This window comes from Mobula hypostoma, chromosome 10, assembly GCF_963921235.1.
Source record: "Mobula hypostoma chromosome 10, sMobHyp1.1, whole genome shotgun sequence".
NCBI lineage: Eukaryota > Metazoa > Chordata > Chondrichthyes > Myliobatiformes > Myliobatidae > Mobula > Mobula hypostoma.
In genome coordinates, this window is record NC_086106.1 from 37,681,958 (window position 1) to 37,826,136 (window position 144,179).

At 43.4% G+C, this 144,179-nt stretch overlaps 1 protein-coding gene across 2 annotated transcripts; it reads right to left on the minus strand.

Moving 5' to 3' along the window:
- Window positions 1–11,872: 11,872 nt before the first annotated feature.
- On the minus strand, window positions 11,873–108,266 carry klc3 (kinesin light chain 3). Of its 2 annotated transcripts, XM_063060346.1 has the most exons (16): window positions 108,106–108,266; window positions 105,509–105,746; window positions 98,242–98,469; window positions 95,287–95,359; window positions 92,077–92,302; window positions 87,220–87,307; window positions 85,644–85,745; window positions 69,741–69,914; window positions 66,503–66,602; window positions 60,943–60,995; window positions 37,135–37,202; window positions 31,440–31,533; window positions 29,638–29,772; window positions 23,111–23,241; window positions 18,814–18,880; window positions 11,873–15,546 (listed from the first exon to the last, which is right to left on the minus strand). In XM_063060346.1, exons 1-16 carry the CDS (start codon window positions 108,162–108,164, stop codon window positions 15,457–15,459), a joined length of 1,926 nt encoding a protein of 641 aa, XP_062916416.1. In that variant the 5' UTR covers window positions 108,165–108,266; the 3' UTR covers window positions 11,873–15,456. The 2 variants fall into 2 exon arrangements, with proteins under 2 accessions (XP_062916416.1, XP_062916417.1); XM_063060347.1 differs by lacking the exons at window positions 29,638–29,772; window positions 31,440–31,533; window positions 37,135–37,202.
- Between the last annotated feature and the right edge of the window lie 35,913 nt (window positions 108,267–144,179).

Consider the following 144,179-nt stretch of genomic DNA (forward strand, 5'->3'; position numbering starts at 1 on the left):
TCTGGTCACCCCACTGTAGGAAGGGCATTGAGATTTTGGAGAGGCTGCAGAAGAGGTTGACCAGGTTGCTGCCTGGTTTCGAGGGCATGTGCCATCATGAGAGGCTGGGTAAACTGGGCTGTTTTCTTTGGAGCGCAGGTGGCTGAGGAGAGATCTGATAGAGGTTTATAAGATTATGAGTGGCATAGACAGAGTAGACAGGGAGTATCTGTTTCCCGGGGTAGAAATGTCTAATATCAGAGGGCAGGCATTGAAGGTGAGAGGGGGTAGGTTCAAAGGGGATGTGAGGGGTAAGTTTTTTACTCAGAGAGTGGTGGATGGCCGGAATGCGCTGCCTGGTCTGGTGGTACAGACAAATACATTAAAGACTTTTGGATAGGAACTTCGATGTAAGTAAGATGGAGGAATATGGACATGGTGTAGATTGGAAAGTGTTTGGGTGTTTTAGATTTTCTTTCTAGTCGTTTCAGCACAAGATTCTGGGCCGAATGGCCTGCTCCTGTGCTGTACTGTTCTATGTTCTATGACTGCTCGTCGCCTGGACCCGTGACTTGGCGACTTGGCATCTTGGCCAGGCCCAGGAGCAAACTCAGCAGCAGATCCTCCGAGCCACCTGCCCCCTCCGGTACAGTATACAGTATCAGGAGCGCGGGGCCGAGGTGCAGCCAGAACCTATTTGAGTCCATGAATGCATGGTGCACTGACCCCTCCCGGCCACAAAACGAACAGGTGGACGGGTTGTCGGCGAACCGGCTCAAAAACCTGATGTACGGGATTTCCTGTACATAGTCCTGTCCCATTTCAGCCCGGGTCTCTGTTGAAAATCCCTTACTCACTCTTCCTTCAGTTAGTCCTGACGAAGGGTCTCAGCCTGAAACGTTGACTGTACCTCTTCCTAGAGATGCTGCCTGGCCTGCTGCGTTCACCAGCAACTTTGATGTGTGTTGCTTGAATTTCCAGCATCTGCAGAATTCCTGTTGTCTCTGTTGTCAGTGCGCCTCTCACACGCCCTCTGCTGGCAATGGGGTGTCCCTGCAGCATGGCTGCTTCAAAAGAAATTCGTAATCTCTGATTTATCTGCCTCTACCAACCAGCACCCCGGCAGCGTGTTGCATACACCTACCCCGCTCTGTGTAAAAAAAAACTTAACTCTGACATCCCCCAATATGTGCTCCAAACACCTTAAAGTCGTGCCCCTTCGTCTGATCCGTAAGAAAACGTCAAGACACCTCCACCCGCCCCAAGCCCCGCTCTGCTTTCTTGGCTGACGAAGTGTGAGAAGTGCGTTTCCCACCGAAAACTGAAAGGCCTACATAGAGTGCGGGAGTCAAGGACCAAAAGGCACAGCCTCAGAAGAGAAGGACGTCCCATGAGAACAGAAAAGAGGAGGAATTTCTTTCGCTAGAGAGTGGTAAATCTGTGGAATTCATTGCCACGGATGGCTGAGGAGGCCATTTAGTATATTTAAAGTAGTTTTTGATCAGAGGTCACAGGGAGAAGGCAGGAAAATGGGGTTGAGAAGGAAAATTATATCAGCCATGGTGGAATGGTGGACCACACTTGATGGGCTGAATGGCCGAATTATGCTCCTATGTCTTATGGTCGAAAGCTACCTTTGTGTGACATGGCATTGGGGAGGGAGAGGGAATATTGCTCTCCTGGAGATGAGAGACACGTTTATTGTTGAATCATTAGCAGATCATTCACCTGTTTTGTCTGTCCCTTAATTGCCCCTCACTCCTGGTCTGAGCAGTGATGAGGCATTGATTGCCGCAGCAACCACTGGTGTCCCTCCTCCTTCCCTTTCTCCCATGGTCCACTCTCCACTCTTATCAGAATTTTTTCTTATTCATCTCTTTATCTTTCTCACCCTCCAGCTTGTACTCCTTCCCTCCTCGCACCCTCTTTTTCTGACTTCCTCTCCCTTCCTTGCCAGCCCTGATAAAGAGTTGACTGTGTATTCATTTCCATAGATGTTTCCTGACCGCCAGAATTTTGAGAGTAACTGGGTGCTTGATGGCTAGCATGGGTGCAGAGGGCTGAAGGGCCTTATCCTGTTCTGTATCATTCAATGAAATGGGCGGTCATTGGCCACTTTATTAGGCACACCTGTACACCTGCTTGTTAATGCAAACATCTAATCAGTCAATCATGTGGCAGCAACTCAATGCATAAAAGCATGCAGGCATGGTCAAGAGCTTCAGTGTTGTTCAGACCAAATATCAGAATGGGGATGAAATGTGATCAGAGAGACTTTGACCATGGAATGATTGTTGGTGCCAGATGGGGTGATGTGAGCATCTCAGAAACTGCTGATCTTGGGATCGTCATACAACAGAATTTACAGAGAATGGTGTGAACAACAAAAAAGGATCAATCCAGTGAGCAGCAGTTCTGTGGGCAAAAATACCTTGTTAATGAGAGAGGAGAATGGCCAGACTGGTTCAAGTTAGTGGAAAGGTGACAGTAACTCAAATAACCAGGTGTTACAACAGTGGTGTGCAGAACAGTTGAATGCACAACGTGTTGAACCTTGAAGTGGATGTGCTAATGCAACAGAAGACCATGAACACACACTCAGGGCCACTTTGTTTAGTACAGGAGGGACCAAATAAAGTGGCCAGTGAGCGCATCTATCAAATCACACTGGTGTTTACCCTTCCATCCAAGTTCCTCCGATCCCTCCTGTTACTGAGAACAATTCCTCTTTATTTTATTTCAACCATTCATCGGAACCAAGTTCTCCAATGAACAAGTGGCAGGTGCAGAGGGAGATAAACTTCACTCCCCCTCTGAAAGAGGGAGCAGTTCATTTCTGATGGTGTCGCTGACTGGGCTGAAAGATGTCTATCACACTTAACTCGGATAAATGTAGGAATTTTCAAATAAATTATTTGGGTGTTGAAAACCTGAATTCAACACCCAGAGTAGATACGGAAAGGATGTTTCCCATGGCGGGAGAGTCTTGGACAAGAGGACTCAGCCTCAGGATAGAGGGGCGCCCTTTCAAAAGAGAGATGTAAGGAAATTTCTTTAGCCAAAGGGTGGTGAATTTGTGGAATTTGTTGCCACATGCAGCTGTGGAGGCCAGGTCGCTGGGCGTATTTAAGGCAGAGATTGATAGGTTCTTGATTGGATATCACATCAAAAGGTACTGGGAGAAGGCCGGGAACTGGGGTTAAGGAGGAGATTTTAAAAAAAGGATCAGCCATGATTGAATGGTGGAGCGGACTCGATGGGCCAGATGGCCTAATTCTGCTCCTGTGTCTTATGGTCTAATTCACAAGAGATTCTGCAGTTACTGAAATCTTGAGCACGGCACACAAATTTCTGGAGGAACTGAGCAAGAAAGGCAGCATCTATGGAGGGAAATGAACAGTCAACAGAGTACCATTGCCTCTCATGTGGTCTCTCAGGATGATACAAATGAGGTGTTTGAGGGGATTCCATGCTGGAATGATGGAGAGATGGAGAATGATGGACGTGGAAGAGTTTTGAGGAAGTCACAGGACTTTGAGAAGATTCTACCCATGGTGTGTACGGATTACTGTGGTTAATAACATTTGAATATTACTTGTCTGCAACACAAGAGATTCTGCAGATACTGGAAATATTGAACAACACACATACAAAGTGCTGAAGGAACTCAAAAGGTCAGGCAGCATCTGGGGAGAGGAATGAACAGTCAATGTTTCGGGCTGAGACCCTTCATGAGGACTGGAAAGGATGGTGAACCCTGATTTCTGGCTTCTGTTCTGTTCCTTTCCAGTCCTGAAGGGTCTCGGCCTGAAATGCCAACTGCTCATTTCTCTCCATAGATTCTGCCTGACCTCCTGAGTTCCTCCAGCATCTTGTGTGTGTTACTCATTACAGAATTCTCCGATTGACGTCTTTCCTCTTGGTAGGTGACCAAGCACTCCATACCAGGCCTCACCAATGTCTTACACCACTTCAGTATAACATTCCAACTCTTGTACTCAGCACTCTGATTTATAAAAGGTCAATGTGCCAAAAGCTTTCTTTATGACCCTATTTACCTGTGCCACCACTTTCAATGAATTATGGACCTGCATTCCCATATCCCTTTGTTCGACTGCACCCCTCAGTGCCCGACCGTTTACTGTGTAAGACCTACGCTGGCTTGTCCTCCCAAGGTTCAACACCTCACATTTGTCTGCATTAGGTTCCATCTGACACTTTTCAGCCCATTTCCCTAATGGTTGAGCTCACACCTGAAGAGCATGTGGCTCCCTCCACCCACAGACAGCCACTGCCTTAAGGATGGGAGAGGTAATTTTTAAGGAAGGGAACTAATCACAGGAAACAGGGGAAAACAGTCCCTCTACACTTGAAATTGCCGCTGAGATTTTAGTGGAGACAAGAGACTCTGCAGAAGCCGGGAATCTGGAGCAACGCACACACAACGCTGAAACAGCGACCGTCCACTCTCTCCATACATGCTGCCTGGCCTGCTGTCTTGCTGCATCATTCTGTGTGTTACTGAGGTCTGAATGTCCCTTTGCTAAAGATAGTGAAAAGCACTGTGTTATGTGCCAAGACTTTCCATTTGCAAACGTGTTTGTGCGTTGCATCAAGAGTGCATAAGTGAGCTGGCCTGTAGAGGGAGCAGTACAGTGCAATAAATGGAAAAATTACCATCAGTTACAGTGAGAACCACGTCAAAAATAAATAGTACAAGAAGACCAAAACAGTGAGGTGGTGTTCATGGGCCATTCAGAAATCTGATGCCAGAGGGGAAGAAGCTGTTCCTAACGTGTTGAGGGTGGGTCTTCGGGCTTATGTATCTCCTCTCTGATGGAAGTAATGAGAAGGGTGCATGACCTAGACTGCGAATCCTTTGTGACGGATTCTGTCTTCTTGACACATAGCCTTTGGAAGACATGCTCGATGGTGAGGGGGCTTCAGCCCATGATGGAGCTGAGTTTACAACCCCCTACAGCAGGGTTTCCCAAACTGAGTTCCATGGACGTCTTGCCTAATGGTATTGACAAGAACTTTGAGAACCCCTGCTCTGCAGGTTTTTCTAATCCTGTGCATTGGCACTTCCATACCAGGCAGTGGTAGCAACCAGTTAGAATGCTGTCCACAGAAACTTGTTAGAGCCTTTGGAAATAGACAAAATCTCCTCAAGCTCCTGATGAAATATAGCCGCTGTCATGCTGACATAATTGCATCAAAATGTTGGGCCCAGGATAGATCTTCAGCGATGTTGCACTGGAGAGTGTTACCTTGATCTTTTATAAGGAAAAGTTGAGCAATTGGGATGTATTCTCCAGTTCGGAGTGTGGAAAAATGAGGTCATGTTGCCAAGCAGAGAATGTCCTAAGGGCTGGATAGGGTGGGCACTGGATGTTTTTCCTGTTGGGGAAATTTCAACATAAGGAGTTGTCCACCTCATGGGGAGACAAGGTGGGATTTCCTCTCCTGAGGATGGAGAACCTTTGAAATACTCTATCCAAGAAAACCAAGTCTAGTACAAGTTCAGGGCCAAGAACAGGAGACTGCAGGTGCTGGAATCTAGAGAGGCCCACAAAATACCAGAGGAACTCAGTGGGTTGAGCAGCCTGTTTGGCAGGGTGGGGGGAGGAATCTGCAGGAACGTTGACATTTCATCAGACGCTCTCGATTCACTGAGTTTCTCCAAGCAGATCATGGGGATCAGGCAGGAAAACAGTGCCGAGACCAACATGATCTTATTGAAAGTGCAGCGGACTCAGGGGAAGGATTCAACATTTCTGCCCCTACCTTTACATCTATAAAACCATGACAAACCTGACAGGAGTTGACAGTTGCTTGGCCCTATTCCCTTTGGTGGAAGATGGATGTTGGTGGGGACGAAATAGTCAGGCTAGGCTTGGGCTATTTGGCTGGTGGGGCAGCGGGTTTGGGCAATGGCGAAGAACATGCTTCTGCAAGGATGAAATGCTGAGGCTTCATAAGGCATTGGTCTGACCGCAGTCGGAGTCTTATGAACAGATTTGGGCCCTTTAGGACGTGGTGCCATTGGAGAGGGTGCAGAGGAGGTTCACAAGAACAGTACAGAACCCCCTGTCGTGGGTGCCCTGCCATCCCGGAAGATCAGACCACGACTGAGTGCAGAGTAACTGTTGACCTTGGATCCAGGTGACTTCACCCCAGTCGGTGTCCTTTATCCTTGTTTGGGCTAGACAGGATGGCGAGACAAATCCCGAATCATAACATTCCACAAAGCACAGGTGCTACGAATCTGACAAAAGGAGGAAATGTCAGAAACACTCAGTATGTCGGGCAGCAGAGATGGAGAGGGAAACGATTCGGGTCAGATTTGTTTAATGCATTGGCTCTGTTGGATTCACGGGTAACATATCTGGAGAGAGGTTAGTGTGGACAAGGAGAAGCCTCCAACGCCGGGACTTAATAATGCTGAGAACTGACAGCGTGGACTTCACTGGAGTGAGGGGTGAACACGGCACCAGTTCCAGCCACAGTCAATCGGCCGCATCACAGAACCAGATGTTTGAGTGTATTCTTCAATTTTTTCAAATAAAATCAATATTGCACTTTTGTAATTAAAAAAACATGTTCTTCATGGTATTGTGAATATTTTATTTAGAGATATAGCACGGTACTAGGCCCTTGCAGCCCAATTACACTCATGTGACCTACAAACCTGCACGCCTTTGGAATGTGGGAGGAAACTGAAGCACCTGGAGGAAACACACACAGTCATGGGGAGAATGTCCACATTCCTCACAGAGGCAGGAATCATTGGTGCTGTAATAATGTGAAACAAACCGCTATGTTATCCTGCCACCCTTTGCTGCTGAAGTCCTCGTTCATTATGTCCAGTTAGTTGCCTTAATTCTGTATCACTCACTGAACAAACAACACCTTGGAAATCAGAAATCTCCCTCAAACCCCACGACCACACTCATTGACTCCCACAGCCTCCTGAACTAACAACACCTTGGGAATCAGAAATCTTCCTCAAATCCCACAACTACGCTCACTGGCTCCCACAGCTTCCTGAACAAATAACGTCTTGGAAATCAGAGATCTCCCTCAAACCCAACTACACTCATTGGCTCCCACAGCCTCCTGAAGAAGCGCCTTGGAAATAAAAAAAAAGTTAAACACTAAAATCAGAGAAAACTGGTAAATTGCCTCATTATTGTCACCTGTATGGAGGTACTACGAGAAACGTGTCTTGCATACTGTTTGTATAGATTTTTCATTGCAATTTCACCGCTTCCATTGGGAAGAAGATACAGGAGCTTTAAGTCCCACATCACCAGGTTCAGGGACAGTTATTACCCTCAACCATCAGGCTCTTAAACTAACTTTATTCAGCTCAACACTGAACTGATTTCACAAGTTATGAACTCATTTTCAAGGATTCCTCAACTTATGTAGTTTATCTTCTAAAAATTATTTTTGTATTTGCAGTTTGTCTTCTTTTGCACATTGGTTGTTTGTTAATCTTTGTGTGTAGTTCTTCATTAATTCTCTCGTATTTCTTCGTTCTGCTGTGTATGCCTACAAGAAAATGAATCTCAGTAGATGGTGACATATATGTACTTTGATAATAAATTTACATTTAACTTTGAGGTAGAACAAGGTAAAACAATAACAATACAGAATAAAGTGTAAACTCTACAGAGAAAATGCATTGCAGGTAAATGATAAAGTGCGAGATCATAATGAGGTAGACTCTGAGGTCAAGAGTCCATCTTATCATACTGGGGACCTTTTAATAAGTCGGATACCAGTGGGACAGAAACTGTCCTTGCGCTGGGTGCTACGTGTTTTCAGGCCTTTGTACCTTAAGCCTGATGGAGGAGAGGGAGAATGTCCAGGTGGGTGGGATGTTTGATTATGCTGCTTCCTCTACCAGTGCTGGCAACACCCAGCAGGTCAGGCAGTATTAATGAAGAGAGAATACAAGTTAACAAAAGTGGTTATAGTAAATGTTAATTTAGCTTGGAGCATCAGCTCTGTTTCTGTCTCTGCAGATGCTGCTCTGCCTGTCAGGTGTTTCCAGCAGTGGAGTTGGGAGTAGAAGGGAGGGGGAGGGAGGAGAGAGGTGAGGGGGAGGAAAGGGGAGAAGGGGAGGGAAGGGGAGAAGGGGAGGGAAGGGGAGAGGGGAATGGAAAAGGGAGTGGGGTTGAGGGGGAGGAGAGGAGGGGAGGGAGAGAGAGGGAAGGGGAGAGGGGGGAGAAAGGGGAGAGAGGGAAGGGGGAGGGGGAAAGGGATGGGGTAGAGAGGGTGGGGAAGAGGGAGGGAGAAGGGCAAAGGGAAGGGGTGAAAGGGAAAGTGAGAAAGAATGTGGAAGGAGAAAAGAGAAAGAGGAGAGGCAGGGAAAGAGCGAGGAAGAGGGAGGAGGAGAGGGTGGGGAATGAGAAAGAAAATGCAAAGAGAGGGGAAAGGGGGCAGATGAGAAGAGGGGATGGGAAGGAGAGCTATGGGAAGGTGATGGAAGGTATGTCAGGAGAGACAGAGGACACCGGGAACAATACTGACATGCAATCATCAACCTTCTATCGTGTTTTTGAGCCTCATTTTAACACAGATATTTTTTTCATCTTTTGTCTCCGCTGTTGAAACAATACCCCAAGGGGAGCAATATAGAGGGATGACGTCAAGATCTGACAACGACAAGCAAATTAAGTTAGCAGCTGTAGGTGACATCCTCGTCAGAGTGAGACTCTGACCGCAATTCCTATTACCTTTTGCGATATGAACAGTTCCCCTCATCTACCCGAAGACGTCCCTCTGTTGTCAGAACAAAGATGTTTATACCTCCATCCTGGTTACCTGAGGCACAGGCAGCAGAAGCTAATCTGCCCTCAGTTGGGAATGATTGTACACAGTAAAAGCCCGACTGTGTGCAGTTCAGAGTCGAGTTTGTATCCTCTCCTACAATTCCCTATTTTCTTTTAATAACATATTGCACCTTTCAAAACGATCCATTGAATCCCCTCTCATTGACTTTCAGATTACAAGACTTCCCTGGGTTCAAGACCAGATGGCAATAGAACATAGAACAGTAGAGTACTGGAAAGGCCCTTCGGCCTACAATGTCACGCCGAACCAATTGAATTGGTAATCAAATGACAATTAATTTCTTTGGCCTACCCAATGCCCATATCCTTCCATTTTCCTCACATTCATGTGGCTATCGAAATATCTCTTAGTGGTGTCTAATATTTTTGTCTCTAGCATCAACTCACGCACTCACCATATACTCTGTGTATAAGAACGTACCCCTCACATCTCCTTTGAAATGACTGTCTCCCCATCCTAAAAGCATACCCTCTGGTACTATATATTTCAGCTCTGGGAAAAAAATACAGTCTGTCTCATCTGTCTATGCCTCTCATAACCATATAAACTTCCCTCAGATCTCCCCTCAGCCTCATCTGCAACATAACTTCCTGACTTCTGAACTCAGCCCCATGACTAATAAAGACAAGCATTCCATTTGTCTTCTTAACCACCCTATCAACCTGCACAGTCACTGTCAGGGAGCTATGAACTTGGTCGTCTAGATCCCTCTCCTCATCAACACTGTTAAGGATCTTGCCCTTAACAGTGTACGTACTGTCTCCTTGCATTTGACTACCAAAGTGCAACACTTCACATTTGGCCGGGTTAAACTCCATCTCCCATTTCTCTGCCCAGATCTGTAACTGATCTATATCCTGTATTCTTTGTCAGTCATCTATGGGATCCACAACACCACCAATCTTTGTATCATCTGCAAACTTACTAACCCATCCATCTACATTTTCATCCAGGTCATTTGTATACATCAGAAACAGCAGAGTCCCAGTACAGATCCCTGCAGAACACCACTTAACCATAGACCTCAATCTAGAATAAGTCCCTTCCACCAGTACCCTCTGTCTTCAATGGGCAAGCCAGTTCTGAATCCAAATGGCCAATCACCACTGATCCCATGCATCTTCATCTTCTGGATGAGTCTCCCATGGGGGACTTTATGTAGACAATATCAACAGCTCTATCTTCATTAATCATCCTCGTCACCTTGTCAAAAAACTGAATCAAATTAGCAAGACCCGGACTTGTCCCAGACAAAGCCATGCTGGCTCATCCCAATTAGGCCATAGTTTTCCAAATGCTCATAAACCCTATCCTTGGGAATTCTCTTCAGTAGCTTCCCTATCACTGATGTGAGACTCATCGGTCTATAGTTTCCAAGATTATTCCCAGTTCCCTTTTTGAATAACGGAACAAAATTAACTACTTGCCAGTTCTCCAGGACCTCGCTTAAGATACTGGTCAAGGCACCAGCAACCTCTTCTCTTGTGGCATATCCATTAGGTCCCGGGGACTTCCACCTTAATGCTCTTTAAGAGACCCAACACTACCTCATCCTTTATCTCAAGATGCCCGCATATCAATACGCTCAGCAGTGATCTCCCTATCTCCAGGGGACCTGAAGTTGGATGTACTGCCTGCAGATGTAGTCATCAAGGAGACCATTAGGAACCCTGCAATCCCACTTCCTACAGGAGCAACATCTCGTTGCCTTAACTACCATTTTGCATACACTTGTTTTGCCTTTGACTCTAACTTCTGTTCCCACCTAAAACTGACCACTTTAACAATGGCCCACTCACATAATGGCTGCTCCACTTAAACCTAGCTTCTTTTTGTTGGCCTTTGCGATTAATAACCAAAGCAATCTCCCACTCTGCAGACAAGTCCAAAGAGGTCCCACTGCTGCCTCACCTGCCCACATATCCAGATCTGATCTTGATCTTGGCTTCTGTCTGTGTGGAGTTCTCGTGTTAGATGGAGTCACAGAGCACAAAAACAGGCCCTCTGGCCCAGTCAGTGAGTTCTATACTCTCTCTGCCTCCATACATTGCCCCTCTGAAAGGGTAAATTGCACAATTCAAGGGTAACCGACAATGAAGCTGTTCTTGCATGTTCACCTACATGCTGCAAACAGAAGTGTACCTACCTTCCTAATCTCTTCTCACTGGCACCGAGAAGCCAGGATGGACCTACAAGAAGTTGGGTTCGAGACTTAACATAGAACATTACAGCACAGCACAGGCCTTTCTGCCAAAAATGTTGTGCCAACTTTTTAACCTACTTCACAATCTTAACTACTCTATAACCATATATGCTGTGTGGCCCAGAGGAACGAGTTTCATTGAGCTGCATACATGTCTATACTTGAATGATAATAAACTTGAATTTGAATCAATCTAACCCTTCCCTCCCACATAGCCATCTATTTTTCTTTCATCTATGTGTCTAAGAGTCTTTAAAATATCCCTATATTTGGCTCTACCACCACCCCTCAACTGTGTTCCACACTGACCATCTCTGTATAAAAAAACAATTTCTGACATCCCCCCCCCCATACTTTCCTCCACTCATCTTAAGAAGGTATCTTTTCCTATTAGCTACTGTCACCCTGAGAAAAAGGTGCCAGCGGCCCACGCTACCTCATGATCTTATAAGTCACCTCTCATCCTCCTTCACTCCAAAGAGAAAAACATTAGTTCGCTCAAGCCATCCTAAATCAGACTGTCTAATTCACGCACCATCTTGGTAAATCTCCTCTGCACCCTTGCAAAGCTCCCACATTCACAGAAGGTACATTAAACATAGTGAACGAACAATCCAATCAACGTCAGTGAGTCTGCTGGCTGTAAGCAGTGTGTCAAGAGTTCTAATCTACTTTGAACAGGTATCAAGGCTCTGTGGAAAAAATAGTTGCAGGTTAAAGCCTCACAGGCAACACGTTGCTAAGGAAGGATTATTTAGTCTGATCTGGCCGGTTTCATCTACTGTGTGATACAGATCATAGGCACCAACCAAAGACCCTCCTGTCAGAACAAGCTTCCACTTTCACCTCACAGAAATCCGAAGAAAATATCTCAATTATACCATTTTATTTAAAATGCAAACAATAAATAACAGTAAAATCACACAGTTTTCAGTAGAATTTGGTAGTGTTCAGAACACAACAACAATTAATCAGAAACCTGCTAATGGCAGAGTCTGCTGGGTGGGAGTTTTCCAGATGCTGTTCCACAAGTGTAGAAACTGTTAAGTTTGGCATGAATTTGCATTGAGAACATGGAATTTTCTCTCCAATCCAGCAGACCCTTGCAAACTTTATTGTACAAACTTCCCTTTCTGACCTGAGATGTGTGCTTCCTTTTGCCATCGCCACCTCCCAGTGTTTTCCTCAAAGTGCCACAATTCCTTGCGCCCGATGTGGGTAACATCCCAATCTTCTGGAGGAACTTTGCAGGAGAAAATGATGACAATTCCTTCCCTGCCCTAAAGATGCTGTTCGACCTGCTGAATTCCTCCAGCAGATCGTGTGTTCCAGATTCCAGCATCTGCAATCTCATGGGTAACATCCCGTTGCCAGTAGGTCCTGGCTTTGGCTTTCTGCTCTGTTCTGACAGAACATCAGCTGGGCAGATGCTTGACTGACTTTACCATGGACTAAACCTTTTTTGGTCAAAAGTTCAGTGGTCTCTCCTGCCTGACCAATGTCAGAGGTACCTCCTCATCTGACCTGTGTCAGAGGTAAACCTAGCCCCCTCCTCACTGTACCTTTGATGGTAGGTCTTCCTCATGACACCCCTCACATGCAATGAGAGAACCCTATTCATGACCTATGACAGGGACACCTCACTTGACCTACATGGTCACTGCAGCAATGCCACATTCCTGCAGCCTAGGCCTGAGTGATCTCTGGAAGACAGGGGAAAATGCTTTCAGTGATGCCCTGCCTGTGTGGGGAAGCTCCCTGCCCTGTCCCCCGGAAACACTAAACAAAGCCACTGACAGCAAAATGCTGTCGATGTCAGAAACCTGAAATATTTACAGAATGTCATTTGGATTTTCCACTTGAGGGCCGTGTATTCAAAAGGGGGTTCAATAGATAAAGGAACCAAGGAATTTGGGGTTGGTGCAGAAAGGGGCACTGAGGTAAAGAAATAGCTATGATGACACTGAGGAGTGGAGCAAACAAAATGGGTGAAATGTCTCACCCTGGTTCTATTCCTGATTCAATATTTTCCATATTCCTGGTCTCCACCCTGTCACAAACTTTCTCTTTTGGTTTCTCCACCACCTTCCCATCTCCATGGAATCTGAAAACTGCTCTGTTTCCAACTTTTCCCAGTTCTGTTACCACCACTTCCCACACCACACGTGCTGCTTGACCTGCTAAGTATTACCAGCAGTTCCTGCTTCCATTTCCTCCATCACATCACCTCTATAGAAGAAAACATAAGACTAATTGTTACATTTAAGTGGTATCACCATACCAATTGAGATCACAAACATACACAAGGCAGACACAGACTATTGACCTAGAAACCCAGGTGGTGTATTGCCAGGATTATGTCCACCCCACTGAGAAAGTTGTGTCTTTAAAAGACTGGGGTTACGTCAAAGGGGTTAGGATAGAATGCATTTGGTAAGGGGAGCAGCTGGAAATGAACAGAAGTGCTGAATGGAAATGCAACAGGGAGGTAAAAGTGTCTGGAGGTCAGACCGAATGGACAAAGTACCCTCCTGTACTACTATCTACACAGTCACAGGACAATACAATACCGTGACAGGAGGAAGTCATATGGCTGCTGCGTCTGTGAATGGAAATTATTTGATGGGTCAATGCTGCAAAGGGAAGACCTGTTCACTTCATTTGGCATAGTCATACAGAGAGAGAAGTGGGGGTGTGGGGAGGTGAGGAGATTTGGGATGGGAGATGGAGTGGGGAGTCTGGGGAAGGGGAGGAGGGAGAGGGTGAGGGTGATGAATGGGGACGAGGTGGGGAGTGTGGGAATGAGAGCACAATTGGTGGAAGACAGACAGAGAGAAGGGAGGCAGATGGAAGGATGGTGTGATAAGGAAACAGGTTGAAAGAGGGGGTGAAAGTTAAAGCAATATGGTGAAAATCGAGAGAGAAATGATTAGGCAGAAAGAATGATGGAGAGAAACTGAGGGAGTTCACATTAGAGGGTCTAATGAAGAGAGAGACACATGGTCAGAGTGGAGTGAGATGACCAACACCAGAGTTTTGTGAGATGAACAGAGTGGGGGTACGCCTGTAGAAATGTAATTTTCTAGATTGCACAGAGGTTGCAAGGGTTCTCAGGTCAATCACTTGGAGAGGGACATTATGTTACTGAGTAATGTCTGACCAGGACAGCACAGCAAGATGAGGCACTGTCTGAAGGCCGATAAATAGCTCTAACTAGATCTGATTGTCCTCAAGACAGAGGCAATGTGGATGGTCGCCATGAACTGGGAACAGGACAGTGTTTCAACGAGGGACAGTACTCTGTATTAACAGGTACTGCACAGATTACTCTGTAGAAAGACCATACAGGGGGATAAATTCCTCAAGCACAATCCCGGCATGATCATCTTGCCCTCTCTCCCTTGAAGTCCCTGTAATTTGAACTTCCTCTGGTTCTCTCACTATCACTCTGTCTATCTCATTTCACTCTCTCATTTAGCCCTATCCGTGACTTCCCTCCTGCACGGCCTTGCTCTAGATTCAATGGAGACACTGGGATCTCCCCACCACAGAAGGGATTTGGAGAAAAATATGTAGCGGGATTGATGTTGAGTCCAGCTGGAATGGAGGGCTGGAGGAGGATACTGCGGAGTGTAAATATTGAATGACTCCACCTTGTGCTGCGAAATACCAATAAAAGGCTCACATTGATTGCCGACTAGGTTCAGGTTAACTGTACAGAGAAGGGAAGGTGGGCGATGGGATGGAATACATCTTAAACAATGATGGTCATTTGATCACCTATCCAAGCTCTCTCCTGCTATTTCATACTCAAAGTTGTGGACATAACGGTCCACAGTGAGAGAGGAAGGAAAAGGATGTTGACTTGGTGTACACCAGAGACAGTAACAGGTGGTCAGTTTGACTGTTGTAAGTACCATGGAGACACACAGAAGAGCTATACCACAAACTTTCTGGGATTGCCTTAAAGAATGAATTGGGATTGGCTGCACCTTATACCTGGAATCTCAGACCCTGCAGGAAATGGGAGTGTGAGAGTTTGTGTGTGTGTGTGAGCGTGTGTGTGTATGAGAGTGTGAGAGTGTATGTGTGAGTGTGAGTATATGTGTGAGTGTGTGTGTGTATATGTGTGTGAGTGTGAGAGTCTGTGTGTGTGAGTATATGTGTGAGTGTGTGTGTATATGTGTGTGAGTGTGAGAGTCTGTGTGTGTGAGTATACGTGTGTGAGTGTGTGTGTGTATGTATGTGCGTGAGAGAGAGTGTGAGTCTGTGTGTGTGTGTGTGTGTGTGGTGTGTGTGTGTGTGAGTGTGTGTGAGTGTGTGTGTCTGTTTGTGTGTGCGTGCGTGTTGATTGATGACTGTAGGCTCCCCAATAACTGCAATGCATCGAGGTGCCATGTCCATGTCCTTCAGCTGGATTCTGTCAGAGAGCCACGGCGAGTCAGGTTGCTGTGGCTGTTGCTCAGAGTCCGCGACTCGGTCAGGCCACTGGTGGGGCGCTGGGAAAGGAGGAGAAAGGAGAGACAATCAGTGTCCCTGAAATTCCTCAGAGGATAACCTTCGATAGTTGGGTGGGGGTGGGACACCACAGAAGAAAAACACAAAATGCTGGAGCAGGTCAACAAGTCAGGAAGCATCTATTGAGTGAAATGAACAACTGACGTTTCTGATGGTCTTGGCCTGAAACTTATTAGATGCTTATTTCCCTCCTTAGATGCTGCCTGATCTACTGAGTTCCTCAGCATTTTGTGTGGGTTGCTACAGGTTTCCAGCAACTGCAGAATCTCTTGTAATACTACAGAAGATTCCTCCTTGTGTCCTACACCAAGGCAAGAACACCGACCAATCATCAATATCCGATAGAAATTCCCAGTTAGTGTTAATTTTTTTATTTTAATTTAGTCTCATTAATGATAGATACTTATGACTCTATGAGTCTGAAGACAGTGAAGCATTGAATTCTAAACCTGCTAAGAAGCAGAAACTACTGAAAGTGCGTCAATACAATGTTACATACCTGGAGTATAATTTTACTCCATTCTCGTCAGATCAGCAACACCCCATGTATCTTATTTGTAATACTGTACTGTCTAATGAAGCCACGAAACCATCAAGATTGCAGGAACACTTCCGTAAAAGACACCCTGAAAAGGCTACTTATGGTATTACTCAGTTCTAGAAGGTGAAAACAGCGTTGCACACTCATCATTTGCCAAGAAAGCCAAAAATGACCTTGATAGTGGCCTCATTGCTTCTTATAACATTTCCAAAATAATAGCAAAGTGTGGAAAATCTTACATAATTGGTGATGGATTAATAATGCCTGTTGTATCAGAAGTGCTCGCCGTTGTTCTCAAAATTGATACCAGTATTTTAAAATCAATTTCTCTGAGTAATACCTCTGTAGCTCGTCGTATTGACAAGATGAGTGAAGACATTGAGTATCAACTATGCACAGAGCTACAAAAAAACTGAATTTGGGATACAACTGTCCAAGAAAATGAGGCATTGCTAATGGCATATATACAGTTTATCAAAAACGTAGAAGTTCATGAAAAGATTCTTTTTTGTAAAAAATATCGACGGAGAATCAATCTACAATGAGCTCAAAACCTATATTGAGGATAAATGTATTGCCATTAGGAACATGATTTCCTGTGCAACAGATGGAGCACCATATATGACAGGTTGCCATGCTGGTTTAGAGGCATTTATGAAAAAAGGGACTCCGAGTCCATTTATCCACTATCAACAAAATTAAAGCTCATCATTAAATAGCAGAATATTTTGCTAGTTATGCCAAGATAACGAAGAATTTGAATACTTGCTTCTTCAGATTGAAGAGCGTTGGCTGTCAAAAGGCTGCTGCTTAAAATGTTTCTTCGATCTTTTTGACACTGTGGTTGAATTTTTACTCAATGTCGACAAGAGCTTGGGAAATGAGATTGAACTTGGAGATGTGGTATACCTAGTTGATCTGTATGACAAAATGAACATTCTAAATATGAAACATCAGGGTGACAATTTCAATTGAATCCAGGCAAAAGCTGCAGTGTCCACTTTTATTGGAAAATTGGGAAAACATTGGAAGAAGAGTATTCTCATGGTTTCCCTGCATGGAAAGTAAGGCACCCTCTTTCACAGACAGTGATTTGCAAGAGTACTGCTTACGCCTGCAGTTACTGAAGAAGGATTTTCAGAATCGATTCAAGGATTTGAACGATCTGGAAATTCCAGACTGCCTAATTAACCAATTTCTTTGCAAGGTGGAAGAACAGGAAGAGAGCTTGCAAGAAGAAATTATTTAAATTCAGACAGATGAAGCAAAAATGCTTTTAAAAAATGTCGGCTTTTCTAGTATGTGGCTACACTGTCATACAACATTTCCCGGTCTTTGGAAAAGAGCCAAACTACTCTTCATTGCATTTCCAACCTCCTACCTTGTTGAAAGAGGCTTCAGTGCAGTGAACCACATACTCATAAAAAACAGAAACCACTTGGATATTGTTACACGTGGGGACTTAAGGCTTTTGCTATCACAACTTGAACCAGATATTATACCTTTTGTTAAAAACCATCAAGCTCAAGGATCAAATTGATATTGAAGCTGCTGTATAGCTCCTGCCAGGTACTTGGTCCAGGTTAATTGGAGGAGTTATTGCTAATACTCTGTAACATCAAACACCCGATGTTATGACAAAAGGGAGAAAAGCAACACAAGAGACAGCAGATACTGTGACCTGCAGCAACACACAAAGCACTAGAGGAACTCAGTGGGCCAGGCAGCATCTGTAGAGGGAATGGACAGTCAATGCTTCGGGTCGAGACCCTAGAACTGAAATATCGAACGTCCACTTGCCTCCACAGATGCCTGACCTGCTGAGTTGCTCCAGTACTTTGTGTGCTGCACCTGATTTAAGGGAATCTGGTGGTGGCAATCAGCCTGGTAGATCCTGTTTAATTTAAACAGTGGAGCAATACTTCCTTGGCCTGACCCTCTGTCCCACGTCTCCCCACCCCTCACTGATACTCTCTCTCCTCACTGGCTGATGACTGACCATGTACACATCCCAAACCCTTCACTCCCTTTAACTTCAGCCAATACACACTGGGTTCAAGAGGGTGAAGGCTTTAGGACGGCTACATGGCAGTGAGGAGATACTTTTGAGCATACTGTTTGAGACACATTGCACACAGCCTCCCGAGTCTCAGCGTCAGGCCCCTCAAGGCCGATTTCCACTGCCCTGGTGTGCAATGCCAGCTTATATGCCTTTTCCAGGCACCAGGACTTTTGTGACGCAAGATCTAGCAGGTGAGGCAGCAGATGATGGAATCTGGAACAAAAAAAAAATCCTACAAGAAATCAGAAGATCAGTCAGCATCTGTGGAGGGAAAGGGCATAACATTATTCCTGGTGAGACCTGCATCAGGATGAAGAAGGAAGAGGAAATCTGACAGATTGAGGCTGGTAGGTGATAGGTGAAAGTAGATTGGGAATGAGCCTCTGTCCTATCTACGCACTTTTCTAATCTCATTCCATCTGCCCACCACCCCATCTCCACCTGCTTCCACCCATCATCATGGTGTCTCTATCCCATCCCTATTCCAGCATCCCGACGTACACCATCCACCTTTCCTTTCCCCCCTCGATCCTGATGCAGGGTCCCAATGCGAAACATGGACTTGTGTCTTCTGCTGCCACAGAAGCTGCTTGAGCTTCTGAATTTTTCCAGTGTTCTGTTTTCTGACAAAGAGGAACAGACTACCTGAAAAGTGTCTCCAGAAATCCTGCTGCCCACATTCAGGACATTCAGAGAGTTTGCTCGCTTCATCCTGCAAGAGAAAGAGCAACAGGATTTTCAGATTTTATTACGCTCCGTTGCACATTCAATGCTGGACATCCCATGATAGGAGGCTTTGGAGAAGGTGCAATATAGAAAGGTTAGAGCCATAGAGTCAGAAAAGTACAGCACAGAAACAGTCCCATCAGCCCATCCCAGGGCATTTAAACTGCTTACTCCCACTGATCTGCACTAAGACCACTGCCCTCCATATCCATCCAACCCATCCATGTAACTATCCAGACTTCCCTTAAACACTGAAGTCAGGCTCGCATGCACCACTTGCATTGGTAGCTCGTTCCACACTCTCATGACTCTCTGAGTGAAGAAGTCTCCCCTCATGTTCCCCTTAAACTTCTCACCTTTCACCCTTAACCAATGACATCTAGTTGTAGTCCCACTCAATCTCAGTGGGAAAGCCTGTTTGCACTTACCCGATCTATATCCCTCAAAATATTGTATACCTCTATCAAATCTCCTCTCATTCTTCTACATTCCAAGAAATAAAGTCCTAACCTATTCAATCTTCCATATAAGTCAGGTTCTCCAGACCTGAGAATATCCTTGTAAATTTTATCTGCACTCTTTCAACCTTGTTTATATCTTTCCTGTAGGTAGGTGACCAAATCTACACACAATACTCCAAATTAGCCCTCACCAACGTCTTCTACAACTTCAACAAAACATCCCATCTCCTGTTTTGATTTATGAAGGACAATGTGCCAAAAGCTTTCTTTATGATTCTAACAACCTGTGATGCCACTTTCAATGAATTATGGACCTGTATTCCCAGATCCCTTTGCTCCTCTGCGCTCCTCACTGCCCCACTATTCACTGTGTAAGACCTACACTGGTTGGTCCTACTGAAATGCAAAACCTCACACTTGTCTGCATTGAATTCCATCTGCCCATTTTTCCAGCTGGTCCAGATCTCTGCAAGTCATGATAGTCTTCCTCACTCTCCACTACAACTCCAATTTTGGCATCATCTGCAAACTTGTTGATCCAGTTGATCACATTATCATCCAGATCATTGACATAGATGGCAAATGACAATGGCCCAGCACCGATTGCTGCGGAACTCCACTAGTCACAGGCCTCTAGTCAGAAAAGAAACCACCTACTACCACTCTCTGGCTTCTCCCACAAAGCCAATGTCTCATCCAATTTACTATCTTATCTTGAATGCCTAGTGACTGGATCACTGATGTGAGACCTCGTGAAATGCCTTGCTAAAGTCCATGTGGACAACACCCACTAACTTCATCAACTTACCTGGTAACTTCCTCAAAAAACTCTGTAAGATTGGTTAGACTCGACCTACCATGCACAAAGCGGAAACCATGCTGACTATCCTTAATACCTGAGAATACCTTCCAATAACTTTCTCACTACTGATATCAGGCTCACTGGCCTATACTTTCCTGGTTTATTTTTAGCACCTTTCTTAAACAGCGGAACAACACTTGCTATCGTCCAATCCTCCTGCATGTCACCTGCCACTAAGGACGACTTTAATATCTCTGTGGAGGCACATTGTAGGGAGGGTGCAGAGGCTGTGCAGAGGGTACATTACAGGGAGGATGCAGAGGCTTTGGAGAGGGCACATTATAGGAAGGATCTTGAGGCTTTGGAGAGAGTGCATTATAGGATGGTTGTGGAAGCTTTGGAGAGGGCACATTATAGGAGGATGTGGAGGCTTTGGAGAGAGCACATTACGGGAAGGTTGTGGAGGCTCTGGAGTGGGTACAGGAAAGGTTTACCAGGATGCTGCCTGGATTAGAAGGCATGTGAGAGGTTGGACAAACTAGGTTTGTTTCACAAGAGGCTGAGGACAGACTTGATAGAGGTTTATAAAATTATGAAAGGCTTAGATGGAGAAGAGCTGCCTTGTTGAGATGTCTATACTGGTAACCATTCATTTAAAGTAAGAGGTATGAAGGTCAAAGGAGATGTGTGGGGCAAATTTTCTCTTGTATGGAGTGGTGGGTGCCAGAGGTGGTGGAGAAGGCAGATACGATAAAGGTGTTTATGAGCCTCTTAGACAGGCACATGGATATGCAGAGAATGGAGGGTTATGGGCCATGTGCAGGCAGAAGGGATTAGTGTAGTGACACATCATTAGTTCAGCACAACATCCCGGGCCAGAGAACCCTGTGTTGCACTGTTCTGTGTTCAGCCTCTGGAGCGAGTTGCCAAAGTGGTCCCACAATATTTATTTGAGATCTTCCAGCATCACAGGGGCAGCAGTTCTGGATGACACTACTCTGTAACTGTTTAAATCATCCCCACCTCCTTGATGGGTATGGCTCCCAGGGGCTGTGGGGCAAATAGCGTTAAGATCAGTCAACACACACATAACGCTGGAGGAACTCAGCAGGCTAGGCAGCATCTATTGAAAAAAATACAGTCGATGTCTTGGGCCAAGACCCTTCTTCCAGCATTTCCAGCATCTGCAGATTTACTCTTGCTTAAGATCAATTGACTTCAGTACAGTTGAGAGGCCGAATGGTCTCCTCCTGTTTCCATTAATGTAATATACAGTTTGCCGGTCTACTTTCGGGACAACGATTCACTAGGACAGAATGGTGTCAGGAAGGCACATGGTATTGTCAAGGGCTAACAAATAATCTGCTGAGAGAACTGAGCAGATTGAGCAGCATCTGTGGGGGGAAGAAATTGTCAGCATGTCAGGCCATTATTTTCTCATTTCTGCATTCTGGGAGAAGATACAGGAGTCTGAAAGCCTGAAGGTTGATTCAAGAATAGCTACAGTGGTGCTAGAAAGCTTGTGAACCCTGTGGGATCTTCTCTACTGCTGCATAAATATGATCTAAAATGTGATCAGATCTTCACACAAGTTCTAAAACTACATAAGGACAACCCAATTAAATAAATAACACTGACAACATCAGGTCAGTGGGAGTAGGCAGTTTAGATGGTCTGGCGCAGAGTAGAAGGGCTGTATCTGTGCTGCACTTTTCTATGACTCTATGACAGTAAACAATCTTGAAAGAGTGCTTGTTGTACGCTAGTTGATTATCAACAGTACGCACTGTGAAGTAGTGATTCTGGGATGTTCTGAAAGGGTCACGATTGCTATCATTGGTTGGTGGAGAGAATAACCAGGTTTAAATCTACGTGAGGGATCAGGTTTTACTTTCAGCTTTTGGATAACTAGCGAAGAAGGGGAGTTGTGGCTCAGGTCACATCAAGATTGGGCAGTGTGGCTGAGGGGTCAGATGACCCACTCCTGCTTCCATTTTCTTGTGTTCTTACGTGACGAGATTATGATAAACTCTGACAGAGATTAGAAAAACAAATGGTCAGATGGAGCGACAACAATTTGAATTTATAATGGAGATATGACATGTCTGCCCACAGCCTCCTCCACTGCCAGGTCAAGACTAAACAGAATCTAATATTCCACTTCAAGCACTCTCCAACCTGGTGATATGAATATCAAATTCTCATACTTCTGGTAACTGCCCCACTCCATCCTTTTTCCCCTTTATCTCTCTTCCTGACCCCCATCACCCTCTCTCTCCCTCTCTATTTGCTCATCACTGCACACTCTTCCCACTGGTTTCCTTCCCCACCTCCCTTCCTTTATTGTTGGCTCCACCTTCCTCTCTTATCAGATTCCATCATCTTCAGACCTCTGTCACTTTCAACTCTCATTTCAACTTCTGAGCCATTGCCATTCTCCTCACCTCCAACTGACTATCACCTCTCCCTCACTTGGACCCACCCATCACCCGTCAGATCTTGTTTCACCCCTCGATCTTTCCAGTCCAGATGTAGGGTTTCTACCCTGAAGAATCGAGACTGTCCATATCCCTCCACCGATGCTGCCTGACCTGCTGAGCTCATCCAGCACCTTGTATGTTCTACTTCAATTTAAATGGTGCCTTAAGGTAACAAATGTCCCAAAATCCCTCACAAGGGCACCACTAAACTAAAATATTGTGTGGATGTGCAAAGATCTAGGGCCCACCAGACGTGAACTTAAGGGGGTTGTCACCCAGAAAGCTGAAGGAATGATTAGCAATTGTGGGACATAAAAGACTTTAGCCAGCAGTGATGGAGCAGAGACACAAGAGGTCATTCGGCTTGGAAGTGAATGGGAAAGAAGGGGGGCTTTAGCATGAGGAGTTCAGAGTCTATGGGTTGCAGGTGAGAGAGACCCTCCCAAGTCACCCGGCACCGGTGCGCTCTGTACCCGAGCATTTTTGGCCGTGCATCCTGTGCCGTGACACCTTTTAGCTTTCGGACAAGTTTCTCACTGCTTCTCCGGATGGAGTCGCGTAGTTTGGTGAAGGAGCCACTGCGTTTCAAACTGCCAAGGGTGTCCTGCAATAGAGGAGAAAATTGTACAACTTTAAAAGAGCTGGGATTTGCAATGTGTTAAGCAACACAACCTCAAGCAAAAACAGATTAACTGAAACAAAATATTTTGTTACTGAAAGCATACAAATCCTTCAAGGAAAGGCTGCACCTAGGCTGTAAACAAGTTAATAGCTTCTGTCATTGAATCATATTCCCAAGGTGTTACAAACTTATTTGGTTAATAAATTAGAAGTCAAAACAGTTGAAACCTGATGCATATGACTGAGGGTTAACGAGCTGCTTGCTACATGGTTTCTCAAAGAAATATCCAGCAATTTATTCATTATATCCTCAGTCAGAGGGAAGTGGCTACACTGGCCCACTGTAGTTTTTAGGTATGCTTTATCCTCGCTCAGTCACTGGCAGTAGGACTCACATCAGTATCCAAACAGAAGAGGCACAAAATTTGATATTCAACCTTTCCCCACCATACCACATCACAACAAGAGACTATTAGTCACGAGCAGAGAATGAAAAGAGAAACATGCTACATAGTCTTCATTTGAGGGGCTGGTGTTAGTATCAGGATGGTTTCTGCAACGAAGAGACTGAAAAAAAAGAGAAGAGATGGGTTAATGCAGCCGGAGAAAGACTGGAACATTAGATTAACAGTGTCCACTTTGTGGTCAGTCTAGCAGTTCAAGCAGAGCTCATGTTAAATGTCGAGTCTTTGTTAATATTCTACCACTCTGACTTACAAGAGTACAGTAAGTGAGACAAAGTTGGGCAATAGTTGCCCCCATCAGTTAACTGAAGTCTCCCATGGATATTTGACTGTATTCAGCCTCTGACCTTCCTGCAGCTACTGGACCACAGCATAGCTCCTCTAACCCATTACATCAGACATTTCATATAGAATAGTTAGGTGCACAGTGACAGTCCCTCTTCCTTTTCCTACCAAACAGTCTCAGGACACATACAACATCTGATTAGAGTAAAACTGTTTTGCATTTCAGTCCTCTATATCAATATGGTGTGTTAATCAATGTGATTGATCAATTAGTCCTGAATTAGGAATGTGGAACATACGTGGAACATTATGGCACAGCACAGGCCTTTTGTCCCATGATGTTGTACCAACCTGTTCCAATCGATCTATCTCTTCCCTCTGACATAGCATCCATTTTCTTTACATCCGTGTTCCTACCTAAGAGTCTCTTAAATGTATCCACCTCTGCCACCATTCCACACACCCGTCACTCTCTGTGTAAAAAATCTACCTCTGACATCCCACTATTCTTTCCTCCAGTCACCTTAAACATATACCACCTCATATTAGCCATTTCCACCCTGGGCAAAAAGTCAATGGCTGTCCACTCTATCTATACCTCTTATCACCTTGTACACATCTAACAAGAGCCATTAAGGAACTTGATGATCTTCCAGTGGAAGGAGATGTCTAAAAGCTAATGCTCTCGACAGACACATTCTGGAATGCAGGAAGGAGGACAGGTTGAGGGTTGCACTGAAGCTTGATGCAGAACCCCTGTGGGGAGGGAGCAGAGACTGGGATGTCCCACCATTGGATACTGAAGCTGGGCCCTATAGCATAGCCTCTCTAACACCTGAATGGTTTAACGTTTAAGAGTGAAACAGTAGTAATGTCAACATGTGGTGTTAGGCCCATTGTTGTCACCTATATACAGTTTTATATCATGGAGTCATGCCCACAGAAACTGGTGAGTTACCCATTCAGGGGTGAAGAATATTGAATTCTAATGGAGACTGTCTGTGGAGCAGCCTCATATTGTATCTCACACCTGCCTGCAAGCTACTAATCTGTAACTGCAGACCATTTGTTTATCAGCAATGCCCAAAGTGAACATTGCCTTCAAGAATTTTAAACTTTCTGGAGGCATAGGGAATTTTCACCTATGGGGAACTACAACAATTACCTGCTTCTTTCCCTTGCAAACCCATTGCAGCATGTAACTCTCATTTTTAAAAGAAAGCTAAACAACATGTTAAGTTTAGACCATAAGATATAGGAGCAGAATTAGGCCATTCGGCCCATCATTTTATCATGGCTGATTTATTATTCCCTCCCCATTCTCCTGACTTCTCCCCGCAACCTTTCACACACTGACTTATCAAGAATCTATCAACATCCGAATATCAAATATACTCAATGACTTGGCGTCTACAGCTATTTGGCTGAAGAAATTCCTCTTCAATTCTGTTCCAAAGAGACAACCTTCTATTCTGAGCCTGTGCCCTCTGATCTGAGACTCCTCCACTACAGGAAATAACCTCTCCACTTCTACCTATATTCCATAGGTTTCAATGTGATCTCCCTTTATTCTTCCAAACTCCAAAGCCATCAAATGCTCCTCATACATTAACCCTTTCTTTCCTGGGATCATTCTTGTGACCCTCCTCTGGATCGTCTCCAAAGCCATCACAAAACTGCTCACTATTTTCCAAGTGCAGTCTGACCAAAGCTTCAATATTATATCCTTGCTTTATATTCTATTCCTCTCACTGAATGTATTCATAAACACCAAGGTGCTTTTTCTGATTATTCACTTCTCTCTCAGTCCTGATCTTCCCTCTAGTCAGTAACTTGCCTTCTAACTTTCTTCTTATTTGGCTTTCCTGCCAGATAAATGGTTGCATAGTTGTTAAATTGCTGGACTAGCAGTCAGAGTCCAGAATAATAATAAAGAGATAGGAATTTAAATCCCATCTTGGCTGTTAAAGGTATTTAAATTAAGGGATTAAATAAACCAAAAGTTTAGTGTGAGTATATGGTTAGTACAAAAGTACAAAAATCAGGTGAGGATTAAGCATCAACTTAACTTGTCACACGTACCTCGAAACATACAGTGAAGTGTGTTGTTTGCAGCAAATCAATGAAAATTAGGCTGGTAGTCACAAGAGTCACTATGCTTCCAATACCAACATAGCATGTCCACAACTAACTAATCCTAATGGTATGTCTTTGAAACGTGGCAGGAAACTGGAGCACCCAGGGAAAACTCACACCGTCACGAGGAGAACATACAAACTCCTTACAGAACCGTGGCGGGAATCAAACCTAGATCAGTGATTGCTGGCTTGTAAAGCGATTGTGCTAACCACTAGGCTATGTTTCTGCCCAATCAGAAAAACACACTAGGTTCACTACTATCATTTCCCAGGGAAGGAGACCCACAAATTTTATCCAATGGGTCCTCTGTGACTCCAGATGCAAAGTGATTGACTCTTTAGTGCTTTTGCAGTTCTGGAGACAATATGAATGGGCAGTAAATGCTGGCATGGATAAAGGAGGAGTAAAGTAGAAGTTGGTAAATGTGCACTGTAGTGAGATCAGTGGGAACAGGGATAGGAATAAGGACTGGTGTGGAGCAGCATGCACAAGTAACAACTTATGTTCCCTATTTCCACTCTCCACTCTTTCACATGCAGGAAAATTTCCATTGCTGCTTCCAATGTTTCATCTGTGCTGCCCACACTCATAGCATGCAAAACTTTGGGCACCCCTGGTCAAAATTTCTGTTACTGTGAATAGTTAAGTGAGTAGATGATGAACTGATCTCCAAAAGTCATAAAGTTAAAGATGAAACATTCTTTTCAACATCTTAAGTAAGATTAGTGTATTATTTTTGTTTTGTACATTTTTAGAGTGAAAAAAAAGCAAAGGAGCACCTTGCAAAAGTTTAGGCACCCCAAGAGATTTGAGCTCTCAGATAACTTTTACCAAGGTCTCAGACCTTAATTAGCTTGTTAGAGCTATGGCTTGTTCACAGTCATTGTTAGGAACGGCCAGGTGATGCAAATTTCAAAGCTTTATAAATACCCTGACTACTCAAACCTTGTCCCAACAAACAGCAGCCATGGGCTCCTCTAAGCAGCTGCCTAGCACTCTGAAAATTAAAATAAATGATGCCCACAAAGCAGAAGGCTATAAGAAGATAGCAAAGCGTTTTCAGGCAGCCATTTCCTCAGTTCGTAATGTGATTAAGAAATGGCAGTTAACAGGAACGGTGGAGGTCAAGTTGAAGTCTGGAAGACCAAGAAAACTTTCTGAGAGAACTGCTTATAGGATTGCTAGAAAGGTAAATCAAAACCCCTGTTTGACTGCAAAATACCTTCAGGAAGATTTAGCAGACTCTGGAGTGGTGGTGCACTGTCCTACTGTGCAGTGACACCTGCACAAACATGACCTTCATGGAAGAGTCATTAGAAGAAAAACTTTCCTGCGTCCTCACCACAAAATTCAGTGTCAGAAGTTTGCAAAGGAAGATCTAAACAAGCCTGATGCATTTTAGAAACAAGTCCTGTGGACTGATGAAGTTGAAATAGAACTTTTAGGTCGCAATGAGCAAAGATATATTTGGAGAAAAAAGGGTGCAGAATTTCATGAAGAGAACACCTCTCCAATTGTTAAGCACGGGGTGGATCGATCATGCTTTGGGCTTGTGTTGCAGCCAGTGACACGGGGAACATTTCACTGGTAGAGGGAAGAATGATTTCAATTAAATACCAGCAAATTCTGGAAGCAAACATCACAGTGTCTGTAAAAAAAGCCGAAGATGAAAAGAGGACGGCTTCTACAACAGGATAATGATCCTAAGCACACCTCAAAATCCACAACGGACTACCTCAAGAGGCGCAAGCTGAAGGTTTTGCCATGGCCCTCACAGCCCCCCGACCTAAACATCATCGAAAATCTGTGGATAGACCTTAAAAGAGCAGTGCATGGAAGACAGCCCAAGAATCTCATAGAACTAGAAGCCTTTTGCAAGGAAGAATGGGTGAAAATCCCCCAAACAAGAATTGAAAGACTCTTAGCTGGCTACAGAAAGTGTTTACAAGCTGTGATACTTGCCAAAGGGGGTGTTACTAAGTACTGACCATGCAGGGTGCCCAAACTTTTGCTTCAGGCCCTTTTCCTTTTTTCTTATTTTGAAACTGTAAAAGATGGAAATAAAAAAGTAATCTTGCTTAAAATATTAAAGAAATGTGTCATCTTTAACTTTATGCCTTTTGGAAATCAGGTCATCTTTTACTCGTTTAGCTATTCACAGTAACAGAAATTTTGACCAGGGGTGCCCAAACTTTTGCATGCCACTGTATGTACTTCTGAACTCAAATCACATTCTGCTCTCCAGTCTCCACTTTTCCCCCATGGCTGAGGCTTCTGCAAAGAGCTTGGTTTTGTGGACAGTATATATTTCCTATCAAAAAGTCTTTAAAGTTAACGTTTTGTCCCAAATCAAACTTACTCCCACATGTGGAACATCTAACATACCATCTATGGGGACAGATAAACCTGCAGGTCTTTCAGGTTCCTCCCTGGACAGAAATTTCATCAAGGCTTCTTTGATGATTTTGATTTACCCTGTAACTTCATCTAGATTAGCTTTATTTGTCACATACACATTGGACCCCACAGTGAAATGTACCATTTGTGTCAAGTCAAATTAGCGAGGATATAGCTGGGTAGCCATGCAAGAATTGCCACCACAACATGCCAAAAACTCATTAAACCGAACCTACATGTCTTTGGAATGTGGGAGGAAACCAGAGCACATGGAGGAAACCCACATGGTCACAATGTACAAACTCCTCATAGACAGAGGCAAGAATTGAACCCTGATCTTACAGCTGGCACTGTAATAGCGTAAAGCGAACTGCTACACCACTGTGCCATCAGTATTCTTTTTGCTTCCCTTATCTTCTCAAAGATAGCATTATTGTATCCTGCACAACTGAATTGCTCACTTGTTCTGCATCCATCATGCAGAACTAAAAATATTCATTGACATTTGGATGGGTGAATGGTTACATGGATAGGGAAAGGCTTAGAATATAGGACTAACTTGGCAGATTGGTCAGCATGAACAAGTGGGCCAGACATGTGGACAGGTGCGTGGATAAGGAAAGGTTTAGAATATGGGACTAACTTGGCACTTTGGTCAGCATGGACAAGCTGGGCCAAACAACCTTTTCCAGTGCTGTTTGACTCTATAACAATCTGTCATATTTCCACTGTTCCCTACCTACACTTCAACTCCTCTCCACAACCCATAAGACCATCCCATAAGGCGAAGGAGCAGAATTAGGCTACTCGGCCCATCATTCAATATAGCTGATTTATTCTCCCTCTCAACCCCATGCACCTGTTTCTGCCTGTAACCTTTGATGACCTTAGTAGTCAATAACCTCTCAACCTCCACTTTAAATAAACCCAATGACTTGGCCTCCAGAGATTCACCACCCTCTGGCTAAAGAAATTCTTCCTCATCTCTGTTCTAATGGGATGAGTTTATGAGTTTACGGCCATAAGCATTGGGTCACCAGGTCTGTTTATTCATTGCACTATCCAGCATTTTGGTGAACTGATGGTGTACTTACCCGGCTCCACTCAACTCCCATACTCACTTCCTCATAACCATCTGGACCATTCGCAAAGATAACTGCACCAGCATCCAGGTAGATGCAAGTATAGGGTTGTTTACAGGGGGCTGTGTCGAGGAAGGTGTCAGCTACCTACAGAGAAATGAACACAGAGTAAGTTAACAACAGCCGAGCCCCAGAACAAGTGTTACAGTGGCTGTTCAGGGTGGCACAGTGGTGTAGATGGTGGAGCTACTGCATCACAGCTTCAGTGATCTTTGGTGCTGTCCGTGTGGAGTTTGCAGGTTTTCTTTACTTGTTCTCTGCTATCCTTCCACATCCCAGTGACATGTGGGTTTTAGGATAGATTAAAGATTAGCTTTATTTGTCATATGTACATTGAAATATACAGTGAAATGGTTTGGTTTGTCCTGTTTTCGGTGATATCACTCCGGAGAAACATTGTATCATTTCTTAATGCATGTATGCATTTCTAAATGACAATAAAAAAGGACTGAGCATTCTCATGATCTAAAATGCTCTTTTCCCCGTATTAAGGAGAGAGAGAGAGAGCCTGTGGTATGTTGAATTACCGGGTGAACGAGTAGTCTTTAGGGTACTGCAAGTCTGTGTCTTTGCTGCACATTTGAGAGCTTGGTGGGGGGAGCCAATGCTTTTTTTGCTGGTGGGAGAGGGGGGTCGTTGCTTTGCTGCTGCTTGTGCATGGGAGGGGAGAGATGTGGGGGGGCTTTGAGGTTCTAACATTTAACTACCATTCATTCTTTGGGGCACCCCTCTGCTTTCGTGGATGTTTGTGAAGAAAAAGAATTTCAGGATGTATATTGTATACATTTCTCAGACATTAAATGCACCTATTGAAACCTATTAAAATCAAATCAGTGAGGATTGTGCTGGTCAGCTTGTATGAGTTGCCACGCTTCCAGCACCAACATAGCATGTCCACAACTCACTGACCTTAACTGTACGTCGTTTAGAATGTGGTGGTCACAGGGAGGATGGATAAATTCCACACTGATAGCATCCAAGGTCACAAGTGAATTGGGGTCACTGGAGCTCCAAGATATCAGCTCCACCAGTAGTACCACTGTGCTAAATAGACTGAGACTATAGTCCCTAGAGTTCAAAAAACTGAGGGGATGTCACAATGAAACATACAAAACTCAAGGGTTTGAGAGATGGGATACAGGAAGGAGGTTTTTCCAAGTAGAGGATGTTAAGAGCTGGAGCAGAGCCTCAGAATAAAAGGTAGGACTGAAATGAGATGTTTCATTCAGATGGTGATGAACATAGTAAAACACTTTCATCTACGTACTTTTTATTATGCTGTTTACATTGTAAATTCCTGTTGATATTTATGTATTTATGCACATTTCATTGCATATCCATACTTTAACCTCTAATTTTATTTTTTATATAATTCTTTATAATTATTGAACATTGTTTTTTTGTTGCATTTCACATCTTGACCAACACACCATGGCAAATTCCTGACACATGTAAATACACAGGGTGAATAAAGTCGATCCTTGATGACATTTGGAGGGCTATGGAGGTTCGGTCATTGTTCATTCAAATCAAAGATCAATACATGAAGTGGATCGAGGGATATGAGGATATTAATAAACAGTAGCGTGTGGGTGGAAGATTAGCCGTATTCTAAATAAAGAGTAGAGAAGATCCCAACTGCTTACCCTTGCTGCTATTTCTTATGCTTTTATTTGGAGGTGTGGTATTACAGAACAGAATTTTTGAACCAAAGAGTCAAATGAAGGCTAAGGTGTGATATAGTGACAGTTTACCTTTGGTAAGTGATATGCTGTCTTTTTGATGGTGGCAGTCTCTTCCTGTCTCAGCTGTAGAGTTCTATTGGTGTCTGCAAGTCCCGCTCTATCACTGAAAAGGGCAGATTCTGTCAATGTTTTAGATCTTGCTTCTAGTTAAGAAAACAAAAGTCATTATTAGTATGCATTTTTAATCTATATTAGCTAACCACACATCCAAGGACCGTGGAAGCCAACTGGTCCAATATACATCCGGCTCACCTCGGATTGAAGTATCTCATTTGCTCTTACCCAACCAACCTTTGAGTTTTTACTCGAATTCTTTCCAAAAGCTGACACGGCATCTGCTTCCAGGCAGCATCTCCCAGATCACAACAATCTGCTTGTCCCCTGCTCGCCCTTGTGGTCAAATTCCTTCAATATGTGTCCCTGGTGTCAGACTCTCCAATTTCTCACCACCTACTGTATATTTACAGCCCTTATAGGCAAACTTATCCTTAAAAGCCAAGAACACCATTCTACAAACCTGCCCCACTGTCCAACAGCGGATGTCCCGCACCAATAAATTCTCAGTTATTTTAGTAATTTTGTCACTTCTGAATAGATTGCCACCAGCTGCAATTGTGGCCAGTTGCAGCAGAACAAAGAAATGTGTAAAGAGTTCAGTGCTTCCCTGCAGTGAGATTCCATAGAACAGGGCTGGTTACATCTGGGGTGGCTGTTACAGCACAAAAACAGGCCCTTCAGCCCATCTAGTCCATGCTGAACTATTATTCTGCTTAGTCTCATCTACCTGCCCCTGGACCATAGGCCTCCATATCCCTCTCTTCCACGTTTCTACCCAAATTCTTCTCAACTGTTAAAATTGAACCCGCATCCACTACTGGTGCTGGCAACTCGTTCCACATTCTCATCACCCTCTGAATGACAAAGTTCCCCTTATGTTCCCTTAAGACATTTCACCTTTCACCCTTAACACATGACCTCACATTCTAATCTCACCCAACCTCAGTGGAGAAACAAAGCCTGATTACATTTACCCCTCATCATTTTGTATACCTTTATCAAATCACCTCTCATTCTCCTATGCTCTAGGGAACAAAGTCCTAACCTATTCAATATTTCCCTATAACTCAGGTCCTCAAATTCCAGCTATATCCTTGTAAATTTTCTCTGCTCCCTTTCCATCTTACTGATATTGTTCATGTCAGAATCAAAAGGGAATTGTCTGCAGCATTGCACATGGACCTGCATGGGCCTGTGAGTTGCAGTTGTTCAGTTGGCCTGTCCCATTTAAAGGACACAGCTCTGAGGAGTCAAATAACAAGCAGATCCTAGAAGTGAGGTAAGGATTCACTGCTGAGGGATGTACTAGTTGACTGCAAGCTGTTTGCAAATCACCTGCTCGGGGAAAAATCAGATGATCCAGATCAAAATTAAAAGCAGAACATGGCAGACATATGGAGTGCATTATATGTGTGCTAGATATCATCTAAGGACAGGATACTTGCAGATGCACAATATAGAAACATAGAAAATAGGTGCAGGAGTAGGCCATTCAGCCCTTCGAGCCTGCATCGCCATTCAGTATGATCATGGCTGATCATCCAACTCAGAACCCTGTACCAGCCTTCCTTCCCTCCATACCCCCTGATCCCTTTAGCCACAGGACCATATCTAACTCCCTCTTAAATATAGCCAATGAACTGGCCTCAACTGTTTCCTGTGGCAGAGAATTCCACAGATTCACCACTCTCTGTGTGAAGAAGTTTTTCCTAATCTTGGTCCTAAAAGGCTTCCCCTTTATCCTCAAACTGTGACCCCTCGTTCTGGACTTCCCCAACATCGGGAACAATCTTCCTGCATCTAGCCAGCCCAATCCCTTTAGGATTTTATACGTTTCAATAAGATCCCCCCTCAATCTTCTAAATTCCAGAGAGTATAACCCTAGTCGATTCAGTCTTTCATCATATGAAAGTCCTGCCATCCCAGGAATCAATGAACAAACAGTAAGTGAGTGTAATACAGAAAAAAAGTAGTCTTGAATTCCCTTTTCAGCTTGTCCGTTTTCTCTCCTACTAATTCTACAAACGTAACAGGCAGTGCCTCAAGAAGGGGCTCTCACCATCTGGGACATGCAGGTCCACAATTCATGCAAAGTGGTTTCACAGGTAGACAAGGTGATAAAGAAAGCTTCTGGCACATTAGCTTTCGTAAATCAGTGTACTGAGTACAGGAGACGGGTGGGATGTTATGTTGAAGTTGTATAAGACGTTGGTGAGGCCTAATTTGGAGTATCATGTACAGTTTTGGTCACCTACCTACAGGAAAGATGTAAACAAAGTTGAAAGAGTGCTGAGAAAATTTACAAGGATGTTGCCGGGCCTGGAGGACCTGAGTTATAAGGAAAGATTGAATAGGTTAGGACTGTATTCCTTAGAACGCAGAAGATTGAGAGGAGATTTGATAGCAGTATACAAAATTATGAAGGGTATAGATAGTGGGAAAAACCTGTTTGCATTTACACCGAGGTTGGTTGGGACTACACCCAGAGGTCATGGGTTAAGAGTCAAAGGTGAAAAGTATAAGGGGAAATTTCTTCACTCAGAGGGTCATGAGAGTGTGGAATGAGCTGCCAGCACAGGTGATGCATGCTAGTTGAAATTCCACGTTTAAGAGTAGTTTAGATAGGTACATAGGTGGTAGGAGTATGGAGGGCTGAGGTCCCGGTGAAAGTCAATTGGAGTAGGTATTTTAAGTGGTTCTGACGTGGACTAGACATGCTGAAGTGCCTGTTTATGTGCTGTACTTCTCTATGCCACTGGGAAGGAGGTACAGAAGCCTCAAGATCCACATTCAATAATTGAGAACAGCTTCTTCCCCTCTGCCATCAGATTTCTGAAAGATCCATGAACATCAGCTCTTTATTACTTTCTTTTGGCACTATTTATTTTTGTGATTTATAGTAATTGTATCTCATAGCACTGTAGTGCTACCATGCAACAAATTTCACATCACCAGTCAGTGATAATAAATCTGATTCTGATCAGGATTAGAGTCAGGATGATTACCACTCTTAAATCTTGTGAAGTGTGTTGTTTTGTGGCAGTATACTGAAAGTCATAACAATACCAGAAATCACAAAATGAAGAAATAGTGCAGAATTCATTATTTGATAATAGGGGAGGGGGGGGGGGGAACAGGAACACCTAGATCCATACTGGGAGAGAGTAAGATTGAACAGGTTGTGACTGATGGAGGTCAAAGTCTAAGAGGACATCACCTCCAAACTGCTTCAGGCAGTGTCTGAGGTCCAAACACCTTCAGCTGCTTCATCAATGAGTCCCCTTCCACCTGCACAATGCTCAATCCCTCTTGTGAACTCACAGCAACTGAAGCACGTGGAAACACCTGGACAACATTCAGATATGAGCAACGCACACAAAATGCTGAGGAAACTCAGCAGGTCAGGCAGCATCTATGGTGGAGAGTAAACATTCAATGTTTTAGATCGAGACCCTTCATTACTACTGGAAAGGAGGAGGGGCACATGCTAGAAGGTGAGGGAATGGGAGGAGTACAAGCTGGCAGGTGATAGATGAGACCAGGTGAGGGGGAAGGTGGGTCGGGGGGCAGGGGATGAAGAGAGAAACTGGAAGGTGATAGCTGAAGAAGGAATCTGATAGGAAAAAAGAGTGGACTATGGGAGAAAGGGAAGGAGGAGGGGAACCACAGGGAGGTAATGGCCAGCTGAGATGAAGGGGTGAAAGGTGTAGACTCATAGATGCTGGCTGGTTCCTTAAGATTACTATAGCCAGGGGATTATAGTGGAGATAAGCTCCCGTTACCAATTAAATGCTCTCAATGGCATGCGTCTCAAATAGCTTCTGACAACCAAGTCCAGCTCCTGGCCTTCATGTGTGGTTTAGCTACTAAGCCTAGTGGAACTGTTTCTACTGACAGAAGAGGCAAAGGTTACCAGTCACTCTGGGCAGATGGGACTTGAAAGCCATGGTTAGTAGCTTATCCAGGAGAGGGTAAACTCTGATCTCAAACCTCCGCTGCTTTGTGGTTATACCCTCTCATGGGGAAGGCTTCAGGAATATACCATGAGGAAAAATCCAGAGCTGCAGTCCCCAAGGCAGTCCTACACTGAGCTCAACGCTGACTGGCAGCTCCTGCCATGCCACTGGTCCCAAACTGTATAGGTTTCATCTGTTCCTTTAGATTCATCAGCTGCATGGAGAAGGGAGCCTGTTACATGGGCAACAGCTTGCTTTACATGTAAAACTGCCTTGGCTTGCATATCATGCAGACAGCTGAGATGGAACATCATTGGCCAACCCCGACCAACAAAGAGGCCACAAGATGCTGCCCGACTTGCTCCAGCTTCTTGTGTGTGCTGCTCAAGATTCTGAGCATCTGCAGAATCTCTTGTATTTAATATTTAGATAAGGGTTGATGAGTCATGCCACTGGCAAAGGAACAGTATTGTGAGGTCTGGAAGCCCTTCACAATATGTGGATCCTGGATCAGCCTCTATAGTTAGAACCACTGACAGACAACCCTTTAGGAGAACATCAAACTTGACTTGAGTGATTGCATTGCTGAAAATCATGCCTCATATGTCAAGTAATAACCACCTCCAGCAAGAGAGATGGATCAACTTATTCAGTGCCACTAGCAATCCCGAAAACCCGACCATTATCCTGGGATCACCATTGATCAGAAAGTTAACTGGACCAGCTATGTGTGGGTCAGATGATACTGAGTCATTCACCTTCTGACACTCTATTTCTACAGGGCACGGAAACACGATGGACTATTCTCATTTTGCCAGGGTGAGCTTAGCTCCAACGACTGAAGCTTGACACCACTCAGGACAAAACAGTAAGCTTGAGTGACGCCCCTCCACCAGATTCAAGTTCATTAATTTATCAGACATACATCGAAACACACAGTGAAAGGTGTCATTGGTGTTAACCCAAGGATATGCTGGGGGCAGTCTGCAAGTGTTGCCACATACTCTGATACCAACAATGCTTGGTGGCAGCAGTTTGTACATTCTCCTTGTGACTGCGCGGCTTCCTCTGTGTGCCTAGTTTCCTCCCACATTCCAAAAGACGTACGGCTTAGGGTTAGCGAGTTGTGGCTATGCTATGTTGGTATGATTTGACTTGACACAAACAACATACTTTACTGCATGTTTTGAAGTATGTGTGACAAATAAAGCTAACCTAATCTTTTTTAACCAGACAAAATAACAACATCCACCCCTCACCCACCCATCCACTCACAGACACAGACATACCTCCGACTCCAGGATAGGCCACCTCTGGGCCCCCAACTCCTGTCCTTGGACCTGGACTCTCATAGACTCACACCACCTAATCATTCAGTCCATTTAACACTAGCACATCATGACTGCAATGTGCACTGTCCACAGATTGCATTGCTGTTACGTGCCTAGGTTATTCCAACATGAAAATCCATGCTAGGACAAGTGTAGCAGATGCAAGGGAATATCACCCTCTGCAGCTTATACAGATCACGGACTGTCTCAACTTGGAAATATACACCAAGTCTTTTATTGTTGCTATGGCTAAGTCACTGAATACATAGCACTGCAGGAATACCATGGACACTAGTGGTTCAAGGTGCGTTTGTTTTAAAACAAGACTAGTTGATAACAGAAGTGAAAGATAAACAGTACCTGGAGGTGGTGAAGCAGATGGAAGGCTCAATGTGGTCCCAGAGGTTGGCTGCAGGGGGCACTTTGCCCTAAATGCAACAAGAAAAGGAAGGTCCTCTTCAAAGGGTCTCAGAAGCTCATTCACCCTTGGGAACGAGGGGGGAAGAATGAGAGAAAGTGGGGGTGAAGGAAGGGTGCAGAGAGCGTCTGGGAGAGAGTGAGAGAGAGAAAGAGAGCCAGAGGGTGAGGGAAGGAAGGGGATGGAGGGATGGTGAGGGTGAGAAGGGTGGAGAATGGGAGAGAGTGAGAAGAGAGGGAGAGAAGGGGAAGAAATGGGGAGACGGCAGAAGGGGGAGGGGAGTCAGTGGAAGAGACAGGGAGAGGGAGGACGGGGAGGAGGTAGGAGTTGTGGGGGGAGGGGAGGGGGTAGGTGGGAGAGGGACGGGGTTAGTTGGCAGGGGAGGGGGTAAGGGGCAGGGTGTTAAGGTGAGCTAGGTAGGAGGAGAGGAGAGGGGAGAGGTAGAGGGAGAGGGAGGAGAGGGGAGAGAGGGGGGAAGAGGGGGAGAGGGGGGAGGGGGGGAGAGGGGAGAGGGGAGAGAGGGGGGAGAGGGGGAGAGGGGAGAGAGGGGGAGAGGGGGGAGAGGGGGGAGAGGGGGGAGAGGTGGATGGAGAGGTGGAGGGAGAGGGAGGGGGGAAGAGCGGAAGAGATGGGAAGAGGGAGGATGGGGTGGAGTTCGGAGTTGTAGGGGGAAGGGAGGGGGTAGGTGGGAGTGGGAAGGGGGTAGGGGATGGGGATTAGGTGGAAGGGGAGGGGGTAAGGAGGAGGGTGTTAGGGTGAGCTAGGTAGGAGGAGAGGGGAGGGGAAGAGGGAGAAGGAGAAGGGGAGAGGGTGAGGGGAGAGAGAGCTGAGAAGGATGAGAGGGGCAAGAGAGAGAGGTGGGGGGAGAGAGGGGAGAGGGGGAGGGGGGAGAGGGGGAGGGGTGGAGAGGGGGGAGGGGTGGAGAGGGGGGAGAGGGGGAGGGGTGAGAGGGGGGAGAGGAGGTAGATAGGGGGAGGGGTGAGAGGGGGGAGAGGAGGTAGATGGGGGGAGATGAAGGGGGGAGGCGGAGAGGGGAGCTGGAGATGGGGGGGAGACGGAGGGGGACAGAGGGGGAGGGATCGAGGGGTGAGGGGAAAGGGAAGGAGGAAGGAGTGAGGAAGGGGGAGGGGAAGCAAGGGTAAATGGGAAGTAGAGGAAAGGGGCTGGTGTGGGAGTGAGGGAGGGATATTGTGAAATAAAGGTGAGAGTGGGAGGAAGGCAATGTGTAGGTACGTGTAAGGCAGATGTAATAGACAAAGATGTGTGAGATAAATAGAAAACATGAGAGAGCTCGGAGAGTGAGAGAGGATCCTGGAAGGTGAAAGATTGAGGGAATAAAAGCAAACTGACTGCAGTTTGGAGGTTGTTAGCAGAAATCACAAGCAAGTACAATAAAGAGAAATGGAGATCTGAGGCACAAATAGGAAACTCAGTGTTGAATCACTGATGTCTCAGGTACTCACCAAGTACCCATGTCAAACTATCTGAAGGTGCACTTCTCCCTCCCTGAACTCTACCAAAGCCTTTGCAATTGAAAGTTTCTGCCACGCAGCCTCCCCTCCAACATGGACCAGGAAGAGAAGAAACAAAGCCTACATTGTCACATTGCCAGCACCAGTGAGGAGTCATGTGCTTCCATATATCTGGTTGCCTGCTTCAAAGCTGTACACTACAAATCTGACTTTCATACCTGGTTAGTCAATATGTGACACCAGACCCTACGGCAAGATGCTTAACTGAAGTGGCCTCTGAAGTGTTTGATATAAAGTACAAAGTTTGTATTTCCTCCGGTTGGGTTATAGGGAGCCTACACCATGAGTATAACCAGTGATCAAAACTAGACAGTTCCAGGGTGATATCAGCAGACAGTTGTTCACACAGCAGAAACGTTGAACTGACGTTAGAGGTGGAGGGTCATGAGGGAATTTAAGTGTCGCAAGGTTACCAAGGCAGATGGTAAATGAAGTTAGCAGCTAGTATAGCTGCTGTTTTGCAATGCCAGAGACCGGGTTCAATCACAACCTCGGAGACTGTCTGGGTGAAGTTGGCACTTCTTCCTCCACGACTGTGTGGGTTTCCTCCAGGTGCTCAAGGGTGCAGGCTTCCTCCTGCATCCCAAAGAGGTCTGTGAGGGTTGGTTAACTGACCACTGTAAATTGCCTCGGTAGGTGGGTGAAGGGTAGAATCTGGGGGGGGGGGGTAGAGGAGTTGATGGGAATATGGGAAGAAAAAACAACAATGATTCATGGGGAATAGTGGCTGGATGGCTGATGGTTAATGTGCACTTAGTGGACTGACAAGCCTGTATTCATGTGGAATTATAAATGGATGGTTGAGGGTTGGGCTGATGGTCCTGTATTCATGTGGAATTGTAAATGGATGGTTGATGGTTGGGCTGATGGTCCTGTATTCATGTGGAATTATTAATGAATGGCTGATGTTAGGGCTAACGGTCCAGTATTCATGTGGAATTATAAATGAATGGCTGATGGTTGGGCTGATGGTCCGGTATTCATGTGGAATTATAAATGGATGGTTGATAGTTAGTGGACTGAAGGGCCTGTAAATGCATGGTTGATGGTTAGGGGAATGGGGGAAGAGGAATTATGAATGGATGGTTGATGGTTGGGCTGATGGTCCGGTATTCATGTGGAGTTGTGAATGGATGGCTGATGGTTGCTGTGGACTCAGGTGGCCATCGGACTCTTAAATCTGATGCAACTGAATGGCAAAAAAAGGCAGAATGGCTTCCTCCTGTTGTTACGTGAACTGTCACATCTTTTAACAGATAGGGCTACATGCTTTTGAAATAGCTCATCTGAAAACAAAACTGCATGGCAACGCAGTGCACAATTGACAAAAATGACATTTTAACCAGAGCTGGATTATTGGCCAACTGTAAGTAAGATGCCAAAATGTAAGGAATTGTTTGGACTGACCACTTGGCACCTCTCTTGCTTCATCATAAGCAATGAACAAAATGTGAAAAGGTTGATCAGAGGTGGGGATTGGTGGCAATTGGGTCATGTGACAATGCAGAGGATCTTGGATCTGGGAAAAATGGCAACCTTACCTTACAAATTAGATGAAAACTAAGATCTAAATTTAGAGCCACAAACAATCTGCTGGAGGAACTCAGAAAGCTGTGTGGCATTTTGGGGAGGAAAGGTATTGTCAATGTTTTAAGTGAAAACCTTACATCAAGATCTGAAATGTCAGCAGTTCTTTTCCTTCCCCCAAATGCCACGCAGCCTGCTGTGTTTCTCCAGCTGAATGTTGCTTCAGATTCCAGCTCTACAGCCTCTTGTCTCCACATCTGAGCAACATTTCCTCTGACCACGTAATTAAAGATGTGCATTGAAGAATTTAAAATCAGACGAGGCTTACTCACACTGTGACTTCATCCAAGTGCAATCAAAGGAAAATCCAACCCCGTACATTCTTCCTAATATCTAAATGTTTGGGGGCTTCCTCTTCCCTGCACTGAGATCCCAACTTCTTGCATTGTCTTGGACCCTGAAGCTGATATTTCTTGGCTTTGTGGTTTTGCTTTTCTCTTCCAATTTGCAGGTTTTTAAAGCCCAGTTTACTGCAGCTTCATCATCTTTCCTATTTCCTTTGGCAGTGATTGAACCTTCTCTCACTGGTGTTGGTAATGGTAAAGGGAAATCAGGTTGTTTCTTGCTCAGTGAAAGGCTTTAAACTATCGTTATTCCCAACATAGCAGAATACCTCAACCAGGAGCAACAAATATTCTTCTAGAGAAAGCAAGCAGGTCAAGCAACATCTGCGAAGGGAAACAAAATGAAAATTCCAGATGCTGTTTGACTCACTAAGTTCCTTCAAACTAGATTGTTGCTCCTGATGTTAGCATCTGCAGTGTCCAGAACACCTGATCTGTTCCAATCAATTCTTCAAATGCGGGTAAGAATGGTTGAAATTTTCATTGCTAGGGACAACTTGTTGGGACTGTGCAATTTAATGTCTTCCAATTCAATGTGTACTTTTTTTTCAAAATTAAAACTCAGATGAACCAGCCCCAAAGAGGATAGATGAAACAGTGCAGGCATAGCAAGGTGAAGCAGTGATTAGGCGAGAAGAGGAAAGTGAATTGCACACAGTGAGGAAGCAGCAGCTCAATAAACACCTCTGTGGAATGCACTGAAGAAATAAAATATGGTTAAGGTTATTAACAATCACCAGGGTTATGATTATTATGGAAATCCAAACACCTCTATGGAATTCAGTTGCTGTCAGTAACACTGGTCATATTAGGGAATATTACCATAATAAAAATATTATAAAGGTCAAACCAATCTTAATCACTCCAAATCAAAACAAAAGTGTAGATACTGGAAATCTGAAATAAAAACAGAATGCTGAAAATACTCAGATCAACAGTTAACCCTTGAGGGTCAGGAACTTTAGTCTGATGAAACATCTTAATGTTCTCTCATTCCCTTTTAGAGATGCTGCCTCATCTGCTGAGTTACTCCTGTAGTTTCTCTTTTTGTTATCACGCAAGTGACAGTCCAAAGCTGAACCAATTAGTAGGTAAATTGGTCATTGTAAAGTGTCTCGTAATTAGGCTAGGGTTTATTTGGTGGTTTGCTGGGCAGTGTAGCTTGAAGGGTCAGAAGGGCCTGTTCCAGATGGTATCTCTAAATAAATATAATGTTGTTCAGTTAGGTGGCATTTCTTTTATACCTTATTAACTATTTCCATGAAACTTTGGCGAATTTGGCAGCTACTTAATTGGGTCAAAATGTACTGGTCCCGATGTGACCCAGTTAACCAGAATCCACTGTATTACTTATTATTAATATTTTGTCATTTTATTTTGTATTTGCAGTTTTCCTAATTTTGCACATTAGTGGCTTGCCAGTCTTTGTGTGCAGTTTTTCATTCGCATTTCTTTGCTCTACTGTGAATGTCTGCAAGAAAATGAATCTCGCGATAGTGCATGGTGCCATAAACATATGTACATACTTTGATAATAAATTTACAAACGTTTGTACTTGGAACTTTTGAAGGCGTGGAACCGCAAACACAATTCATCCTAGAAAAAGGAGACTGGAGCCCTTAGCCACCAGCTGTTGTTTGTCAATTGATTTTGATAATGATGCTTGTGTTTGTGTAGCTCATCTTATCTGTGTTTGGAGGTGACTGTAGAGGCCAATTCTTGAATGGCAGAAACATTCACAGTGGGGACAAGGGAATTGTTCACATTCTATACACAGCTGTTGCTGCTGCTTTCTTCTTCTGCCAGGTAGTCTTCAGCTTCCTGTGATGCCTATCTTCTAAGTTGTTGAGCAAGTTTAACCAAGGTGCAGCAACCAGTTCAGTCTTATGCCCTATGTTCCAGATGCCAGGGTGCAAGCCCACTATAATCAACGCTGGCTTTCACACCGTCTTTACGCCTCTTTTGAGGCTGAGGTCTACCATGGTTTCTGCTTCCCTGTCTTTGCCCTATTCAACACTTCCAGGTTTGTGCCAGTAGATACCCATAATGGATCTCAGGCTGCAAAAGTAGAAGTGCTCCAGCAATTTGAGTTGCCTTTAGTATACAGTCCGCATTTCACAACTATACAGGAGACTAGTAAGGATAACAGCCTTGTACAAGTTGATATTGTCCTGGCTTAGCACAGGTGATCATAGGCGGTCGAGGCTCTGACTAGCCTTGCAAATCCTGGAGCTGATTTCTTTATCCAAGGAACCATCACTGGAGATGACACTGCCAAGATATTTGAATTCTTTTAGTACCCTCAGTGTTGTGTCTTCGATGGGGATGGAAAGCGGCACAGCAGCAGATCCTGAAGCAGGTTGAAATAAGGCCTCTGTTTTGTTCAGATTGATGATGAAGCCGAACAGACATGAGCCTTCCACGAACCTGTCAATAACCAGTTGCAGATCAGACTCCCTGTGGCCCATTAGGGCACAGTCATCTGCATTGAATGCTTTGAGGATGATTCTATTAACTGTCTTAAAATTTGGATTTTAGGCAATGCAGATCAACCAATAACCCATCAAGTCTGAACTGAAGTACACTCGTGTTCTGTGTCCTTGACTGTGTAGTTGAGTAAATGTGTGAAAAGGAGGTGGAATAGCATGGGGCCAGCACACACCCTTGTTTCAAGCCATTTGGGATATTGAATAGTTCTGAGGCCTCCCCATTTGAGAGGACAAGGCCTGTCACATCATTGTGAAAGAAGAAAGATTGATGAACTTGCATGAGTATCCTAACTTTAACAAGATTACCCAAAGCGCTTCTCTGTTAACCGTGTCAAAGGCCTCAGTTAAATCTATGAAGACAGTGATCCAGATTCTGCTCGATATATTTTTCCTGAACTTGACAGCAAACAACATATCAATGGTGCTTCTTCCAGGGTGGAACCCGCACTGTGCCTCAGGCAGGTTCTTCTCTGATATGGTCATGATTAGGTGGTTGAGAGTGACACGGGCTAAGATCTTCCCAGCGAATGACAGCAGCAAGATGCTGTGGTAGTTATCAGTCAGCTCTGCTGCCTTTGTTCTTGAAAAGAGGTACGATCAAAGCATCTCTGAGTTCACTGGGCATGTCTTCATCTTCCCAGAAGAGTGCAACTGAACCCATTGAGTTGAAGATACTGGCAGGGGTTCTATCCTTCCTAGAGGCTTTTCCAGAACTTAAGTGAGCAATGGTTTGACCTCAACCTTTGGAGGAGAATGGTTGAGGCTGTCAGCAGTGAGTTTCTGGGAGACCTAATGGAGTGCAGCCTGGACGACAATAGGAGGCCTGTTGAACAAGTTGCTTAAGTGTTCTCTCCACCTGTCATTAATACTCTTTTTCTCTCTGAGCAGGACTGACAGAAGGGGTGTGACATGAGGCTTGTGTGGTCCATAGATGGCTTTGATGGCACCAATGAATATCTTAAAGTCTTTGGTGTCAGCATAGCACTGGATTTCCTCCGGTTTCTCTCACCCACCATTCAGTTTGCATTCGGCATAGTGCAGTCTGTGTTTACCTCTAAAGGTGTTTGAAGTGATCGCGTTTCAGGATTGAAGAAACGTTCTGCCATGAAATGCCTTTTGCTTTTCTTCCAGCGTCCTGGTGATATTTTTGTTATTTTTGTTAAACCAATCCCGATGAGCTCCCTTTTTGGTACGAGGGCTGACTTAGCTGATTTCATCTTGTATTGATTTCACATCTGAGCTACGCTTCCATCTGGGGTCTATAGGATGGTAGTGTGTCATTGGGACAGTTTGCAAATTGCTCTCAATGTTTATGGTGCTGTAACTTGTCGGTATCAAGAGGTTGTCGGGTTACTTTTGATTTCTTTCGGTGCAGATGGGATGATGTGTAGTGAGAGTATTGATCTAAGCAGCCGATGATCCATCTAGCACTCTGCTCCGCACATGGCTCTAGTGATCTTGAAATCATTCACCATGCACAAGTTCCTTGGTGTGCAACTCATCACTACTCAAACTTACTAAGTCCTGTGGCGATGGGGGGGGGGGAGAATGGGGACAAAGCAACAGGTGGGGGTAACCAATGGCCTGCACGTAGGTGACGTGTGGATTCAGGTCATTCAACTCCAACCCTGGGATAGCAGAGGGGTTTAGCACCACCCAGGTGACTAAGTTTCCTATTCAAGACGAGCACTGCTCACCCTTGGGCAAGGAAGATGACTAGAAAAGGTATCCCAAACGTTACTTGTTCCAAAATAGTCGCAGTTGGCAGTTTTACCACTACAGACACAAGATGAGGAACACATAAATGACCAACTAGTTCTATGGTGGAAGATTTTAGGAGCTGAATGATAGCTGTTGTCTGGAGATCAAGCTGGAACTTGGTTTAGATCAGATTTTCAGCATCTGCAGAATTTCTTGTGTTTTTGGGATGAAGTACTCTGTTTGGGACTCTCCAAAAGGAGCCTCAAATCTAATTAAAGCAGGCTAGTTCCTATATCATAAAAACACCTTTATGTCAGGCAGCATTTGGCAGCAATCAAAGAAATTACAAATTGGTTGGCATTGAAGTATCTCACAGTGTTCAAATGAGTACCAAAAAAACAAATTGTCACAGTAACTCCCTTCACAAAATTCACAACGAAACAGTGTGAATATTCACTACACAAATCTGATGTCTTGCCAGACAATTTGTCTCCTGACAGCACAGTAATTAAACTGAAGTCGATGGAGGTGAAGGAAACAATCACTATTTTAAATATAACAGAATCATTTTTGTGTGAAATGCTTGAAACTTTGGCCTGTGAAGAAATAATTAAAGGCTCGTTAGCAACAGAATAACAAAGCTGCATAATAATGTCGAATAAGCAGCAAAAACTGCATTGGAAAGAGTCAGTAAGTTATCCAACATGTGAATTCAGCAAAATACTGCAAGCTCTGCTCAGTGGGAATTAAACTAAGGTGGTTCATTAACTTCAACTCTCTAATGCAGGGTCGTTTTTGATGTTTGTTGACTACTGAGCCTTGCCAGCGTGTGACTGAGTTGAGGAATAAAGTGATGACAAGTTTCTGAGACTTTACAGCAACGAGACATTTGGTGTCTCGCTGCTGTAAAGTCTCAAAGTCCTTAATCTTCCATGAGTCTCCATATAGCCTTCTTGTCAGCCAAGCAGCCTCTCCTTTCTTCAGAATAAGGTTTAATATCCCTAGTATTTGTTGTGAAATTTGTTGCTTTGTGGCAGCACCACAAACCAATACATAAAAAAGCTATAAATTATAAGATATATTAGATATAAAATTAATTTAAATAAATAGTGCAAAAAGAGAGGGAAAAAAGTGAGATAATGTACATAGGTCCATTATAAGACCATAAGACAGAGAAACAGAATTAGGCCATTTGGCCCATTGAGTCTGCTCCGCCATTTCATCATGTCTGATCCATTATTCCTCTCAGCCCCAATCTCCTGGCTCCTCCATCACCCCCCCCCCCCCCACTGTATGCTTTTATGCCCTGGCCAATAAAGAATCTATCAACATCTGCCTTAAATATACATAAAAAATTGGCCTCCACAGCTGCCTACAGCAACAAATTCCACAGATTCACAGATTCATCACTCTCTGGCTAAAGAAATTCCTCATCTCCATTCCAAAAGGATGTCCCCCGCTATTCTAAGGCTGTGTCCTCTGGTCTTAGATTCTCCCACCATAGGAAACATCCTCTCCACATCCACTCTATCAAGGCCTTTCACCATGCGATAGGTTTCAATGAGGTCACACCTCATTCTTCTGAATTCTAGTGAATACAGTCCCAGAACTATCACTCTTCATATGACAAGCTGTTCAGCCCTGGAATCATTTCGTGAACCTCCTTTCAAACGTGTCCAGTTTCAGCATATCCTTTCCAAGACAAGGGGCCCAAAACTGCTCACAATACTCCCAGTGATGCCTCACAGTGCTTTATAAAGCCTCAACATTACATCCTTGCTTTTATTTTGTAGCCCTCTTGAAATGAATGCTGACATCACACTTGCCTTCCTCATCACAGACTCAACCTACAAATTGACTTTTAGGAATCTTGCACAAGGGCTCAAGTCCCTTTGTGCAGAATTTTGTATTTTCTCTCCATTTGGAAAATAGTCTACCCTTTCATTTCTTCTACCAAAGTACATGACTATACTCTTCTTGACACTGTATTCCAACTGCCCATTCTCCTACGTCCTTCTGTAGCCTCTCTACTTCCTCAAAACTACTTGACCCTTTACTTACCTTTGTATCATCTGCAAACTTTGCAACAAAGCAATCAATTCTATCATACAAATCATTAACATACAACAGTTAGCACTATCACTTTGGATCCCAACCCCTGCCAAATTAGTTTAAGCCCACTGGAAAAACTCTAGTCAACCTGACCCCAAGGATATTGGTCCCTCTAGTTCAGGTGTAACCTGTCCCTTTTGTACGGGTGGTACTTTCCCCAAAAGAGATCCCAATGATCCAGAAAGCTGAACTCCTGCCCCCTGCACTGGTTCCTCAGCCATGCATTCACCTGCCAAATCATCCCATTCTCACCCTCACTGACACATGGCCCTGGCATCGATCTAGAGATTACTTCCTCAGAGGTCCTGTTTCTCAGCTTTCCACCTAGCTCCGTAAATCCTCTCTTCAGCCACCTTGTCTACTAATGTCAGTGGTGCCAATTTGTACCAAGACTTCTGGCTGCTCACCCTCACCCTTGAGAATGCCATGGACCTGATCCCAACCATCTCTGACCCTGTAACCAGGGAGGCAACATATCTCTATTGTACCCACAGAACCTCACCTCTGTTCCTCTGACTATCAATACTGCAGTTCTCTTCTCCTCTCTGCTCTTCTGAGTCACGGCACCAGATTCAGTGCCTGAGACACGGTCACTGTGGCTCCCCCAGTAGGTCATCCCCCTCAATAGTATCTAAAATTGCATACTTAATAATAAATATGGGGAATGGTCACAGGTGTAACCTGCACTGGCTGTGCATTTCCCCTGCTTCTTCTGATAGTCATCTAGTTACCTGGCTCCTCCAACCTGGGAGTGACTACCTCCCTGTAGCTCCTGTGTATCATCTCCTCGTTCTCCCACGAGTCTAAGGTCATCGAGCTGCAGCTCCAGTTCCTTAGTACATTCTCTCAAGAGCTGCAGCTTGGTGCATCTGGTGCAGATGTGTTTATCTGGGAGATTGGAGGTCTTCCAGACTTCCCACATCCCACACAGAGTACAAAACACTGCCTCGGAGCCTTTCTCACTAAACTACTTTGCCCTACCAGATGAGGAACGAACAGAGAGCGAGAGTACCTTAAAAGACAATTTACCTTACTATGTACTTATCCAAATATCTTTTCAATTACATTATTTATCTGATTACCACTACTTCCTCTGGAAGCTCATTCTATATCCTCTCCATCCTCAACTTGCCCCTCAGGCCCCTTTCAGATTTTCTCCTCTCACTTTAAACCTTGTATCACAGCCTGGTACGGAGATTCCAATGCACAGGATTGCAAAAAGCTGTAAAGGGTTTTAGACTCAGCCAGCTTCATCACAGGCACAACATCATCACTACCAACATCTTCAAGAGGTGTGGTGCCTCAAGAAGGCAGCATCCATCACCCTCTGGGATATGCTTTCTGCTTGTTAGTACACCAGCCCGAAGACTCATACACAGTTATTCAGGGGACAGCTTCTTCTCCTCCACCACCACATTTCTAAATGATTCACCAACACAGCCTTGTTTGCACTATGTATCTTTGTAATTTATTGTAATTTTATGTCTTGGCAGTGAGCTGCTGCTGCAAAACAACGAACCACATCATCTAGGTCAGTGATAAAGATTCTGATTCTCTGCCTTCTCGTTTTTGTTTTCCTTCCCTGGCAAAAAGACTTCATGTTCACTGTATCTAAGTTCCTCATGACTTTAAACACAGGTCTCCCATTGTCCTCTCCCATCAGACCACATTCTTGGCTATTGAATAATCTTTTGCTGTAAGGTATGTAAGTCTCTTTAAGTAGCTAAGCACACAAAACCTCTATAAGATCAATCTTTAAGTATCTCTTGGGCCTTACAGGGCACTGTATTTGGTTTATATTTTTTGTGGCTCTTTAGCTTTTCACCTACTTCTGTAAGATCATAAAATCTGTGGCTTTTAATGTATTCCTGTTTCTCTTGGCTTTACTCACTATCTATCTCTCTGAATCAGCTCCGTGGCCCTCCTATGCTCCCCCTCCAGGTCTTAAAGTTAGCCTAAAGTGACTTGAAACAAATTTAGTTTTCCAGGTTAATAAACAGTGACAAAACCAAACTAAAAGTGTGGAACAGTTGATTAAATTACAAATGAACCCCATCCATTTCTGCATTCTTAGCCTGGAACTCAGCCAATTCCCTATCCTGTGCTGTGTCTGAAAAATATTAATATTGGCAAATTAAAAACAAGAGTCTATGAATGATTGCTACCCCAGATTTTTCAAGTCACACTTAAAGAGTTCTGTTGACTTGACGACCAGAAATAAAGCAAGGGGCCATGAAGAGAAGGACAAACATGCAGTCTCAGGGGCTGCAGAGTCACTTCCACTGAAATGAATTCTTCACATTCCTAATTCTCCACAAGTATGTTAAAACAGTCTTGGTTATTCAAAACGTTCTCCCTCTGTGTCCAAGTAAATGACTTAGAAAAATCAAAAAGTCAATGAAAGATGCTGGAAATGTCAGGCAGAAGGAAGGTGGTCTTTTGGCCAATTCAGCCTTTTATAGTTCCTGACATAGTGAGTGGGCAATAACAGTACTCTTCAAGAAGAATGTGTGTGTACCACTGGTTATCTTTTCTCTTGCACTTTATAAAGTTGGTATGACAGGATTTTTATTTTGTGCTTTGCTTTGGCGAGGAAATTAGGAAGACTTAAGGATGGCTGGCAGACATTGTCTGTATGGAGGTTAATGAGAATGATCCCAGAATTGAAAGGGTTAATACAGGAGAGGTGTTTGATGCCTCTAGGCTTGTACTCCATAAGACCATAAGTCATAGGGGCAGAATTAGGCAATTCAGTCTATCGAGTCTGTTCCGACATTCCATCATGCATGATTTATTATCCCTCTCTACCCCATTCTAACTTCTTCTTGTAACTTTTGACACCCGGACTAATGAAGAACCTATCAATTTCGGCTTTAAATATACCCAATGACAGACTCCACAGCTATATGTGGCAATGAATTCCACAGATTCACCACCTTCTGATAAAGAAATTCCTCTTCATCTCTGTTCTAAATGGATGTCCCTCTATTCTGAGGTTGTGCCCTCTGGTTCTAGACCCACCAACTACAGGAAACATCCTTTCCACATCCACTCTAACTAGACTTTTCAATATTCAATAGGTTTAAATGAAATTCCTCCTCATTCTTCTAAACTCCCATGAGTACAGGACCAGAGCCATCAAATCTTCCTCATATATTAACCCTTTTCTTTCCTGGAATAATTCTCATGAAACTCCTCTGGACCGTCTCCACCACTAGCACATTTTTTCTTACACAAGGGCCCAAAACTGCTCATACTCCAAGTGTGGTCTGACCAATGCCCTATACAGCCTCAGCATTACAACCTTGCTCTTACAGTTCTTTTAAAATGAATACTAACAATGCATTTGCCTTCCTCACCACTGATTCAACCTGCAAGTTAATCTTTAGGGAACCCTGCACGAGGGCTCCAAAGTCCCTTTGCACCTCTGATTTTTAAAAAAAAAATTCTCTCTGTTTAGAAAATAGTCCACACTTTTATTTTTTCTACTAAAGTGCATGACTATAGACTTCCCTGCAGGATATTCCATCCACCACTTCTTTGTCCGTGCTCCCAATCTGTTCAAATCCTTCTGCATCCTTCCTGCTTTCTCAATACTACCTGCCCCTCCAACTATCTTCATATAGTCCACAAACCTGACCACAAAGCCATCAATTCTGTCATCCAAATCACTGACTTAAAACATATAAAGAAGCGTTTTCAACACAGACCCCTGCGGAACTCCGCTGGTCATTGGCAGCCAACCAGAAAAGGCCCCTTTTATTTCCACTCTTTGCTTCCTGCCAGTCAGCCAATATTTTATTCATGTTAATACCTTTCCTGTAATATCATGGGATCTTATCTTGTTAAGCAGAGTCAAGAGTGGCACCTTGTCAAAAGCCTTCTGAAAATCCAAGTAAACAACATCCGCCGATTCTCCTTTGTCTATCCGGCTTTTTATTTCCTCAAAGAATTCCAACAGATTTGTCAGGCAAGAATTCACCTTAAGAAAACCATGCTGACTTTGGCCTATTTTATCATGTACCTCCAAGTACCAGAAACCACATCCTTAACAATCAATTCCAACATCATCCCAACCACTGAGGTCAGACTAACTAGTCTGTAATTTTTTTTCTTCTGTCTTCCTTCCTTCTTAAAGAATAGGTGACATTTGCAACTTTCCAGTCCTCTGGAACCATTCCAGCATCTAGTAATTCTTGAAAGATTGGTTTGAATGCCTCCAGAATCTCTTCAGCAACCTCTTTCAGAACCCTGGACTTAGCTATCTCAGCCCTTTCTGTTTCCCAAGAACGTTTCATTAGTTATAGCTACAACAATCACTTCAGCCCCAACATTTTCAAATTTCTGACATACTGCTCGTGTCTCTTAAGTGAAGACTGACACAAAATACTGAAGTTCATCTGCCATTTCTTTGTCCCCCATTACTACCTCTCCAGCGTCATTTTCCAGTGGTACAACAATCCCTCTCGCCTCCCTTTTACTCTTTCTATGTCTGAAAAAACTTTTGGCATTCTCTTTATATTATTGACTAACTTACCTTCATATTTCATCTTTTCTCTTCTCATGGCTTTTTAGCTGCCTTCTGTTGATTTTTTAAAAGCTTCCAAATCCTCTAAACTTCCACTAATTTTGGCATTATTATATGCCCCCTCTTTTGCTTTTGTGCTAGCTTTGACTTCCCTTATCAGTCATGGTTGCAACATCCTCCCTTTAGAATACTTCCTCATCTTTGAGATGTTTCTATCCTGTGCCTTCTGAATTGCCACCAGAAATTCCAGTCATTGCTGTTCTGCTGTCAACCCCGCTAGTGACCCCTTCCAATCAATTTTAGACAGTGCCTCTGTCATCCCTCTGTAACTCCATTTACTCCACTGTAATGCTGATACATCTGACTTCATCTTCTGCCTCTCAAACTGCAGAGTGAATTCTATCATATTATCATTACTCCCTCCTAAGGATTCCTTTGCCTTAAGCTTCTGAATCAAATCTGGTTTATGACACAACACCCAAACCAGAATTGCCTTCCCCTAGTGGGCTCAAACCACAAGCTGCTTTAGAAAGGTATCTCATAGGCATTCTACAAATTCTTTCTCATGGGATCCAGCACCAAACTTATTTTCCCAAACTACCTGCATACAGCAATCCCCCTTGACAACTGTAACATTGCCCTTTTTATATGCCTTTCTATCTGCTATTATAATTTATATGCCATATCCTGGCTACTCTTCGTTGGTCTGTATGTAACTCCTGTCAGGTTCCTTTTACCCTTGCAGTTTCTTAACTCTACCTACAAGGATTCTGCAACTATGTCACCTCTTTCTGAGGATGTGATTTAATTTTTAACCAACAGTGCCACCCCCACTACCCACCTGCCTGTTCTTTTGATACAATCTCTTTGTCCTTTTGTATATCCTTGGATTTTAAGCTCCCAGCTATGATCTTTCAGCCACAGCTCAGTGATGCCCACGCTACACCTGCCACTCGCCAACCGTGCTACACGATCATCTACCTTATTCTGTATACAGTGTGCATTCAAATATAACATGTTCAGTCCTGTGTCCATGACACTTCTTGGTTTTTATCCCGAGGTACAATTCAGTTCATCCCACTGACTGCCAGTTTGTCCTTCCTCACAGTCTCACTACGCACTGTATCTCCTTGTATATCAACTGCCCCATCTTCAGCCCTATCACTCAGTTTGAATCCCCCTCCCCCCGCCAAATTAGTTTAAACCCTCCCTAACTGGTTCCCCTTGGGTTCAGGTGTAACCTGAACTTTTTGTATGGGTCACACCTTTCCCAATGTCTAGAAATCTGAAATATTACCCCCTGCACCAATTCATCTGTCAAATCATCCTATTCTTACCCTCACTGCTGCGTGGCACAGGCAGAAATCCAGAGATTACTACCCTGGAGGTCCTGCTTTACAGCTTTCTACCAAACTCCCTATGCTCTCTCTTCAGGACTTCCTCCCTCCTCCTACTGAAGTTGTCAATACCAATATGTACCATAGAAACCATAGAAAAACTACAGCACTGAATCAGGCCTTTTGGCTCTTCTTGGATGTGCCGAACCATTTTCTGCCTAGTCCCACTGACCTGCACATGGACCATATCCCTCCATATACCTCCCATCCATGTATCTGTCCAATTTATTCTGAAATATTAAAAAAGAACCCGCATTTACCACCTCATCTGGCAGCTCATTCCATACTCCCACCACTCTCTGTGTGAAGAAGCCCCCCCGCCCATGTTCCCTTTAAACATTTCCCCCCTCACCCTTAACCTATGTCCTCTGGTTTTTTTCTCCTCTTGCCTCAGTGGAAAAAGCCTGCTTGCATTCACTCTATCTATACCCATCATAATTTTATATACCTCTATCAAATCTCCCCTCATTCTTCTACGCTCCAGGGAATAAAGTCCTAATCTATTCAACCTTTCTCTGTAACTGAGTTTCTCAAGTCCTGGCAACATCCTTGTAAACCTTCTCTGCACTCTTTCAACCTTATTAATATCCTTCCCGTAATTTGGTGACCAAAACTGAACACAATACTTGAGATTCGGCCTCACCAATGCCTTATACAACCTTATCATAACATTCCAACTCTTATACTCAATACTTTGATTAATAAAGACCAAAGTACCAAAAGCTCTCTTTACTACCCTATCTACCTGTGACGCCACTTTTAGGGACTGTTGTATCTGTATTCCCAGATCCCTCTGTTCTACTGCACTCCTCTGTGCCTTACCATTTACCCTGTATGTTCTACCTTGGTTTGTCCTTCCAAAGTGCAATACCTCACACTTGTCTGTTTTAAACTCCATCTGCCATTTTTCAGCCCATTTTTCCAGCTGGCCCAAGTCCCTCTGCAAGCTTTGAAAACCTTCCTCACTGTCCACTACACCTCCTTTTTGTATCATCAGCAAATTTGCTGATCCAATTTACCACATTATCATCCAGATCATTGATATAGATGACAAATAACTATGGACCCAGCACTGATCCCTGTGGCACACCACTAGTCACAGGCCTCCACTCTGAGAAGCAATTCTGTACTACCACTCTTTGGCTTCTTCCATTGAGCCAATGTCTAATCCAATTTCCACCTCTCCATGTAAACCTAGCGACTGAATTTTCCTAACTAACCTCCCATGCGGAACCTTACTGAAGTCCATGTAGACAACATCCACTGCCTTCCTTTCATCCACTTTCCTGATAACCTCCTCAAAAAACTCCAATAGATTGGTCAAACATGACCTACCACGCACAAAGCCATGTTGACGCTCCCTAATAAGTCCCTGTCTATCCAAATGCTTGTAGATTCTGTCTCTTAGTACTCCCTCCAATAACTTACCCACTACCGACGTCAAACTTACTGGCCTATAATTACCTGGATTATTTTTCGATCCTTTTTTAAACAACGGAACAACATGAGCCATTCTCCAATCCTCTGGCATTTCATCCATAGATACCGACATTTTAAATATATCTGCCAGGGCCCCTGCAATTTCAACACTAGTCTCATTCAAGGTCCGAGGGAATACCCTGTCAGGTCCTGGGGATTTATCCACTTTAATTTGCCTCAAGATAGCAAGCACCTCCTCTTTTTCAATCTGTACAGTTTCCATGATCTCACTACTTGTTTCCCTTAATTCCATAGACTTCATGCCAGTTTCCCTAGTAAATACAGATGCAAAAAACCCATTTAAGATCTCTCCCATTTCTTTTGGTTCCGCACATAGCCGACCACTCTGATCTTCAAGAGGACCAATTTTATCCCTTACAATCCTTTTACTCTTAATATACCTGTAAAAGCTCTTCGGATTATCCTTCACTTTGACTGCCAAGGCAACCTCATGTCTTCTTTTAGCCCTCCTGATTTCCTTCTTATGTATTTTCTTGCACTTTTTATACTCCTCAAGCACCTTATTTACTCCCTGTTTCCTATACATGTCATACAACTCTCTCTTCTTCTTTATCAGAGTTGCAATATCCCTTGAGAACCAAGTTCCTTATTCCTTGATGCTGCCTGGCCTGCTGCGTTCACCAGCAACTTTGATATGTGTTCCTTATTCCTCTTCACTTTGCCTTTAATCCTGACAGGAACATACAAACTCTGCACTCTGAAAATTTCTCCTTTGAAGGCTTCCCACTTTCCGATCACATCCTTGCCAGAGAACAACCTGTCCCAATCCACGCTTTTCAGATCCTTTCTCATTTCTTCAAATGTGGCCTTCTTCCAGTTCAGAACCTCAACCCTAGGGCCAGAACTATCCTTGTCCATGATCAAGTTGAAACTAATGGTGTTATGATCACTGGAACCAAAGTGCTCCCCTACACAGACTTCTGTCACTTGTCCTAACTCATTTCCAAACAGGAGATCCAATATTGCATCTCCTCTAGTTGGTACCTCTATATATTGATTTAGAAAACTTTCCTGAACACATTTTACAAAATCTAAACCATCTAGGAACCTAACAGTATGGGAGTCCCAATCAATATGTGGGAAATTAAAATCCCCTACCACCACAACTTTATGTTTCCTGCAGTTGCCTGCTATCTCTCTGCATATTTGCTCCTCCAATTCTCGCTGACTATTGGGTGGTCTATAATACAACCCCACTAATGTGGCCATACCTTTCCTGTTTCTCAGCTCCACCCATAAGGACTCAGTAGACAAGCCCTCTAATCTGTCCTGCCTGAACCCTGCTGTAACATTTTCCCTGACAAACAATGCTACCCGCACCCCCCCCCCACCTTTCATTCCTCTGCCTCTATCACATCTGAAACATCGGAACCCTGGAATATTAAGCTGACAGTCCTGCCCCTCCTGTAGCCAAGTTTCACTAATTGCTATAACGTCATAATTCCATGTGTCAATCCACGCCCTCAACTCGTCTGCCTTCCAAACCCCTAACATTGATATATATACACCTCAGAAGATTTTTAGGTCAGCAACAGTCAGCAGGCTGGATGGAGAGCGAGGTGTCTCCCAGTGGAGGTAGGTTGTAGGGGATTCGTAGCCCGTTCTTTAGTTAGAGCCTTCAGCATTTTGGGCATCGAGGGAGAGAGGAAGAGGAGAGCCATCCGCAGTACCACCGATGCGGCAGAGAGGGCCTCAAGATGGCAGTGGCTCAAAAGAAGGGAGCCATGGAGTCATAAGTAGCTAGCCATCTGGACGCAAGCTGGGGTCTGATCAGCCCCGGCTGGGTCGCCTGGAGGAGGTTGTATGATGTTGAAAGACCCGAAACACCCGATGATTCCAGGAACATCACTGAAGATGTGTCCAGAAGCAACAATAGATGTATGTACACAGCTTACCACCACTCACAAGCTTTCTATTTGCGGCTTTGCTTGAAATTTTAACATCATTTATTTTCACCCCAGCCACACTGTCAGCTCTGGCACCCTGGTTCCCATCCCCCTGCAATAGCACTAACAAACCTCCCTGAAAGGATATTGGTCCCCTTGTAGTTCAAGTGTAACCCGTCTCTCTTGTACAGGTCCCACCTGCCCCAGAAGAGGTCCCAATGATCCTGAAATCTGAAACCCTGACCCCTACACCAGTTCCTCAGCCACTTGTTCATCCTCCAGAGCATCCTATTCCTACCCTCACTGGCATGCAGCACAGGTAGCAATCCTGAGATTACCACCCTCGAGGTCCTTCTTTTCAACTTCCTACCAAGCTCTCTATACTCACTCTCCAGGACCTCCTCACTCTTCCTTGCTATGTCATTGGTACCGATGCGCACCACGACACCTGGCTGATCACCCTCCCACTTCAGAATGTCATACAATCGATCAGAGACATCCTTGACCCTGGCACCTGGGAGGCAACAAACCATCCTGGGTTCTCTGTCACGACCACAGAACCTCCTACCTGTACCTCTAACTATCGAGTCCCCTACCACTACCGCTCTCCTCTTTTTCCACCCTCCCTTCTGCACTGCAGAGCCAGACTCAGTGCCAGAGATCTGGCTGCTGCAGCTTGTCCCAGGTAAGTCATCCCTCCCAACAGTATCCAATGCGGTATACTTGTTGTTGAGGGGAATGGCCACAGGGGAACCCTGCTCTGCCTGTCCTTTCCTCTTCCCTCACCTGAAAGTGACCCAATTTCCTGTGCTCTGCTCCTTTGGCGTAACTACCTCCCTGTAGCTACTATCTATAATCTCCTCATTCTCCCAAATGATCCGGAGGTCATGTAGCTCCTGCCCCAGTTCCCTAATGCGGTTTGTTAGGAGCTGCAGCTGGATGCATTTCTTGCAGGTGTCGTTGTCAGGGACACCGGAGGGCTCCCCGACTTCCCACATCCTGCAAGAGGAGCATTCCAACATCCTGCCTGGCATTCTCTCTACTCTAAACAAACTGGACAAAAAAAAACTTACCGGAACCTACCCTGGCCTCTGCCTGTTCTCTCCGAAGCCTGTTCAGCCAAAGCTGTCCCACTCTGCTCCCTCTCACTCCGCTGCCTGCTGTATATAGTGGTCTGTTTTTAAACCTTGGCGCACTACATCATGCGCCTGCACAGTGCAGACCCTTCTCCCCGAGCAGTGTTTAAAAAAAAAAGACTTTTTGCACCCGATTTCTTCACTCCCTACCACAACTTCTGGTTTCTCATCCTCCCCCTCTAGAATGCTGTGGACCTGATATGAGACATCCTTTGCACCCGTGAAGTAACGTAGCGTCCAGGTATTGCTTTTGTGTCCACCGAATCTCCTGTCTGCTCCTCTAACTAACAGGTTGCACTTGAATCCCAGGAGGACTAATATCTTGGCAGGGAGGTTTGCTAAGGCTATTGGGGAGAGTTTAAACTAGAATTGCAGGAGGGTGGGAATCAAACTGAAGAGACGGAGGAAAGGGCTGTTGGCTCACAAACAGAGAAAACTTGGAGACAGTGCGAGATGGAGGATAGGCAGGTGATAGAGAAGGGGTGCGCTCAGACCAATGGTTTGAGATGTGTCTATTTTAATGCAAGAAGCATCATGAACAAAGCCGATGAGCTTAGAGCGTGGATCAGTACTTGGAACTATGATGTTGTGGACATTATAGAAACCTGGATGGGTCAGGGGCAGGAATGGTTACTTAGGCTTTAGATGTTTCAGAAAGGACAGGGAGGGAGGCTAAAGAGGTGGGGGTGTGGCACTACTGATCAGAGATAGTGTCACGGCTACAGAAAAGGAGGAAGTCATGGAGGGGTTGTCTACAGAGTCTCTGTGGATAGAAGTTAGAAACAGGAAAGAGCTCAATAACTCTACTGGGTGTTTTTTTATTGACCACCCAATAGTAACATTAGGGACATCAAGGAGCAGATAGGGAGACATACGCTGGAAAGGTTCAATAATAACAGGGTTGTCATGATGGGAGATTTTAATTTCCCAAATATTGACTAGCATCTCCCTAGTGTGAAGGGTTTAGATGGGGTAGAGTTTGTTCAGTGTGTTCAGCAAAGTTTCTTGACACAATATGTAGATAAGCCTATAACAGGAGAAGCTGTACTTGATCTGGTATTGGGAAATGAACCTGGTCAGGTGTCAGGTCTCAGTGTGAGAGCATTTTGGAGATAGTGATCACAATTCTATCTCCTTTACCATAGCATTGGAGAGGGATAGGAACAGACAAGTTAGGACGGTGTTTGATTGGAGTAAGGGGAAATATGAAGCTATCAAACAGGAACTTGGAAGCATAAATTGGGAAGAGATGTTGGAGGAAGCAGATACGGTGGTGGAGGTAGATACGATAGGGTCTTTTAAGAGACTCCTGGATAGGTACATGAAGCTTAAAAAAATAGAGGGCTATGGGTAATCCTTTGTAATTTCTAAAGTAAGTACATGTTCAGCACAGCATTGTGGGCCAAAGGACCTGTATTGTGCTGTAGGTTTTCTATGTCTCTATGATTTCCTAACACTACTGCATTCCTCTTCTCCCCCTCCCCATTTTCCCTTCTGAGGCACAAAGTTAGTGCCTGGGACCTAGGCTTCCCCCTAGTAAGTTGTCTCTCCTCCCACACCCGCAGAACAATATCCAAAGTGGTATACTTATTATTGAGGGGAATGGCCACAAGGGTACTGTGGTCTGAAGTTTAGAAGAATGAGAGGGGATCTCACTGAAAACCGTCAAATATTGCAGGGTCTAGGTAGATTGGATGTGGCTTCCAATAGTGGGAGAGTCTGGGACTAAAGGGCACAGCCTTTTAGAACAGTGATGAACAGCAATTTTATTTATCCAAAGAGTGATGAATCTGTGGAATTCATTGCCACACATGGCTGCAGAGGCCAATTCACGGGGTATTTTTAAAGTGGAGTTTGGTAGGTGTTTGGAGAAGGCAGGAGAATGGGATCGGGAGGGACAATAAAGCAGCCATGATTGAATGGCAGAGCAGATGTAATGGGCTGAATGGTCTAGTTCTGCTCATATACCTTATGGCCTTATGGAGTTTAGCAAGGCATTTGAAAAGGTCTGACATGGTACACTGGCACAAATGTTTAAGGCACATGGGATCCAAAGTAAGCTGGCTGAATGGATCCAAAGTTGGTTTGGTGATAGGAAGCTTAGGGACTCGGTGGAGGGCTGCCGATCAATGATATATGGCATGGATCAGTACTGGACCCCTGCTGGTTGTGATATATATGAATGAATTGACTGCAAATTTCAGACTGTAAGTTTGTGAATAACATGGAAAATGGCAATGCTGTACAGTGAGGAAGGTTGTACAAGGTTACAAAAGGATAGAGATCAGATGGAAAGTTGGGCAGAGTGTTGGTAGATGCAATTTAATCCTGACAAATGTGAAGTAATGCATTTTAGGAAGTGAACATGGATAGGGTATATATAGTAAATGGCAGTGTGCAGAGGAATGTTAATGAACAGAGAGACTGAGAATTTCAAGTTCATTGTTCCCTACAATGGCAACTTAGGTAGATAGGGTGGTGAAGAAGGCACATGGCATGCTTGCCTTCTTAGCTCAGGGTACAGCTTATAAGAATTGGCATATTATGTTGCAACTTTTAAAAAACAATGTTCAGACAGCACTTGGACTAGAGCAGGCAATTCTGGTCATCGGACCAATCAGATGAAGTTTATGGTGGAGTCAGTGCAGAGGAGATTCATCAGGATGTTGTCTGCTCTGGAGGACTTTAGTTCCAGAGAGATTGGGTAGTCTGGGCTTATTTTCCCTTCAGTGAAGGAGTCTGAGGGGTGACCAGATACAAAATTATAAGAGGCAAATATAAAGAGTCAGAATCATTTTCCCATCGAGGAGTATCAAAAACAATAGGTGTAGGCTTGTGCTGGAGTAGGAATTTTAAAGGGGACCCCTTTTTTTAAGGTTGATATCTGGAATTTGCTGCCAGAGAAGGTGGTGGGACATGACAGAATCACTACATTTGAGAGATGTTTGGAGGACACTTGAATAGGAAGGCAAAGGAGATTAGTGTAGATGAGCATGGAGGTGGTGAACTGAAGGGTCCATTTCTGTGCTGTAGGGCTTGATACCTCTAAATTAGTGCTGCACTGATCCACACAATAGGGTATATGTGGCCTATCCAAAGGTGGCACCAAGAGGTAATATCTAAAACGCAAAGTGAACCATGAACACTGTTGAAACTGATCACAGGCAAAAAGAAACTCTAGACACACATACACACTCTCAATAAAACAGCAACAGTGGTACATTTTTTGGCTCTTCAAGATTGTCCACCATTCAACATGAAAACGGGGCATCCTGCAGATACACAGGACATCTGATATAAAATGGGATCATATTTCAGACAGGAAACATAAAGTATTTGCACACAAAACCCATTCCTGTATCTGCTAATACCAGAATCTTGTTTTTATTTAACTTTTGTTGCCTTAGTTCCCTACTTCAGTTATGGTTTTAATCGCTATCAGCTGGTCTCCTGTGGCACTGCTCACACCTATCGCAAGGGGTGGGGGGGATAGGAAGAGTTTGGACGATGAATACTTTGAATGATGAGCGACTATTACCTTGTTTGTGTCATCCATATCCTCAGAGTTTACCCACACCCGTCTATGGTCACCTGTGCAGGAGGCAGGAAAAGAACGTTAACCTTTGCAGGTACAATGCTGACATTTAAAAGATATTTGGATAAGTACACTGATGTGGGCTGACGTGATGAGGTAGGGTCCACGGTTCGCACAGGTGAGTTAGGCTGAAGGACCTTATTCCATCCTGTATTACTCTATAATTCTAATCCTGGTTTCATCTGGAGGAAGGTTCACATAAAACGCCGTAAAGAATCAGATTAGTTTACTGTCATACACACCAGCGTTTCAATTAAATTCTTTGCTCATGTGAAGTTCACAGAGTAAACAGGAAACAAGGTAACAATAAATACAGAGACCAGCGTAAAAGCAATGAAATGATGCAAAATATAGTAGTGCAAAAATAAGACCATAAGACTTAGGAGCAGAAATAGGCCATTCAACCCATTGAGTCTACTCTTCCGTGGCTGATTTATTATCCCTCTCAACCCCATTCTCTTGCCTTCTCCTTGTAATTTCTGATGCCCTTACTAATCAAGAACTTCCACTTCAAATACACCCAATGACTTGGCCTCCACAGGTTCAGCACTCTCCAAACAAAATTTGATACAAATTACTTTAAATAAATTAAATTACTCCTCATCTCTGTTCTAAATGCGTCCTTGTATTCTGAGCCCATTTCCTCCGGCCCTAGCCTCTCCCAATATTGGCAACATTCTCTTCACGTCCACTCTAGGTCTTTCAATATTTGGTAGGTAAAACCAGTCTCATCTTTTGGGGGTACATCAAAGAAACAAATTGGGGTTGAAATACAATGGGTATCATTCTTTATGGCGAAATGTTCATGCAGAAACACCCAAGGTCTCTCCAGTTAGCAGTTCAAACTTTCATTTTTAGATAACCTTGGTACCTCACTTAAGAACGGTGAACCTTGTGTTGTAATCAACTACGCTGCAATTCCTGATGAAAAGTCAGGCAGAAGGGTTAGAAAACATTAAGTAGAAGAGAGAGTTGCTGTCTTTGTAATGGAGAAGGGTAGATATAATTAGGATGCGAAGAATTATGAGTCAAGAGACACTAACAGATACCCTCAGTATTAAAGATGGTGCCAGTAACTGGCGACTTTGTGTGTGCTCTCCCGAGCAAACTGCCCTCTCCACTATCCTATACCCGAGAAACCCTTCTAAACCTCCAATCTAGCAAGATCAAGATCAACAACACCCTGGCAAAGCTACTGACCCAGCTGGAGACCACCACACCAGAATCGCTTCTTAAACTCCAGACCGCACCTGGACCCAACCAGCGAGGCCCACCACGTTCCCGGAGACCCGCGGTCTGCTACCGTGCCGGAGCGCTTGGAGATGCGGCCCATTCTGACCAGCACCTCTCCGGAGCAGACGACCACACAGAAGTGACGGCAGAGACCTCAAGGTGCCCCAGACGCTTCCCTGGAGCGACCAAAGCCCCGTTGGTGGCCATCCACAGCTGCCGGGAGTGAGGCCTCCGCCGCCAACCTCGGAAATCAAGCCCGAGGCTCGGCTGGAGCAGAGGCCTCCGCAACCGTGACTCCGCTTAAGGACTTGTTTCAGCCAGGAGCCCGGCCATCCGGGATTAAGTGTCGGCTTCGGGGCCCAACCCAATCGACAGCCCGGGCCCCCGGCAGCTGGAAGTGGCAGGGAAGCCTCCCATGTTACTCGGCCCGACCCGGAGCGTCCGACGATGTGACCAGCTGATCGATCCCCACAGGATGCATCCATCAACCTCAAAGAGCTGACAACAACACACTGCATCAATGGAAACCTGGAAAGATGCACTATTTACCGAGGAAGCGTGGGAAAAGAGCTGGGCTGCTGGTCAGATTGAAGCTGAGGGGCTTCAGGGTCTCTGTGCCCACCATCCTACTAGCTAATGTGCAAGCCATAGAGAACAAGGTGGATGATCTTAAAGGGAGACTCACCTACTGCAGGGAGATGCAGAACTGCCGTGTATTCTGTTTCACCGAGACCTGGCTCTCTCCTGCCACCCCCGACTGTGCATTCTGACCGGAGGGATTTTCGAACCTTCGGATGGACCGCAAGGCATCTTCGGGCAAGACAAGGGGAGGTGGTGTCTGCCTACTGATCAACACTGGGTGATGCTCGGACACAGAGGCACTGACAAGCTCCTGCAGCCTCCTGGAACACCTGTCGGTGAAGTGTTGTCCCTACTATCTGCCACGGGAGTTCACCTCGGTCATACTGACAGCGGAATTCCAGGCGGACGTGGAATGTGCTCTGAACATACTGTATGTCAACATCAGTGAACTTGAGACCAGGTATCCGGAGGCTTTGCTCATTACAGCCGGGGATTTTAACCAGGCCAACCTCAGAAAGGCGCTGCCAAAGTTATACCAACATGTCTTCTGCCCCACTAGAGGCCCGAATATACTTGACCACTGCTACACAGCAGTCAAGGATGCCTACCATTCCGTCCCACGACCTCACTTCAGAAAATCGGACCATCAGGCTGTACTCCTCCTCCCGGCTTACAAACAGAAACTGAAGCGGGAGGTCATGGTGTCAAAAGCAGTGTCGCGTTGGACGGAGGAAACGGATGAGGTCCTCCGTGACTGCTTTTCAAGGACTTGGCAGCTAACCTTGATGAGTATGCCTCAGCTGTCACGGACTTTATTTGGAAATGCACAGAGGACTGTGTGTTTCGCAAGACGATCGGGTATTCCCTAACTGGAAACCTTGGATGAATTATGAGGTCAAGTCCCTTTTAAAGGCTCGAGCTGCCGCTTTTAGGTCCGGGGATACCAGTCACTACATGGATTCCAGGCGTGAACTCCGGAAAGCCATTAAGGGCACCAAGAGTCAATATCAAGCCAAGCTGGAAGCCCAGGCTAACCAGAGGGATGCCAGTAGACTATGGCAGGGTCTAAATGAGATCACTGGGCGCAAAGAAAAGGCTGGGAATATCAATAACTGTGGCGCTTCCCTTCCTGACGAACTTAACGTATTCTACGCAAGATTCGAACAGAAGAGGAGCGTCCCGCTCCCTCCGGATGAACCGGACCTGGTGGCATCGAGATTCATCGTCACCGTGGAGGACGTCAGAAGGGCCTTCCTGAAGATAAATCCAAGGAAGGCGACGGGCCCAGATGGCGTCCCGGGACAGGTTCTCAGGCCTGTAGAAGCGAGCTAGCTGGCGTGTTTGCTGACATCTTCAACTGCTCTTTGCTTCAGTCTAAGATCCCCTCGTATTTTAAGAAGGCAACGATAATCCCAGTGCCGTAGAAGAGCAAAGTAGCATGCCTGAATGACTATCGACCTGTGGCTCTGACATCAATTGCTATGAAGTGCTTCGAGAGATTGGTCATGGCACACAGCAACCACAGCCTACCGGTCAACCTCAACGCTTTGCAATTCGCCTACCGGAGCAACAGGTCAACGGCAGGTGCCATCTCTCTGGCCCTACATTCCTCTTTAGAACACCTGGAGAACAAAGACGTATACGTAAGGCTCCTTTTCATTGACTACAGCTCTGCCTTTAATGCCATCATTCCAAATAAACTGATTCCTAAGCTCCGGAACCAGGGCCTTAGCACTCAGATCTGCAGCTGGATCTTCAACTTCCTCACAGACAGGACCCAGGCTGTAAAAATAGGGGACAAGCTCTCCTCTACAATCACTCTGAGCACCGGTGCTCCACAAGGCTGTGTACTCAGCCCCCTGCTGTACTCACTGTACACCCATGATTGTGTAGCCAAGTTTCCATCAAACTCAATATATAAGTTTGCTGATGACACAGTAATTGTAGGCCATATCTCAGGTAATGATGAGTTTGAGTACAAAGAGGAAATTAAGTACCTGGTGGCATGGTGTGAAGACAATAACCTATCCCTCAATGTCAGCAAGACGAAGGAATTAGTTGTTGACTTCAGGAGTAGTGGACTACACGACCCAATTTACATCGGTGGTGCGCAAGTGGAACAGGTCAAAAGCTTTAAGTTCCTTGGGGTCGATATCACAAATGAACTGACTTGGTCCAACCAAGCAGAGTTCACTGCCAAGAAGGCCCACCAGCGCCTTTACTTCCTGAGAAAACTAAAGAAGTTTGGCCTGTCACCTAAAACCCTCACTAATTTTTATAGATGCACCATAGATAAACTTTCTTCGGGTGCATCACAACCTGGTATGGAAGTTGTCCTTTCCAAGACCGAAAGAAGCTGCAGAAGATCATGAACACGGTGCAGCACATCACACAAACCAGTCTTCCATCCTTGGACTCAAATTACACTGTACGCTGTCAGAGCAGTGCTACCAGGATAATCAAGGACACGACCCACCCAGCCAACAGACTCTCCCTCCGGGAGACGGCTCAGGAGTTTGAAGACTCGTATGGCCAGATCTGGGAACAGCTTCTTTTCAACTGTGATAAGACTGCTGAATGGATCCTGACCCAGATCTGGTACCCTCCAAATATCCGGACCTGCCTCTCAGTTTTTTTTGCACTACCTTACTTTCGATTTTTCTATTTTCTATTTAAGATTTATAATTTAAATTTTTAATATTTACTATTTTTTACTATTTTTAATATTTAATATTTGTAATCCATGGAGCAGGAAGCGCAGAATCAAATATCGCTGTGATGATTGTACACTCTAGTATCAATTGTTTGGCGAGAATAAAGTATAAAGTACAGTAGTAGCAGGGTAACAGTAAATATGGGACAGATTAAAGATAATATGGAAATACTAGTGGGTGGCAAAGTAGCATAGCAGTTAGTGTAATGCTATTACAGCATCAGCTATCAGTGAACAGGATTCAGTCCCTGCCACTAACTTTAATAAGTTTGTACGTTCTTCCCATGAACACGTGGGTTTCCTCTGGGTGATCTGGTTTCCTCTCACAATCTAAAGACATATGGGTTCGGGTTAGTAAATTACAGGCATGCTATGTTGGCACCAGAACCATGGCGATACTTATGGATTGCCCAGCACATATTCAGACCATGCTGGGCATTGACACATATGACACATTTTAAAATATGATTTGCTGGATATGTGACACATAAGTAAAGCTCATCTTCATAAATTTTGAAAACAAATGGTTGTTGGGTACCTGGAACTTATTGTCTGAAAGAGGAAAGAATGAAATTCTTGCTTGGTTTTGTTTGGGATTGACGATGTACTACTGGAAACACAGAATGATGCAGTGGTTGTGGCTTAGGAAGAGAATGTTTACTTCACTGAATCGACGCTGGCTCCTCGTACAGAAATCCTATCTGTCTGATTCCTCATGATTCTATTTATAAAAACTTGCCCTCTGGGGGTTCAGAAAGCTAGGCAGAGTGAAAGGAAGGTAGATTATCAACTATATGCAAACAGCACACTAGGTTTCCATTGACTGAGACATTGTGCTCCCTATTGTCTATTAATCTTTACATTAGCCAGGATATGTGGTGTGCATCATTAATATCTGAACGCTATTAATGGCCGCAACAATAAATAACCACTTCACTACCACAGGGGCGAGTCAGATTGAATGATGTAACTCACCATCGACAGACCCAAACTCCCGTTCATGAGCCCGGGTCAGGATCTCCTTGTACAGGGCCTCGGCTTGTCTGTATTTGCCTTGTTTCAAGTAACAGGAAGCCTGGAATAAAGGAAATAAAGCTGTATATAGTCAGTCATCCCAAACATCAATTGACGTACCAATTACTACCTAATGTGTTATTGATAGATTCCAAAATAATTCCAACGTGCTATATCCCTTTCTTACCCTCTGCCACCAGATTTCTGAACAGTCCATGAAGAGGTTGGGACTTTATTCCTTGGAGTGTAGGAGAATGAGAAGTGACTTTAAAGAGGTGTATAAGATCATAACGGACATAAATAGGGTTATTTGCGAACAGGTTTTCACCATGTAAGGGTAATCAAAAACTGGAGGGCATGAGTTTTAGGCAACTCCTTCTCACAGATGGTATTGCATATATGGAACGAGCTGCCAGAGGAAGTGGTTGAGGCAGGTGCAATAACAACGTTTAAAAGATACTTGGATAATTACATGGATTGGAAAGTTTGCCACGTGGGCCAAATATGAGCAACTAGGGTGATCTTGGTGGGCATCACAGCTGGCATGGACAAGATGGGCTGATGGGCCTATTTTCATGGTATATTACTCCCTTGTGATTCCTTTTTACACTATTTATCCATTTCTGGGAAGTTGGCATGACTGTTTCAGATACAGCTTCTGAGCTGTTGTTCTGTTAATTTCAGAAGCATAAGAAGCCCAGAGGGCAGCCCATCCCGGGGTTGGAGGCCCAGAGCGGCCCGAGGTTAATGGTCTCTCCCCAGCACATCCTTAGGTTGTGTTGGTTGTTTACACAATCAACATATTTCACTGTATGGCTCAATGTACATGGAATAAATAATTCAGTGTCTGATTTCCTCTTGCTCAATGTCAGCAAGACAAAAGAGCAAATTATTGACTTCAGGAGGAAGAAATTGGAGATCCATGTAGAGTACTTGAATGTGAGTCAATAAGATTGCCCAGCACAAATTCAGACTGCGTTGGGCATTGGCACATATGACACATTTTAAAATATGTTTTGATGGATATGTGACACAGTAAGTAAAGCTCATCTTCATAAATCTTGAAAACAAATGGTCATTGGGTACCTGGAACTTATTGTCTGAAAGAGGAAAGAATGGAATTCTTGCTTGGTTTTGTTTGGGATTGACGATGTACTACTGGAAACACAATGATGCAGTGGTTGTGGCTTAGGAAGAGAATGTTTGCTTCACTGAATCTACGCTGGCTCCTCGTACAGAAATCCTATCTGTCTGATTCCTCATGATTCTATTTATAAAAACTTGCCCTCTGGGGATTCAGAAAGCTAGGCAGAGTGTACTTTGATAGTAAATTTACTTTGAACTTCAAACTTTGAGCAGGAGAGGTGCGATAGTTTAGCCACTGTTTGCTGTTAAGGTGCAAAGTGTGGACTTCAGGAGAGGGCAGGGATCAGGAAGAACTGAAATGTTCATGTTTAGAATCTGAATCAGATTTACTATCACTGGTATACAGTATGTCGTGAAATTTTGCAACGGCAGTACACTGCAATACATAATATTAAAAAACCAGCAAATTACAATAAGAAATATATTTTAAAAATTAAATTAAATAAGTCGTGCAAAAAGAGAGCAAAAGAAAACAATACTGAAGTAGTGCACATGGAGTCATTGCCCATTTAGAAATCTGATGGGTGGAGGGGAAGAAGCTATTCCTAATCTGTTGAGTATTTGTCTTCAGGTTCCTGTACCTTCTCCTTGATAGTGGTAATGAAAAGAGGGCAAGTCCTGGGTGATGGGGGTTCTTTATGATGGATGCTGCCTTTTTGAGGCACCGCCTTTTGAAGATGCAATGTTAGCATTCATTTCAAGAGGTCTAGAATATAACCTCAGTGCGGGCACGTGGCCAAATGGTTAAGGCATTGGACTACCGACCTGAAGGTCGTGAGTTCGAGCCCCAGCCGAGGGAACGTGTTGTGTCCTTGAGCAAGGCACTTAAGCACACATTGCTCTGTGACGACACTGGTGCCAAGTTGTATGGGTCCAAATGCCCTTCCCTTGGACAACATTGGTGTCGTGGAGAGCGGAGACTTGCAGCATGGGCAACTGCTGGTCTTCCATACAACCTTGCCCAGGCCTGCGCCCTGGAGAGTGAAGACTTTCCAGGTGCAGATCCATGGTCTCGCAAGACTAACGGATGCCTTTACAGAATATAACAGCAGGGATGGGATGCTGAGAGGCTTTATAAGGCACTGGTGAGGCCTTACCTTGAGCATTGTGAACAGTTTTGGCCTCCTTAGCTAAGAAAAGATGTGCTGGCATTGGAGAGGGTTCAGAGAAGTGATGATTCTGGGAATGACAGGGTTATACAATGAATGTTTGATGGCTCTAGGCCTGTACTTGCTGGAGTTTAGAAGGGTGAGGGGGGATCTCATTGAACCCTTTTAAATGTTGAAAGGCCTAGACAGAGTAGATGTGGAAAGGATGTTTCCCATGGTGGGGGATTCTAGAACAAGAGGGCAGAGCCTCAGGATAGAGGGGAGTCCATTTAAAACAGAGATGCGGAGAAATTTCTTTAGCCAGAGTGTGGCGAACTTGTGGAATTATTACCACAGGCATCTGTGGAGACCAGATCATTGGCTGTATTTAAGATGGAGATTGAAAGGTTCTTGATTGGTCACAGCATCAAAGATTACGGGGAAGCCAAGAAGTGGGGCCGAGGAGGGATGGAAAAAAGGATCAGCCACAATTGAACGGCAGAGCAGACTCGATGGGCCATATGGCCTAATTCTGCTCCTATATGTTATGGTCTTGTCTTCAATGCTGGGGGGGGGGCTGGTGCCCATGATGGAGTTTCAAAGTTTGAAATAAATTTATTATCAAAGTATATACATTATATGTCACTGTACACTAGCCTGAGATTCATTTTCTTACAGATAGTCACAGTAGAACAAAGAAATACAATAGAATCAATGAAAAACAACACGCAAAGTCTGATAAACAAGCAATGTGCAAAAGAAGACAACAGTGCAAATACAGAAAAAATATTAAATACAAATAATAGTGAGAACGAGTTGTAGAGTACTTGAATGTGAGTCCATAGGGTATGCGTGGCCTTCTGCCCCACTGACTGTCATCTGGAAAGGACTACACAGGGGAAATGGGCATGTATACCTGCAGTATGCACCCACTGTGATACTGTATAGTGAGTTGATTTTCTCACCAAATTGTTCTTTGTCTTGGCCACATTGGGGTCTTCTGGTCCCAGTTTGGTCTGGTAGATCTCCAAAGCTCTTTGGTAGTAGTACTCCACCTCCTCATACTTGCCCTGATTCTGGCACAGTAGTGCCAGGTTATTCAGTTGCTTCGCCACGTCGGGGTGGTCCTTGCCCAGCACCTGCAGGTTCACAACACTAAATTCAGCAAAGCTCATTAGATACAAGAAAATCCTGCACTTACACAGTACTTCAAATCCCTCAGAAAATGTTTCACAGACAATTAATTGGCTTGCAGTGCAGTGTTGCTGTTATGGGGGCAGACAGCTAACACGTGGAAAGGTTTCAGTGAGATTAATGATCTGCTAGTATACTGTCTGGAGTTATAGAGAATGCTAGGCAGGACACTAGGAGAACACACTGCTCTTACAATCTCATCTCACCTTTTGACCGATCACATCTGTGCTGACTCAAACAACTGTCCACTTGGTTTACAACAAATAATCTGCTGAAAGAACTCAGCAGGTCAAGCAGTATCTGTGGGAGAATAGGAACTGTTGATGTTGTGATTCGAATCCATGCATCAGGATAGAGTCCCTTGCATATCCGATTACTTTAACTCTCTACACTTTCCCTTATGCGACAACAATTTCTGTTTGGAAGTTCTTACTGAATCCAGTTCCTCAATTGTCCATCATCCTGTGCCCTTTGTCACATCCACCTATCAGCTCACAGCCTCTGTTGCTGTCTCCACCAGCCTATTCCCTCCTCCTCACCTAGATCCACCTATCACCTGCCAGCTCTAGCTCCACCCTTCCGTATCATCCCTTTATGCTGGCTGCCTCCCCGCTACTCTTTCAGCACAGATGAAGATCTCAACCTGAAATGTCAACTGTCCATTTGCCTCCACAGATGCTGCCTGACCCGCTGAGTTTCTCCAACTTTGTTATTTTGCTCCAGTTATTTATTTATTTAGAGATACAGGATGGAAAAAAGGCCTCACTGATACAATGAACTGACACTGCCCTATTATAGCTATGTGAACAATTAACCTACTAACCTGTATGCCTTTGGATTGTGGGATGACATCGGGGCATTCTGCCTCTGCCACACCTTGCTACCGTTACCAGAAAGAAGTGCAAGGATAACTCAAGACATGGTTCTACAATACTCAGTGACCATCTGGAGCTCTGCTGGTAATTAGGAGTCCCGCACAAAGCATGGGAAAATCGTTTACCTTTCATCTATTAAACCTTATCTCCACTCACTTAAGCCTAAGTTGGTTAAATCTGTATGTCATCTGAAATTACTTAAAAGTCTGAGGGAGAGAAAGATTTAAAGGGTATGAAAATGTTTTGACTCAAGGCAGTTTTCACAAATGTCTAATCATTAGAAATTGGAGACTGTACATGGGTAGGATAACATTTTATTTTTAAAAACAGGAGATCTCCAGTGTAATTTAAAATAATTTACTGTACGTGGAGACAGCTGTAAGTAGCCTGGAGTGTTGGGATCATTAGGCAGAGGCAATAAATCGAAGCAGAAACAGCTGAATTAAGAACAACAAACAATCTGCTGGAGGAACTCAGCGGGTAGAGCAACATCTGCAGGAGGAAAGGAGTCAAAGAGCTGGTGAACAGTTGGGGAGCAGTGAGAGAGGGTCTCACAGAACTCCCGGAGGGAGAAAGAATATTTCTTCAAAGTTGTCATACATTGCAGTTATAGATTCATGTATTCAAAGAGCACTATAGCACGTCTAGTCCATGCTGAGCTAATCCCATCAATCTGCACCAGGACCATAGCCCTCCGTACCCCCATCATCATGGATTTATCCAAACTTCTCTTGAAGTTGAACCTGCATCTCTACTTCTGTTGGCAGCTTGTTCCAAATTTGCACCACCCTCTGAGTGAAGAAGTTCCCCCTCACATTCCCTTTAAACATTTCACCTTTCACCCTTAACCCATGACCTCTAGTTTTAGTCTCACCCAACATAAGTGGAAAAAGCCTGCTTGCATTTACTCTATACCCCACATAATTTTGATAGATAGGGGTATACCTCTATCAAATCTTCCCTCGTTTTCCTACGTCCCTGGGAGGAGAATGAGGAGTTGAGCAATACAGTGGAGACACAAGAAACTGCTGATGCTGGAATCTGAAGCAAAACAACTGCTAGACAAACTTAATGGGTTGAGCAGCAACTATGGGAGCAACCAATTCTCTCCCCCAACAGACTTTACATGACCCACTGAACTCCTTCAGCAGATTGTGTGTTACTCCAAGTTCCAACACCAGCAGTCCCTAATGTCTTCACTGAAGTAAGGAAACATTTTACATGCCAAGTGTGACAGAGCTTTACAATTCTCTTCCACAGTAGCCAATAATAGTATTAAATCTGATCAGTTCTGCTCCTCAAAGGTATCGGGGAAAATGAATTAAAGGCAGTTGTAGGGAGTCAGGTCCCCTCCCTCATCAGGCACAATCACTTTGAATGGCAGAAGGACCTCCAAGGTAGTAATTTCCAGATTGCCATGGACTAGTGCAGGTAGGAATGGGGTGATAGCACAGATGACTGAGTGGCTGAGGAGATGGTGCAGGGGACGGGGTTTCAAGTTCTTGGATCATTGGAACCTTTTCTGGGGAAGGGGTGGTCTATACAAGAGGGATGGGTTGCACCTGAACCGGAGGGGAATCAATATCCTGGCCAGGAGGCTTGCTAATGCTACTTGGGAGGGTTTAAGCTAGTTTGGCAGGGGAATGGGAACTGGAGCACCAAGTCAGTAAGTGAAGGATTGGACAGGAAGGTAGATGTTAGGGAAAGTATTAAAAGGCAAAATCAAAATAAAAGGCATGATGGGTCAGATAGTTTGAAGTGTGTGTATTTTAATGCTAGGAGTATTATGGGTAAGGCTGATGAACTTAGAGCATGGATCAGTACATGTAACTATGATGTTGTGGCCAATTCAGAAACCTGGTTTGGAGAGGGGCAGGAATGGGTGATTAATGTAGCAGGCTTTCAACGTTTTAGAGAAGATAGAGAAGGAGGTAAAAGGGTGAGTGGGGAGTTGCACTACGAATCAGAGTCAATATCATAGCTGCACTCAGGGGAGACATAATGGAGGGGTCAGACACTGTTTGGGTAGAACTGAGGAATAGAAAGGGTGGAGTTACTCTGATGGGATTGTACTACAGAACCCCAATAGCCAATGGGAGATTGAGGAACAGATATTAAAATAGATTAAGGAAATGTGTAAAAATAATAGGGTTGATATGGGGGATTTCAATTTCCCTAATATAAACTGGGGCCTTTTTAGTGCAAGGGATTTAGGTGGGGCAGAATTTATTCAGTGTCTGCAGGAGGATCTCTTAAACCAATATATAAATGATCTAATAAGAGGAAGAGCTGTACTGGACCTGGTGTTGGACAATGAGCCCGACCAGGTGACTGAACTTCAGTGGGTGAATGGTTAGGGAACAGTGTCCACACTCCTTAATTTTCAGGATAGCTATAGATAAGGATATGCATGGTCCTTGCGGGAGAGTTTTAAATCGGATTCAGGCAAATTACAAGGGCATTAGGCAGGAACTAAGAAGAGTTATTTTGGAACACGTTTTTTTCTGGCAAGTTCACATCAGACATGTGGAGGGTGTTTAAAGATCAATTGCACAGAGTACAGGAAAGGTATGTTCCTGTTAGAAAGAAGGACAGGGAACGAAAGATTAGAGAACCTTGGATATCCACAGAGGTGATGAATTTAGTCAAGAAGAAAAAAAAAGTATGTAAAGAAGTTAGGACTAAACGAAGCGCATAAGAAGACAGAAAAGAACTGAAGAAGGGAATTAGATCAGCCAGAAGGGGCCATGAAAGTACTTGGCAAGTACGATTGCAGTAAATCCCAAGGCACTCTATATATACATCAAGAACAAGAGGATAACTAGGGAGAGGGGAGGACCACTCAGTGGGATTTATCCCAGGTCATTGAGGGAGGAAAGAGATAAGATTGCTGGGGCCTTGACCTGTATTTTCATGTCATCTATTGGCTAAGGTGAGGTCCTTTAGGACTGGCGAGAGACTAATGTTGTACCAATATTTAAGAAGAGAACAAGTGAGAGTCCCGGAAACTATAGACCAGAGTCAGGTCAGGTGTGGGGAAATTGCTGGAGAAAATTCTTAGGGATAGGATCAATGTTCCCTCTAATTTTTAGTAGTCAGTGTGTGCAAAAATCTTATGTTGTGCAAATTTTTTTCCTGTGACAAAAGTATGTGCGCACTGAATGCACACATGGCAGAGTTTATGTAGGTTTACAAAATATTTGACATAAAACTGCACAGAATAACAACAAAATAACATACATATTTAAGTCACTCAGTTATTTTTTCTCTCTTCTGTCTTTCGCATTTACCCATTCTTTGTAAACTCTATCTAGACTAATAGAACTTCCATCCAATCGATAGCTTTTGATTCTCATTAACATATCCAAATGACATTCACCTAAATGGTTTCTCAACTTCTTTTTTGAGTTGATTCATTAGGCTAAAACCTCGCTCACAGTCCGCACTAGGTGCAAGAAAGGTTCTCCCAATGTCCATCAATTGTGCAAGGTTGCAAAACTATTCATTTTGAATTACAAATACCACCATTTGAGCAAAGTTTGAAATCAGTTTGGATTTAATTTTTTCTTGCATGGAAAATTTGAATTCATTAAACTGTCTAACTATTACAGTATTTTCAGCTAGAAAATCATGATATTTCAGACATAAGGCATTAACTTGTTCATTGCCAAATGTGAAGTCACAATCTGCAATTGCGGAGAAATCAAAAGCTGACCATTCTTGTACCTCATCTTCAGGAAACCTTTCTTCTAAATGAACACAAAGACTACTTATAAAAGTCAACAGCAAACTTGTATCTACTGTAATATTTTCTTCACGTTGTTGGCTTAGCAAAACTTTAACTTTGTCACTCCACGAAACATTGTCTCCCAGATACTGCTTTCTTATCTTGTTAATTTTGCCTCACACAAAATGAAGTGAATCAGTCGGTGTCAGGCCACTCTTTTGCAGAATCTTGTTAGTTCATCAAAGACATCACTTAAAACCTGTAAAGCTACTTTGTATGTGATGTTCGTCAATTTCTTGTGACAGTATTTTGTGTGGGCACGTGGCCAAGTGGTTAAGGCATTGGACTAGCTACCTGAAGGTCGTGAGTTCGAGCCCCAGCCGAGGGAACGTGTTGTGTCCTTGAGCAAGGCACTTAATCACAGATTGCTCTGCGACGACACTGGTGCCAAGCTGTATGGGTCCTAATGCCCTTCCCTTGGACAACATTGGTGTCATGGAGAGGGGAGACTTGCAGCATGGGCAACTGCTGTTCTTCCATACAACCCTGCCCAGGCCTGTGCCCTGGAGAGTGAAGACTTTCCAGGTGCAGATCCATGGTCTCGCAAGACTAACGGATACCTTTATTATTTATTTAGCCACAGGGTCATTTGACTGATCTTTTTCAATAAAAACTTAGTAAGCTATCTACAGGATTTGAAACAGTTCTTTGTAAACTTTATGATATGAACACTGTCTGCCAAAGATGGCTGCCACCATGATGCAGCTGTACAAACTGGAACGGGAAAGGTGAGGTGACGTAAATCAGCGACGCGCATTGTGGTATTTGAAAAACCGACTAACTAGTTAACAGAAACATTTAGCTAAAAGATTATTTTCGATAAGTATAATTATTAATTACATTATTTTAGGTAACTAACCTTTTGTGCGCACATTAATTTCTTTTGCGCGCTGGTTGAAATACGTGTGTGCAGGCACACGCACACAACTTAGAGGGAACATAGGATAGGATATATGAGCATTTGGAAACTCATGGCCTAATTAGGGGGAGCCAGTATGGCTTTGTGCGGGCAGGTCTTGTCTTACCAACTTGATTGAGTTTTTTGACAAGGTGACAAGAGATTGATGAGGGTAAGGTAGTGGATGTTGCCAACACGGATTTTATTAAGGCGTTTGACAGTGCCCTCATGGGAGGCTAATCCAGAAGATTAGAATGCACGGGATCCATGGAAAATTGATTGTTTGGATTCAGAACTGCTTGCACAGAGAAGACAGAGGGTAATGGTTGAAGCGACTTATCCGAGCTGGAGGTCAGTAATTAGTGGAGTTCTACAGCAATCTACGCTGGGACCTCTGCTTTTGTGATGTATATAGATGACCTAAATGAAAATGTGGATAAGTGGGTTAGTAAGTTTGCAGATGATACCAAGATTGGTGGAATTCTGGATCGTGTAGAAAACTGGCAAAGAATACAGCACAGTATAGATCAAATGCAGGTATAAGCATAGAAATGGAAGATGGAGTTTAACCCAGATAAACGTGAGGTATTACACCTTGATAGGGCAAATCATAGGAGACAGTACACTGTTAAGGGCAAGACCCTGTTGCTGAGCAGAAATATCTTGGGGTCCAAGTTTGTAGCTCCAGGAAAGTGGCTACACAGGTCAATAGGGTGGTTAAGAAGACTTATGGAATACTTGCTTTTATAAGTCAACGTATTGAGTTCAAAAGTCAAGATGCTATATTGCAACTCTGGTTCGGCCACACCTGGAGTATTGCATACAGTTCTGTTTGCCCTACTATGTTGAGGTTTTGGAGAGGGTGCAGAAGAGATTTACCAGGATGATGCCTGGTTTAGAGGGCATGTGCTATGATGAGAGGCTGGACAAATTTGGGTTGTTTTCTCTGGAGTGGCAGAGGTTGAGGGGTGATCTGATAGAGGCATAGATAAAGTAGACAGGGAGTTTTTTTCCCCCTCCGGGGTAGAATTATCTAATACTGGAGGCATGAGCATTGTAGGTGAGGGGGTATATTCAAAAGGGACGTGAGGGTTAAGTTTCTTTACTCAGAGAGTGATGGATGCCTAGAATGCACTATCTGTTATGGTGATAGGGGCAAGTACATTAGAGGTTTTTAAGAGATGTTTATAGACGCACATGAAAGTGAGGAAGATGAAGGGATATGGACATTGAGTAGATAAGGAGGGATTAGTATTTGGGTTTTAAAAAAATTACTTTTTAGCTGGTTTGGCACAACATTATAGGTCGAAGGATCTGTTCCTGTGTTGTACTGTTCTATGTTCAACATGCCAGAGAGGTTCTTGTTGTGTCTCCAACAGCCAGGATATCTTCTCTAGAACAATAAAGAGAATCTGCAGATGCTGGAAATCTTGAGCAACATATACAAAATGCTGGAAGAACTCAGCAGGTCAGCCAGCATCTATGGAGAGGAATAAACAGTCAACACTTTGTGCTGAGATGCCACCTGACCTGCTGGGTTCCTCCAACATTTTATGTGTGTTGCAACAATTTATGCCGGATGTAATACAGATACAAATTTGTGTATAAGATACATTCTCTACTACTCTGTGGCTCTTATTTACAAATCTCATCAATCAATGATGCACCCAGCAAATACGGATCAAGAATATCAAAAGGACAAAATATTGCAAATCTGAAAATGTTGGAAATGCCCCAGGCCACACAGACAAAACTAACATTTCAAAATAATTAGCTATTTTTCAGAACAGATGCAAGTGCAGAGCGAGAAAAAAGTGGAGTGGAGGTGGGGGCAAGGCATAAAATAAAAACAAAGGTAATGTGTGAGAAAAGATGGAAAGCAGAAGAGAGTAAATGATGAGTGGGTGGTGACGAGATTTAAACGATGAATTGAGTAGACACTTCCAATTTTACCCAGTTAGGTTTCTAATTAAGTACAAGCAGAAAATAATGGAACTACTCTGCAGGTCAGGCAGCATCGATGAAGGTCAATCACCTTCCATCAGGATTTTCTGGTATGTTATTTATTTTATTCAGAGATACAGCACAGAACAGGCTCTTGCAGTCCAATGAGCTGTGCTGCCCAGAAACCCACCTATTTAACTCTTGCTTAATCATGGGAAAATTTACGATGACCAAATAACCTGCTGGCTGGTATTTCTTTGGACTCTGGAGCACTTGGAGGAAACCCAGGCATTCATGGGGTAAACAGACAACTCTTTACAAGCGGCACTGAAATTGAACTCTGAAACGCACCAACCTGTAATAGCATCATGCTATCTACAAGCCTGGCACCCTATTACTTCAGATTAACTTGCAACTTAATGTCGGAACTATAACCTGCAGGTCTTAAACAAGCTGTCTGTTAATTAGGTTTGAAGGATGAGATGTTAACCACTTTTTCATGCTATGGGGGAAGATAATTAGCAGAAGAGCCCCAGAGGGTCCTCATGTAGAACTATAAATGAAGTGTTATTATTGCACTGGCAGCAAAAGGCTGCAGGGGCTGAGACTGCAGAAATTCAATACTCTCTGTAACATATTTTTATGCATAACTACACGTTTTACTTCATAAAGCACCCATTTAGTGCCTCAGACCTCGAGCTACAACGGAAATGCAAGACAGAAAGCATCAGCAATTTAACCCTTTCACATTCTTTGTCATTCAGCTATTTTATACCTGAATTCCTTTCTAACACTCCTGTTCCACAAAGCTATATGTCTTTACAAAAAGCATTATCCTTTGCCTTTTCAGAATGTAATTATCCCAGATGGAGTTACAAATTTCCATATCCCTCTGTGTGGAGACATTGTGCTCTGATTTCACTCCTGCACAAATGAGCTCAAAATCTAAATGTTCCCTTGTTCTGCAGTCCTCTTTCACATGAAAGAGTGTCTTTTAATGTCAATCTTCATGTTTTGAATTGGTTCTGCCCTGCCCTCAAACATAAACATAATAGAAGTCAAGACATGTCTAGGCAAAACGTCATCACAATTTATCCCTTAAAACTTGCTATTAATGGGATGGGGTGGTAGTGTAGTGGTTAGTGCAATCGCTTTACAGTGACTGTGACAACCGATTGGGGTTTGATTTCTGTTGCTGCCTGTAAGAAGTTTGTATGTTCTCCCCATGACGTGAGGCGAGGTGGTAGTGTAGTGGTTAACTCCAGTGTCCTTAGAAAGGCCGACGGAAAAACCAGGAAACCTAACAACAAGGAAGAACCTGTCGCTACTGCCTGTCTTCCTAATATTTTCATGGTTTCTGGAGGGATCAAGAAATACCAAGTTAATACCATCCACAAACCCGTAAGGAATCTCAAATATCAGCTTATGCAGTCAAAGGTGACCTGGGACTCAGGATGGCTGACGCTTACAGGATTCCCTGTGAATGCAGAGCAGCGTATATCAGTCAGATTGGACGCACAGTGGAAACCCGTATCAAAGAGCACAGGGGGTGTATCTGTTTGGGTCACCCAGAGAAATCGGTGATAGTAGGACACTGCATTCGCAATTGCCATAGCATTAACTTTGACGGCACAAAACTACTGTGCTGCACCAATGGTTTTTGGAACCACCTGGTAAAGGAAGTCATTGAAATAAAACTAGAGGAAAAGAATTTTACAAAGACAAAGGTCTCACTCTAAGTAAGAACAGGAATTCCATGGTAAACAAGGTGGGAGAGTGGAAACCTGATTGGATGAGGACTATCCAATCAGAAGGGATGGACCAAGGGGGTATAAATGCTACTGGACTAGACATGCCCAGGTATCATTCCTGATGAAGATAGCAGTGTTTGTCATCGAAACATTGGTCATAATTGATACCTATACCTGGTGGAAGCCTGAGAAGAGTTTATTTGTCATAAAAAAGAATTGCCAACATTATAACTGTCTTTCTCTTTGTTTTTAAGGTCTCTCTCTGTTTTCACCAAATCTTTTTTTTTAAAGAACAGTCTCATTTGTGAAATGTTTTCAACATTAGAACTCTTTCTGAAAAATACTAAATCTAATGGAGGTCAGAGGAGACTAGCTAAACACTCCAGCAAATTGAGAGGATTATTCTGCCTTTTTAGTAACTTGCCCTAAGCTACTAGGCTATGGAGGAAATCTCTGTGATGGGACAGATAAACAACCCAATCTGGTTATAGATTCCTGGAAGTGTGGGGTGAATGGAGGTTCTTGAACAAGTGTGTCCACCTTGAGTGAATGGACCTCATCATAACGATCAGTCTACTTTATTTCTTCCTCTACCTTTCATGGACTTTGAAGGTGCACAAGCACACGTCTGTTGCACCTGATTTCACCTTGTGATGTTCTGGTCACAAACGATTGTAGTGCATGCTGCCGGACTATTGTTCCCTTGGTGAAATGGTCTGAAACCCAAACAGCTTCACCACTCCTAAGCAGCGACAAAGATTTTGCTCTGCGTCTGAGATCATGCATGCTCTTTATTTTCTCACGCTGTGTTGTCTCAAAATTTCTCATTTGTTTAAGAAGGGAAGGAAGAACAGGCAGGCTTGTTCTCAGTCTTTGGCCCATTGATAGCTCGACTGTAGTCATTTGCAAGAGGTGTGGTGTTGTGCTTTGTAGGGATCTTTTGCCTTCAGTAGGAGACTTTTAACAGTTTGCACTGCTCTTTCTACTTCTCCATTTGCCTGTGGGTACCGTGGACCGCTTGTCTGGTGTTTGAACTCACAGTCCCTAGCAAAGATTTTGAATTCTGAGCAGCTGACTTGCAGACCATTGTCCGATATAAGAGTCTCTGGTAATCCAAGGTGTGCAAATACAGGTTTCAGGTGCTGTATAACTGCTGCTGAGGATGCAGAAGACAGCTTGGGGCTCAACATTTTGTGAGTAGTAATCCACAGTAATCCCACCATGAAGCACAACTTTCCCACCCACCACTTTCTGCTTTCTCCAGGGATTGCTCCCTATGCAATCCCTTTGTCCATTTATTCCCTCCCCACTGACCTCCCTCCTGGCATTTATGCTTACAAGCGTAACAAGTGCTACACCTGCCCCAAACACCTCCACCCTCACTATCATTCAGGGCCCGAAACAGTCCTTCCAGTTGAGGCAACACTTCACCTGTGAGTCTATTGGGGTCACCTACCGTGTTCGGTGCTTCCAGTGTGGCCTCCTGTATATTAGGGAGACTGCCTTACTGAGTGCCTATGCTCCATCCGCCAGAAAAAGTGATCTCCCAGTGGCCACCCATTTTAATTCCATTTCCCATTCCCATTCTGACATGTCAACCTATGGCCTTCTCAACCATCATGATGAGGCCACACTCAGGTTGGAGGAGCAACAACTTAAATTCCATCTGGGTAGCCTCCAACCTGATGGCATGAACATCAATTTCTTGAACTTCCAGTAAATCCCCTGCCCCACCCCTTTACCATTCCTATTTCCTACTCTCACCTTAACTCCTTATCTGCCTATTACTTCCCTCTGGTGCTCCTCCCCCTTTTCTTTCTTCCATGGCCTTCTGTCCTCTCCTATCAGATTCCCCCTTCTCTAGCCCTGTATCTCTTTCACTAATCAACTTCCCAGCTCTTTACTTCACCTCTCCCCTTTCCGGTTTCACCTATCATCTTGTGGTTCTTCCCCCCACTCCCCCACTTTCTTACTCTGACTTATCTTTTTTACCAGTCTTGATGAAGGATCTCAGCCTGAGACGTCAGCTGTACTCTTTTCCATAGATGCTGCCTGGCTTGCTGAGTTCCTCCAGCAGTTTGTGTGTTATGCTTGGATTTCCAGCATCTGCAGATTTTCTCGTTTGTGAGAAAATATTTATTTCTTTTCAGCTCAAAATGTCTGTGCCTGCAATTTGCCATGGAAGGTCTGGGAATTCTGTGGGACAGGGATGACTTTTGTGCAGTTTACCGCATGCTTCATATAGGTTTACATAATCTCTCAGCTGTGTGCTCAGACCAGGCCACCATTCAGATTGCCTTGCTCTTAGGCGACATTTTTTGATGCCTTGATGGATTTGACTCATGAGTTTGGCGTGCATAGAAGCAGGAATAATGAGTCTGGAGCCCTTTAGCAGCAAACCATCAAGAATGGTGAGTGTGTTTCTTTCAAGCCAGTAAGGTCTGATTAATGAGCTCCTTTTGGAGCAACTGCCCATCCATGCTCACAATGTTGCATGATCATGCTGCAGACTTGATCCTTTTTCAACTCAGTATGAATTTTGTCCACTTTACTCTGTGATGCGGGAAAGCTTTGATATATCTGAGCTAAGTAGATTCTGGTGTCTTCCATGGGGGTGGACTCAGCTTCCATCCACTCAGTTTTGCGTGGCATCCTCTTCAGAAGGTCTGATGTTCTGAAGGATTTTCCAGGGACATGTTCAATGTCATAACAGTATTGCATAAGCCTCATTCCGAATCTTTGCGGATGTGAAGGTAAGTCACCCACGTTTTTCAAGCTAAGGACGCTGTCAGTTGGCTTGTGGTCTGTTTCAAGTAGGAATTTAGTGCCTATCAAGTAGCAGCTAAAGCATTCACAAGTGTACACAACAGCCAGTATCTCCTTTCTGATTTGGGCATTATGCTATTCAATGCTCTTGATGCATATGCCGCCGGTTTTACATAAGCACTCCCCCTAAGCTAAAGGAAGAGGTGTCTGCAGAGACCTTGGGTGTTTTGTTCAGATCAAAGAAAATCAATCATCAAAGTTGCTGGTGAATGCAGCAGGCCAGGCAGCATCTCTAGGAGGAGGTACAGTCGACGTTTCAGGCCGAGATCCTTCGTCAGGACTAACTGAAGGAACAGCTAGTAAGAGATTAGTCCTGACGAACGGTCTCGGCCTGAAACGTCGACTGTACCTCCCCTTAGAGATGCTGCCTGGCCTGCTGCGTTCACCAGCAACTTTGATGTGTGTTGCTTGAATTTCCAGCATCTGCAGAATTCCTTGTGTTTGCGTCAAAGAATATCAATGTTGGCAGAGAGATAAGCTCTGCTTTAAGTAATGAGAATGACCTCTGTAGTGCGTCCCAGGTTCAAACATTTCTCTGAGGGAGGAGGTCGTGTCATGGATTTGTTTTCTCCTCTAAATCTGGAATGAACTTTCCCATCTGGTTTATCATGTCAAGCAAATTGTGGATCTCTGATATATTCACAGGCTGTTTTGTTGTCCAAACTCCTGCCAGCTTACCTGAATTTGGTTGCACTCCCTCTGAGGATAGTTGGTGGCCTAAGAACTTCACCTCCAAATTCGCAAATTCACATTTCTTTTTGTTCAGGGTGATTCCAGCCTGTTTCAGTTTCTCCAAGGCAGCTTCCACTCTTCCGTCATGTTCTTCACTTGAGCCTCTGAAGATGAGTGTATTGTCCATGTGGAGGACTACTCCTTCTAGTCCGGACAAAGTTTCATTCATCCTTATCTGAGAGAGTCCAGGGGCTGATGAGATGCCAAAAGGTGGTCTCTTGAAGGCATAGCGTCCATATGGTATGATAAAGGCTGCGAGCTTCTTTAACTTGGGAGCTAAACAATCTGTCAGAACCCTGATTCTGCATCTAGTTTGGTGAAGAACCCAGCATACCCAATGTGTGCTCAACAGAGGGCAGAATAAACTTCTCCTGCCTCACTGAATTAATCAATTTTGTTAGCTCAACAGAGATGCTCACTGTGCCATCTGGCTTGGGAACAGGAACAATGCCCACACACCAGTCAGTAGGTCCATTCACTCTAGTTATGATGTCCAGCGCCTACATTCTCTCAAATTCAGCTTTGACTTTGATCATCAGTGGGACTGGTATACACCTCGATGTGGTCAGAAAATAAAGTGTTACTCCAGGCCTCAATTACATAAGGTACTCTTCTTTCAGACCCCAGGCCCGTGAACAACTCCAGGTATTTCTCCTACCGCTGAGCAATGTTTAGCAAATCCAACCTTGAAAAGAGATTCAGCTTCTTGATGGCATGTCGTCCCAGTAGAGGTGAGAACTTTTAACTGTTTCTCATTTTTACATATAGATGTTGCGAACATTCCTTTCGCACTGAGCTTATGTCTCCCGGGCCCCATCACCACTTTCTTTGTTGGGTTTAGTGTAATGCCAGTTTTCTGAACAGATGTTTGGGGATGGCTGTGACATCTGCCCCATCTGCCAGTGTCCATTTTGAACGTCACTACCTCATTTTGCAACTGAGCTGTAGAACACCAGCCTTGTCTATTTGAATCTGGAGCACCAAGGAAAGTTCTCTCTTTGGCTGAATCATGGCTTTCTTTGACTTCCTGATGAACTATTTTTGAGTGATACTGGCTTTTATAATGGCCAACTCTATTGCATTGGCAGCATTTCACTTCTTTTGCTGGACAGAGCTCTTTGATGCTGAATGGAGACTTGCCGCATCTCCTGTAGTTGGGCGTTTTGTTTGTTTTGTTTGAACTGAGCTCTACTGTTCCCTCTTTCTATTGTCTTTCTGACTGCACCCTTCTTTCTGTAGAGCTTCTAACTTTACCTCAACATTGTTTTCATGCCCTAGTTCTGCCTGTTGCTGACAAACATTCTCACTCTGCCTGACCAGAGTAATAGTTTACTCGGGTGTGAAACTTGCCTGCAACTGAAGTTTCTTTGACAATTTGGTGTCTAGTAGTCCAGCAACAATTCTGTCCCTAATGAGCTCATCTCTCAGGTTTTCATATGCACAGGGCATACAATGCTGTGATGAAATCATTTATACCTTGATCTGGTTCCTGTTTTCCGGAGTTGAACTTTGCTCTCTCATATATCACATTTCATTTTCCTGTGAAATATTCTTTGAATAGTCCTGCACTATTTTGTGCTCCTTTTTCCTGAGCATCTGTCAGTCCTGATCCACCCATGATGTCATCAGCTTTGTCACCCATGCAGTATATCAGTGTGCTTACTTGATGCTCTTCTGAAGCCCGAGTGAGATTGCTTGAACCCCTCAATCTCATAAAGTGTCTGAGCTATTTTTCAAAGTCCCTCGGTTTAGAGAAATCAAATGTCTCAGGCTCGGGGGGGGGGTCAGTTTATTAGGTAAGTAGATGTAGGTATTTGCTTGTTTATTATTTTATTTATTTGTACTATAGAAGTCTTATTTTCTCTCTCTCCTTGAGAGTTTGACTGACTCCTCTGCTGTGTCTGTGTTTCTGAGCATTTTCCCAGGCTAGTGGCCATGGATTATTACATTGTATCCACTCAAATGTGTTGCCTAGCAACCCTAGCCAGGTCTCCGCTCAATCTCAGTTAGCAACTAGCTTCGGTAGTCCAAGTCGCTAAGTCCCTGGACACCTCTCACAAATATATACGAATAAAAAAAGCCTTACTGTAAATTCTTTCTTGTTGGGGGGGTCTCCTTTGATCTGTAGCCTGAATTCATTGATGAGCAACTACTTTTGACACCATGTTGTGTTCATTATGGAGGGACAGTGCAGAGAACACACCAGCACGCCAGCATGCAGGCTACTCAGCTGAACTTTACGGATAACACTGCTTGTATAATATGTGAATTCCTCCTCCCACGTGGGAGTGGCTAACTGAGCGACACAGAAATAACATGAACTACCACAACACTTGTGAAATAAACCGCCCTTAAAGAGAGATCTACAGTAATAAAGTCAAAGTCAAAGCAATTTAAGACCATAAGATATAGTTGCAGAAGTAGGCCATTCGGCCCATCGGGTTTGCTCCGCCATTTAATCATGGGCTGATCTTCTAGTCATCCCCACTCCCCTGCTTTCACCCCGTACCCTTTGATGCCCTGGCTAATAAAGAACCTATCTATCTCTGCCTTAAATACACCCAATGACTTGGACTCCACAGCCACTCGTGGCAACAAATTCCACAGTTTTACCACCCTCTGACTAAAGTAATTTCTCCGCATCTCAGTTCTAAAAGGACGTCCTTCAATCCTGAAGTCGTGCCCTCTTGTCCTAGGATCTCCTACCATGGGAATTTATTATCAAAGTACGTATATCTCACCAAATACTACCTTGAGATTCACTTTCTTGCAGCATTTACAATAGAACAAAGAAATACAATAGAATCAATGAAAAACTAACACAAAGCCTGACAAACTAGTAAGGATTCTCATTTTCTTACCTTTTCCCGGATTTCCAGAGCTCTCTTACACAGTGGTTCTGCCTCTTTATATTTTCCTCTTTTGCCAAAGAGAACGGCAAGATTATTCAGAGTGGCAGCCACCTGCACGGAACGAGTGAAAGGACAGGTGAGTTTAGAGAGTCTTTTTGTCTTCCCACACAACTCTATTTAGTCTGCTATACCCTTTCACCATACTGCACAAATATCATGGCCTTGTTGACTGCCACAATGAGGCAACTCTCAGGTTGGAGGAGCAATACCTTATAGTCTGAGTAGCCTCCAACCTGAACATCTATTTCTCTGACTACTGGTAATTTCTCCGCCTCTCGCCTCTCTTTTTCCATTCCTCTTCTGGTTCCTCTCTTACCCCTTCTCTTCTCCTCACCCTGCCCATCACCTCCCACTGTTGCCCCTTCCATGGTCCACTCCTCTCTGCTGTCAGATTCCTTCTTTTTCAGCCCTTTACCTTTTCCAGCCATCACCTCCCAGCTTCTCACTTCATTTTCCCCCCTCTCTGGTCTTACCCCTCGCCTCCTCCACCTTCTTATTCAGGCTTCTTCCCCCTTCCCTTCCAGTCCTGATGAAGGGTCTTGGGCTGGGACATTGACTGTTGATTCCCATCCATACATGCTGCCTGCGTTGCTGAATTCCTCCAGCTTTCAAGTCCCATTAATGACCTTTCCTGACAATTCTACAACTAGGCACTGCCATGGACTTGTTTGCACTGGTCTGCTGAGCATGATGGATTTTAATTGCTCCATCTTTAGTAGCCATCTCTTTGAATGCCTTGAACATAAAGCTGGGACTCTGGCACGGTAATGTAGCGGCTGGTGTAATGCTATAACTATGCCAGATGGAAGATCAAAGTGAAATTCTCACTGCTGTCTGCAAGGAGCTTGTACGTAACCGCGTGGGTTTTCTCCAGGTGCTCCAGTTTCCTCCCAGACTCCAAAGACGTACAGTTAGAGTTAGTGAGTTGTGGGCATGTTATGTTGACTTTTCCGAGGTGCCTGGCACAATCCTTGCTGATTTGTTTTGACGCAAACAACACATTTCACTTCATGTTTCAAAGTACACGTGGCAAATAATGCTATTCAAGTCAGATGTAATAATGGTTAACACAGGAGGGGATGTTTTGAGCTGAGAACTTTCATCAGGACTGGAAAGGAAGGGGGAAAGAATCCAAAATAAGAAGGTGGAGAGGGGAGTTTAAGCTGGCAAGCGACAGATGAAGCTAGCACATCTTGGACTACGTTGGTTGTTGATGCAAATAGCACATTTCACTATATGTTTCAATGTACATGTGACAAATAAAGCTAACCCAATCTTTGGAAAAAAAAAGGATGTGTCTCCCTAAACATCACCATCTCTCCATATACTTTACATTGTGCTTTTAACAAGCTCCCTTCACTATGGCTTGGTGCCGTTAATGAGGGAGAAGTCCTTTGTGATATTTTGCCACGTTAGAAGTTCTGGTTTTGACTAACATCTGCCCCATCTGTCCCAGGTACTTTCCTTCCAAGCAGCCATAATAACCCAGCCTAACTACGGTTATACATAAAGAAATTAAACTAACTGCTGGATGATCTTGGCCGAGGGTTTTCTCCCGGATTGTCAGGGCATCATTTAAAAGATTGGCCGCTTCTTTGTATTTGTTCTGATCCCTGTAAAAATCAGACAAATAATTGTTAACAGAAGACACAAGAGAATACAGACACCATTATCTGGAGCAAGAAACAACCTGCTGGAGGAGCTCAAAGGATTAGACAGCATCTGCTGGGGGAAAAGGAGAAGTTGACACTGTGGTTCAAACCCTGCATGAGGAATGCTTCCAAGTGGCACGTTGAAGCAACTGGATGCTGCAACAACTGACAGCCGCAAAAATACTTAGGAGAGGCTGCGGCAGGATTAGAGAGGCTGTGCTAGAGATTCACAGCAAAGTATTGTTCACCAGCTAAAACACCCTGTTGGAATCTGGAAGGGAGATGATGATTCCTTCCAACATTATTTGCATTAACAACACCAAACAGTGAAGAATGATAGAAATATAATGGGTTGATTGTTGTAAGTGCAACATATGGCTTTCTTAATAATCCACTGAGTATTAAAAGAGCTCTATAATACCAGCTGACATGGAGATCTGGACCCTCGCCATAGTGTTGTTTTATTCCCTTTTTGACAGAACAGCTGTCACCCTCCTAAGCCTCGCACAAGTGCGTTCGATCGCACTAATGTTGGGAGTGTGGATGATGTGACAATTGAGGCTCACCCTGCTTTTACCCGACATGTGTTGTTGTAGCAGTGCTCACTGGACAGTGGTTAGAGTGGAAACCTTGACCAATGGAAATCCTTCCCCCGCTCTCCGTAACTCTGCCAACCATACAACTCTCTTTCTGAAATCTCAATACTCTTTTCCTTTTGACCACCTGTACAATGTGCATTTCTGCCATTGGCAGCAGGTTATGTTCCTAACTGCCTAAGCTCTAAGCTCTAGAACTCTCACTCCCAAAATATCTCTAACATTTTCTACAACACTTTCCAAAGCCAATTTCAATGGCCGAGCTCACTGCTACTTGCACTAATATGGCTTAATACCAAATTTTGCTTTGTGATCCTTCGGTGAAGTCCCTTAGGATATTTCCTATGTTGCAAAGATGCAAGACGTGCTGAAGCTGTATAGCTCAGGGATGAAAATCTCATTTGCTTTCAGACAGTTGCAGGAGCATGGTTGTATTTGTAATTTAGAAATTCTAGCAGCCAACTTGTGCAGAACAAGATCCTACAGTCATCCGGGAACAAAACAGACTGCAGATGCTAGAACTTGGACCAACAAATAATATAAAATTTTGACAATTCCTTCCACAACCCTCCACCCTCCACAAAGGCTGCTCAATCCAGAGGGTGATAAATGCCTGTGGAGGCGAAGTCACTGGGTATATTTAAAGTAGAGGTTGATAGGTTTGTGATGTGTAAAAGCGTCAAAGGTTACAGGGAAAAGGCAGGAGAATGGGATTGAAAGGAAAGATCAGCCACGATCGAATGGCAGAGGGTTAAATGGCCTAATTCTGCTCCAATGTTTTATGGTCTAATGACCCACTAAGTTTCTCAGTAGACTGTTTACTGCACCATTTTGCAATGACTCTATAATTACTGTTCATTCACTTCTTGTCACTCCATTCACAGCACAACTGCTCTCTATAACAGCTGCAGGAAAGTTAACAGCTTGGAGAATGTGAAAATCCAACTCCAGTTTCATTATTGACATTTACTTATTCAGTCACCCAGACAGTCGGAAAGGGAACATTTGTAAATATGGGGCACAGGTGTGTATTGGGCAGAAAGATAAATTCATATTGGTGTAGATTAAACCATGAAAGTACAGCACTGTTATCACTGCATGTTCTCACAAGGTAGATTTACAACAGATTTAGGAAGTTCATTATATAAAGAACAAATTATTTTCTCAAGTAGCGAGACATTCCCAGAAGCCCTCTACAAATGGAAATGTTTTTAAAATTAATTGATCTTAATACAGATGGAAAGCGACAAGACCCCAGAGATCTAGCTGATTCATTAACCTCTAGCTGAGTTAAACTATGACCTGTAGTCTCAGCAATTTTAAAGCGATCAGCTGAGGTTAACATACATCAACTAGGCATACATTTCATAGAACAGTACAGGTGTTTTGGCCCACAATGTTGTGCCCATCTTATCGGGAAGCTTAACATAAAGGAACCCTTAGGAGGAAGTGATCATAATATGATTGAAGTTTGAAAGGGAGAAGCATAAGTCACATGTATCAGTATTCCTTTGCAATGGAATAAATGGAATTACAGGGGCATGAGAGTGGAGTTGCCTAAGGTATTGGAGGGGGATACTGGTGGGGATGACGGCAGAACAGAGGTGGCTGAAGTTTCTGGGAATAGATCACAAGGTGCAGGATAGATATATCCCACAGAAGTTGTTCTCAAATGAGAGGGTAGGCATCTGTGGCTGACAAGGGAAGTTAAGGACTGCATAAAAGCCAAGGAAAGGACATATAATGTAGTAAAAGTGAGTAGGAAGTGGATGATTGGGATGCTTTTAAAATCCAAACAAAAGGCAACTAAAAAAAGCTGTAAGATGGGAAAAGATGAAATATGAGGGAAAACTAGTCAATAATATAAAGCAGAATACTAAAAGTTATTCAGTTATATAAAGAGTAAAAGGGAGGTGAGAGTTGATATTGGACCACTGGAAAATAATGCTTGAGAGGTAGTAATGGGGGACAAAGAAATGGCAGATGAACCTAATGGGTACTTTGCATCTGTCTTCACTTTGGAAGACACTAGCAGTGTGCCAGAGGTTTGTAAGTGTCAGGGAGCAGGAGTGAGTGCCATTGCTATTACAAAGGAAAAAATGGTAGGTAAACTCAAAGGTCTTAAGGTGGATAAGTCACCTGGACCACATCCCAGATTCCTGAGAGAGGTTGTTGAAGAGATAATGGATGCATTGTCATGATCTTCAAGAATCACTTGGTTCTGCATGGTCCCGGAGGACTGGAAGATTGCAAATGTCACTCCACTCTTTAAGAAGAGAGGAAGGCAAAAGAAAGGAAATTATAGGCCAATTAATCTAACTTCAGTGGGTGGGAAAGTGCTGGATTCTATCATTAAGGATGAGGTTTCAAGATACTTGGAGACTAATGATAAAATCAGTCAGAGACAGCATGGTTTCTGTAAAGGGAAATCTTACCTGACAAATCTGTTAAGAGTACTTCGAGAAAGTGATAAGTAGGATGGACAAAGGAGAGGCAGTGGATATCATTTACTTTAATTTTCAGAAGGCATTTGATAAGGTACCACTCATTATGCTGCTTCACAACATAAAATCCTGTGGCGTTACAGGAAAGATACTGGTATGAATAGAGGAACGACTGACAGGCAGGAGGCAGCAAGTGGGGAAAAAAGGGGGCCTTTTCTGGTTGGTTGCCAGTGACGAGTAGTATTACTCCGGCGTCAGTATTTTTTATGTTGTTAGTCACTGATTTAGATAATGGAATTGATGGCTTTGTGGATGATACAAAGATAGGTGGAGGGGTAGGTAGTGATGAGGAAGCAATGTGATTGCAGCAGGACTTAGACTAATTGGAAGAATGGGCAAAAAAGTGGCAGATGGAATACGGTGTTGGGAAATATATGATAATGCGTTTTGGTAAAAGGAATAATAGTACACACTATTATCTAAGTGGGGAAAAAATTCAAACATCAGAGGGGCAAAGGGACTTGGGAGTCCTTGTGCACGACTCCCAGAAGATTAATTTACAGGTTGAGTCTGTGGTAAAGAAGGCAAATGCAATGTTGGCATTTATTTCAAGGGGAGTAGAATATAAAAGCAAGGAGATAATGCTGAGGCTTTATAAGACACTAGTCAGCGCACACCTGGAGTATTGTCAACAGTTTTGGGCCCAATATCTCAGAAAGGATGTGTTGTCATTGAAAAGAGTCAGAGGAGGTTCACGAGGATGAATTTGGGAAGGAAGTGGTTAACATATCAGAAGCATTTGGCAGTTTTGGGCCTGGAATTTAGAAGAATGTTGGGGGCGGGGGGGAATCTCATTGAAGCCTACCGAATGTTGAAAGGACTAGGTAAGGTGGATGTGGAGAAAGTGTTTCCTAAAGTGGGGTTATCCAGAACTAGAGGACACAGCCTCAAAATTGAGGGGTGACCTTATAGAACAGAGGTAAGGAGGAATTCTTTTAGCCAGAGGGGACTGAATCTGTGGAATGCTCTGCCATAGACTGCAGCAGAGGCCAAGTCTGTAGGTATATTTAAAGCGAAAGTTAATGGCTTCCTGATCTGTCAGGGCATCAAAGGATATGGTGAGAAGGCAGGTGTATGGGGTTGAGTGGGGTCCAGGATCAGCCATGATGGAATGGTGGAGCAGACTCGATGGGCTGAATGGCCTAATTCTGCTCCTATGTCTTATAGACCTTTGGATCTAATCCAAGAACTATCTAACCCTTTCCTCCCACATAGCTGTTCATTTTTCTTTCACTATATGCCTATCTAAAAGGCTCTTAAATGCCCCTAATGTATCTGCCTCTGCTCTTACCCCAGTAATGTATTCACACATCCACCACTCTCCGTGCAAATAAAACTTACCTCTGACATTCTCCTATACTTTTCTTCAATCACCTTAAAGTCATGCCTGTCCTATAAGCAATTGGTCTAAGCTTGATATAATTCCAAGATTCTTAATTGTGCCAATATTAAGTACAACACACATAAAATGCTGGAGGAGCTCAACAGGTCAGGCTGCTTCTATGGAAAGGAATAAGGAGTTGATGTTTTGGACAGAGACCCATATCCAGCATCTACAGAATCTCTTGTGTTTACAATATTTGTTGTTAAAACTGATGGCAGAGTCATTTATTAAAAGAATGCATCTTACCTGTATACTAGGGCCAGGATATTTAACATAGTGGCCACGTCGGGGTGGTTATGGCCTGATGTTTTCTCCAGGTCTTCTAGGGCTTGCTTACAAAGTGGGACAGCCACTTCATAACGGCCCTGTGAAGCATACTGTATGACCAGATTGTGGAGCGTTCGCAGCCTTGCTGGGATCTCGTATCCACCTTGCTGCGCTGCTGCAGCCGCACTGCTGCGTGACTGGTGCACTGCAAGACCCAGAACATGATCACAAGTCAATGACTTCCACAACTACCTGCAGCTTTCTCTGCAGCTCAGTATACCTCCCATATTCCAGCCCTACCCATCTTCATTCCCCCTCTTTTACTTTAGTCATAGAGGTCCTATTTATGCATCACAAACAAAATGCTGCATGAACTCAGCAAGTCAAGCAGCATCTATGGAGAGGAATAAACACAAGACATTTTGAGCTGAGACCCGTCGTCAGGACTAGAAATGAAGGGGGATAAATCCAGAATATGAGGTGTTACCCAGATAGAATATGAGGAGTTCCTCCTTCAACTTTAAGCAAGCTGTACAAGGATATCGCAGTACCACTTTTTGTTTTGAATTATCTGGGGATATAGGCTCTTCAGGATCACCCACCCCCGAGCCTATTCATTTTGGACTATCTGGGGATGTAGACATGCCAGGGTCACATACAACCCTAGATATGTGGATGGTTACGAAAAATAGGCAGCACTGTAAATAGTGCAAAAGGTAAAGAAAAATTACAGGAACATCTTGATCAGCAAGATATACAGACTGAGGATTGACAAGTGGCTTTCAACCCAGATAAATGTGAGGCAGGGCAATTTTGGGATATTAAATGAGAGTAGGACTTTTACAGTGAATGTTAGGACCAAGGAGTATAAATGTATAATTCACTGGAAGTGGTGTCACAAATAGATAAGATGATGACGAAGGCTTTTGGCATGCTGGTCTTCATCAGTCAGGGCACAGCATAGGAGTTTGAAAGTTATGGTGCAGTTATATAAGATGTTGATGAGGCTACTCTTGGAGCATTGTGTATAGTTTTGATCGCCCTGTTATAAGGAAAGATGTTATTAAACTAGAAAGAGTACAGAAAGATTTACCAGGATGTTACCTGCACTTGGGGAGCCTGAGTTACAAGGAGAGGTTGCATGGACTAGGATTTTATTTCCTGTAATGTAGAAGATTGAGTGACCTGATGGAGATCATGAAGGGCATAGAGAAGGTAGAGAAGAGTACATAGTCTTTTTCTCAAGGAGGGGGTACTAAAAACCAGACAGCATTGGTTTAAGATTAGAGGTGAGAGATTTAAAAGGGACATCAGAAGCAGCTTCTTCATTCAAAGGGTGGGGTGTATTTGGAATGAGCAGTCAGAAACAGTAGTTGAGGCAGACACATGAGCAACATTTAAAAGCCATCTGGGTAAGTACATGGAAAGGAGAGGTTTCGAAAGATAAGGTAAACATGATTAAATGGGTGAGCTCACAAGGCAACACAGCTGTCATAGACGAACGGGTTGAAGGCCCTGGTTCAATTACATGACTATGTCTCTAAGCCAACCGCATATTTTACAGGACAAAGTAACAGGAGTAACTTTCAATTTTGACCTAATTATCTTTTATTTCTGTGTGTTCTCTCGATATTGTTAATAAGATCTTGGGACTTACCTGAGAATTTTTTTTTATGCCTAAAAATAGGAATGCCTCAAACCTGAAGAATTTTACCTGAATTGGTTGTTTGATCAATTTCAGATCCTGGCAATATCAAAGTCAGCAAGTAATTCCCCCATTCCAACTTTCACCTCCAGCAAACTGTACATAACTTTGAGGGAGGAGAAGCCGAATTAATAAAGGAAAAGTTTTTCAAATCAGATATGGAGCTGATTGTTAACTCTCTGCCTGGCTAATGACTGGTAGTGATGAATCCCTGGCAGACGAAAGATTTCACAAAACCATACCCAGATCGACAAGATCCTTTACGGAAGGGATTCTGTTGTACTTATCTGGTCTGGCCTGCATGTGACTACTGACCAGCAGCTTTCATCCTCACTCTGAATTAGCCTGGCAGGGAATTTAGTTGCTTGAAAAACAGCACACACAGGATGAGCACCTTTAACACAGCTACAGCTCACCACTAACTTCCTATCGCGATACATCATAGCTTGGTATGGCAGGCAACCTGCTCTGAATATGCCGTCAACAAAATGGCACGTTATGTCCTTCACAAAACCAGCCTCCCCTCCATCGACAGGCTGAAAAGACAGTGTGTCAGTCAGGATGAGAACTGATCTCACTCGTTCTCTGTGATGGTCATCTCCAAGGCACTGAGGCGATGAAGACTGCCCCGGCTGCTGTGCCCTGTGCCTGCTAATAGATGAACTGATAATCGAGGCATTGGGCCTACTCTGGGCTGCTCCGGGGTTCGGATCTGAGGACTCATTTTTGGTTCAGAATGCTGTTGTTCGCTTCAATTGTTTGCATGATTTTTATTTATTTTCCGCTCTTGCGCATCAAGTATGGGTCTTTTATTTTTATTTGTATTCTTTTTTTCTTTAATTGGGTTCTTTTGGGTTTCTTGCTTTGTGGCTACCTGTAAGCAAGCCATCTCAAGGTTGTATAATGTATACATTCTTTGATAATAAATGAATCTTGAATCAACTCATTCTACACTTCCTCCAGCCTTGGAAAGCATCTACAAAGACCCTTCCCATCTCAGTCATTCTCTCTTCTCCCCTCTTCCATTGGGTAGAAGTTACAAAAGCCTGAAAATATACACAACCAGGCTCAACTACAGCTGTTAGAAGACTATTGAACACACCCCTTGCATGATAAAGATTAACGTTTGATCTCAATCTGCCTCATCATGGCCCTGTATAATTTCTCTGCATTGTTACTGCTTTTCCCTTGCATTTCCTTGATATAATAATGTAATGAAATAATTGGTATGGATGGCATGCAAAACATTGGTCACATGGGTTTAATTGGGTACAGGCTGATTGCACTGAAGGGGCCTGTCAACATGCTATATCTCTGAAATAAAATTAAAAAAACTGTTTTCCATAGTGTTACAGTACATGTGACAATAATAAACCATTACTTCTCCAGACAATGAGGAATGGGCAATAAATTATGCTCAAATCCTGTGAATGAGTTCAATAAAACATTAGCGTTGTTTGACTCAACATTTACACAATACATACACTGACTCTGGTCATCCTCATTTGGAAAAAGATCATCCAGTGATCCTCTTGACAACGCACTGTCTTTGTCTTCCTGAAAAATTAACAAATTAGGAAGAAATGTCATGAAAAAATCATATATACAATACTGTTGATGGATCTTGATACTTTTGTGATCCAAACTCTAGAATGAGGTATAAAACTTATTGCTTACGATCGTTTTATTAAGCGTTATAAAAGCGGAAGACTATCAAGAGAGGGATAAAGGAAAAAGCAGCTGTGGTTGACTCATACTCAGACTAGAGATCAAAAATTCCAGTGGCAACAATTAACCTATAAAATAGCCAGAATTTAGTGTAGTGACACCTGCTACAGAAAACTACAGAGTTTCTAGAAAAATATAGAAACAGCTGCACTGTAATTGCTGGAAATTTCACTGAATGATCACAAGCAAGCATAGGAAAGTTACACTACAAGAAAATAACAATTCTACACCCTAATTCAACACAGTTCAGAAACTACTTGACTGACTGGCATGTGAGAATTTCAGTGGCCATGAAAGTGAAATAGATAAGGGATTGCAGATTGCTGTGGGAGAACTTTTTAGGATGGAGACAAGAAAACTGGGAATGCCTGACCACAGGGTGAGCTGGAGCTATAACTTTAGAACCCGGCTACTCAACCAAAGGGTAAATGGAACCATTTAAGCATCAGGCTCAGGTCAGAATGTTTTTGAAAAGAGGTAGCAACTCCCTCTTCAGAAACAAATTTAACAGTTGGCATTGTTTGACTTCATTGCTGTGTTGTACATATGCCACATCCCAGGCTGTTTTTTTGTGCACGGTGGGCCCAGAGCAACAGGGAGAGAGACTGGTGACCTTAGCTAGGAAGACAAGTGATGCACAAACCAAAACCTACTGAGCGCTGTCAAATGAAACTAAAGCAGCAGCTTTTCTACTTGAGGTTGACTGGACCAGATTACTGATTTAAAGATTAGCTTGATTTGCCACATGTACATAGAAACATACAGTGAAATGCTTCATTTCTGTCAACAGCCCGCAGATGTGCTGGGGACAGCCGACAAGTGCCTCTACACTTCAGATGGCAACAAAGTCTGTCCATAACTAACCCCAACCTAGACACCTTCTGGAATGTGGCGGGAAACCAAAGCACCCAGAGGAAATCCACAGAGTCACGGGGTGAATGTACAAACTCCTCACAGACAACAGCTGGAATTGAACTCCAATCTTTTGATTGCGGGCACTGTGAAACTTTATGCAAACTGTTATGCTATGCAATGTAAAGTCCAAATCTGTGATTTGGGCATTACGATGTATCCTTAGACTTGGATCTGATTCAATATGGCCACAGCTTGGTAAGGCTTTGGATGTTATCTGTACATGGACCTCTGTGACTGGTCCAGCAGTCGAAATCAACTCATTCAGAAAAACATGTCAACAGAAAGAGCACAGGAAACAGAATTTATGACAGACACTTTAGCAAAACCCTTTCCAATTAAAGCAAAGTGACTTATGAGCAGAGCACTGTTGAATACATATTACAGCTTTTAAATTAATTTCAACCATTTCTAGCTGTGTGTCCTGGATTGGTAGACAAAAATGAGCAAATCAATTTCAGCCTGCATTGAGAATATATGCAATTGTCACAAAATTGCCCATTACTGGAAGTAGGCTGTTCAACCTATTTTCTGTAAACTGGCCCTTTGAGTGAGCTATTTAACAAATCCCCTTGTACCCGAAGTACTATATATTTTTCTCAGTGGCGTAATGGTTAGCATAATGCTATTACAGTGCTTACAAACCCAGGTTTAATTCCCAGCACTGTCTGTAAGGAGTTTATACATTCTCCCATGATTACATGGGTTTTCTCTGGCTGCTTCGATTTCTGCTCACATCCCAAAGTTTAATTGGTCACATGGGTATAACTGGGTAGTGTGGGCTCATTGAGCTAGAGGGGACTCCCCTTCCTTTTGATTATACTTAACTAAATTGTTTTGCAATCAACAATGGTTTCAGTTCTAAATGTTCCTGCATTACGTTCATGATATCAGCAAACCTCATTCGGCTGATTTGGTTGGAGCAGTCAAACTTCTATGCAAACTGTGTGTTTTTTCACCTCTTGCACTCAGCAACATTAGCACTTCCTTTTCATTGGCTATTTTATTTGCTTCAAAATATTGCACAATTTGTTCAGAATCCAGTTATCTGTTGTGCAATTGAACGTATCTATCTTTCCAATGTAGCCATCATTTCTGCTTTTTTTGTATTTATTATTATCACCTGATATTCACTGTTTATGAACCCAAGATTTTTGTCTATATTCTGCCTTTTTTTTAAACTTGACCGTCTCTCTCCCTTCTGAAAAACACATACTGTGCTTTTTTTCCCCTTAATGTCTCTACTACTCTCCCCTTCCAAAGAAGGAAAATGTGCTGCACTTCAACAGGAAGGTAGTCATCTCAGGTTCATTATAAAACTTCCTGAATTCCACTGTTACATTTTGTAATTCCAAAAACTAACTGTAAGAAAAACACAGAGCTGGGGATACCCAGGTACTTAGTTTCTTTTCTTTAGTGGGGCTCTCACATATGACATGGTGGCATAATGACCTATGCCATCAACATTCATTTAGATATAATCCGTAATAAATTATGTAAACAAATAACGCTTAATCAAACAATATATTTACAATATTACTTAAATGTTACTAAAATATTAAATATACAATGGAACTGCTTTACAGTGCGAGCGACCCGGTTTAATTCCTGTCGCTCTCTCCCTATTCTCCCTATGACAACACGAGTTTCCTCTGGATGCTCCAGTTTCCTCCCACATTCTACAGACTGCCAGATTTATAGTTTAATTGGTTACATGGCAGCACAGGCTCGTTGGACCAGAAGGGCCTGTTGCCATGCTATATCTTTAAATAAATAACAATAAATGAGTGCTGACATACCGCTGCTTCCTCGTCATCATATTTCTTCATTTGGTTCATGAACTCCAGGTGCTTCTTTTCCTCCTCCAGTTGCGCCACTGTCTGCTCGCTTTTCTGCAGCTTCTGCTGGGTGCCGGCTAACTCATCCCGCAGCCACTGGTTCTCCTGGCACAGACGGCGAACCTGTGCCCTCAGCTTCTGCTTCTCGGCCTCCACCATACTGAGGTGGTTAGACAGAGCTGTCACCACCTGAAATACACAAAGTACACAGAAAAAGTTGGAATACTCAGCAGATTGGGCAGCATCGGCAGAGGCAGAAATGTTAGAGTTGCTGTTTTTATTTCAGATAAGTAGCATGTGCAACATTTTGTGCTTTAACTCTAAAATAAAAGCTATCTGAAGGCCTCCAAATCTCTCCAGGAATTGACTTGGTTGTAGTTCTGGCCATATCCTTATAAGTTTGCTCAACCTTGACTTTTTTTGCTTGTGCAGGAGTATATCTGACCTTCCTCTTTGTTATGCTGAACTGAAGACCTGGATGCACTTTGCATCTGGCCCTTCAGGTGTGAACAAGCAATACCTTAAAACAGCGCAACACTCTCTATTTAAATGAGGTATCTGGCCTTGATTAAATAAAGTACAGGCAAGTGCTTTGTTTTTCTTTATTTAGCTTTATCACTATGTTTTTAATTAATTCCTATCAAGAGATAAATTAGCAGAAGTATAATTTGATAAGGTGGTACAGCAGTAGAGTCATTGCCTCCAAATGCCAGAGATCAGGATTCAATCCTAACCTTTGGTGCTGTCTGTGTGCAGTTAATATGGTTTCTCTGTGACGGCAATGGTTTCCTCCGGGTGCTCCAGATTCCTCCCATATATCAAGGATGAGTAAGTAATCAAGTTAATTGGCCAGTAGGGCCAAATCACCACTAAGTGTCAAAGAGTGGTAGTGTATTGATAAAGCAACACAAACTTTGATTAGTCATGTTTTCCAGATGCCTAGCTCATATCTCCCCAATCAGACCCTTTACTCCCAGTTGAAGGAAGGTCAGCGAGCCCCTGGTAGGCAAAGAAAACACTTCAAAGGTAACATCAGCCTGAAGAAATTCAACATTACATCCAAAAACTGGGAAGACATTGCACTCAATAGATTAGATGAAGGCTATCTGTTAAAACAGGGAGCTGCACTACATGAGAGCAATCTCCCCATGCTGTACAGAACAAGCGGCAGCTGCGACAGAAGAAAATGAACAACCAAATCACTAACTACAGCTACCACTTAATTGTGTCCACGTTGCACCAGGATATGTGGATCCTGGATTGGTCTCTCCAACCACATGAGGACCCACTGTTACATACCTCATGGATATCTTGTGACTGTCTTATGACCATGATGTAATGGTCTTTTGGAGGTCACCTGATGTAATTTTCCCACCGATGTGAGGTCACGTGATGACATGTTCACCACGGGTATAAAAGGAGACCCCTGGGGTGACGCAGTTAGTTTTCCAGTTAGAACGTTAGCCAGATACTCCGCTCCGCTGTGTATTTGCCTTATGACGCAGTTTTGATTTAAACGGAGTTTTACTTTCTATTGTAAGGTACAAAAGTGTTGGGCAGGCAGTTTAACCAATAGTTACCAGATTTGTTGATGTACCTTTTCAGTAATATTCGAGAGTGAAGACGGGAACCTTAAGGAGTTGTCTGACGGTTGAAAGGATCGGCCATTATTGAATTCGTTCAAGTAAGAGTGATCTGCATGAGATAGCCTCTGATAAAAGCAGCAGAAAGGTTGTGCAGTATCTAATATCCAGAGGGAAAGGTCATTGCTTTTAAACTGTTTTATTTCCGTTGTTGTGAATCTTGCGAACGAGGCAGGATCTGGCTGGGATCGACCGTGACGTCGTGTCTTCATGGAATTCTTTACTTCAGGAAAGTCTCTCCTAATTGACTGTACAAATCTCTTGGACTTTTGAATTTGCCATTCTAAGAACTGTGTTTGAATTTACCACTTTAAGAACTGTTTTCACATTTATCGCTTTAAGAACTAGTACTGAGTGGCAGTTTGTTAAATGGCCGCATAGCAGTTTACTTACAGTTAAGATCTGTTTGCTTGTTTATTTTTAATATTGAGCAGAGTTCAATAAATGTTTGATTGTTTTTATAAAACCTGACTCAATTCGATTGATACTCATTGTTGCCGATCACATGACACCACTAATAGACAACACCTTAGGAGAACATCATACTCAATTTGAGTGATCGCACTACTACTAGAATATTGATGAGATTGTGGGGGAATAAATATTGGGAATAATGAAGGATTAGTGTAAACAATGGTCTTGATGGGATGAAGGGCCTGTTTCTGTGCTGTATGACTATATGACTTCATTGAATCTGTGGCAACGAAGAGCTGTTCTGAATGAAGCAATTGCTCCAAGCAACAAATTAGACAAGCTTTCACCTTCCCCTGGCAGTGGAACTAGAGATGTTAAACTGACGTAAAATCTAGGAAATTTTCAGACAATGTCTCCTTCTATAATTTTAAAAAATTATTTAAATCTATTTACATTTTTGAGTATCTTGAGATCCTCCTCCAGTCATGGTTTGTTCCACTGTGTAGAGAAGCTATGGCAAACATGTCTCCAGGCTGATCTAACCCAGCCTTGATACAAGTCCAGGCAGTGGGATAGTTTAAACATGATCTAGTTCATTCATCTCTTATCCAAACCTTTTATGAAAAGTAAACATTTTAAGGGTTAAAATTTCTTAAGATACAGATTAATGGCTTTTATTCCATGAGTCAGGATCAGCAAAATTCTATGTCATAAATTGACCTTCCATAGTTTTATTTAGCTATAGAGAGCAGTTCTGTCAACATAATTCAGTTAAAGTCTACGGACCTAATAACTAGCATAGCAATGAGAAGGCACGTTCTGAACAGATGCCTTAAAATCTCAGTATCTTAAAAACTCTTTACACACAGGGGTAAGGTATCATTTTCTTCTGCCTTCCTGCAAACTCTATGCTGTAAACTTACATTAAGTGAACAAATGGCAAGATGTAAGTGGCAATAAACTTCACACTCTCTTGGAGTCCATGTGTCATGAAAATAACAGCATGGTGTGTCTGATATACGAGGGGAGAAATTTGTAGACAACGTCTTTATTCGTCAGAGTTTAATAAAATGAGAGGTGATCTCATTTAATCTTTCTAGATAGAGTGGAGGCAAGGAGGACATTTCTCTCAGCTGATGAGTCTAGAACCAGAGGTCACAGTCTCAGAATAAAGGACAGCCATTTAGCTCAAAGTTCAAAGTAAATTTATTATTGAAATACATATATGTTACCATGTACTGTACCTACAACCCTGAGGTTCATTTTCTTGTGGGCATACCCAATACAGCCAGTAACTATAATAGAATCAATCAAAGACTTCACCAACAGGGTGAACAACCAGTGTGCAAAAAACAACAAACTGTGGATATACAAAAGAAAGGGGAAAAAAGGGAAATAATAATAATAATAATTAATAAATATCAAGAACATAAGATGAAGAGTTCTTAAAAGTGACCCCATTGTTTGAGGAAAGAGTTCAATGATGGGGGAAGTGAAGTTGAGTGAAGTTATCCCTTTTGGTTCAAGAGCCTGATGACTGAGGGGTAATAACTGTTCCTGAACCTGGTGGTGTGAGTTCTGAGGCTCCTGTACCTTCTTCCTGATGGCAGCAGAGAGAAGGGACCATGACCTGGGTGGTAGGGGTCCCTGATGAGGATGCTGCTTTCTTGTGACAGCACTCTGTATAAATGTATACCTTTTGTAGGATTTTCCATTCAAGGGCACAGGTGTTTCCAAATCAGGCGGTAGTGCAGCTGGTCAACATATTGTCCACCACACATCTAGTCATAGTTATACATGTCATGCCAAAATTTCAGAAACTCTTAAGGAATAGAGACAATGCTGAGGTTTCTTTATAATTGAATCTACATGCTGGGCCCGGGACAGGTCCTCTGAAATGAGGCTGAGGTTGTGTTGTGCCCTGGCTGCTGCAGGCTTAGTGTCTGCGAGCTTCATTATGGACTGAGACTGAGACTTATGGGCCCACTCCAGCTGCTCCCAGCTTTGGGTTTATGGACTCAATTTCGTCCTTAATGCTGAGGCTTGCTTTATTGTTTGCATGATTTGACTCGATTTGATTTTTTTCCTCTTTGTGCATCAGGTGTTGGTCTTTTTTTTAAATTGGGTTCTTTTGGGTTCCTTGTTTTGTGGTTACCTGTTAAGCAGAAGAATCTCAAGGTTGTATAATTTATACAGACTTTGATAATAAAATGTACTTTGAACTACTGCTGAACATGGCACGGTACATGGCACGACAGAACATGTACTGTAATAGTACTGTAATGCTATTACAACGTTAGTGATTGGGGTTCAGTTTCTGCTACTGAACATGGCATGGTACATGGCACGACAGAACATGACTGGGTGGCATAGTACTGTAATGCTATTATAACGTCAGTGATTGGGGTTCAGTTTCTGCTGCTGCCTGCAGGGAGTTTGTACATTTTCCTGTGACTATATGAGTTTCCTCCGGGTGCTCTGGTTGTATTCCACAACTTACAAACCCAAACTCGTAAGTCTTTGGAATGTGGGAAGGACCCAGAAGAAACCCACCCTATCACAGGGAGAACGTACAAGTTCTTACAGTGGCAGTAATTAAATACAGGTTTATGGTGCTGTAAAGCATTATGCTGACTGCCACACTATTGTGCCGCCCTGGATATAATTATGTACAACATGATCTGTTTGGATGACACAGTTTGGTGAAAACCTTTTGTTTTGGGTATCTCAGGAAGTCTGTTAATAATAAACTAAAACAGTATCAGATTTTGAGGCTACAGATAAATCAGTGGTTATGGGGAGCAGGCAGGAAAGTGAAGCTGAGTCCAAGGTAAGAGTAGCCATTAACTCACTGAATGGTGGAGCATGTTGAAAGGGGTGTATGGGCTGGTTTTGCATCTATACCTTATTACCTTGTCAGAGATAAAAATGCAAACAACAGGAATTCTGCAGATACTGGAAATTCAAGCAACACACATCAAAGTTGCTGGTGAACGCAGCAGGCCAGGCAGCATCCCTAGGAAGAGGTACAGTCGACGTTTCAGGCCGAGACCCTTCGTCAGGACTAACTGAAGGAAGAGTTAGTAAGAGATTTGAAAGTGGGAGGGGGAGGGGGAGATTCAAGATGATAGGAGAAGACAGGACGTGGAGGGATGGAGCCAAGAGCTGGACAGGTGATTGGCAAAGGGGATATGAGAGGATCATGGGACAGGAGGTCCAGGGAGAAAGACAAGGGAGGGGGGCACCCAGAGGATGGGTAAGGGGTATAGTCAGAGGGACAGAGGGAGAAAAAAGAGAGTGAGAGAAAGAATGTGTGTATAAAAATAAATAACGGATGGGGTACGAGGGGGAGGTGGGGCATTAGCGGAAGTTAGAGAAGTCGATGTTCATGCCATCAGGTTGGAGGCTACCCAGATGGAATATAAGGTGTTGTTCCTCCAACCTGAGTGTGGCTTCATCTTTACAGTAAGCGGAACAAGTGCTACACATGCCCTTACACTTCCTCCCTCAACACCATTCAGGGCCCCAAACAATCCTTCCAGGTGAGGCGACACTTCACCTGTGAGTCGGCTGGGGTGATATACTGCGTCCGGTGCTCCCGATGTGGCCTTCTATATATTGGCGAGACCCGACACAGACTGGGAGACCGCTTTGCTGAACACCTATGCTCTGTCCGCCAGAGAAAGCAGGATCTCCCAGTGGACACACATTTTAATTCCACATCCCATTCCCATTCTGACATGTCTATCTATGGCCTCCTCTACTGTAAAGATGAAGCCACACTCAGGTTGGAGGAACAATACCTTATATTCCGTCTGGGTAGCCTCCAACCTGATGGCATGAACATCGACTTCTCTAACTTCCGCTAATGCCCCACCTCCCCCTCGTACCCCATCCGTTATTTATTTTTATACACACATTCTTTCTCTCACTCTCCTTTTTCTCCCTCTGTCCCTCTGACTATACCCCTTGCCCATCCTATGGGTCCCCCCCCCCGTCTTTCTCCCCGGACCTCCTGTCCCATGATCCTCTCATATCCCCTTTGCCAATCACCTGTCCAGCTCTTGGCTCCAACCCTCCACCTCCTGTCTTCTCCTATCATCTTGAATCTCCCCCTCCCACTTTCAAATCTCTTACTAACTCTTCCTTCAGTTAGTCCTGATGAAGGGTCTCGGCCTGAAACGTCGACTGTACCTCTTCCTAGAGATGCTGCCTGGCCTGCTGCATTCACCAGCAACTTTCATGTGTGTTGCTTGTCAGAGATAAGTTCCTTTTTATAGAGAGAGTGGTAAATGTATGGAATATGCTCTCAGGGCATTGGTCAGACCACACTGAGAATATTGTGAGTAGTTTTGGGCCCATTACCTAAAAAAAGATGAGCTGCAACTGGACAGGATTCAGAGGAAGTTCATGAAAATGATGCCAGGAATGGCATGGTTAACATATGAGGGGAGTTTGATAGCTCTAGCCTTGTACTTGCTGGAGTTTAGTAAAATAAGGTGCAAGGGATATCTTTGAATATCAAAAGGCCTAGATGGAGTAGGTGTGGAGGGGATATTTCCTATAATGGGAAGTCTAAAACCAGAAGGCACAGCCTCAGAATAGATGAACATCCCTTTGGAACAGAGATGAGGAGGAATTTCTTCGCCAGAAGGTTGAGAATCTGTGGAATTCATTGCCACATATGGTTGTGGAGGCCAAGTCATTGGGTATATGTGAAACAGAGGCTGATAGGTTTTTTTTATTATTAAGGGCTTCAAAGGCTATGAGTAGAAGGCATGAGAATGGGGTTGAAAAGATAGTAAGTAAATCACTCATGATGGAATGGTGGAGCAGACTCGATGGGCCTAACGGCCTAATTCTGTTCCTATTGTCCTATGGACATTTAAGAGATTCTTAGAAAGGCACATGGGTGAAAGATAAATGGAAGGCTACATGTAGGAGGAAAGGGTTAGATTGATCTTATTGTAGGTTAAAAGGTCAGCACAACATTGTTGGCTGAAGGGTCCATACTGCACTATGTTCTATGTTCTAAAACAGGGGAACTTGTTCTGAAGAAGGAACAGTGAAAGTTCAGAGACATTCCCTCATTTTTCCCGCAGCAAGGACCACCTTACAGGCACACATTTGAAAATCCATTCCCTAGGAAAATGATCAACACTTTATCCTACCTGAGCTTCACTCAGTCCTAGCTCAATCATCTCCAGTGACCTCTGGATCAGGCAGGTCTTCTCTTGTACCAGGTGCACTTCTTCATCTTCTTTCAATCCATTCAGAGTCTCTTGCAAGTTCTGCAGGATGCTGTTATTCTCGTTTTTCAGTGCCTCCAACCCCTGAATGACTTGCTTGGTGCCAGTGATGATCTCATCTGCACTCAGCTGCACTGCTGTGGACATGTCGCACGAGCTCCTGTGCACACAATGCAAACAGACCATCAGTGACAGTAAACATACATTTACACAGGAACAGAATTCCCAGCAACGGAATCCAAAATGCTTGCCCCAGAAACCTAGATCTCTGGATTTCTTAGTGACACAGACCTGAAGACCCCAGATTACTTATCTCTAGTATGTGCTCAATATATTGATTTGAGGCAGGTGTTGAAATTAAAAATGGCCCATGCATTGGACTCAGTCATCTCCATGACAGGTACATTCTCCCCATTATCAAGGACATCTACAAGAGGTGATGACTCAGGAAAGTGGGACCCTCATCATTTGGGTTATGCCCTATTTTTGATGTTGCCATTAGGCAGGAGGTACAGGAGCCTGATGACCTGCACTGCAATGTTCAACAGCAGCTTCTTTCCCAATGCCCAATCCCAAACCGACCCAAAGAACCTGACAGCAGCTTGGCCTATACCTTTATTCCTCTCAAGTTGTTGTCTGCTTATTGCACTGTCTATTTAGCATAAGTCTAAGTTATGTGTAATTTATACAACTTAAGTTTATAGTAACATGTAATATTCACATTTTGCTCTCTTTCTGCACTCTTATTTTTTATACTTCTTATTGGAACTCACAGTAATTTATACATACTGTACCATAAAACTACAACTTTCACAACCTGTCAGTGATCATGTACTGTAGTACAAAAAGCTAATTTTTGCAGCATTTATACCCACGTTGACAACAAATAAACTTGAATGCTACCACAGAAATCTGGGAAGGGGCAAAATCAGAGAAACCTCCCATAGTCAAGTACTTCCCCAAAAAATGTTTAAACATGGGCAAGATCTTAGTATGCCTGTTGTATATAATTCAAGGAACTCCTTCAATAATGGCACAAAGGGGGTCATGCAGGAATCTGAATTTATGCCAATTGGAAACATTATTCTGTACATCATCCAGAAAAGTCTTGGAATATTTCAGGTACAATGAGTTGATATGCAGAGTAATGCATACAAAATGCCAGACTGACAAAGGCCTGAAACTTCATTCCTCTCCATAAACACTGCCTGACCTGCTGAATTCCAAGCAATTCATGTGTGTTACTCTGGATTTCCAGCATCTGCAGAATCTCTTGTGTTTATGAGTTAACATGCAGTACAGTTGTGGGCAAGTAAAGTGGTCTTACAAGAATCAAAATTTAACCTGTTTTTCGGGATATATACAGAATTTTGTGCTCTTTCTTGCAGATGATTAAGATACCAAATGAGAACGAACAATAAACACCAGGGTCCTGATGAAGGTTCCCTGAAATGTCATCTCTTTACTCCTGTCCGTTGACGCTGCCCGACCTCCAGCATTTATGGAGAGGAGTACACAATTCCTCCAAAATGCTGAGTTCCTCTAACATTTTGAGTGTTAATAAACATTTTGTCTGTCAGAGAAATGTTTCAAACTGATTTATTTCACCCTTAGTTTTCCCACAGTTGTGTTCAATAAGGATCACTGTGACTTAACAAGAGAGGCACCTCTAGTTTCTCAAACTAACATCTGCAAACGAAATACAAAATGAAATACACTTAGTGGCCACTTTATTAGGTACACCTGCTTGTTAATGCAAATATCATGTGGCAGCAACTCAATGCATGAAAGCATGTGGTCACGGTCAAGAAGTTCAGTTGTTATTTGGATCAAACATTAGAATGGGGAGGAAGTACGATCTAAGTGACTTTGACCGTGAGATGATTGTTGGTGCCAGACTGGGCGGTTTGAGTATCTCAAAAACTGCTAATCTCCTTGGATTTTCACATATAGCAGTCTCTAGAGTTTACAGAGAATGGTGAGAGAAACAAAAAAAACACCCAGTGAGCAGCATTTCTTTAAATGTAAAAGCCTTGTTAATGAGAGAGGTCAGAGGAGAATGGCCAGACCAGTTCAAACTGACAGAAAGGCAACTTTTCAATAACCACGTGTTACAACAGCGATATGCAAAAGAGCATCTGTGAACGTGCAACACATCAAACCTTGAGTGGTTGGGCTACTGCAGCAGAAGATTACTAACATACACATAATGTCAACCTAATAAAGTGGCCAATGAGTGTATGAAAAAAAATAAAATTAAAAATTCCACCATCTGATACATTTAGGGAAAATTGGAAAGTATTTGTTTTTTGGTGCCTATTTTACAACAGAATTATTCATGTGGAAGACAGGAACCATCTGTCATGCTCGAAGCTGAACAGAAGGAATTCCTAGCGGAGACTGAAGAGGGAGGGCCTCAAGGCAGGAAAGAAAGAATAAGATATGGGGGAGGGGAGCAGGATTACTTTGACTGATCTATGTAGCATCATGACAAACACGTCAATTTTGCATTCACTTACAATGTTGCTGCAGGCGTTGACTGAAAAAGTTCATCTGATATAGGAGGTAGGTAAAACATTCAAGGTAAAACCACAGAATGTGTAGAAACAGCGTAAATTCTCCATCCTGTTTTATTAGCTTTCATTTTTTCGCCTCACGCTGTAGACAAACAATGCTTCTCCTCGTGCATTTGCAGCTCCTTCAAATGTGCTGTAATTACTGATGGATTACACTGTCACACGGTGACGTGGATTACAGGATTCTGTAAAGGTTGTTCTTGCATTTATACTCCAGGATACTATATGCCATAGATACTGACCTGAACCCTTCCTTACTCCTCAATAACCAGCAAAACTCATCTGCAGTAAAACTCTGATGCAAGCATAATTTTGGATTGCCAAAACTTGGTCCCAACATAACATTTCACCAGTCAGCAAGGATTTTAAATGCAAGATTTATGGAAATACTCACTTTACTGACAAGTCCAGCCAGAAAGAACAGTGACGTTCAGCTAACCTCCCACAGGTATAGTGAAGCACGACTGTGATGTTCAGCTGGCAAACTGCCCTATGGTTCTAAATGACAAATTAAGGTTATTAAAGCGAGTCATAAACTGAAGATGTAAAGCTAGTGAATTCCAGACTGTCAGACAATAATTAGCACTCTTCCTCTTAAGAAAATTACTGTATTGGGATCCACTGTAATGAATTGTGCCACTTGGATGAGGGTGAATATGCAGCAACAAATAAACTGCTGGAGGAACTCACAAGTCAGGCAGAGTCTGTGGAGGGAAATGAACAGTAGCTTTTCCAGGTCAAGACTGAAAGAGTAGAGGCGAGATAGCCAGCATAAAAAGGCAAGGAGGAGGTGTGGGACAGGAGCTGACAAGAGATAGGTGGCTTCAGGTAAGGAGTTATAGGCACTTGGAGGAGGAGACTGTGGGAAAAGAGAAAAGAGACAGAAGCTGGGAGGAGATAGGTGGAGGCAAAACGAGGCTGCAGATGGTCGCATCAGATAGGACGGGTTAAGTGGAGCATGGGACCAAAGATTAAAGATGAAAGTTTAGCTTTATTTGTCACAAGTACATCAAGACATACAGTGAAATACATCATTTGCATCAATGACCAACTCAATTTGAGGATGTGCTGGGGTCAGCTTGCAAGTGTCGCCATGCTTCTGGCACCAACAGCGCATGCCAACAATTTATTAACCCTAACCAATATATTTTTGGAAAATGGGAGAAAACTGGACCACCAAAGGAAACGCACATCGTCAATGGAGAACATTCAAACTCCTTACAGAAGTGGCAGGAATTGAATTGAACCCAGGTTCCTGCTGCTGTAAAACATTATACTAACCATTACATACCATGCTGACCTAATAAACTAAATAAAGGAGGTGAGGTAGGCAGATGGGAACAGTAGAAGGTGGGTGAGGTGGGACCCAAGGATGACTCAAAATGGCATACACAAGTGTGATACCTGGAAAATAAACAGAATTACCTTCAGATTTTAAAATTGAGAAAGAGGGTTACACTGTTATTTTTATTGGTCTTCCACCTCCTCCTCACCCTACCTCCGTTCGGCAGCAGTATGCAGATAAAGGACAATCAGAATCAGGTTTAATATCACTGACATATGCTGTGAAATCTGTTGTTTTACGGCAGCAGTAAAGTGCAATACATAAAAAAACTATTAAGAAACATTAAGAAAAATTAAATTAAATAAGTAATGCAAAAAATGAGCAAATACAGTGAGGCAGTGTTCATGGGTTCACTGTCAGTTCAGACATCTGATGGAACAGGGGAAGAAGCTGTTCCTGAAATGTTGAGTGTATAATATTCAGGCTTCTGTACCTCCTTCCCGATGGTAGTAATGAGAAGAGAGTATTGTCATGGGTGATGTGCATCCTTAATGATTGGTGTCGCCTTTTTGAGGCATCGCCTTTTGAAGATGTTTGTGATTCTGGGGAGGCTACTGCCAACGATGGACCTGGCTGAGTTTGTAGCCCTCTGCAGCTTTTTCCAATCCTGTGCAATAGCCCCTCCATACGGTCAGAATGCTCTCCATTGTACATCTGTAGAAATTTGCGAGTGACATACCAAAATCTTCTCTAATCATTATGATTATGATTATGAGGACACGCAGTCCCCTTTTATTGTCATTTAGTAATGCATGCATTAAGAAATGATAAAAATGTTTTTCCAGAATGATATCACGAAAACACATGACAAACCGACTTAAAAACTAACAAAAACCACATAATTATAACATATAGTTACAACAGTGCAAAGCAATACCGTAATTTGATAAGAACAGACCATGGCACAGTAATAGCCTCAGAGTCACTCGAAAGTCCCATCATCTCACGCAGACAGTAAACCTCCAGCGTCGCCAACTTGCCGATGCAGCATTGTGGAAGCATCCGACTACAGTCCAACTTCGAGTCCGTCCGAAAACTCCGAGCCTCCAACCAGCTCCCCGACACCCCGACACCAATGCACCCAGCACCATCTCTGCCGAGCATTTCAACCCCAGCCCCAGCAACAGGCGATATGCAAAGCCAAGGATTTGGGGCCTTCGTCTCCAGAGATTCTCGATCATACAGTAGCAGCGGCAGCAAAGCAGGCATTTCAGAAGTTTCACCAGATGTTCCTCTGCGCTTTCTCATGCCCGTCCCCATCAAATCCGGGTTGATGCACGGCCCCCTAGTTACACATATCGATATTCAATTGGAACGGCCACGCGCGCTGCGTCGCGCCGCCATCTTCTCCTCCCTCCATTAGCAGCATTAGGTCAGGTGAACATCTTGATGAACTATCAAAGCTTTAGTATGAGTGGCTCACTCTGCCTCTCTGGAAGGATTCCTGCTTCTGCTGGGAGCATATTTTGGGGAAGTTTCTATTTTGAGGATCGCAGTACTTATCGACACCCACCAAATCCAAGGCTTGAATCAAATAGATGAATCTGTAGTCACTGAGCTTGAGACCACTCCAGAACTCAGTTGTTGCAAGTTGAGTGGTCAGCTCAGATTTAGTACCAGGCAACCATTTAAACAGTGGGTGTCACATTTAAGGCCATAACACCATAAGACATAGGAGCCGTGTTAGCCCAATTGGCCCATCAAGTCTGTCCGCCATTCCATTTTAGCTGACTTATCATCCTTCTGAACCCCATTGTCCTGCCTTCTCCTCGTAACCTTTGACACCCTTACTAATTAAGATCCCATCAACCACCTCTTTAAATATACTCAATGTCTTGGCCTTCACAGCCGTATGTGGCAATGAATTCCACACATTTACTGCCCTATGGCTAAAGAAATTCCTCCTCATCTCTGTTCTAAATGGATGTCCTTCTGAGATTGCCCTCTGGTCGTAGACTCTCCCACTACAGGAACATCCTTTTCACATCCACTCTATCTAGGTATTTTAATATTCGATAGGTTCCTCCTCATTCTTCTAAATTCCAGTGAATTACAGACTCAGAGCCATCAAACACTCCTCATACACCCTTTCACTCCCAGGATCATTCTTGTGAACCTCCTCTGGAACCTCTCCATGCCAGCAGATCCTTTCTTAGATAAGGAGCCCAAAACTGTTCACAATACTCCAAGTACAGTCTGACTAATGCCTCAGCAACTTAAGGTGGCAACTTTGTGTGAGAGGCGTATACTGTTGATTCAAGATATCACAAATAAGAAGTTATGATTTAATAATGAGATCTGGTTGAGAATGTCATGGCTAATGCATTGGAATTTACCTGTGACTTACAACAGTTCAAATGCAGCCTTGTCTGTTGTAGTTTTAAAACCACGCCTAAATGGAACTGAAAAATGGAAATAAAATTCCCACTGGTACAAGGCACTCTTGAGAAATTAGTGGCAGAGCTTTAAATAAACAATTGCTGTGTTATACCTGAAAGTTTAATGCCAGTATGAGGTACCTGATGCAGAATAAAGAATCCTCATCACTTCGTTTACCTGCAAAGCATCGAAACTGAACAGATGGGCTAAAGGGGTCTGTTTCCCATGCTGTACTGTGTTAGGATTAAAACTCTGACCAACATATTTTTGAAGACAAAGCTGACTCAAAGGCTATGAAGATGAGGGAGGGAAATCAGAGGAGATATGGGCTGCTCAGCTAACATACTGGGTTAATGGCCTTGAGTATTTTTTAACCCTAATTCAGAGCTTGGGTGCAGGCAAAGCAGATTAGATCTTACTGAATTATCACCTTCCAATGGCTGGGCATTATCACTGATCACTATCCAGCAGACATTGTGAAAATAAGTTTGAGCTTGGCTGCCATTAGAACATAGAATATTACATACCACAGTTCAGGCCACTTGCCCCACATTTTTATGCCAACATTTTAACCTCCTCCAAGATCAATCAAATCCTTCCCTCCTGCATACACGTGCCTGTCTAAGAGTTTCTTAAATGCCACTAATGTATTGGCCTCTACCACCACCCTGGCAGGGTGTTTCACACAGTACCCACTCTTTTCGTAAAGAGCATACAGGTGTCCCCCACTTTTCGAACGTTCACTTTACGAAACCTCACTGTTACGAAAGACCTACATTAGTACCCTATTTTCGCTTTCAGAAGGTGTTTTCACTGTTACGAAAAAAAATTCAGCGCGCGATAAAAGGCAGCGCGCCCCGAGCAGCCGCTCTCCTCCGGATTCTCGCCGGCATTGCTTAAACAAGCAGCTATTTGCAAGATGAGTTCTATGGTATCGTTAAAGCCTGAAAGAGCTCGTAAGGGTGTTACACTTACGGTAAAACTAGACATAATTAAGTGTTTTGATCGTGGTGAACGAAGTAAGGACAATATGAGTTTGGCTTGTGGAAGTTGACGAAGATGATGTTGAAGAGGTTTTGGCATCCCATCACCAAGAACTGACAGATGAAGAGCTGATGCAATTGGAAGAAAAAAGGATAACAATCGAAACCGAATGAGTAATGATAAAGTACGACTTTAATTTTGAAAGGGTATGTCGGTTTGGGGGATATTTGCAGGATGGTTTGAGTCCTTACAAGGAACTGCGTTATAGAAAAATACGCGAGTCTCAGCAGTCAAGCAAGCCTTCCACATCAGCCACAGCAGACGATGAACCTCGACCTTTGACATCGAGGCGGGCAGTCATAGGAGAAGATGAGCTGCCTGCTCTAATGGAAACAGGCGACGAGATGACACCCCAGTGTTCCATCACCCCAACCCCCAGGCCACGGACAGATACCAATTCGCGGAGAATGCAAAGGTAGCCTGGAGGCACACGGCACACTTTAAGAAAAAAGCCGAAATAAACATGCTAATTAACTAGGTGCCACCGACATGTAATTGTCGGCCCAGATCAGAGACGATGCAATGGGAAATCGACACTGATCTGGGCTGACAATTACGGGCGGCACCTAATTAATCAGCAAACAACAGGAATTCTGCAGATGCTGGAAATTCAAGCAACACACATCAAAGTTGCTGGTGAACGCAGCAGGCCAGGCAGCATCTCTAGGAAGAGGTGCAGTCGACGTTTCAGGCTGAGACCCTTCATCAGGACTAACTGAAGGAAGAGCAAATCCCTTACTCATTCTTCCTTCAGTTAGTCCTGACGAAGGGTCTCGGCCTGAAACGTCAACTGCACATCTTCCTAGAGACGCTGCCTGGCCTGCTGCGTTCACCAGCAACTTTGATGTGTGTTAATTAATTAGCATGTTTGTTTCGGCTTTTTTCTTAAAGATGTGCTGTGTACCTTCTGGCTACCGCTGGACCCCTGCGTTCTTCGCGGCAATGTATCACTCAGCGGCCTGGAGGGTGGGGGGCCACTGCACCACCCAAACTCCGACGACTCAGTCTAACACACCACCATCAGTGTGCTCCGCGCTTTCCCAATTCCGGTAAGTGATACTACACTGTACATACATTATTTCTACTTTATATCGGCTGTGTATTTTTACGTGTTATTTGGTATGATTTGGCAGCTTCATAGCTTAAAGGTTACTGGAGAGCGCTTGCGCGTGTTTTTGCCAACAGTGCTTGCGTGAGATTTTCGGCCGACGGCCCTTGCATGAGAATTTCGCTCCGTAGAACAGTTCAGTAATGATTGTGGAAAAGTATTTCTACTTTATATAGGCTGTGTATTTATCATATCATTCCTGCTTTTACTATATGTTACTGTTATTTTAGGTTTTATGTGTTATTTGGCATGATTTAGTAGGTTATTTTTGGGTCTGCGAACGCTCACAAAATTTTCTCATATAAATAAATGGTAATTGCTTTTTCGCTTTACGAAATTTCAGCTTACAAACCGTTTCATAGGAACACTCTACCTTCGGATGGTGGGGGAAACCTGTACCTCTAACACTCCCCCAAACTTTCCTCCAATCATCTTAAAATTATGCCCCTTGCAGTAGCCATTTCTGCCCTGGGAAAATGTCTCTGGTTACTCAATCTGTGCCTTTCATCTTTTTGTACATCTCTATCAAGTTATGACTCATCCTCCTTTGCTCTAAAGAAAAGATCCCTAGCTCACTCAACCTATCTTCATAAGACACGCTCTCTAATCCAGGCAGGATCCTGTTGAAATCTCCTCTGCACCCTCTCTAAAGCTTCCACATCATTCCTATGAAGGGGTGACCAGGACTGAACATAATCTTCCACGTGTGGACTAACCAGAGATTTATAGAATTGTAACATTACCTCATGGCTCTTGAACTCAATCCCCTGACTCAGGAAGGCCAACACACCTTCTTAACAACCCTATCAAGTTGCACAATAACTTTGAAGGATCTATGGACATGGATCCCAAGATCTTTCTGTTCCTCCACACTGCTAAGAATCCTGCCATTAACCCTGAATTCTGCCTTCAAATTTGACATTCCAAACTGAATCATTTCACATTTTTCTAGTTAAACTCCATCTGCCACCTCTCAGCCCAGTTCTGCATCCTGTCAGTGTCCCGTTGAAACCTACAACAACCTTCTACACTATCCACAACTCCACCAACCTTTGCGTCATCCGCAAACTTACTAACCCCTCCTCCCATAAGACTGCGTACATAAAACATAAGAACAGAATTAGGTCATTCAGCCCATCAATTCTCCTGCAGGCTGATTCTCCTGCCTTCTCCCTGTAACCTTTGAAACCCTTACTAATCAAGAATCCATCAAACTCCGCCTTAAATATACTCAATGACTTGGCTTCCAACAGCTATCTGTGGCAATGAATTCCACAGATTCACTACCCTCTAGCTAAAGAAGTTCCTCCTGATCTTTGTTCTAAAGGGACATCCTTCTACTCTGAAGCTGTGTCCTCTGGTCTTAGACTCCTCTCACTATAGGAAGCATCCTTTCCTCATCAACTCTATCTAGGCCTTTAAATATTCAATTAGATTCCCCCCAATTCTTCTATTCTCCAACAAGTACAGGACCAGAGCCATCAAATGCTTCCACTTCCTCATCCAAGTCATTTATAAAAATCACAAAGAGCAGGGGTCCCAGAACACCACTGATTTACAGCCTGCAGGCAGAATACACTGCACTTACAACCACCTTCTGCCTTCTTTGGTCTTCAATTCTCAATGTATTGTGAAAATAAGTTTGAACTTGGTTGCAATTTTCAGCTGAAATTCCACCTTGCAAGGTCACACAAACAAGACTTTTTCATCCAGCACTTCGAACCCTGCTGTCAAATTCTTCAGAGAAATGAATGCCATTTCATGCACTTTTCAACTTCTCTGCGTGTAGAACTTACCCAGAGGCAGAATCCTTAACCAGAGGATCGAGCTTAGAATGGAGATGACAGCATGTCAAATGTAATCAGGAATATCATTCACAAAGATGTACAGGATTTGAAGCATTAACATTTGATATTGCCTTGTTCAGGAATTGTAATCTCTCTAGAAATGGCTATGTAAAAGACATTTTAACAAATAAAATTAAACTGTGTGTCGCTGTTTTGCTTCTTTCCTTCCTGTTTATCTCGTCTGCCTTCACGTGTGACGCTGGGACAACACAGATGATCAGATCCCAGCAGCTGCAGAAACAATGAGCTCTGCAAATCATGGGGTGCAGTCAGTCTATAGGTCATTGGAGAGGAATGAGAAATTAAAATAGTAATCTTTCAGGCCAAACTGATGATCAAATCACTGGGAAATTCTACACATTCACACTTTCAAGTTCTGGCAGAAGAATTAACCCATTCTTTCTATGTCTGATGCCATATCGGCAGCTAGTAGTAGCAGTAGTGTGATCACTTTCCGGCTGGTTTTGATATTGTTTTTCCAAATGTTTCCTTTGCCCACCAGGGGATTGCTGACCTTCCTACAACTGGGAGTAAAGGATCTGTTTGGGGAGATGTGAGCAGCAGCTATGTTTTACTAGCAACAAAAAATCTGCTGGAGGAACTCATCAGGTCAACCAGGAAAGGAATTGCTGATGTTTTGGTTTGGTAGTTATGCAAGCTGTTGGCCAGCTCAGATTTGGACCCCATATCTAAGAAAGGATGTGCTGGCTTTGGAGAGAGTTCACAGCAGGTTCACAAGAATGATCCTGTGAATGTCACCAGAAATGAGGAATGGAAAATCAGAGATTGGGATGTGGCCTGCAGCCATCAGGCTCCTGGAGCAGTTTCACTCCCCTCAGAACTGCATAGACTCTGCAGTGTAGTCTGTAGTCATCAGGCTCCTGGACCAGTTTCACTCCCCTCATCACTGAATGGACTCTGCAGTGTAGTCAGTAGTCATCAGGCTCCTGGACCAATTTCACTCCCCTCATCACTGAATGGATTCTGCAGTGTAGTCTGTAGTCATCAGGATCCTGGACCAGTTTCATTCCCCTCAGCACTGAATGGATTCTGCAGTGTAGTCTGTAGTCATCAGGCTCCTGGACTAGTTTCATTCCCCTCAGCACTGAATGGATTCTGCAGTGTAGTCTGTAGTCATCAGGCTCCTGGACTAGTTTCATTCCCCTCAGCACTGAATGGATTCTGCAGTGTAGTCTGTAGTCATCAGGCTCCTGGACCAGTTTCACTCCCCTCAGCACTGAATGGACTCTGCATTGTAGTCTGTAGTCATCAGGCTCCTATAGCAGTTTCACTCCCCTCATCACTGAATGCACTCTGCAGAGTAGTCTGTAGTCATCAGGCTCCTGGACCAGTTTCACTCCCCTCATCACTGAATGGATTCTGCAGTGTAGTCTGTAGTCATCAGGCTCCTATAGCAGTTTCACTCCCCTCATCACTGAATGGACTCTGCAGTGTAGTTTGTAGTCATCAGGCTCCTATAGTAGTTTCACTCCCCTCAGCACTGAATGGATTCTGCAGTGTAGTCTGTAGTCATCAGGCTCCTATAGCAGTTTCACTCCCCTCATCACTGAATGGACTCTGCAGTGTAGTTTGTAGTCATCAGGCTCCTATAGTAGTTTCACTCCCCTCTGCACTGCATGCACTCTGCAGTGTAGTCTGTAGTCATCAGGCTCCTGGACCAGTTTCATTCCCCTCAGCACTGCATGCACTCTGCAGTGTAGTCTGTAGTCATCAGGCTCCTGGACCAGTTTCACTCCCCTCATCACTGAATGGTCTCTGCATTGTAGTCTGTAGTCATCAGGCTCCTGGACCAGTTTCACTCCCCTCATCACTGAATGGACTCTGCAGTGTAGTCTGTAGTCATCAGGCTCCCATAGCAGTTTCACTCCCCTCATCACTGAATGGACTCTGCAGTGTAGTCTGTAGTCATCAGGCTCCTATAGCAGTTTCACTCCCCTCATCACTGAATGGACTCTGCAGTGTAGTCTGTAGTCATCGGCCTCCTGGACCAGTTTCACTCCCCTCATCACTGAATGGACTCTGCAGTGTAGTCTGTAGTCATCAGGCTCCTGGACCAGTTTCACTCCCCTCAGCAATGCATGGACTCTGCAGTGTAGTCTGCAGCCATTGTGCTCCTGGCCCAACTTCACTTGGCTCAGCGCTGACCTGGCTCCATGGCTGTGGATGCAGGGACTCAGCGGTTCATACTCTGTGTACGACTTATTTGCATGATTTGTTCATTTTTTGCACATTGGATGTTTGTCCGTCTTTGTTGTGTGGGTTTTTCTTGGATTTTATTGTGCTTCTTTGTTGCCTGCATAGAGATGAATCTCAAGGTTGTATATGGTATACATACCTTGAAAATTCATTTACTTTGAATTTTGAGAAATTACCAGACATGAGAGAAATCGATGTTTGTGCAATCAAGTTGGAGGTTACCTAGATGAAACACGACCTGCTAAGTTCCTCCAGCACTTTGTGTATTTAGCTCAAAATGCAACAACTCAAATAAAACTTGTATATCATTGAGCCATTGTTAGGGTGATCCAGAAATGATGCTGCCTTAATCCCAGCTCAATTATCCTTTCCCAAAGCAGCTACTGTGACAACTATAAGCAGTTTAAAACAAAGTTTTTAAAGAATTATGAAAGTCATTCTGACACTGACCAAAATCGCAGAAAGAGATAACTTGCCTAACACAGAGCAATTTTTTATTATATTAGGGCTTGTGACATGTAGACACGTTAACATGGCTCTGAATATTTCTGCGAATACACTGGCTTTAGACTACAATGACACAGGCTAACACAGAGGCCATTTTGATGTGGTTAGTGGTATTGTTAGATAGTAGACTGTTCGTTAGTATTCAGAGTTGGGTACATTAAGGATCTACATTGTTAACACCTGCTGAACAGGCAGATGTGCTCTGAATTGAACATCTGGTTGAAAAGTCCTCACTATGCAATTAACCTTCATTGTTACAAACAATCGGCAGGCATGATCTGGCTCAGTTTCAAAATTCATATACTAGGCCACCCTCAGCAAATATTATTGAACACAATGAAGTAGGAGTTGGTTTGTAAAACAATAGGACAGTCACAATACCGGTTTTACCAGTTTCCAGACAGAAGGACCAATGTTGCTGGCATCAAAAGTAATGCTAAACTGGTCAACACCAGTCCCTGGGTTCAATCCCTGTCTCTGCAGACACTGGAAATCCAGCACAACACAAAATGCTGGAGGTCAGGCAGCACTTATGGAGAGGAATAGACAGTTAACATTATGGCAGTCACCCTTCATTAGAACGAAAATGAAGTTCTGAAGGGTCTCAGCCCATAAGACGTGAGAGAATAGAACCAATTAAGTGTGACAGTGGAAAAGTTTATATGGAACCGGAGGAGATGGCAGAGGTACTTAATGAATACTTTGCTTCAGTATTCACTACGGAAAAGGATCTCGGCGATTGTAGGGATGACTTACAGTGGACTGAAAAGCTTGAGCATATTGATATTAAGAAAGAGGATGTGCTGGAGCTTTTGGAAAGCATCAAGTTGGATAAGTCACCAGGACCAGAAGAGATGTACCCCAGGCTACTGTGGGAGATGAGGGAGGAGATTGCTGAGCCTCTGGCGATAATCTTTGCATCGTCAATAGGGACGGAAGAGGTTCCGGAGGATTGGAGGGTTGCGGATGTTGTTCCCCTATTCAAGAGAGGGAATAGAGATAGCCCAGGAAATTATAGACCAGTGAGTCTTACTTCAGTGGTTGGTAAGTTGATGGAAAAGATCCTGAGAGGCAGGATTTATGAACATCTGGGGAGGCATAATATGATTAGGAATACTTAGCATGGCTTTGTCAAAGACAGGTCGTGCCTTACGAGCCTGATTGTATTTTTTGAGGATGTGACTAAACACATTGATGGAGGTAGAGCAGTAGATGTAGTGTATATGGATTTCAGCAAGGCATTTGATAAGGTACCCCATGGAAGGCTTATTGAGAAAGTAAGGAGGCATGGGATCTAAGGGGACATTGCTTTGTGAATCCAGAATTGTCTTGCCCACAGAAGACAAAGAGTAGTTGTAGACGGCTCATATTCTGCATGGAGGTCGGTGACCAGTGGTGTGCTTCAGGGCTCTGTTCTGGGACCCAGACTCTTTGTGATTTTTATAAATGACCTGGATGAGGAAGTGGAGGGATGGGTTAGTAAATTTGCTAATGGTACATAGGTTGGGGGTGTTGTGGATAGCGTGGAGGTCTGTCAGAGGTTACAGCGGGACATTAATAGGATGCAAAACTGGGCTGAGAAGTGGCAGATGGAGTTCAATCCAGATAAGTGTGAGGTGGTTCATTTTGGTAGGTCAAATATGATGGCAGAATATAGTATTAATGGTAAGATTCTTGGCAGTGTGGAGGATCAGAGGGATCTTGGGGTCTGAGTCCATAAGACACTCAAAGCTGCTGCGCAGGTTGACTTTGTGGTTAAGAAGGCATACAGTGCATTGGCCCTCATCAATCATGGGATTGAATTTAGGAGCCGAGAGGTAATGTTGCAGCTATACAGGACCCTGGTCAGACCCCACTTGGACTACTGTGCTCAGTTCTGGTCACCTCACTACAGAAAGGATGTGGAAACCATAGAAAGGGTGCAGAGGAGATTAACAAGGATGTTGCCTGGATTCGGGAGGGGGGGCGCGCATGCCTTATGAGAATAGGTTATACACTTCAGACATATAGAACTGAAAAAGCAATTATAAGATCTAAACAAAGGTATTATGAGTTAGGTGAGAGAGCACATAAAATTCTTGCCTGGCAGTTGAAAACAGAACAAGCTTCTAAAACAATAAATGCAATTAGAACAAGGGCAAATAAAATATCTTATAAACCTCTTGAAATAAATGAAACCTTTAAAAATTTTTATTCTGAATTATATCAATCAGAATCCCAAAACGATGTTAATGAGATAGAAAGGTTTTTATCACAAGTTTCTCTTCCAAAATTGAATTTGGAAGAACAGAGGGGATTAGATATGCCTTTTACATTAAAAGAAGTTGAAGAAGCTTTAGGATCACTTCAAAGTAATAAATCTCCAGGAGAAGATGGTTTTCCACCTGAATTTTATAAAAAATTTAAAGATTTATTATTTCCTTTTTTTATGGAACTAATACGTCAAGCAGAAAAAATACATAAACTTCCAGAATCTTTTTCAACAGCGATTGTAATAGTATTGCCAAAAAAGGACAGAGATCCTATGAAACCAACATCATACAGGCCTATTTCTTTATTGAATACGGATTATAAAATAATAGCAAAAATTTTATCGAATAGATTATCTAAATATTTACCAAAATTAATACATATGGATCAAACAGGATTTATTAAAAATAGACAACTGGCAGATAATGTAACTCGGCTACTCAGTATAATTCATTTGGCACAAAAAAGGGATGAGAAGAGTATAGTAGTAGCTTTGGATGCAGAAAAAGCATTTGATAGATTAGAATGGGATTTTTTATTTAAAGTATTAGAAAAATATGGGTTAGGAACATCTTTTATAAATTGGATTAAAACTTTAAATTCTAACCCTAAAGCTAAAGTAGTGACAAACTCTCAAATTTCAACACCATTTCAGCTAAAAAGGTCAACTAGACAAGGTTGTCCACTATCACCTGCTCTATTTGTATTGGCGATAGAGCCATTAGCAGAACTAATTAGATTGGATCCAGATATTATGGGTTTTAGAGTTAACCAAGAGGAATATAAAATTAATCTTTTTGCCGATGATGTTTTGATCTATTTAACAAACCCACAACATTCGTTACATAAATTATCTTCCAGATTGGATGAATATGGGAAGGTATCAGGTTACAAAATAAACTGGGATAAAAGTGAAATTTTGTCTCTTACTAAAGGAGACTATAGTCAATGTCGATTAGTAACCCAATTTAGATGGCCGGTAAATGGTATAAAGTATTTAGGTATAAGACTTGATAGTGATGTAAAGAATTTATATAAATTTAATTATTTACCACTATTGAAAAAAATTCAAGAAGATCTTGACAAATGGATGATACTACCAATAACATTAGTAGGTAGAGTCAATGTTGTAAAAATGAATATATTTCCGAGATTACAGTATTTGTTTCAAACATTACCAATACAATTGCCACAGAAATTTTTTCAAGAGTTAAATAAATCTGTGAGAAAATTCCTTTGGAAAGGTAAAATGTCAAGAATATCATTGGAAAAACTGACAGGTAAATTTAGGTTAGGAGGGTTACAACTTCCAAACTTTAAAAATTACTATAAAGCAAATCAACTTAGATTTATTGCATCTTTTTTCGATGATCAAAAACCAGCATGGATTAAAATAGAACTAGACAAGATAGGAGAAAATAAACCTGAAGATTTTATATATAAATGGGAATCTAAATGGATACGGGAAAAGAAAGAATCTCCTATATTAACACACTTGATTGATCTATGGAATAAGATAAATGTTGATAAGGAAACACAGAAATCTCTATTAGCAAGGAGACCTTTGTTTCAAAACAGACTTATTCCTTTTACAATGGACAATCAACTTTTATATAATTGGTACCAAAAAGGGATTAAATTTATAGGAGATTGTTTTGAGCGAGGTATATTGATGTCATTTGAACAATTAAAGGATAAATATAAAATATCTAATAATACTTTCTTTTGCTACTTTCAGTTAAGGGCTTACTTAATAGGTAAGCTGGGTCAAACAATGTTTTTGCCAAAAGCTAATGAAATTGAAATTTTAATTCAAAAAGGGAAAATTAAAAAATTTATTTCTTGTATGTATAATTTGATTCAAGAACAGACAATTAAACAAGGAACCCATAAGTCAAAGCAAAAATGGGAAACAGATCTGAATATTAATATTGATGAAATAAATTGGTCAAGACTTTGTCTGGACAGTATGACAAATACAATAAATGTTCGACTTAGATTAGTACAATATAATTTTTTACACCAATTATATATTACACCACAAAAAATAAATAGATTAAATTCAAATCTATCTGATAAATGTTTTCGGTGTAATCAAGAAATTGGTACTTTTTTACATTCTACTTGGTCTTGTTTTAAAATTCAACCCTTTTGGATAAATTTAAGAGTCTTATTGGAACAAATTACTGGAATTCAACTTCCACATAACCCTGTATTATTTCTATTAGGTGATATTGAAGGGATAAAACCGAAACTTAAATTGAATAAATATCAGAAAGAATTTATAAAAATTGCATTGGCAGTAGCTAAGAAGACTATAGCAGTTACTTGGAAATCTGATTTGTATTTAAGTATGGATTGTTGGAATAATGAAATGGCTAGTTCTATTCCACTTGAAAAAATTACTTATAATTTAAGAGATAATTATCCAACATTCTTGAATATTTGGCGCCCTTATTTACAAAAGATAGGATGTCATATTTAAGTGCTCTGACAAAGAATTTGGTTACTTGGGGAAAATAACAAATAATTATACCAAATTTATTTTGAATCCCATGGAGCATGTGGAAACCTTCCAATACCCAGGCGGCTCTTTTTTTTTCTCTTTCTTTCTTTTAGGTAGGACTATATATATGGGGGGGGAGGGTTAAGGGGAGGGGGGGTGGGTAGATTTTATCTTTTCATGTATTCTTTTTGAAAATTCAATAAAAATTATATTAAAAAAAGAATAGGTTGAGTGAACTCAGCCTTTTCTCCTTGGAGTGACAGAGGATGAGAGGTGACCTGATAGAGGTGTATAAAATGATGAGAGGCATTGATCGTGTGGATAGTCAGAGGCTTTTTCCCAGGGCTGAAATGGCTAGCGTGAGAGGGCACAGTTTTAAGGTGCTTGGAAGTACGTACAGAGGAGATGTCAGGGGTAAGTTTTTTTTACGCAGAGAGTGGCGAGTGCATGGAATGGGCTGCTGGCAACGGTGGTGGAGGAGGATACAATAGGGTCTTTTAAGAGACTCCTGATGGGTACATGGAGCTTAGAAAAATAGAAGGCTATGGGTAATCCTAGGTAATTTCTAAGGCAAGGACATTTTCAGCACAGTTTTGTGGGCCGAAGGGCCTGTATCGTGCTGTAGCTTTTCTATGTTTCTATAACGTTGACTATTTATTCCTCTCCATAGACGTCATCTGATTTGCTGAGTTCCTCCAGCGTTTTGTGTGTTACATATAAAAGCTTTGTATCAAACAAAACTCAAGGATTGATGGGGAATTGGGGAGAAGTTTGAGGAGCAGGAAGGAGGTCACCTTCTTCAGTACACTTACTTACTTGCACAGGAGGCTCTTCAGCCTGTCAAAGCCATGTACTTCCACATGCCTCATTCACTCCCCTGCTCATCTTCCTATACCCCTGAAACTAACTTTCTTGCACATGCCTATCAATTACCTTTTGATTCTTTATTACTACATTTGGTTCGATCATACTTTGGAATATTGCATTCAGTTCTGGTGGTATGGTAGGATGTGGAAGCTTTAGAGGAATGCAGAGGAGATTTAACAGGATGATACCTGGATTAGACTACATGACTAATGAGGATAGGTTAAGGGAGCTAATGCTTTACTCTCTGGAACAAAGAAGGATGAGAGACGACTAGATCAAAGTGTGTGCAAGATGATAATAGGCATAGATTGAGTAGATAGCCAGACACTTTTTCCCAGGGCAGAAATGGCTAATACAAAGGGGCATAATTTTAAGGTGACTGGCAGAAAGCATGAGGGGAATGTCAGATGTAAGTTTTTTTTTAAGAACACAGACTGCAGTGAGTGTGTGGAACAGCCTGGCAGGGGTGGTGGTAGAGGCAGGTACATTAGAGACATTTAAGAAACTCTTAAATAAGTACATAGATGATAGAAAAATGGAGGGAAATGTGTGAGGGAAAGGCTAGATTGATCTTAGAGTAGGCTAAAAGGTTGGCAGAACATCATGGGCTGAAGTGTCTGTACTGTGCTGCGGTGTTCTACGTTTTATACCAAGGAATACTTTACAATGGATAATTTTTTGGAATGTGTGAGGAAACTGGAGCACCTGAGGGAGATCTCCATTGTCTCAAGGGAGAAGTGCGAACTCCACCGAGAAAGCACCCATTATTATCGACTCAGCAGCACTAACTCCTGCAGCATTGTGATGTCCACTGTTAAATATCGGAAATTTTTTATCAACTATTGTAGAATAATTGAAGTCTCTGTGTGCCGCTTTTGTTTTGATTCTGAAATGCAAAGACTGTATTTTTAATGGCTGTCAGGTCCAATCATAGAAAAATAACATGCACTGGATCTTATTTAATAAATATACCTTGTCATTCCATATCATGCAGATATGGTCAAATGATTCAGTTGTTCACATCAAACATTAGAATGATCTAAGTGACTTTGACTGTAAACTAATAGTTGGTGCTAGATGGGGTGGTTTGAGTATCTCAGAAACTGCTGATCTCGGGATTTTCATGCACAACAGTCTATAGAGTTTACAGAGAACGGTGTGAAAAACAAAACAAAAATCCAGTGGGCGGCAGTTCTGTGGGTGAAAATGCTTTGTTAATGAGAGGTCAGAGGAGAATGGCCAAACTGGTTCAAACTGACAGGAAGGCAACAGTAACTCAAATAACCATATGTTGCAACAGCGGTGTGCAGAAGAGCATCTCCAAATGTACAAGATGTTGAACCTTGAACTGTACGGGCTACAGCAGCAGAATATCACAAACATACACTCAGAGGTCACTTTATTAGGTACACTCCTGTAATGGATAAAGTGGCCACTGAGTGCAGAAGCCTGCATTAAAGTTCTGGAGACTCAAGCTCAAAGCCCAATAAGACACTGAGGGGGATTTAAATTCCGTACATTGATTATTCATTAAATTAAAAGAAATACTGACCATCACAGACACAGGTCCTTTGGCTGAATCAGCCCATGCCCACCAAGATTTCCATTTAAGCTCGTCCTGCTTGCTCAAAGTTCAAATCAAATTTATTCTCAAAGTACATGTATGTCACCGTATACTATCCTGAGATTTATTTTCTTGTGGGCATTCACAGTAGATACAAAGAAACACAGTAGGATCAATGAAAAATTGCACATGACAAAGATGGACAAACAACCAATGTGCACAAGATAACAAACTGTGCAAGTACAAAAAAAAAGCAATAAATATTGACAATATGAATTGTAGTCCTTAAGAGTGAGTCCATAAATTGTGGAATTAGTTGAGTGTTGGGGTGAGTGAAGTTATCCCCTCTGCTTCAAGAGCCTTAAGGCTGAGGAGTAAAAACTGCTCCTGAACCTGCTGGTGTGCGACTTGAGGCTCCTATACCTTGTCACTTGTAAAAATCCCATTCCATTTTCTCAGTAAATCTGTCTCTGATGGGGCTTTCCATTCTAGAACATCTGAGATGTCCTCCTTCTTCAAAGAATAAGGGTTCCCTTCCACTACCACTGATGCTGCCCTCACCTGCATCTTCTCCATTTCCCAGCCATCTGCCCACACACCACCTTACCGCTGCCATAACAAGGATAGGGTTCCCCTTATCCTTACTTTTACCAACCCATGAGCCTCTGTATCCAGCACATCATTCTCTGTAACTTACACCATCCACCTCTAAGCACATATTTCTCTCCTCCCAGTCTCTGCATTTCTGCAGGGATCACTCTCTACATGACTCTCTTGTCCACCTGTCCCACCTCACAGAATCCCTCCTGGGACTTATCCCTGCAAGTGGGGCAAGTCCTACACTTGCTCCTACATCTCCTCCCTCACTGCCATTCAGGGCTCCAAACAATCCTTCCAGGTGAAATGACAATTCACCTGCAAGTCTGTCAGGGTCATCTACTGTATCCAGTGCTCTGAGTGGCCTCCTCTGCACAGTCTGGGGAATCACTTTGTTGAGCACCTTTGCTCCATCCACCACAAAAGGAGGAATTTCATGGTGGCCACCAATTTCAGTTCAACTTCCCATTCTGAGACGTCTGTTCATGGTCTTCTCTACTGTCACGACGAGGCCACGATTAGGTTGCAGGAGCAACACCTCATATTCCTTCAGGGTAGCCTCCAATCTGATGGCATGAACATCAGTTTCTCTAACTTCTTCCCCATTCTGGTTACGCTCTCCTGTCTTCTCTTCTCCTTATTGGTGCATCACCTTCCTCTGTTTCCCCTTCCACGATCCATTATCCTCTCCTATCAGGTCTCTTCTTCTTCAGCCTTTTACCTCTTCTACATATCTGCTCCCAATTTCTTACTTAATCTCCCTCACCCACCCATCTTTCTCTTTACCTGGTCCCACCTATCACCTGCAGGCTTGTACTCCTTCCCCACCCCACCTTCTTATTCTAGCTTCTTCCCTCTTCCTTTCCAGTCCTAATGAAGGGTCTCGGCCCAAAACTCTTTATTTCCCTCTATAGATGCTACTGTATCTAGTTGAGTTCCTCCTGCATTTTGTGTGCATTGTTCAAATTTTCAAGTGTCTGCAGCCTCTCTTGCCTGTGATCGACTGTGCTGCTTATTGGAGTTTGTCATATTTCATTGGGTGCTGCATTTCCCACATTACATTGAAGAGGTACTCTGTGCTTGTGAAATGCTTTGGAATGCCCCAGATATTGTGAGACATTACAGAAATACAAGTTCTTCCTTGCGACCACCCCTCCTTCCCAGGATAAACTCACAACACATTAAATTATTTTCAGACCACTGACTCCAAGAACATCTGCAATACAATTTGGCATGAGTAGAAAAATCAATAGGAACCTCATCATTAACAAATTAAGAGGCCAGTTTATGGAATAAACTAGGACTATCACAAGACAGGCAAACACAGTACAAACCCAAACTAAGAACTTGTTTGTGTCTCTCCCCCCCAAATAAAATCTCACATCAGTCATTTAAGTACTTTGGCTCAGTAGCAATTGTTTTAATGCTGGAAATACTTTATGCACAGCAAGCTCCCATAAAGTTCCTGGAAGGATTTAGACAGATTAGGAGAATGGGCGAAGTGGCAGATGAGAGAAGTATATTGTCACGTATTTTGATAGAAGGAATAAAGGCGTAGACTACTTTCTAAACAGGGAGAAAATTCAGAAATCAGAAGTGGGAGTTCTGTAGGATTAACTAAAAGTTGAGTTTGTGGTAATGAACATAAATGCAAAGTTTTATGTTCATTATATATATTATATAATATGTTATATAATATATATTGTATATAATATATATATTCTGTATCAGAAGGTCCAGAGAAGGGGCTTCCAACCATTTTTATGGCATGCCATGGACTCTTACCATTAACCGCAGGGTCAGTGGACCCCAAGGTGGGAACCTCTAGTCCAGAAGAAGTTCACAAGAATGATCCCGGGAATGAAAGTACAAATGTTTGTACTAACATATGAGGAATGTTTAGAGGCTCCGGGCCTGTACTTAGGAAAATAAGGGCCGGGGGGGCGGGGGGAAGGAAGTCCCATTGAAATCTATCAAATATTGGAAGGCCTAGATAGAGTGGATGTGGAGAGGATGTTACCATTACTGGGGGACAGAACTTGTGGAGCTACAGACAAACCATTTTCTACAGCTGGTAAACAAACTCAAAGGCAAAGAGCACATTTATCACAGGTCAAAAGAAAGGAAGGAGAGTGGTGGGAACAGATGAAGAAATGAATCACTAAATGTTACTCACAAGTTAAACTGTTGCTGCGTTTTTCAGTCTCCAGTGAATGAGCAGAACTTCTCAACAGAAACTCTGGAAGTATAATTACATTGTTAGTGTATAATTATATACCCATTCACAGCCTCATAGTAACATCTGATTATATGGTGAGCTACTGCAGCAAGTCAACATGATCTTACAGATAACTACTAGTCAAATACATTCAATTTACATGCCATAATTTGAATAAGAAGGCTGGTGCTGCAAACCTTTACCTGCCCTCATTGCGATATCATATTCTTTGTATACAAGGCCATTTTGCCGTCCTTATTTAATGACTCAAAGCTTCTCAGAACAATTGATTCAAAGAGGAAATAAGCAAGCATAGTATATAGTAGCTTGAAGATTGAAGTGTCTCCTCTCCATATATGCTGCCTGACCTGATGGATAGATATAGATGGATGGATAGACAGATAGCTAGATCATAAATCCAAGAGATTCTGCACATGCTGGAAATCCTGAGCAATACACAGAAAGTGCTGGAGGAATTTAGTAAGCCAGGCAGCATCTACGAAGATGAATAAACAGCCAATGTTTTGGGCGGAGAACATTCATCAGCACTGAATAGGGAGGGGAAAAAGCCAGAATAAGAAAGTGAATGGAGGAGGGGGTATGAAGTAAGAAGCTTTGGTGGGGAGGGGGATTGATAGGTGGAAAAGGTGAAGGGCTGGCCAGCAGGTGGTTTGATAAAATAAATATTTCAAGAAGGTTTGAGAATAAGAATAAAAAAATTCCAATGCAATTATATAGGGCCTTGATGATATTGTATTTGGGGTATCTTGTACACTTTTAGTCTCCTTACACAAGTGCAGTGAAGATTCACCAAATTGTTTCACAGGATGGATGTGAGTAGAAGGCCTGTCTGCTCTAGGAATTTGAGGAGTGAGAGGTCTCAATGAAACTTACATGATTCTTATACTTTTGACAGGCAGGTGCAAAGATAGCATCTCCTCTGGAGCCACAAGAGGCTGCAGATACTTGAATCTGGAGCAACAATCAATTTGCTGGAGGAACTCAGCAAGTTATTCAGGAACCCTATGTTGGGTTTTGACCCAAAATGTTGACAATTCCTTTCCTCCTCAATTCAGTGAGTTCCTGCAGCATGTGGCTTCTTGCTTCAATATTTCCTCTTATTTTAGTTTTTATTCTAACTTATAGTATTTTTTAAGGTTTTGCATTGTAATGCTACCTAAAAAACAACAAATTTCATGACTTTTATCAGTGATAATAAACCTAATGCGGATTCCGAACTAGACCACAAGACATATCAGCAAAATTAGGCCATTCGGACCATCAAATTTGCTCTGCCATACAACCATGGCTGACTTATTTTCCCTCTCAACCCCACTCTCCTGTCTTCTCTCTGTAACCTTTGACTCCCTTACTAATCAAGAACCCGCCAATCTTTAAATATACCCAATAATAGTGTGGAATCATAAGTACTCTTCAGTCTTGCTTCTTACTCTGCACAATATTTATATAGGTCTAACTAGAGTTGCAGAGTGCCACAACAGATATTTGAGACAGATGTTGTCGAGACCTCAGACAAAGTCAGGAATTGTAAGGTTGAGCATGGTGTGACTAATGTTCTGAGCTGCATGAATTTCAATGCAAGTAACGTAGGAAAGGCAGATGAGCTCAGGGGATGGATTAATACATAGAATTATAATATTGTAGCCATTATTGAGACTTGGTTGCTGAAGGGGCAGGACTGGCAGTTGAATATTCTGGGATTCAATTGTTTTAGACATGGGAGGCATTAAAGGGGTCATGGGTGGCATTACCAGCCAGGGCAAATATCACAACAGTGCTGTTAGAACAGACTGGAGAACTCATCTAGTGAGGTGTTATGGGTGGAACTCAGAAATAAGAAAGGTATGACCACGTTAATGGGGCTATATTATAGATCACAGGCTGTTACAACAAACAGAAGGTTGTTATGATTTTAACTTTTACATATCGACTGGGACTCTCATACTGTAAAAGGACCAGATGGGATAGATTTTGTCAAATGTGTTCAAGAAAGTTTCCTTAATCAGTATAAAGAAGTCCCAATGAGAGGGAGTGTTCAATACTTGATCTGCTATTATGGAATGAGACAGAACAGGTGACAGACATTTGTGTAGGGTAACACTTTGCACCTAGTGATTCTAATGCCATTTGCTTCAAAGTAAATATGCAAAAAGATAGGTCTGGGCTACAGGTTCAGATTCTAAATTGGAGAAAGGCCAATTTTGATGGTATCAGAAAGAATCTGGCACGAGTGCATTGGAACAGGCTGTTTTCTGGCAAAGGTGTATTTGGTAACTGGGAGACCTTCATAAGTGAAATTTTGTGAATACAAAGCTTGTATGTGCCTGTCAGATTAAAAGGTAAAGAGATATTGAGGCCCTCTTTAAGAAGAAAAAGGAGGTGCACAGCAGGTATCGGCTGATAGGAAAAAATTAGGTATTTATGGAGTATAGGAAATGCAAGAAAACACTTAAGAAAGAAATCCATCAGGAGGACTAAAAGAAGGCATAAGGTTGTCATAGCAGACAATGTGACAGAGGATCTTAAGGATTTTTACAGATATGTTAAGAGCAAGTGGATTACGAGGGACAAAATTGGTCCTCCGGAAGATCAGATTTCTCTCTCTCTAGCAATGTCTGTCTGTCTATCTGTTTCTTTATGTCTCTATTTCTCGTTCAATGTCTCCCACTATCTGCCTCTGTCTCTATATCTGTCTGTCTGTCTCTCCCTCTCTGTCTCTGTGCCTCTTTCTCAGTCTCTCTTTCTGTTTGCCTATCCCTGTGCCTGACTTTGTCTGGTTGTCTCTCTCTCTCTCACTGACTGTCTCTGTCTGTCCATGGCTGTCTGTCTTTCTCTCTGAATCCTCTGTCTGTCTCTCTCTGTCAATGTCTGTCTGTCTCTCTTTCTCCGTCTGACTCTGTATCTGTGTCACTGTCTCTCTCTATCTGTGTCCTCTATGTCTCTATCTCTCTCTATCCATGGAGCCAAAAGAGATGGCGGAGATCTTTATGGATTCTTTGTATTTACTCAAGAGACAGACAGAGTCTTAGAAGTGAGGCAAAGCAACAGCGGTATCATGGACTCTACATAGATTACAGAGGAGGTGTTTGCTGTCTTTAAGCAAATTAGGGTGGATAAATCTGCAAACCCTGACAAGGTGTTCCCTCGGACCATGTGGGAGGCAAATGCAGAAATTGCAGGAGCCCTAGCAGAGATGTTTAAATCATCTTTAGTTACAGGTGAGGTATCAGAGTGGTGGAGGCTAGCTATTATTCTTCCACTGCTTAAGAAAGGCTCGAAGAATAAACAAGGCAATTATAGACCAGTGAGCCTGACATCAGTATGAAAAGTTATTGGAAGGTATTCTAAGCGTTCAGATATATGAGTATTTTGATAGTCAGGGACTGATGAGGGATAGTCAGAATGACATTGTGCATGGTAGGTTGTGTCTAACCAACCTCAGAGAGATTTTCAAGGAAGTTACCAGGAAAGGTGATGAAGGCAAGGCAGTGGATAATGTTTACATGGACTTCAGTAAGGCATTTGACAAGGTCCTTCATGTGAGGTTGGTCAAGAGAGTTCCGTTGCTCGGCGTTCAAGATGAGGTAGTAAATTGTTGTATTAGATTTGTGGGAGAAGCCAGAGAGTAGTAGTAGATGGTTACCACTCTGACTGGAGACCTGTGACCAGTGGAGTGCCACAGGGATTGATGCTGCATCCATTGTTGTTTGTCATCTATATCAATGATCTGGATGATAATATGGTAAACTGGATCAGCAAATTTGCAGATGACACCAAGAATGGGGTGTAGTGGACAAGGAGGAAGTCTATCAGAGCTTACAACGGGATCTGGACCAGCTGGAAAAATGGCAGATGGAATTTAATGCAGACAAGTGCAAGGTGTGGCACTTCAGTACGACCAAACATGGTAGGTCTTATACAGTGAACGGTAGGGCACTGAGGAGTGTGGTAGGATAGAAGGATCTGGGAATACAGGTCCATAATTCATTAAAAGTGGCAGCACAGGTAGATACGGCTGTACAGAAAGCTTTTGGCATATTGGCCTTCACATTATATTGTTGTATTGGTTCCTTAAGGTTGTTATAGCTGGAGTGGTAATGAGAACAAGCTCCAACTACCTATTAAATGCTCCCAATGGCATATGCCTCAAATAGCCTCACAACCACATCTAGATCCTGGCCTTTATGTGTGGCTTAGCTACTAAGCCCGGTGGAACCATTTCTACTAACAGGAGAAGGGACAAAGGTGGGTTACTGGCACCTTAAAACCAGTTGCTTCTGGTAGATGGGGCTCGTCAGCCATGGTGGGCAGCTCACCTAGCAGAAGGAAAACTCTGATCTCAAACCTCTGCTGCCTTGCGGCTATACCCACTCATGGGGAAGACTTTGGGAGTAAATCCCAAGGGAAAAATCCAGAGCAAGAGTCCCTAAGGCAGTCCTACATTGAGTTCAATGCTGACTGGCAACTCCTGTGATGCTGCTGGTACTAAACTGTATGCGTCTCTGCCGTTCCTTTGGGTTCAGCAGATGCGTGGAGTGGGGGAGCTTGCTACATGGGCAACAGCCTGCTCTCCATATTGTACTGCCTAGGCTTACGTATCTAGACAGCTAGGACGCAATATCCATGGTCAACTTTGACCGACTGAGGCCCTGAGATTGGAGTATTGTGTGCAGTTTTGGTCATCTATCTACAGGGAAGATGTAAATAAGGTTGAAAGAGTATAGAGAAAATTTACAAGGACCTGAGTTATAAGATAAAATTGAATAAGTTAGGACTTTATTCCTTGGGATGTAGAAGATTGAGGCGAGATTTGATAGAAGTATACAAAATTATGAAGGTATAGATAAGGTAAATACAAGCAGGCTTTTTCTACTGAAGTTGTGTCGGACTACAATCTGAAGTCATGGGTTAAGGGTGAAAGGTGAAAAGTTTAAGGGGAACATGAGAGGAAACACCTTCACTCAGAGGGTTGTGAGAGTGTGGAATGAGCTACCAGTGCAAATGGTGTATGCAAGCTTGATTTCAATATTTAAGAGAAGTTTGGATGGGTACATGAATGGTGGGCTATGGTCCAGGTGTAGGTCGATGGGAGTAGGTATTTTAAATGGTTCAGCATGGACTAGAAGGGCTGAAGGGCCTGTTCCTCTGCTGTACTTTTTATGACTCCATGTCTCAGAATCATTAGAGCAAGTAAAATTCTACCAAGCTCTTACGGACTTTATGAAGTAGTGAAACTCACTCAACAACAATATGCACAAATGTAGAACTGTTAACGGAGTAAAATGTCCCTAGACACTTCACAGAGCAACATGGGGCATAGAAGGAAGCAGCAGAAAACTGGACAAATTCATAGAGCTTTTGATTATGCCCTTGGCAACCCAAGGCATGACCAATAAATGATGCAGTGAGGGGATATACTTGTGCCTACGCTGTTGTGAGCATTTATACTTGAGCGTTGGTGTGTCTGCATCGCTCTGCAATTCGGGCACGTACATGTATGTGCACACACTTGCCTGTGCAGGGCTTCATGGTCATGGTAGTCTTTCTCGGGGTAAACAAGTTTAAAGCGAGCGTCTTTTATTGTAAAAGCAAAATGTCTCCTCCATAATTTTGGAGGTCTGTAAAGCTTTATGGAAAGCATTGCAGCCAGAGTTCCTGCCCTGCCCTTCAGTCGGTCAGTGGGAAGCTGTTGCAGTGGAGGAGGAAATGCGATACTACCAAGCGGACCAATTACAGTTGTTGCGGTCTGCGTTGCTGTGACGTGTAGTTACATTTTGGGAGAGGTGCGCGTCAGGCTACGGTGTAGGGATCCGCGTAGGCACTGCGTAGGGTTCACGGCTATGCCGTACCTATGGCATCCATTTAACGCACAAGTATAAATCAGCCTTAAGAGACGAACAAGAGGTTAGAAGTGGGCAAGCTCAGAGACGTTTGAAAATTGTGGTGTTTTTGGAGTAGACAGAGGGAGGGCGAGCCCTTAATAGAATCTAAAAGTTCGGAGTTCAACATAAAATTTATTATCAGAGTACATATATGTCACCATACAACCCAGACATTTTTTTTCCTGCAGACATACTTAACAAATCTATAGAAAAATAACTGTAAACAGTATCTAGCGTGTAAACATCAGGGACTGTAAACTATGAACACACTATGTCAATGAGGATAATAAATAATTAGCGATAAATAAAGAGCAGAAATAACAAGATAAAAGAGTCCTAAAATGAGTGCAGTTATCCTCTTTTGTTCAAGAGCCTGGTGGTTGAGGGGCAGTAACTGTTCTTGAACCTGGTGGTGTGAGTCCTGAGGTACTTGTATCTTCTACCTGACGGCAGCAGCGAGAAAAGAGCTTGGCCTGGGTGGTGACAATCTTTGATAATGGATGCTGCTTTTCTACAGCAACGTTTTACTTAGATGTGCTCAGTGGTTGGGAGGGTTATACCTGTGATGCACTGAGCCGAATCCACTATCTTTTGTAAGATTTTCTGCTCAAAAGCATTGGTGTTCCCATAACAGTCTGTAACGCAGCCAGTCAGCACACTTTCCACCACACATGTATAGAAGTTTGCCAAGATTTTTGATGACTACAGCCTAGAATGGGAGTTTTACATCTGAGCCATAATAAGCCAGTGACCATCACAGTGGTGAGTGACTTGGACAAATTTACTGATCCAGTTAACCACATCATCAGCCATATCATTGATATTGACGATGAACAACAACACACTCGGCACCTATCCCTGCGGCACTCCACTGGGTCTCTGGTCAGAGAGGCAACCACCTACAACCACTTCTCTCACCAAACCAATGTATAATCTCATTTACTACCTCATCTTGAATGCCAAGCGACTGAACTTTCTTGACCAAACTCCCATGTGGGACCTTGTGAAATGCCTTGCTAAGGTCCATGTCGACAACATCCATTGCCTTGGCTTTATCCACTTTTCTGGTAACTTCCTTGAAAAACTCTGTAAGATTGGTTAGACATGACCTGCCATGCATGAAGCCACACTGACAATCCTTAATCAGTCCATATCAATCAAAATAGTTATACATCCAGTCCCTTAGAATACCATCTTTAATTTCCTGGTTTATTTTTAAGAACCTTTCTTAAACAACAGAGCAACAGTGGCTATCCTCCAATCCTCTGGTACCTAACCAGTTGCTAAGGATGATTTAAAAATCCCTGCTAGGGCCCTGTAATTTCAGCACTTGCCTCTCGTAGAGTCTGAGGGAACACCTTATCAGGACCTAGGGATTTATCCACCCTAATTTGCCTCAGGACAGCAAACACCTCCTCCTCCTGCTCCTCATTATGGCTCAGTTCATGCTGCTTTGCCTCACTTCTATAGACTCAGTGTCTGTCTCCCGAGTAAATACAGATGCAAAAAAAAAATTAAGTTCTCCTCATTTCTTTTGGCTCAACACATGGATTAACAATCAAATCTTCCAGAGGACCAGTTTAGACCCTTGCAATCCTTTTGCTCTTAATATATCTGTAGAATCCCTTTGGATTCTCCTTCACCCTGTCTGCTATGGCAACCTCATGCCTTCTTTTAGCCCTCCTGATTTATTTCTTAAGTGTTCTCTTACATTTCTTATACTCCATAATCACCTCATTTGTTCCTACCTGTCAATACCTGATATGCATCTCCTTTATTTTTCTTAACCAAGGCCCCAATATCTCTTGAAAACCAAAGCAGTGTTATCTGTGAGGAGGATGCTAAGAGGATGCAGGGTGACTTGGATAGGTTAGGTGAGTGGGGAAATTCATGGCAGATGCAATTTAATGTGGATAAATGTGAGGTTATCCACTTTGGTGGCAAGAACAGGAAAACAGATTATTATCTGAATGGTGGCCGATTAGGAAAGGGGAGGTGCAATGAGACCTGGGTGTCATTGTACACCAGTCATTGAAAGTGGGCATGCAGGTACAGCAGGCGGTGAAAAAGGCGAATGGTATACTGGCATTCATAGCAAGAGGATTCGAGTACAGGAGCAGGGAGGTACTACTGCAGTTGTACAAGGCCTTGGTGAGACCACACCTGGAGTATTGTGTGCAGTTTTGGTCCCCTAATCTGAGGAAAGACATTCCTGCCATAGAGGGAGTACAAAGAAGGTTCACCAGATTGATTCCTGGGATGGCAGGACTTTCATATGATGAAAGACTGGATCGACTAGGGTTATACTCTCTGGAATTTAGAAGATTGAGGGGGGATCTTATTGAAACATATAAAATCCGAAAGGGATTGGACAGGCTAGATGCAGGAAGATTGTTCCTGATGTTGGGGAAGTCCAGAACGAGGGGTCACAGTTTAAGGATAAAGGGAAAGCCTTTTAGGACTGAGATGAGGAAAAACTTCTTCACACAGAGAGTGGTGAATCTGTGGAATTCTCTGCCACAGGAAACAGTTGAGGCCAGTTCAATGGCTATATTTAAGAGGGAGTTAGATATGGCCCTTGTGGCTAAAGGGATCAGGGGGTATGGAGAGAAGGCAGGTACAGGGTTCTGAGTTGGATGATCAGGTATGATCACACTGAATGGCGGTGCAGGCTCGAAGGGCCGAATGGCCTACTCCTGCACCTATGTTTCTATGTTCCTTACACCTGTTATCTTTAGCTTTTACTCTGACAGCCTCACCACTGGCTACAATATCATTCCAGTTGCTGATGCATGCCCTGAGCTTACCTGCCTTTCCTTGCACTGAAATAGATGCAGCTTAAGACACCAGCCATACCTTGTTCAACCTTTTGATTCCTGATTTTGCCTGAGGTCTCCACAAACTGTCCACTAACTGTTCTGACACTCTGGTTTCCATCCCCCTGAAACTCTACTTTAAACCCCATGAGCAGTGCTAGCAAACCTTCCCACTCGGATATTTGTGCCTTTCAGTTCAGATGCAAGCCATCTCTTCTGTACAGGTCCCACCTTCCTTGGAAGAAAGCCCAATAATCCAAAAATCCCTCCCTCCTATACCAACTCTTTAGGAATGCCTTAAGCTCCATAATCTTCCTATTTCTGAACACGCTATCATGTTGAACAGGGAGCAATCCTGAGATCACAACCCTGGAGGTCCTGTTCTTTTAACTTGACACCTAACTCCCTGAACTCCCTTTGCAGAACCTCATCACATTTCCTACCTAAGTCGTTGATATCCACATGGATCATGACCTCTGGCTGTTCACCCTCCCACTTAAGAATGTTGAGGACTCGATCCTTTGCACCCAGGTGGCAACATACCATCCGGAATCTCATTCTCATCCACAGAACCTCCTTTCTGTTCCCCTAACTAATGAATCCCCTATCGCCACAGTTGCCTCTTCTTCCCCACCCCCATTTCTGAGTTGCAGAGTCAAGAATCAGTGCCAGAGACTTGACTGCTGTGACTTTCCTCGGCTAGCCACCGCCCCCCCCCAAACAATATCCAAAGTGATACACCTGTTGTTGAGGAGGATGGCCACAGGGGTTCTCTGCACTGGCTCCTTAACCCCTTTCCCTTTCCTGACTGTCACCCAGTTTCCTGTGTCCTGCACCTTGGGTGCAACTACCTTTCTATACGTCCTAGCTATCTCAGCCTCCTGGATGATCTGGAGTTTATCCAATTCCAGCTCCAACACAGAGTGTTAGAAACTGCAGCTGGATGCACTTCTCGCAGATGTAGTTGTCAGGGACACTGGAGGTCTCTCTGCCTTTCCACATCCACAAGAGGTACATTCCGTTATCCTGCCTGGCATCTCTAATGTCCTAACTAAGCAAATATAAAGAAGGAAAAGCCTTCTCTGGCTGAAGCCTTTCCTCGCTGAAACCTCGAAGAGCTAAAGCCATGAAATCTCCACTCTAACTGACCACTCTGACAATGGCCACTCTGAAAAATGGCCATTCCACTTGCCTCTGCCTTCCTTTAATTTGTTCTTGTCGGTACGAGTACGTAGGAATTAAAATAGTTGGCCACCGGGAAATTCCGCTATGGCGGATGGAGCAGAGGTGCTTGACAAGCATGTGTGGATTGATCCCAAACCAGTGAGGTAGATTACCTATAAAACACATTGCCGGCTCTGTGCCCAGACACAACCCTGTTTCCTGAAAACACCAGATAACAAGATAACCACATAACCATGCATGGGGCTGCATGGTAGCATTGAGGCTAGCATAACGCTTTACAGCACTAGCAACCCGGGTTCTGTCTGTAAGGAAATCATACATCTCCTAATAACCGTATGGGTTTCCTCCGGGTGCTCTGGTTTCCACCCACATTCCAAAGACGTACGGGTGTTTAATTCGTCACAATGGATGGTGCGGGCTCATTGGGCTGGGAGGGTCTGTCATCATGCTGTGGCTCTAAATAACTAAAATAAATAGAGGCCCATCAGAATGCTCAGCTTATGTGCAGTACACGCTTCCTAATCTGCTGAGTTCCTCCAGCACTGTGTGTGTGCCAAACAACCAAAGTTCGCTTCTGTTGAAAACTTCACCATCAACCGGATGCTGAAAATCTCATTCACAGGCCCAAAAGTAAATAGACCTTCAAACAGTACATAAGGTTAAGAGAAAATCCTACCTCAGGCCCCTAAGTTAAATGAATTTCAAAATACAATGACTAACATTTCCCAAACCTCACTGCGATGTGAAATTTCACTGTTGGCTACTGCGTAATTAAAGGTCAAGGAAAGTATTTGATTGCTAAACAGGTAAAAAGATAAATATAAAATCATTAAAGGAAAAATCATTTAACTGATAGAACAAATAGCTAGAGGAAGTAAATTTGTGTCACATTAGTAAATGCATCACTTTGACGCTTAGACATCAGAAATTAGTCAGGGAATTCTTAAACGTAATCATAATTTAAATGGCCTGCCTGCCATTTAATTAGTATCACATGTCCAACCAGGTGGCAAATAAACAGTTCGTAATTAATCCGGATATCATGAATGTCTCAAATTATCTCATGGGGTATTATTGGCCATGTGAGAAAAGAAGCAAAAGTTTTTGAAAGTGTGGTGTGAGGCAGGGTAGAGGGGCATACTGTTGGATGCAGAGAGGACAGTTGGGCATGGTGTTGGAGGCTGAAGATGGTGGGGGGGGGAGATGGGGGGGCTGTGGTGGAGCTGTGAGAGGCAGACCAGAATGGGATTGGGTAGGTTGGGGAAAGGTGGTATGAGGAGTGAGGGGATCCCACTCATTCATCTCCATTCATACTCTCAATCAAATCCTATTCTCTCCCATCAATGCCAAAACCTCTGACTCTTACCCCATCAACTTCCCCTGCTTCCTCTCATAACACGCCCACCCCATCCTCCTTTCCCATTCGGCTCACTCTCCTTTCTTTCTGTGATCCATCCGAATCTCTGATATCTTTTACCATCTTCTCAGTTCCCCTCTTTCCCAACATTTGTAAGTATGGAATGTGATATTACAGCTTTACAAGACACTGGTGAGATGGCACTTGGAGTACTGTGAACTGATTGGAGAATTTTGTTATGTGGCTAAGAGCGGAGAGAATACATTTGTTTTCCTCGCAATGAAGGAGACTGAGGGATGACCTAATGGAAATAAATAAAATGATAAGAGCAAAGATAGGGTAGATGGTCAAAAACATTTTCCCTTGGAGGGAGTAGCAAAAACAATTGGGCAAAGATTTAATGCGAGAATAGTAAGCTTTATAGGGACTCTGAGGGACTAGTTTTTTTTTAAAACACAGAGTGCATGGTATTTAAAACACACTACCAGAGGAAGTGATGGAATCAGATACACCACTATGTTTAAGAGGCTCTGAAATAGATCCTTAAAAAATCAAAGAGTCAATTGAATATGCTCCTAATGCTGGTAAAGAGGTCAGTATGGTTGTCATGTGCCAAAGGGCATGGTTCAATGCTGTATGCCTCTATGACTCTCCCTCCCATTCCCTATCCTTCACCCAATTCCACTTCCATAGTCCCTCGTCATCCCTCCATAGTCCCCTCGTCATCCTTCTATTTCCCCTCAACCTATCCTTGTCATACACAGAATCCCCAATCCTGACACATGTACCCCATTCCCATCCACAGCTCAACACCTCACCATCTCTCCATCCCCAGCCCAACTTACCATTTCTCTATCCCCAGCCCAACACCTCACCATCTCCCCATCCCCATCCCAACACATCACAATCTTCCCATCCCCAACCCAACATCTGACCATCTCCCCGTCCGCGGTCCAAGACCTCACAATTCTCCCCATCCACGGCTCAGCACCCAACCATCTCCCCATCCCCAGACCAACACCTCACCATCTCCCCATCTCCAGCCAACACATCACAATCTCCTCATCCACAGCCTAACATCTCACAATCTCCCTATCTGCAGCCCAACACCTCACCATCCTCATCCCAACACCTCAACATCTCCCCATGTCCATCATCTCACTATCTCCCTATCCCCATCCCAGCACCTCACCATCTCCTCATCCCCATCCCAGCACCTCACCATCTCCCCATCCCCATCCCAGCACCTCACCCTCCCCATCCCAGCACCTCACCATCTCCCCATCCCCATCCCAGCACCTCACCGTCTCCCTATCCCCATCCCAGCACCTCACCATCTCCCCATCTCCATCCCAGCACCTCAGCATCTCCCCATCCCCATCCCAGCACCTCACCATCTCCCCATCCCCATCCCAGCACCTCACTATCTCCCCATCCCCTGCTCAACACCTCATCATCTCTCCATCTCAGCACTTTACTCCATCCCCAGCCCAACACCTCACAACCTCCGCACTCCCATTCCAACACTTCACCATCTCTCCATCCACAGCCCAACAGCTCACCATCTCCCTATCCGAGAACCTCACGGTATCTCTCCACCCACAAATCTCCCACGTGTCTCCCTATTCCCACCCGAACGGCTCACGAATCTCCCCCCATCCCCAGCATCTTACCCCCAACTCTCCCGCCCACCTCGTCTCCGCTCTCTCCGACCCTCCGCCGCACCTCCCTCCGTCTCCAAGGCCGTTGCTATGGCGCCGCCCTCCGTCTCCTCCCACAGGATGACCCCGTGACGTCATCCAGAGGGCGGAGCCAGGCGCTGGGCAGAGAGTCTGCCAGCATGGGGCCACGTGACAAGACTTGGATGATGTCATCGGACAGGCCAGTGACTGTCACGTGGCCGTAACAACAACGGCTGTGGCGCCAAAGGCGGCAGCAGCCGCAACAACAACAACAACTTACCTTTAAATAGTGACTGCAAAACGGCAGAGGCGTCCCTCACAGGAGTTCCCAACTTGCAGTCCACGAATCCCTTGCTTTATGGTATTGATCTAATGCATTAAAAACGTTGGGAGCCCCTGGTCTGACACTTGAAAAAAATTTCTGCATTATTTGCTGAGTTCCATAAATTTCTTTTCAAGCTGTTTCCCCACTTTAGTGATTCTATTTTCATTCTAATTTAAATGTTATTCTAAAACATGTCTTGCCACGTCTTATTCCCAAAAAAGTGCCACTTGCGCCAGTGATTTTCCAGGCGAGCTCAGGACTGTAATGTGGGGATCACAGGAGTGCATACAGGAGACTGCGCATACTGGGATCTGCAGAGAAACTCAGCAGGCTGAGCAGCATCTCTGGAGGGGAACAAACAGTCGACATTTCAGCTGAAATAGTTCCTCAGGACCAGAAAGGAAGTCAGAATGGGGCGGGGGGAGGGGTTGGGGAAAGGAAAAGGACACAAGCTAGCAGGTGATTACCGAATGGACATGGAACCCATGATCGCTACCACCTTACTGTTTCTCATTCTCTTCTTTGCACCACTTATTTAACTTTAAAAATATTTACTGTAATTGACAGTATTTTATTACTACATATTGTGATGTACTGCTGCTGCATGACTTCGAATTTCACCAGGAAACCTGATTCTGATTCTGGATCTGTTAGGTGAGACCAGCTGATCAGATAGGTGGGTGTGTTGGGGAGGAGCTGAGAGGTAATAGATGTTAAATCTGCTAGGAGAGGAGAGTGGACTATGAGAAAAAGGGAAGGAAGAGGGGTAGCAGAGGAAGGTGATTGGAGGTTGCAACAGTTCGATCTAAAACCAGTGTATTATGCCTAAACGGGGTGAGGGAGAGTCCCCTCCCCCCTTCTCTTTCTCCCCAGGCTTCCCGTCCCATGATCCTCTCCCTTCTCCAGCCTGCTATCCCTTTTGCCAATCAACTTTCCAGCTCTTAGATCCACCCCTCCCCCCTGCCTTCTCCTATCATTTCGGACCTCCCCCCTCCCTCCCACTTTCAAATCTCTTACTATCTCTTCTTTTAGTTTGCCCTAACGAAGGGTCCCGGCCCAAAACGTTGACTGTACCTCTTCTTATAGATGCTGCCAGGGCCTGCTGTGTTCATCAGCATTTTTTGTGTGTGTTGCTTGAATTTCCAGCATCTGCAGATTTCCGTGTGTGTGTGTGTGTGTGTGTGTGTGTGTGTGTGTGTGTGGGGTGGGGACAGTTGTATCGGGTAGACTGGGAATACATATATGGTGGGACAGTTGAGGAACAGTGGAAAACTTTCAAAAGGATTTTTCACAGTGCTCAACAAAAGTATATTTCAGATAAAAGTAAGGTCAGTAAGGGTGGGGAGAGCCGGCTATGGATAACTAAGGAAATAAAGAAAGGCATCAAACTAAAAGCTCATGCACTCAAAGTTGCCAAGAGTAGTGAGAAAGTGGAAGATTGGGAAAACTTTAAAAAGCATCAAAGAACCTCTAAGCAAGCAAGAAAGAAAGGGAAGCTAGATTGTGAAAATAAACAAGCACAAAATATAAAACCAGATAGTGAAAGTTTTTATAATTACATAAAGCAGAAACGGGTGGCCGAAGTCAGGGTTCCCAACCTTTTGTGCACCGCGGACCGGTTTAATATTGACGATATTCTTGCGGACCGGCCGACGGTGGGGGGGGGGTGTTCAAGTTCAGCAGTGTGTGACAGGGAATGAGGAAAGGTGCAGCTGACTCATATCACTTCATATCACCAAATCATATTGTTTCCTCGCGGCCTGGCCACAAATCTGGCCACGGTACTGGTCCGTGGCCCGGTGGCTGGGGACCACTGGCCAAAGTGAACATCAGTCCCTTGGAGGACGAGAAGGGGCAATATTTGGTAATGAGGAAATGGCCGAGGCTTTGAATGAGTATTTTGTGTCAGTTTTCACGGTGGAGGACACGTCTAACATGCTGAAAAGAGATGTTATGGATGCGAAGGAAGGTGAGGACCTTGATACAATAGCTATCACTAAAGAAGTAGTGCTGAGCAAACTTGTGGGCCTAAATTGTCACCATTATTTGAATATGGGAGGAGAAGATGGTGGCGTGACACAGCGCGCGCGGCCACTCCGGTGAATGATATCTGTTATGTGTCAAGTGGGGTACCGTGCACAATTCTGATTTGATGGAGACAGATGTGAGAGTGCAGAGGAACACCTGGAGAAACTTCTGAAATGCCCGCTTCGCTGCCACTGCTACAGTGTGGTCCGGAATCTCCGGAGGAGAAGGCCCCAAATCCTCGGCTTTGCTTGTTTCAGCGGCCGGGACAAGAT

Bases quoted from the DNA above. Each gene is read 5' to 3' on its own strand.
- klc3 (XM_063060346.1), bottom strand. From the start codon at position 108,164: ATGTTTTACCTACCTCCTATATCAGATGAACTTTTTCAGTCAACGCCT. The intron at 98,470-105,508 runs GTAGGATAAAGT...TGTGTATTTCAG, and splicing joins TAGGACTGAGTGAAGCTCAG to GTGGTGACAGCTCTGTCTAA. The intron at 15,547-18,813 runs GTAGTCTGTTCC...CTCCTTTCCCAG, and splicing joins TTTCTGGAGACACTTTTCAG to CGCCCCACCAGTGGCCTGAC.